General features: G+C 39.7%; 1 protein-coding gene across 1 annotated transcript; it reads right to left on the reverse strand.

Annotated features, from left to right (window-relative positions):
* Positions 1-13,615: 13,615 nt before the first annotated feature.
* ATP13A4 (ATPase 13A4) lies at positions 13,616-113,584 on the reverse strand. The gene is made up of 29 exons (XM_032629402.1): positions 113,381-113,584; positions 89,201-89,347; positions 80,289-80,359; positions 80,118-80,198; positions 78,539-78,608; positions 76,910-77,044; positions 73,020-73,089; positions 65,773-65,907; positions 63,254-63,424; positions 62,234-62,391; positions 61,371-61,559; positions 58,311-58,372; positions 53,434-53,584; positions 51,797-51,883; positions 51,414-51,567; positions 50,153-50,264; positions 43,237-43,361; positions 38,363-38,526; positions 37,426-37,548; positions 36,093-36,172; positions 34,627-34,669; positions 34,126-34,235; positions 32,174-32,270; positions 30,367-30,439; positions 23,145-23,316; positions 22,237-22,430; positions 20,707-20,795; positions 18,573-18,653; positions 13,616-14,058 (listed from the first exon to the last, which is right to left on the reverse strand). Exons 1-29 carry the CDS (start codon positions 113,582-113,584, stop codon positions 13,846-13,848), a joined length of 3,561 nt encoding a protein of 1,186 aa, XP_032485293.1. The 3' UTR covers positions 13,616-13,845.
* Positions 113,585-144,179: the final 30,595 nt, after the last annotated feature.

Genomic DNA, 144,179 nt, shown 5'->3' on the forward strand with positions numbered 1-144,179 from the left:
CCAAAATTAGCAGAATACACTTTCTTCTCAAGTGCACATGGAACATTCTCCAGGATAGATCACATCTTGGGGCACAAATCAAGTCTCAGAAAATTTAAGAAAGTTGAAATCGTATCAAACATCTTTTCTGACCACAATGCTATGAGATTGGAAATCAATTACAGGAAAAAAAACCTAAGCTGTAAAATACACAAAAACATGGAGGCTAAACAGTGTGCTACTAAATAACCAAGAGATCACTGAAGAAATCAAAGAAGAAATAAAAAAATACATAGAAACAAATGACAATGAAAATGGAATGACCCCAAACCAATGGGATGCAGCAAAAGCAGTTCTGAGAAGGAAGTTTATAGCAATACAATCTCACCTCAAGAAACAAGAAATATCTCAAATAAACAATCTAACCCTACACCTAAAGCAACTAGAGAAAAAAGAACAAAGAAAACCCAAAGTCAGTAGAAAGAAATCATAAAGATCAGAGCATAAATAAATGAAATAGAAACAAAGAAAACAATAGCAAAGATCAATAAAACTAAAAGCTCATTCTTTGAGAAGATAAACAAAATTGATAAACCATTAGCCAGACTCATCAAGAAAAAAAGGGAAAAGATTCAAATCAATAAAATTAAAAATGAAAAAGGAGAAATCACAACTGACACCGCAGAAATACAAAGCATCATAAGAGACTACTACAAATAACTATATGCCAATAAAATGGACAACCATGAAGAAATGGACAAATTCTTGGAAAGGTACAATTTTCCAGGACTGAACCAGGAAGAGTTAGAAAATATAAACAGACCTATAACAAGTAATGAAGTTGTAACTGTAATTAAAAATCTTTCAACAAACAAAAGTCCAGGACCAGATGGCTTCACAGGTGAATTCTATCAAACATTTAGAGAAGAGCTAACACCCATCCTTCTCAAACTCCCCCAAAAAATTGCACAGGAAGAAATACGCTCAAACTCATTCTACGAGGCCACCACCACCTGGATACCAAAACCAGACAAATATACTACAAAATAAGAAAATTACAGGGCTTCCCTGGTGGCTCAGTGGTTGAGAATCTCCCTGCCAATGCAGGGGACACGGGTTCGAGCCCTGGTCTGGGAATATCCCACATGCCGTGGAGCAACTAGGCCTGTGAGCCACAACTACTGAGCCTGCGCATCTGGAGCCTGTGCTCCACAACAAGAAAGGCCGCGACAGTGAGAGGCCCCTGCACCACGATGAAGAGTGGCCCCCACTTGCCACAACTAGAGAAAGCCCTCACACAGAAACGAAGACCCAACACAGCAAAAATAAATTAATTAATTAAAAAAGCTCCTACCCCCAACATCCTCTTTAAAAATAAATAAAAAAAAAAAAAGAAAATTACAGACCAATATCATTGATGAATATAGATGCAAAAGTCCTCAACAAAATACAAGCAAACAATCCAACAACACATTAAAGGGATCATACACCAGGATCAAATGGGATTTATCCTAGGGATGCAAGGATTCTTCAATATACACAAATCAATCAGTGTGATACACCATATTAACAAATTGAAGAATAAAAACCATATGATCATCTCAATAGATGCAGAAAAAGCTTTTGACAAAATTCAACACCCATTTATGATAAAAACTCGCCAGAAAGTGGGCATAGAAGAAACCTACCTCAACAAAGTAAAGGTCATATATAACAAACCCACAGCAAACATACTCAGTGGTGAAAAACTGAAAACATTTCCACTCAGATCAGGAATAAGACAAGGATGTCCACTCTCACCACTCTTATTCAACATAGTTTTGGAAGTCTTAGCCATAGCAATCAGAGAAGAAAAAGAAATAAAAGGAATACAAACTGGAAAAGAAGAAGTAAAACTGTCACTGTTTGCAGATGACATGATACTGTACATAGAAAATCCTAAAGATGCCACCAGAAAACTACTAGAGCTAATCAATGAATTTGGTAAGGTTGCAAGATACAAAATTAATGCACAGAAATCTCTGGCATTCCTATACACTAATAATGAAAAATCCGAAAGAGAAATTAAGGGAACAATCCCATTTACCACCGCAACAAAAAGAATAAAATACTTAGGAATAAAACTATCAAAGGAGGCGAAAGACTTGCACTCAGAAAATTATAAAAAACTGATGAAAGAAATCAAAGATGACATAAAGAGATGGAGAAATATACCATGTTCTTGGATTAGAAGAATCAATATTGTGAAAATGACTATACTACCCAAAGCAATCTACAGATTCAATGCAATCCCTATCAAACTACCAATGGCATTCTTCACAGAATTAGAACAAAAAATTTTACAATTCATAAGGAAACACAAAAGACCCCAAATAAACAAAGCAATCATAAGAAAAAAAAAAAAATACAGAACTGGAGGAATCAGGCTCCCTGACTTCAGACTATACTACAAAGCTACAGTAATCAAGACAGTATGGTACTGGCACAAAAACAGAAACATAGATCAATGGAACAGGATAGAAAGCCCAGAGATAAACCCATGCACATATAGTCACCTAATTTATGACAAAGGAGCCAAGAATGGCTTCACAGGTGAATTCTATCAAACATTTGGAGAAGAGCTAACATACAGTGGAGAAAAGACAGCCTCTTCAATAAGTGGTGCTGGGAAAACTGGACAGCTACATGTAAAAGAATGAAATTAGAACACTCCTTAACACCATACACAAAAATAAACTCTAAATGAATTAAAGACTGAAATGTGAGACCAGACACTATAAAACTCTTAGAGGAAAACACAGGAAAAACACTCTTTGACATAAACCACAGCAAGATCTTTATTTTTTAATCAGTTTACTGTTTTCTATTTATTTATCCATTTATTTATTTATTTATTGTCTGTGTTCTGTCTTCATTGCTGCACCTGGGCTTTCTCTGGTTATGGTGAGTGGGGGCTACTCTTCATTGCGATGTGTGGGCTTCTCATTGTGGTGGCTTCTCTTGTTGCAGAGCACAGGTTTCTAGGTGTATGGGCTTCAGTAGTTGCAGCACGCGGGCTCAGTAGTTGTGGCTCACTGGCTCTAGACCACATGGGCTTCAGCAGTTGTGGCACATGGGCTCAGTAGTGTGGCTCGTGGGCTGTAGAGTGCAGGCTCAATAGTTGTGGCACATGGGCTTAGTTGCTCCACAGCATGTGGGATCTTCCCAGACCAGGGCTTGAACCCATATCCCCTGCACTGGCAGGAGGATTCTTAACCACTGCACCACCAGGAAAGTTCACAGCAAGATCTTTTTTGACTCACCTCCTAGAGTAATGAAAATAAAAATGAAAACAAATGGGACCTCATTAAACTTAAAAGCTTTTTCACAGCAAAGGAAACCATAAACAAGATGGAAAGACAACCCTCAGAATGATAGAAAATATTTCCAAATGAAACAATGGACAGAGGATTAATCTCCAAAATATACAAACAGATCATGGAGCTCAATATCAAAAAAACAAACAATCCGATTAAAAAATGGGCAGAATGGGCTTCCCTGGTGGCGCAGTGATTGAGAGTCTGCCTGCTAATGCAGGGGACATGGGTTCGTGCCCCGGTCCAGGAAGATCCCACATGCCGCGGAGCGGCTGGGCCCGTGAGCCATGGCTGCTGAGCCTGTGCGTCTGGAGAGACCACAGCAGTAAGAGGCCCGCGTACCGCAAAAAAAAAAAAAAAAAAAAAAAAAAAAAAAAAATGGGCAGAAGACCTAAATAGACATTTCACCAAAGAGGACATACAGATGGCCAAGAGGCACATGAAAAGATGCTCAACATCACTAATTATTAGAGCAATGCAAATCAAAACTACAACGAGATATCACCTCACACCAGTCAGAACGGCCATCGTCAAAAAATCTAGAAACTGTAAATGCTGGAAAGGGTGTGGTGAGAAAGGAACACTACTGCACTGTTGGTGGGAATGTAAATTGATACAACCACTATGGGGAACAGTATTGAGGCTCCTTAAAAAACTAAAAATAGAACTACTATATGACCCAGGAATCCCACTACTGGGCATATACCCTGAGAAAACCATAATTCAAAAAGAGTCATATACCACAATGTTCATTGCAGCTCTATTTACAATAGTCAGGATGTGGAAGCAACCTAAGGGTCCATCGACAGATGAATGGATAAAGAAGATGTGGCACATATATACAATGGAATAGTATTCAGCCATAAAAAGAAACAAAACTGAGTTATTTGTAGTGAGGTGGCTGAATCTAGAGTCTGTCATACAGTGTGAAATAAGTCAGAAAGAGAAAAACAAATACCATATGCTAATGCATATATATGGAATCAAAAAAAAAAAAAAAGGAGGTACTGATGAACCTAGTGGCAGGACAGGAATAAAGATGTAGACATAGAGAATGGACCTGAGGACACGTGGTGGAAGGGGGAAGCTGGGGTGAAGTGAGAGAGTGGCATGGATATATATACACTACCAAATGTAAAATAGATAGCTAGTGGGAAGCAGCAGCATAGCACAGGGAGATCAGCTCGGTGTTTTGCGATGACCTAGAGGGGTGGGATAGGGAGGATGGGAGGGAGGCTCAAGAGGGAGGGGATATGGGGACATATGTATGCATGTGGCTGATTCACTTTGGTGTACAACAGAAACTAACACAGTATTGTGAAGCAATTATACTCCAATAAAGGTCTATTAAAAAAATTTTTTTAATTATGCTATTGGAATAAAATAAAAGATCTATTAAAAAAAAAGAGTAAACCCTAAAAAAAAAATAGAAATCACCGTTTTAGCAACATGGTGATACATCATCCTTGTGTTTGCATATGTATAATTTTCTCTGAAATACCTTACAAGGTAACTGGAATTCCAGTTTCCAGGCTCAGCAATGCTCTGGCACTTGTAACTTCCCCTCAGGTCACACTTACACGGGCTTCCCTTGGTAAATCTTGAGTTCAGCCTTTGCCAAAAAGCAATCAGTCCAGCCACTGCTTTCTCTGGCGTTTTTCCATAGGTAGTAGCTGCCTCTTCCTCATATGAATGAATTTCTGACTGCACAACTGAAAAAAAAGTGAAAAAATAAAGTCAATGGATTCTGTCTTGGAAGCAAAATCGCTGATGTTTCACATTAATGTCAGTAAGAACCAAATAAACAGGAACTGTGATTAAGACTTACCAATGAGCCAAGTGCAGATTGCCCTCCAGACTTTTCGCCCTGGATGTCTTTGTTGACAAAGAAGTGCCTGGCTCTTGAATCAGTGGGGCATCTTTTGGAGGGACTCGGATTTCTCGTGACAACACAGACTTTTGTGTGTGTGTGAGCCTGAGGGACTCCTTGCTATACAAGGCTATAGTGAGCAAAGAAACTCTCAGTAAGGCATAAACCACGGCAAGCCTTACATACCATAATAATGTTGTCTCCATGCAACAAGACACAGAACAAAACTGGGGACACAAAATTCCTTTCATTTTAAAGCCTTCACTGTTGAAGATTCTGTTATCTAAGAATTACCTTCCCTTTTTTTCACTGATTATTCATCGTCTTAAGTCACCATCCCTACAGATTTTTCTAGAGTTGCTAACTCGGCAGATTTGGAAGCTTTAATTCTCTGACCACTTAAAACCAGATGTCACGTCTTAAGGTCAGATCAGAGGACGCTACCCACCTGCCTTGCTAAGAACCTTGTAAATATCTACTCTATGCCAAAATAAATTTTGAAATGTTCTTTTATCCAAAAAAAAAAAAAGGCTTGAGAGATGTAGGGGAAAAAATTATGTGCCACATTTAATCTCTTTTGATTTTTGCAGTTATGAATGAGGTAATAAATTATATGCTCATGCCAATAGCCAGGGAAACTAAGATGTAGACATAGTAACTAATTTGTTCAAAATCACAAATCAGAGAATTCTGGGTTAGAGCTCAGACCTGCCTGACTCCTAAGCTTATACTCTTAGCTGCCATATGCCATTGCCCGAAAGCGACACTTTTGAGATTGACTTTATCTGAGCACTGTGTGGCCCACATGATGAGGTCAGACATGGGGTACTTGATGTGAGCACATGACCTCAGCTAGCATCGCTGTTCCTACGCCCCCAAAAGCCAGCTCTGCCTACCTGCACAGGCTCCAGGTACAGGCCTGAGCTACCCAGTTTGCCCTGGGACACCCGCTGTGCTAGGGTTAGGTGTGGGCAGACACAAATATTTGGCCTTTGCCAAGTATGACTCTTGGCATCCAGACCAAATAGGTTACAGGATCCCTCTAGGGAGGATGTGAACCTAAAAAATTGTCCCCAGATCAAACCAGTTTCTAATTAGTCATGGATTGTGGCTGAATTCTTGAGGCTATTTAAGAAGCCCTTATCCAATTCTCAAGGCTAACCTTGAGCTGGGTCAAGAGAGAAATGACTCAGCTTTCAGGAAAAAGCATCCAGCCAGCTGTGGAGCCACTTTATCTTGCACTTTGCCTAGTTCTTGAGCAGACCAGGAACATGGCGTGGCCTTGGGGCTCTGAGCTGTTTTCTCAGAGTGCTTTACCCCTAAATGTTCCTGCATATGCTTCCATGAAATGCACCTTCACCTCCTGGATAGGTATCTCTCCTATCCTTATAACCTATGTTTCCCTATTGTAGTCAAAAACAGGATCACAGAAGCAGTGCCATGCTGAAGTCTCTCCTGAATCACTGAGAAGATCCACGGAATACTGCAGTAGGGCTCCTGGTGACAGGACACTCTTCTCTCCCACACAGACACACAGAGCACCACTCCAAGATGATCTCTGCTGCTTCCATGAGGCTTCTATGGGCTTTATCTGACCTGAAGGTTGGTTGCAGGGGACCCCAAATTGCACGCCACTCTAGTCACACCTCCCCATTTTTCATCTTCTTTCGCCACTTTCTACCTCCCTTAGCCATTTGGAGACGTGCTCAGACTGCTTATAATACTTATAGGTCTGACACCCTCAGCCAGTAGCAAAATGCGTCTTCCTCTGGTGCTCACACAGTCGCAACACTGCAAAGTGACAGAGGCCACAGGTGGATTCCCTCCACTGCGCTTTTATCACACTCTGACACACCGACCACAGAGTGGGCTCCTATCTCTATCCCTCCCCCATCTCTATCTCTATCTCTACCCCTACCCCTATCTCTGTCTCTATCCCTATCTCTTTCTCCATCTTCATCTCTATCCCTATCTCTATTTTTTATCTCTTTCTCTCTCTTTTCATCACAGCTTTCTGTTCCTTGGGCCCCTGCAAAAGTTGGTAAAGATAGGGTGAAACCAGAGAACAAATTGGAAAATACAGAGCCAATTATACTGAAACTCTCCCCCTGTTCCCTAATATCCATTGTTTGGTTTTCGAAAAAGTTTGCTTGCCTCAATTCTCTCTTCCCTCGGGTTGAGTACCTTTCTAGGAGAGCCTTTTCACTCACAAATAAACCTCTAGTGTCCTCTACATATAAAGATGGTCTTTGTAGCATATACCTAGCTCTTCTAATTCCACAGCGCACCTCCCCCACCCGCTATACAAACCATGTATATGTATATGTATACACATAAAGCACAACACTGGAATCACTATACTTTTATACATTTGGTTGTTTTTATTCATAGCCCTAATGTTTTAGTTAAGCTTCTTTGTATTGAATGGAAAACAGATGTTCACAGACAAAGGAGGAGAAATAAATCAATAAAATGTCCCGGTGATTATATTTTTTATTCAATCATGCCACAGCTGCTTGCGGAGACTCAACCATGGCCCTGTGCTGCGTATAGCGTGGGAAAATGAAATGAATCAGACTTGGTCCCTACCCTCAGAGAATGTGCTCCTAGTTAAATGGGGTTGTGTAGGCATTGGAGGAAATTAAAACACTACTGGACGATAATACAAGGTAAAAAGAACTGCCTGCTACCCAAAGGATGGGTATGTAGAGTGTGTTGTGTGTGCAGATAGAAGAGGTCTCCCATTTGTTTTGGCAGATCTGGTGGCATTATAACTGGATCTTGAGAAATAGGTGGGATTTGGATGTATGAAGATAAGAGTAATAATTATAGAGAAAACAGCATGGGAAAAGGTATCGTGGTGAGAAAGGGGTTATTGTATGCTGCGAATAAGTGAATTACAGAGTGCTGGGAATAATAAGTGAGTTACTGAGTGTGGAAATGACAGTTTGTTGCATTATAGAGTACAAGGATGAGAAATGTCTGAGATGAGGCCAGATGTGGCCAGCGCAAAGAGTCTTAAATTCCTTACTAAACAATGTGTATTTTATTTGGTAGATAATTTAGACTATGAAAGGTTTCTGACCATGGACATGGCATGATCAAGTTGGGCGATCAAATTCATAGGGACCTTGGGAAGCAAAACCAGAAGAGAGACTTCAGTTGGGGAGACCAGATAAGAGATTCTTATATTCAGGCAGGTGGTGGCCAGCGTCTTGGAGGAGAGGAAGTTCTACTCGAGAGATACAGCCAAGGGAGCGTGCAGGGATTTAAGAACTGATTGGGGGGGGACAGGTGGGACTCTTCATTTTATGCCCACGTTTGTGGTTACACAAGGAAAAGTCCTCACTTACCCACAAAGCCTTCTTGATATCACACAGAACCACCACTTTTGGCTTGTGATACAATGTGAATGGCGCCCCCTTGAGTTGTGCAGTGCGTAATACATGCAACGTATGTGAGACCTTCTGGCAGCATTGTCACCCTTATCCACAACTTCAAACTCAACAGAGTTTCCATAGTCAATATGTGTGCAGCCTTTATCACAGGCCAGTGCTGTATCAGATTTTTCATGAAGCTGAAACACTAAGGAGAGAGAATCGAAAGGAGATGGCAAGGAAGTAGAGCTGGGAGAGTCTGGATAACCCTTTGAGTACTCTACATTCAAACATGGATGCTCTACAACATGTTACATTCTTTTCCCTAGTGGATTAGATGATTTGATTAGCAGAATCTGGCTAGGAGTGAAAAACATAAAGGACCTTCATTTGGAAACCTATAGACTAGGATTTTAGACTCAGGTCACCCATTTCCTAAGTGCGTGATCTCAAACAATTGGGATTTTTTCAACCTCAGTCTCCTAAAGGGTTGCTCAAGTATTATGTAGAAAACAAACCGAGCTAGTGGGGTGAGGAAACCCTTGGATACAGTGGTCGGGTCAGGGCAGACTTTTTTGAAGAAGTGACCAGTGAGCTGAAACCTGAAGGAGAAGGGAGTCAGCCAGGAGGGTAGGGGTTGGTGGGAGTGGGGGCAGCATTCAAGGCAGAAAGGATGGCAAATGCAGTCTTCCCAGGGAAGGAACAAGCTTGACATGTTTGGGAATGCCAGGGTGACTCACTCCTAAGGCTCTGTCAACACCTCTAGGAGAGGTGTGTTTTGTCATTGTTGTTTTTATTTGTATGTTTTTTCAATTTTGAGGAAAGTCATTTCGTTGATAAAGTGTAGAGGGTTCTTTTAACAAGTCTAATGGAACCCAAAGGACAGCCAATGTTGTGTGGCAGCCATTTCTTAAGCATAAAGAAGTGAGCATAGTGCAAAGCCACAAGAGAATTCATATAACCCTAAAAAAAGCTGTACAAAGTAGGGGCTGAGGGCTTCCCTGGTGGCGCGGTGGTTGGGAGTCCGCCTGCCGATGCGGGGGGCGCGGGTGTGTGCCCCAGTCCGGGAGGATCCCGCGTGCCGCAGAGCGGCTGGGCCCGTGGCCCATGGCCGCTGGGCCTGCGCGTCCAGAGCCTGTGCTCCACGGCGGGAGAGGCCACAGCAGTGACAGGCCTGCGTATCGCAAAACAAACAAACAAACACACAAAAAAAAACAAAGTAGGGGCTGAGCAAAGTTCAAGCAGAGATACAGGTTTCTGCTTCTGGAGACTGAAGGCAAAACCCAGAGCTTTATGTGATCTCATGACGTAGGCTCACAGATCTCTGGTTTTATGATTTTACTCTCTCAGCTGTGGGAGTTGACCTCTTCTGTGAGTGATGGTTAGGTCCAAGAGAACTTCTAGGAAAACTAACAACTCTTTCTGGAGGAATTCATACTCATGATGGCAATCCATTGTACAGCTGCCTTGCTTGCCTCCTTGACTGTCGGTGCTGCAAACATCCTGGGGAAAACAACATGGAAGAGTGACACAGCAGAGACTTCGCAGGCAGAGAGGTCCCATGTCTGAATGCAGCTCCAGCCCCTCCACTCCCGAGTTGTGTGTCCTTGGACAAGTTACTAAGCCTTTGGAGGATTTGGTACCTCACGAAAAGAAGGAGGATAGTAATCCTTGCCCTGCCTTCCTCCTAAGACTGTTATGAGGCTTAAATAAAAGCACGAGTGTACGGGTGTTTTAGAGACTGTAACGTCCTGTAACAAAGCAGGGAATAATGGCATCTGCAGTGTTAGAAATGCCCGGGACTTTGTAAAGATGTTATTTTGACTCAGCATAATGGAGGAGACCACACCATTTTATTATCCAGAACGAAAGACTTCACTGCGGAGGAAGAGAGACTGATTTTAGAACAACAGAATGATAGATTTTACTTGCCTCCTTCGTACAGAATAAATTATTATCACATAAACAACATACTAGCCTCTGAATATATAATCCCTTTTTCCAGTCATCACATCTGCAAGTGTGTAACGCACACTTCTGTGAGCACATAAGGACGTACATGGCACAGCCGTACTTCCATTCTCTATTTCCATCATTCCGTATTTAGCAAGGCGAGCCTGGAGTCAGGGTTCTTCTCTATGGGTAAGAGCCGTATACCTTGGAGTAAACACACAGGGGACCCTCCCAAGTGGTTTGGACCAGGTGACTATGTCCTTTTCTCCTCCAAGTCCTGGTCGGGAAAGCATATCGGGCACAGGTAGCACTGCCCTTGGGTTTGGGGCACTGTCCCATGTTCTTTTTCTCAAAATTTTCAAACACCTCTTTCTGAGAAAATACTCACATCAGAAGTATCCCCCAGCTGTCAGTTTGGCAGTCAGGGCCCCGCTCTGTGCAACTTTTGTCTAGGTTCCTGTCCCATCAGAAGCCACCTTCCAAGGTACAGAGCAATCAGCCGGTGCATCCTCACCACGGGACCTCCCCAGCCTAGCCCCCCACAAGGTCAGTCTGATATTCTGTGTGGGCAGCAGTCATAAAAGGTTCACATCACAGCGTGAGACTGAGACACTGGGTGTATCAAGCCTGAAAGGAATCCTGCAGGTAATTGAGTTTCATCTGATACTTGACTTCCCTTGCGAATTGGTCTTTAATATCTGCTGCAACCACCAATGTCACGGAGTGCACACAGAGGTCACCAACTTCCACCTCTGGCAGTGCTGACTGTTAGGGGAGTGGTCTTCGTGTCAGCCTGAAGCCGCTCCCATCGTGCTCTTCACCCACTGGTGGTGCCACCGGATCCGGGTCAGAGCTTTCTCTCTCACGGTAACTCCTTCAAGTGTTTGACTACCATTCTGGCGTCCCCTGAACACCCATTTTTCCAGGCTAAGCACTTCCTGGTCTTTCACTCACTGCCTCTAAGATGTAGTTCATCTCAAGAACGATCTTTAGAATGAGTCCCTTTTGGCCAAGGTTTTATGGCTGTTTGGCTGGTGAGGAGCCAGAGTCCTCCGTCCCTGTTCCCTTTGCTGAGGATGGAATCACTTCAGATCAAGATAAAAGCAGCTCAGAATTGCAGAAAAACAGACACCTGTGGCTTGGGGTTTTGTTTTGTTTTTAACACACCTCTAGTCTAAGGCTGGCAGGATGCCTTGCATTCATTTGAACAGAAGGCCCTGGTATTAGCAAAGGCTTGCCTCCTTGCACCTGGCAAAAAGAAATTCACTCTTTGTTTGACTGTGAGATCACACCATGCACCCCTGCCCTGTTGGAGCTTAGTAATTAGGAGGTATTTGGAGGTAACATCAGGTTCGCTGAAGATTTGTGTCCAAGGTCTGGGTGTGCTCTCCTCACCCTGAATCTCAGCTTTCTCATCTGTAAAATGCTGATGGTAAGCCCTTCCTTGTCTGAGTTCCGGGAGGATTATGTAATTCAGATGGCTAGTGGAGGTGATGGCACTTGGTGGGAGGCTTTTCAGAGTCTGAACGGTGCACCCCACACTTGCTCGTCACTAGGCTGCAGACTATCTCCAGCTTGCCCCTGCCCACGACTTTCGAAAAACGAGAACAACTATCAGTGTTAGAAAAAGACATTCAGAGCTTCCATATCACTGCCAAGGCTGACTTTGTCAAAGGAAACATTTCTTTCTGTACTAAGACAAAGATCCTGCAGCCTGCTCTAATGATTCTTCACACCCTGTTTTAAAACCGGAAATGACAAGGTAACTTTGTGGCTGAGAAACACCAGGTTCCAGAATTATCTGCACCATGTTCCAGAACCACGCTCGGGAGTTAAGCCGGGTAAGGGAATGCCTGCAGATGCTCTTAAGTAGCCAACCAGCCAGGGACTCACTCCCTGCCCGGAACATTCACTTAGGATTTGATGTTTGTCATGAAAATGTTGCTTTTGCTTTAAAATACTATTTGTGGAAGTTTTCCTAGAATTCAGTGCTGTCTGCTGAGCTCAATATAACCAAACTGTACTAATGATAAAATAAGGGAAATTTTTGTTTTCTGAAATCTAAAGGCTCAAGCTTAAGAAATGCGTACGTTGTATGAGGACTTATGTTAATGACAACATATAATGTTGTAGCACAAGACTAACTTTTCTCAAAAATAAGGGAGCAGAGGAGTAAACATTCCTGGAATTGGGCACACAGGATGTGGTTTCCAGAACTGGGCACACGAGACGCGGGGTTCCTAAAACATAGACGTCCACAGAGTCAGGAGCCAGAGGTTAGTGGACATTTCTAGTGCTCTTTGATTTGTGCTACCTTCCTTTCTATTCCAGGAATATAAGCCAGACCAACTATGTAATTTGGGGGACCCTTATTAAAAATAAGGACTTTCAAGATGGCAATAGCAGAGCATTAAACCAACAATGGGACCTTTCTGAGCATGAGACCCTATGCGACTGCCAGATTGTATGTCCGTGAAACCAGCCCTAAATACAGGAGACTGTACTTCCCAGTTTCTTTGCCAAATCCCTGGTTAGTGTGGTGTGAGTGATGGGAGAGACGTGTACCACTCTGACACACTGAAGAGCTTCCATCCTCCTTCCCCATTGCAATATACATGGAGTCCTTGTGTTGAGTCGGTGGAGCCATCAGATTGGAGCAGTCACCACTCCGAGGAGGGCTATTCTAAAGAGCCACCCGGATCAAGACAGAAGCTCTTGAGTGTTAAGACACTGAGATACTGGAGCTGTTTGTTACTGCAGCATCGGCTAAGCCTATCCTTACTAATACTTAGGGGAAGGCCGGAAATGGAAGGAAACATCTCAAATCTGAAAAGTACCATAAAGGAAAGGAAACCAGACAGTGAAGAGTGGCGTGATGGCTCTCATGCCTTTGTTTTTCCATCAATGAAATCAGAATTCAAAAATGATCTTTAACATGTTTACAATTCTATGCTACTTTCCCTCAACTCATTTAAAAAATATATTATCTAAGAAGAAAGACTACGTACTCTCCTTCTCCTTTAGCCTCTCAATCTCTTGGCCCATTGCCATCCGTGGACCATTCTTGAATCACTGAACACCTCTAATACTTTCAGAAGCCGAGAGAAAAACACTCTCCTAGGGCAGTGTTCTGCTCTGTAGAAAGTATTTTATCAAAAAGACTTTAATTTGTCACCATGATTGGGCAGGTTTTTGATTCCAAAAACTCTAGCTGATATTGTAAGAGTCTCACTGCTTAAAAACAAATCACTGAAACTGGTCCCTTTTGTCATCGTTACTATGTTATATAAACTTGGATATCACATTGCCTTCAAAGTTGCTCCTCGTTGCTCTCAAACACCGGGTTGCTATAAGACACTCCCCTGCCACACGCCGGCATGTCAGAGAAGGAGGTCTGGTTTATGGGGGGCCAACTGGGGTCATTTGCCAAGGCCCTCTGCCATATCCGATACTGGCTTCTTGATTGATAGCCAAAACATCTTTTGATTATCATCCACAGGGCTCTATTTTCAATGATGGCCTCCTGCAAAATAAAGGAGTGACCGTTTACAATCAGAGGTTAGGTGTTTCCAGAATACAGCCTTCCATAGACCCTCATAAGGCACTACTGCATTGACTGCTTCAATCTAGCTTGAAAAACAACTTGAGCCTCTGACAAATCCAAGGTGATTTCATGTGATAGGTCATGGCCTCTCAAACTTTTCCACTTAAGAAACTCTTCTGGAAGAAGAGAGAGAAACAGTTTCAAGAATCCAGAAACATAGCTTGAAGTAGTCCGCCTCAAGGATTTCATATGTAAATTAAATGTAAAAGCATCCAAATTCTGCAGTTCACTCCATATCAACATCCGTATGTGATTTAATATAGATGACACTTAAAATTATCTACTACCAAATGGTATTGACCTTACAGAAAGATATGCCATGCTTACGATGTGACTTGGGTGTACCCTGGCACATCACTGCGTAGTCATGAACACAGGTAAAATTTGGGATGTGGGCCACAGTTTTGTAGCTGGACAGATCTGGATTTGAATCCCAGCTCTGACACCTACTATGGGCAAGTTAATTACCCCATCTGAGCCTCAGTGATTAGAAATAATAATTCCTTCCTCTTATATTTGTCATTAGGATTATATAACTCCCCTTACAATGCAGAGCATGGCATGGCACAGCTACTTCCCTTTACCATTCTCCTGAACTATTCATTTAACAAATGGCTGTGCATTGCAGCCTTATTCACATAAGCCTCCAAACTTCACCTACAAATATCTCATTGCAACACGTTTTATAAGATGACAAAAGATATGTCCTTTGAAAACATTTTGGACTGGCATTTTACATCATGAGTTAGACTGAGCCTTGAATAGAGCCCAAGTTATAACTTATAATACATAGCACATGAGGGATTATGTTAAATTCATTTTTTTCATCCTATGTGGTCACAAAGATTGACCATCTTATAAGTTATCATGAAAGAAACAAAGAGGAAAATATGAGGACCCAAGCTGTCCCACAGAATTAGAACTGGTTTTGGTGTCTGTCAGTGGTATCTTTGCGAAACTGAAAGAGTTAATTCTGTAGGATTCTACAAGGAACTTTGCTAGAGATAGTGGTCTCCTAAAATCCACCCATCTTTGACATCTGAGTCCACTGCCCATGGAAATCATAGAGAACAGCTAGTCTGAACATTCCTCTAAAAACTGATCATCTGCCGACAGGCTGTTAAACACTCACACAGCCATCTTATCAGCATCTTGCAAACCTCAGGGATCACCTAGCCAAACCTGTTCCTTTACTTTCCCAGACCAAGGTTTTTTGTCCTCTTTAATTAACAAGAGAACAGTAGTTCTCCTTAGAGCTAAGGCAGGATCATAGGTATTCAATTAAAGGTTTTAAAATCTAACTTATGTCCAGGAAATCTTAGCAGGCTTCGTACAAAACAAATGAACACACACACACAAGACATTAGTGCTCTACACAACATCTTGAGCTTTGTTACAATTCTACAAATGTGATGACCTGTATTACTTTGATGCCCTGAAAAGGGAATCAAAGAAAGCACTGAGAAATAGTCCATCCTGTCACTGTACACTGTAAATTAGATGTAGAATGAGAAACAAAAGGAAAGCCTTGATGATATACCATTTCTTAAAGAAAAAAACAAAACTTCATCACATGAGCTCTTCTGACAGACATTCAGATAATTCATATATATATACACACACACACACACACACACACACACACACACATACATATATACACACACACGCATTCACACAATGCATAAGTAATAAAAGGGAGTGTGTTAAAGCTATCCACATTAGCTCCTCTGCCTGTTAGCAGGAGATCATGAGACCCAGCAAGTAAGGATAAGGTCTCACTCAAACTTGTTTCGCGAGTATCAAATTACTGTCTCCATCTGCTGGGGGTGGGCAGGCTTACTTCTCACATTTAAGAATTGAATAAACCTTTACCCAGCTCCTAATAGAACAAAGCAGTTGTTATAGCTAGTAAGATGACTTCTTGCCATAGTTTAATGGCAAGCAAAAAGAGAAATTTATACCCAGGTAACTGTAACACTTGTCTTCTTTCTCCCTGTAGATTGTGAGCTCTACCCCTCTGCTATTATTACCCCTTTCACATCATGCCCTACTACGTGGCACAGGTTCAACAAATGCTTGTGGAAAGAGTGAATGAATGAATGATTGCTAGACACAAAGTAAGGAATGGTAAGTACCACAAGAGATAGCATAATAATAAGAGCTTATATTTACTAAGCGCTATGTGCTTTTCACTGTTTACATTTCATGCTCACAGTAACCCTATGAGATAAGGTACCATTATTATCATCATTTTGCAGATGAGGAAACAGAGACACAGAGAAGTGTAGTGACTTGACCAAAGTCAGACAACAAGAAAGGGTGGAGCCAGGATTCAAACCCAGGTAGACTACACTCTGCAGCTATAGTCTTAGCTGCAAATGTACTGAAGGAGAATGGCTTCCTGCTGGGGGATTATGGCAGACTTTGTTGCTTGATTACCCTACAGCCCATTCCTCCTGGCTCTTCCCTGCCCACCTTAAAAAAAAAAAATCATAACTAGTCTAAGCCCATTTGTCTAACTTTTTGGCATAGATCCACTTTCCCAGAGTCCTTTTCTACTAAAGCTATGAGACAGAGTTCTAAGCAATGAGGCATAATAGGAAGCCTTCTGGTGGGCTGCAGGACATTTTTTGCTTCCTGATGAAAGGTTCATACTTGTGGGAATAAAAGCTTGCTGGTACCTCTTCTTCCATTTTTTTCCTGCACTGAAAACAGACATAAAGCCTAGCTACATGGGAGCTAGCTGGGCCCCATAAGCAACAAGCACAACCATGAAGGCCAACATCTAAGGATGGTGAGACGAAAAGGTGGAAGAATGCAGAGCCCCAGTGATGCCACAGAGACACTAAACTAGCCCTGAAGCCACTGGCTTCCAATCTTCTTGTTAAGTGAGTCAATAAATATCTTTATTGTTTAAGCCACTGCTTGCTGAGCTTTGTTACTTGCCTAACTGATCCAGGAATCAGGAAAAATTCATGAACAGGCCAATACTCTAGCTGTGCCACAGAAGACGGAATGTTATTTCAGTATGCAGAAATGGGGAAAGACGTACTAGACAGAAGAAATAACACGATCATGGACAGGAATACGATATACGCATAAGATTATCCCTTAAAGGACAAGGACCATCTTTCTGCAACTCCATAAGACGACTCTCATGGCAATGCTCTTCTATTAATTCGGTGGCTTTGGGGACCATATGGTTTAGCACAGGACTCCTCAGTGTGAGTCCTGAGTCAGCTGCATCAGAATTACCTGGCAATTTATTCGAAACAAAAGCTTGTATCTACTTCAGACCTACCAAATCAGAAATGCTGGGGCAGTGCCGGACAATCTGTGTGTTAACAAGCGCTCCAGGGAATTCTGATGCCCACTCAAGTTTGAGAAGTCCTAGTTTAGCAAAGAGATAGATGCTCCTTATCCTAATTCTATGTCCTGTCCTGCCACCAGCTCCTGTGCAGCCTTTACCCTGCTTAGCAATGAAGGCTCCGGAGCTCCTGCATACAAAATACTGCAGGGCCGTCAGGCCCCAGGTGCGCCAGCCCACCACGAATCCCCCCTCACTGGAACCAGTCTGGGTTTGTAAGTGAAAGCAGGAATGGGGACAGATGGAGTCTTAAAGCTCATCCCTCCTACAGAATGGATGTCTTTTCTGGGGCGCCCCCTCCAAGAGTGGGCTTTAAGGAATGGGGATTGTGTCTAACAGCACTGAAGGAGGAGAGAGTAAAGCACGTAGCAAGGCAAAGGGGGAGCGCAAGCTCATTTTCCTGGGGAAACGGAGCATAAAGAATAAAAGCTGGGAAAAGCTCACTCTGAATCTCATTTCCCATCTGTAAAGTAAAAATGATAGAAGTTGTTCAGTGAAAGAAGCCAGACACAAAAGGCTACATACTGTATGATCCCCTTTATATGAAATGTCCAGAATAGGCAAATCCATAGAGACAGAAGGTAGTTTAGTGGTTGCCAGGAGGTGAAGGAAGAAGAAGGGGAAATAAGGAGTGACTGCTAATGGGCGTGGGATTTCTTTCAGGGTGATGAGAATGTTCTAGAATTAGACAGTGTTGGAGGTTGCACAGCTCACTGAACATATTAAAAGCCACTGAATCGTACACTTTAAAAAGGTAAATCTTATAGTATGTGACTCATATATCAGTTTCTTTTGAAGAAATTTGAATGAATTGAGTTGGGTCTCTATTTGTGAAATTTAAAAATGGATAGGACCTTCTCCCATCCTCCCCAGCCCCACTTTACAGATAGGCAAATGAATATCTTGTTTGGAATTCATCAGAGAGAAGCATCATTGCTCATGTTGCCAAGGAAGGGAGACCCTTGCACTGTTGAGCCTTGTCAGCTAAAGCTGTTCCTTTTTCAGACTCCCAGAGAATGCCTCCGCCACCCCAACTAGCAATCAGCAGCCTGAGGCCACTTACCTCCACGACAAGGGACACAATGAAATTGGAGCCGAGCATAATGACAATGTAGACCCTCCACAGGACAGGAGTGCAGAGCAGCTGGTGGGAGATGAAAAAGCAAAGTCAGTCTGAAGACTAATTATGCTGCAAAAACTTCATGCTGTTCACAGTGTACATGCAGGCTTCTAACCACACGCATTCTTGTGAGACACTAGACACCTCTGATGGGCAACTTTGGCTTGACTTTCTTGGAATCTCGCTGCAGTCTGAAACTCAACTCATCCAGCTCGCGTTCCTTCCCTCTGTCCTTCGCAGGGGTCAGACCCACATCGTAGTGTGGCATCCTCCCCACCTCCACTGGCTTCCTAATCTTTTTTTTTTTTTCCTTCACAGGTAATTCTTCCAATAACTTTCTTACACATCTCACCTCACCTGGATATCTCCATCTCAGAAGACTTGGACAAATGTAACAGTTTGTTACTATTTGTGTAAACGTGGTAGAATATACATATAAGAAATGTATATGTACACGTGTATAATACATATCTGAAAGTATGTAAAATAAACTGGTGTTATCAGTTGTCTCCAGAGAGAGGAACTGGTAGTCGGGGAACAAGGATGGGAGGGAGGCTTTCACCACATAACTTCTCTAAACTTTTGAATTTTAAACCATGGGAATGTTTTCTCTATTTAAAAAAAATATGAATTTTTAAAAAATGAGCAATAATTAGGTTACAAAGCAGCATGATTCCATTTAAAATAAAATAAACTTCATAAATCAAACACACATTTATAATATATGAATTTTAAAGATGGAAGGCTATAGTTAATAATGTTATAATTTTCCTTACCTGCATAGTTACATTTTTTAAAATGCACCCATAATTTTATGTAATAAGAAAAATAATTATTTTTAAGGTGAGCAATAATCCTTTGCAGAATCTTTTGAAGTCATGCTGGCAATGACTCTGCACAGGTTCCCTCCAAACCAAATACATTCCTTATTTTGTTACAAGAGGTCCCAGCCTCTCTGAAACAGTCTTCACTAACTTAAGAGTGTAACTAAATCCAACATGTTTTAACCTTAACTTCGGCAGGATTAAGGAATTTTAACTCATTTAGAAGGCTAGTAGGCAAGGACTATTTATCTCCATGAGTACCTAATCTAATTCATGAATACAATTATACTGTCAACCACAGTAATACAATTATAAAAATGAAAAGCTGAATGTAGATATTAGTTTATATGTCAAATGTCACCATGGGTTTGTGACGGTGTTGCTGGTTTGGAATGCACTATGTACTCCAAATGCTTGTCTACATTTAGGAACCTGATCTGCAATGGTCAGTCAGTCAGTCATTGCCATTATGTGCCATTCACTATGCCAGGCACTGGTAATACAAGAATGAATAAGATAGGATGTTGGCCCTCATGAAACTTATCTTTGAGAGGGAGAAGCAGACAGGCAATTTTACAAAGAACTAAAAGCTCAGGTCCTTTTATCATCTCTTCTGTATCCTATTTATTGGTCTAAAGGACTTTTATTAATGATTAACTTCTAATTCAAAAGAAGAATAGATTAGAGGAATCAAAATATACATTTTCCCTTGCTTGAATATGTAAAATTTCTGTCTCTTCTAGAGTTTCACAGTTGTCTCAAAATTACAAAACTGTAAGAGAGTACTTGAGGTAAGATATGGATCTTTGAACATAGGTTTTGCAGACATTAAGTATGTAATACAGAAAAACAAGTTTTTAAAGAGTTTTAAAAAAAATGTAAATACAGATTTGAGAATTAACCCCAAAAGTGTTATAGGCAAAACGGTTTTAAACAGCTTCAAAGCAAAACCATTTATGAGAAAATTCTCTTTAAGAGAAAATGTATAAATAGAATTTCCAATCTTACAGAGATCTTTTAAAGGAAAAACGTTCAATGTTTTTGAAATACTTGAAACCAAGGCTAGACAGAATTTTATTTCCCGACCAGCTTAAATAAAAATTATGAATAAATTCAGCATTCATTTTAACCCTACCATCTCAAAAGAATAATAGGTGTCAAGAATCCATGTCAATTGCAATTGTGGCCTGCTTTTTGAAGCCGGGGTGTTATATAACTATAAAATATCATCATATCCCAGAGATAAGACTTACATCCAGACGCCTATATAATTCTGGAATATCGGCAAATAGAATGAATAGACACACACTCAGCTGTATGACCAGCACAAGGACAAATATATCTGAGGAAATAAGAACACAAGCTATCATTTAGAGAAATCTGAGTCCAGAGTATCACATCCACTGATACACATATTCTAGATTAACACTGATTAGATTTACTTGATTTCTACAACCAAACTCAGCAAAATAGATGAAAAGTACTCACTTCTATGCAATGGGTCTCACCTCTACGATTTCCATGTATGTCCTTGAGGTAAGTGGAAAATTTCACATGCATGTTATATGTTTCAATTAATAAAAATGGGACATACATATAGGGTAATACTGACAAAATAACGTTTTCAATAAATGCCTTGGAGATATCCAAGTATCTGAGTCTCTTTAATGCAAATCATCCACCTCACATGTATATGCACAGCTGATTCACTTTGTTATAAAGCAGAAACGAACACACCGTTGTAAAGCAATTATACTCCAATAAAGATGTTAAAAAAAAAATCATCTGGGCTTCCCTGGTGGCGTAGTAGTTGAGAGTCCACCTACCGATGCAGGGGAAACGGGCTCATGCCCCGGTCCGGGAAAATCCCACATGCCGCGGAGCGGCTGGGCCCGTGAGCCATGGCCGCTGAGCCTGTGCGTCCGGAGCCTGTGCTCCGCAGCGGGAGAGGCCACAGCAGTGAGAGGCACCCACACCTCAAAAAAAAAAAAACAAAAAAACAAACAAAAAATCATCTGCCTCAAATCCTTTTCTGGGAAAAAGGAGGACTGTAAATAAACAAATGTTTGAATTGCAATCATGCGGAGGTCAGCGTTCGATTGCTTCCTCATCCCAAGAAGAAGAGCAAAATAACTTTCTCCGAACAGATTTTTCTGAGGATATTGATTCTTCAACTTGTGCTTCTAAATTTTCCCAATTAGAGGGGTAGTGATGCTATGCAAATACATGTCCCAAAAGCTAAACAGGTCACCTACTTCTCCTAACACTCACCCCCACCCTCAGCCCAGACTGTAAGGAGGTGAGAGGTACTTTGGCCAAGAATCTCAACAACTTTCTATAGTCAGGCTCCTCCAGGCTGGACCCGCTCCCAGAACTGCCAATCACACAGTGTCATCCCGACCATTGTATTCATGGCAGGAGACACTTCCAACTGAGCGCTGTGACCCTTCTCCCCACCTCCTCTGAGATGAATTCTGACAAGTACTGACAAGTAGAGAATTAAACGTGTCTTCCCAATTTGGAGTGAACCCATGAAAAGATACCTAGAGACAAATTTCTAGGGAAAGGAAGTGGTGGATTAAGAAACTCTAGTATTTAACACAGCTTCGAGGGAGGTAGCAAAGGACCAGGAAATAAGGCTGCATGTGTTTACAGAGCCCTAGAGTGGAAGTCAGAAGACCCTAGATGAGTGTCAACTCTGCAATTGCTCCTTGAGTGACCCAGGAGAATCTGTTCTCCTCTCTGATGACCTCTCACCTCTGATATGGTACAGTTCTACTCACAGTTTGTGTATGTGGGCTGCCTAAATGGTTTTCCTTTAGAGAAGACAAGAGCCACAATGATACAGTTGATTGTTCCCAAGAACCATATAGTAGTGTTCTCAAAACTTGTGAAGACACCATTACTTCCGATCTTATCTGGAGCAGTTGGAGAAATGGTTAACTTTGAGATGGTCTCATTTTGCACTGTGCAGGTACTAAAAAGGAAACCAAAGAAGCTAATGAAGTGAGACGACAAGTCGTTACGAAGCATATGTATCTACACAACTACATGTCCTCAATGCTTCTATAATTGCCTACACTTTGGGAAAGAATATACTGAAAAGTAAGGAGAAAGAAACCAGCATGTGTAGATCTATATTTTGGGTAGATGGATAGATGATTGATAGATAGATGATAGATAGATATCAATAGATAGATAGATAACAGATCCAACAAGTTATTTATTCAATAATTTGGGCACGAATAATGTAGTAAGACTATGTGAGAGAAAAAGATATGAGTAAGTCATGACACTTCCCTCTATTTGCTTCAGATTTCTGAACATTTACTAGTAGTGTGACTATACAATTCATCATCCAACAGGCACAGATTTGAATGTGAAAGGAAACAATATAATCATTCCTTTGGGATATCAGGCTTAAAATAGGGCTGCCTAGCCAATCTATAATGCATGGTCACCCTAGATATAAAAGATGGTCAGAGTTCACTATCATTCAAGATGAGCAAAGATAAGTGCTAATGAATGATGCCACCAAACTGTGCTACAAAGAAGAGATCACTGGAAAACTGCCAAGGGCCTTAAGGAAGCCAAAGCTTTAGTAGAATGAAGACCCATCTGCCTCCCAACATATGGGCCAGATGATGTTTGACAGAAATTAGAATGTGACAATCTAAGGCTGTGATCATACCTGTGCATCCCCATGGAATACCAAGGCTGCCTCTGAACCAGAATGAAGCCCACAATGTGCATGGCCAGGCTGAGAAGAATGTTGAGAATCACAGAGAGCAGCAGAGGTGGGGAGATCAGCCGTCCTGCAGGTCTGAAAGGCACCAGCTTGGGATAGGCACCATTCAAATTCACTACAAAATAAATTCAAGTTTTATATGTATATGAGAGCAGGAAATTTTTGTATTCTTCATCAGAAGAATGGTGTAACTTCTTGGGCCCATATATCTGAGGAAATTGACAAATTGAAATATTGATACATCACAAAGTAAGGGAATAAAACAATGAATGAATTCAAACTCAAGTCATATGAGGAATTCTTGAAAGAGAAGACAGAACAACAACAAGATGCCCTTTCCCCCCCTATTAAATAAGCAAAGACTATTACATTATAGATGAGGAAGTGATGAAATGAGCACTCTCATACACTGCTTGTGGAAACGTATATAACACAAAAATACCTTCTGCAGGGCAGTTTGGCAATAAATATGAAGAGACTGAAAAATGTTCATAACCTTTGACATAGCTATTCCATTTCTGGAAGTTTATTCTAAGCTAAAAAATCAGAGATGTAGGAAGATGTTCATCACAGCATCATTTACAATAAATTATGGTACATCTCTATAATGAAACAACATACAGTCACTAAGAAGCAATGTTTTCAAATATTTAATAACAAAATGAGGAGTGACATCAACCAAATGGCAGATTAGCAACTCCAACATCCCATCCCTCCACAGAAACATTGAAAAACAAAAGGAAACTGTCAGAAGCAACTTTGTCAGAACTCTGAAAAACAGACGAAAGTTTACAGCAAACAAGCAAATGCTGAGTCAAGAAAAAGACAACTTAAAAATGGGAAGAAAGCTTTGTGGCATTTTTACTTGCCCTTGCCCCCCTCCCTCCTTAGCTCAATGGCAATCTTGAACATGGTTGTCTGCATTCCCAGCGGAGGGTCCTTGTCCCTGGTTACAAAAGGGGAAAAGCAGACTTTATCCACAAATTATTGTGTATGTCTGTTCTAACCTGTCTGGAAGCTACCTGGAGAACCGATGCAAGGTGTTCATCTCTGTTTTGCCTAATAAAAAACTTAGGGTGGAAAAGCAGCATACACTCCTTCAAAACACTGTAAGGCTAACAAGCTACCCATAGTCATGGGGAGCAAAAGATTACAGTTGAGACATAAAATAACAACCTGAAGCCTAGAAAGAAAAGTTAAGGAGCATTTATTTGGAAAATATGGTATTCAGAAGTACCTGTGCATGTTGGGGAATATAGAAAGCCATGTGCCTGCCAAAGATGTATGTTCAGAAAAGACCAGGAAAGACCCTAAGCTTTCAGCCCTGGACAATCACTAGACTCAGCACAAGCTTAGTTAAGTGTTGACGTGCCCCAGCACAAAACTGGTCTGCAAAGACTGGGAGAGGTATTTCTTTGTTCATGTTTTTAAACTCATGGAATTCAACTCATGGATATCTCTGTCAAAACACTAGCTGAACAAAAGCTAAAGGAATAGAGATTTTAGTGACCACACATGACAACTGATCTAATCTTTGCAAAAATAGTTTAGAAAAGTCACTAAATAAATGGACTACTACAGTCTTCGAAAAGCAGCAAAACAAAAAACATCAAGCCATGGGGAGGGGAAAGAATCTGATTTCCAGAGTTACAACATTATAATATTTAATGGAATAAAATAAATTGACAGAAATTATTTCTGAGGAAGCCCAGATGTTGGACTTACTGGGCAAAGACTTTAATACAACTGTTTTTAACATGCTCAAAGAACTGAAGAAAATCAGGGAAATAATGTGAACAAAAGGAGAGTATTAAAGAGTTAGAAATTTTAAAATGAAGCCCAAAGACATTCTTTTTAAAGAATCCTCTTTTATAATTTCTATCTCTTTACTGACGTACTCATTTTGCCCAGTAATGGTAATTATTTGGGCAAATATAAAATCCTATGTTATTGTATTTGTGTTTTTTAACTCAGCTTTTTATTCCTACATGATTTAAAAGACAAATGCATAAAAAAAATTATATACGTATGTTATTGGGCACAAAATGGATAAAGATGTAATTTGACAACAATAGCATGAAAGGAGGAGACAGACCTGTAAAGTAGCAGAGTTTTTATATGCTACTAAAGTTAAGGTACCTATTCAAACTAGATTGTTACACATTTAGCATATTACATGTAACCCTCATAATTATATATTATGTAATAAAAAGCCTACAGTTAACATCACACTCAAGGGTGAAAGATTGAAAGCTTTCCCTCCTAAAATCAGGAACAAAACAAGGATGCCTACTTTCACGACTGTTATTCAGCATTGCATTGGAAGTTTTATCTAGAGCAATTAGAGAAGAAAAAGAAATAAAAGTCATTCAAGTTGGAGGAAAGAAGTAAAACTATCTCTATTCACAAGTGACATGATACCAAATATTGGAAATCCCAAAGAATCCTCAAGAAAACTGCTAGAGTTGATAAATGAATTCAGCTATGTTGCAGGATACAAGATCAACACATAAGAATCAGTTGAGTTTCAACACATCAACATTAAAATGTGGTATATATATAATGGAATATTATTCACCCATAAAAAGAATGAAGTTCTGACACATGCTACAACATAGATGAATCATGAAAGTATTATGCTAATAAGATATGCCAGAAATAAAGGGACAAACACTGTATGGTTCAACTTATTGGAAACATCTTGAACTGGCAAATTCATAGAGACAGAAAATAGTTTAGCGGTTATCAGAGGCTAGGTGGAGGGGCAATGGGAGTTACTGCTTAATGGGTAAAGAGTTTCTGTTTGGGGTGATGAAAAAAATTAGAAATAGACAGTGGTGATGGTTGCACAATGTTGTGAATGTAATTAATGCTCCTGAATTGTACACTTAAAAATGGTGAAAATGGCAAATATTATGTTATGTATAATTTATCACCATAAAAAAGAATGAAAATATGTACACATAAAAAAGTGGTCATAAAGTTAACAAACCAGGATGCACAACTATTATATAGAAAACATAATTCAAATTTCTTTATCTATACGTGTGTGTGTGTATAATTGGAAGGGAATACATCAAAATGCTTTAATTTGTTAGCTCTGGATAGCAGGATATAGGAGGATATAGGTGGTTTTTCTCTTTGTTATCTCTTGCAATGTTTTCCATCTTCTTTTCACGATGAATTACATTAAAAAATAGAGAAAAATCTGGAGATGCTTGTTATGGGAAAGAGAATAATCACAGAAGAAATGCGAGCTGTTTTCAAATATCTGAAGAACTATTCTGGAGAGAAAAATCAGACTATTCTCTGCCACCCCAAATGGCAGAACTGAAGACTGAGATGGGTGAAAGTGACACAGAGGTAGACCTGGCTTGATGTAAAGGATTACTCTGTTAACAGTAAGGACTGCCCAAGGATGTTCTTACAGTAGATTTAACAAATATTTAATGAGCTCCTTTGATATGTCCGGCACTGTTAGAAGTATTGGGAATACAGCAGTGATCAGGATAGACAAGGTGCTGTTCTCACGAAGTACACACACTGAGTGAGGGAAGGCAGGCAAAAACAAATAAAAACTTAGGTAAATATCATAATTTCGGATTGTGAAAAGTAGTGTGAAAAAAATAAAGCAGAACGTGTGGTGATAGAGAATAACTGGTTTGGTCACTATTTAAAGTGACCTTTCTGAAGTGGTGACATTTTTCTGACTAGAACCATAGGAAGATCTACAGGGAGAGTATTTTAGGCAAAGAAAATAGCAAAAACAAAGGTGCTGAGGTGCCCACAAGCTTGGCAATGCTCACAAGACAGAAAGACCAGGGTGCCTGGAACAAGTAAGTGGGTAGCAATATGGTTAGAGGTGAAGCTGGAGAAGTAGGCCAGAGCTGGATCACGTAAGACTTTGGATTTAGTGGAAATGGGAAGGATGATGATAAAATTTACATTTAAAAAACAACAGTCTTACTACTGTGTGAAAGGTAAATTGGGGTGAGGAGAAGTCAGCAAGAGCAGAAGCAAGGTCAGTTGCAAAGGTATCGCAGTAACCCACAGGGGAGGTGACATGGCTTTGTGACAGTGGCTACAATAGGGATGGAGAGAAGCTATGTAGGATGTGTTTCGGAGGTAGAGCCAATAGGAATTGTATATATATATATATAGATAGATATTATATGTAAAGGTGAAGAAAAGAGGGGAATTAAGGATGACTCCGGGTCTTCGATGTGAACAACTTGGTAGATTGTGGTACTATTTCAATAGAATACAAGCTCCATGAGGAAACGAATTTCTATGGTTTTTCCACTGACGTATATCAAGTGCCTATTACAGTAAGTAGAACAAACCAGACACTCAGTAAATATTTAATAATTTTGTTGAATATCAGATCTGATCTGATAGAATAAAGCATTCTGTTTGGGCACATTAAGTCTCCGTCCTGTTAAATATCCAAGATTAGATGCTTAGCAGCTGCATTTCCAGAATTTAGGATAGACATCAAGCCTAGAGACATAAATTTGGGATTCATCAGCATACAGATAACATTAAAGCCATAGAATTGGTTGAAATCACTTCGGGAGATTGTGTAGACTGAAAAGACAAGAGAACCTAAGAACAAGCAAGCCTTGGAACATTCTAAAAGTTAGAGCACAGGTAAAGGAGCAGAGACCAGCAAAAGACATGAGGAAGCTGTATTCATTAAGGCAATAGATAATTCAGCAGGGTGTGGCATCATAAAAGTCAAGAGAAGAAACCTTTTGAAGGATAGGAGTGCTGTTGAGAGATCCAAGTACAATGAGGAAAGAGAAGTGATCAGTACTGTTGACCGCAAGGAAGTCATTGGTGGACTTGACAAGAGCAGTGTTGGGGAAGAGACAGCCGAAGTGTGCATAGTACTTACTCTCCTTGCATATGTTCTCTGAAAGCAAAGCTTTTGAGCAAGTTTTTTAAACCATAAGTTGGCGTGATAGCTGTTAAGATTATGACGACAAGGTATAAGATGAAATAGTGGAAACAGTGTGAAAGCAAGACCAGGAGGCATGTGGAAGAGGCAGTCTAAGATTGGTACTTTTTTTTTGTATCGAAGTATAGTTAATTTACAATGTTGTGTTAGTACAACAAAGTGATTCAGTTATACACACACACACACACACACACACACACATATATTCTTTTTCAGATTCTTTTCCGTTACAGATTATTACAAGATATTGAGTATAGTTCTCTGTTTTATACAGTAGGTCTTTGTTGTTTTCCTACTTTATATACAGTAGTGTGTATATGCTGGTATTTTTGAATGTATCAGTAATGTGGACCCTCCCAGCCAGCGGTGTCTGGAGCTGGCTCATACGAGCTCACAAGAGCCAATTGCCACTAAGTTCGTAAGCCAATTATTAAATGTAGCCATTATTAGAAGAATACTATATAAAGTTGCAATTAAATAAATATTATCTTAAAAACAAAGATAATGGGGGCTTCCTTGGTGGTGCAGTGGTTGAGGGTCCGCCTGCCGATGCAGGGGACGCGGGTTCGTGACCCGGTACGGGAAGATCCCACATGCCGCGGAGCGGCTGGGCCCGTGAGCCATGGCCGCTGAGCCTGCACGTCCGGAGCCTGTGCTCCGCAACAGGAGAGGCCGCAACAGGAGAGGCCACAACAGTGGGAGGCCCGCGTACCGCAAAAAACAAACCAAGATAATGAATACTCAGAACTGATAACGTCCTAATGATTTTACTACAGTTTAGCATTATCTCTGTTCTTAAAGTTAAACATGGAGATTGAACTTAAACGTGTGTCACGTCTGTAGCCATTACATCATGAACAATTGTTTTTTAACTGAGGAAATATTCTTCCAGATTTCAAGAACTATTATCCAAATTAGCAAATAAGTTGCTCACATGACTGTTGAATGATTAAAGTTTCAGCATAAGCCTGTGTTGTTTTGCTCACTCAGGTAAAGAAAAACGTCAGCAAACATTCATTCACATCAGAACCATTTCAGTCATCAATCGCGACAATAATTGACTATGGATACAAGACTAATGAAACTCAGTTAAAGCATTCTGTGAGAATCCATTGGCTAAATGGAAATTGCAAGAAAGAGTAACGTATACTTTAATGTTATTTGATAATTGCTCACTACACATTTTCCTTTTTAGTAAAGCTTATAATAAGCTTCTATGCGTATGCATATACATGCATATCTACAATTTTTTGGAGAGCTGGCTGTTACATATGTGCCAGGAAACCACTGCCTTCCACCAAACAACTGCACAGGCCCAGAATCCAAATTCATGTCCGTGAACGTTAGAATCCGGCTGATTGAAATGAAATGACAATAGAATTAGAGATGGCAAGTGGACAAAGTGGGTCTACTCAACTGTTTGGGAAGTTTGAGAATAAAGGGGACAGTAGCTAATGGTAGATTTGGGGTCACAGAAGAGGTTTTAAAGAAAGAAGATACAAAACTATATTTATCTGCTGATTGGAATGATCCAGTGGACCAGAGAAAAGTTGGTGATAGAGAAAAAGATCATTCCAGGAACAAAATCCTTGAGGAGGTAGGAGCAGGTAGGATTTAAAGTACAAGTGGAGCTGGTGGCATTCATATATAAGAGAGAAAAGCAGAGAATATGGTAAACATGATGGATAGTGGTCAGGCTGGGGAAAAATCCCATAGCGGGGAAACTGGGGAGACAATTCATATATCAGTTAGGAGGTGATGGGTGAGAGTGGCATAACGGCAAGATTACATTTAATCTCTGCTCTAAATCCTGAGAGGTTAGGATTGGAAATGGGAAACATAAAAGCCATTTAACTTCTATAAATTGGGCACATTTGGACCATAACTATACCTAAAAGCACACTGAAGTCAGTTTTCAAGGTGCTTTTTTTCATTTTAAAGGTTTAGTGACCATTTATAGAAGCTCTATATTTGGTGGAAAACAGCAAAACAACGAGCCAGCTTTTCCTTTGCTAACACTTTCAACACTTAAAAATGAAGATTCTATTTCCTCTTTCTCTATCTGCATACCATACCCCTTTGGGAATAAGTCACTCATCACTGCGGCTACAGCTGCTACCCCTCAATGGTGGACTAACCCTGCAGGGTAGAGGGAAGCAAGTGGAGGGGAGTATCTCTGAGAAGAAAATTTAAAAGACATCTTACTTGTTACACCAATAAGAGTTGTAATGGCCAGATCCTGGAACAGAAACTGGTAATTTGAAAGGCTGTTTGTCTCCTGAAAATAAAAAGGAAAGTGGCTCAAAAAAGTTATAACCTTCTGGATGAAATGTGACATCAATTGCACTCATTTTCTCACTGCAACATAGGATTTTCAAGTAAATTACCAAGGAGATGGTATGGTCAGGGGCCTGGGCATGTCGGCAGGGGTACCAAAGGCAAGCCTGCAAACCCCCTTCTAGCCAGGAGGGCCACTGCAGTGTGCTTTCTGGGCTGCTCCTTTGAGCATCAGTGTCACCCCTGTTGAGGGGAACATCTCACTCTGATTCATCTCTAGTCTCTTTTCTACTTGTTAGCAGAAAGGTTGGGGTTTGGTCTGACACAACAAAATGACACATTCCCAATGGTCAGTGACAGATGTGTGGTGACCCTACCTAAATTTCACCAATGGAAAATGAGAATAACTAAACCCACTATTTGCATTCTTGGGTGTTGTTAGAAAGTCCTGATAAAGCACCTTGATATTCCTGAAAAAAAAAAAAGTTCATGTTTTACTGATTTCAAGAAACTTGCTTCCTTCCCCCCACACACACCCTTCGTGGAAAGGAGATAATGATGACCCATGTTTAACTCTACTTTTGAGCATAATGAGTTACTGGGATTCCAAACTAGGGACAGATTTCTATAAACAGCCTCTCCTTTTCCAGCCCATTCATCAGTGAGAGGAAAAGGACTTATATAATCTGAAAATAACGGAAGTAAAAACCTTCATACCAGGAGCAAGGGGGCAAGACATAGAGACGAATCTAGATACCTTCAGCACAAATGGAACTCACTTTCTCAGTGTTACTTAACAGAATAAGCCCAAGTGTTGCGCTCACAAATACTAGATATGTCTTTTCTCCTTTTAGATTTTGTTAAATAGTAAAAACCATCATAAGGCCTATGTGCTTTGGGGGCATGATATGCCAATTTTCAAGTCCCTGTATTCAGGGAATGAGTGATAGGCTGCTTTGTACTAGCTCATGAAAGTCAACTGCTAAAGTTTCAGGAATTCCGTGAGCTGGTTTTTAAACACAGCCAATATAAAAACTTAAATTATACAAATTTACCATTAAATAACTTATACTAAAAACACAGGTAATAGCCAAAACTCATCACTCTCTAATCATTTCCCTACATTTAACTATTATCAATGGTTTTAAGGTTATTTACAACTCTTGTATCTATATGGTGCAAGTATTATAGAATGGTATGCTACTGTATAATACATCTCTTCCCAACTCCATGTTCAGTGACGTCAGGTAGATAGCTTGAAATCAGCCATGGTGCGAGTAGTTATGCCATTGAAATTGGTAAACATTAATAATCGGGGTTTGTGTTTCCAGGGAGAGCCAGTTATGAAACATTTACCAGAACCCCAATTAGAGAAGCACCTCTCTAGTGAATGTTATGCTAGGGTGGAGCCACACTGGAACTGGGAAGATAAGAGACCTGGTCCAGGCAAGCCAAAACAACAGTGAGAGAGAAAGTTTATCTTCAGTTCTGAACCTCAGCTACAACGCGATAAGAAACTTCTGTCAGAGAGTCAGAGAACTGACGCCAACGACTTTTCCTTTGTATCCTTGTCTATTTCTGATTTACTTTCGAAAACGTTAAAGATAGTTTTAGAGAGGCTGTTGGTACTCGACATATCCCATGTGCACTCTTTCTTTAAGAGGCTTTGCAAATTGCCAGTGACCGCTACTTGTTTTAGCTCTCACTAACCAAGAGGCTAGGTCTCAAGTCATACCCAGTAGAGCAGCAGAACACCAACATACTGAATCATGCTGTACAGAGCCATGTACTTAAACATGCAAAATGAGGTAACGAGAGCTGCACGTCCTTCCCTGTGTGAGAAAAGAAACGAAAGAGTAATGAAATGAAAGTCACAAAAAGAAACGCGGTCAGTTATTCTGTGCTGTTCAGCTGAGCTCAGAAGAAAACATCAAAGCCTGATAATTCGATTGTTTGTCTGACAGACTGGACAGTCTTGAGCCAGTGGGAGCCGGCAGTCAGTGTGCTAGATGTTCAAGGAAGACTAAATCCAGGCCAAGGTCCACAGGCCTTCGATGGAGCCCGAATGTAGAGTTACTCTTGTCCTGTCTGCAGGCATTATTTCAGCTCTGAGTCAGGAGACCTGGGAACTGGTCCCAGATCTCATATCTACTCACTAATGTGATCTGAAAGGTCATTTTTCCCTCTCTTGGTCACAGTTTCTTCATCTGTGAACTGAGAAATTGAAATAAGATTGCAGGTTTGGGGTGCTTCAGGAGTTTGCAAACATCTCATTCAAATTTCATCTGGCAGTACCAACTTTTTCTAAAACTGAACTAAGACAATATGCACACTCAAATTAGGCACACATCAAATTTAAGGAGACTGGAATCAATAAGCCTGTTCATTTGTATTACTGTTGATTGACTTTGAATGCATAGTATATATTTAGAGTGTAAAATAGAGTACGTATGAAATGCCACTTTTATCTCATTCATGTGGGAAAAAATAGAGTTTAAATTTAATTCTGGTCAGAATGGTTTCCTGGGATTCCAAAACCTGATCCTCAAACTAGACTTTTTCCTGTATCAGGGCTTTGCTGCTGCTGTTTATTCCGCCTAGAAGGTGGTTTCTCCTCCACACCTCCTTAGAAAGGCTTCCCCACACCACCGCATCTGAAGCAGCCGATTCCACTGCCCAAGCCATCTTCCAACTTTTCACACTACCCCTGACTTTTCTGTGTGTGTGTTTATTGCCCAACTTCTTCACGGGAAGAAAGCTTCGTGAGATCAAGGGGCGTTCGATTTATTTGCTTCTGGGTCCCCAGTGCCTCCAACTGTTCCTGGCCCTAAGTCCCTACTTTATAAATATTTGTCAGATGCAAGAATACATTTTTAAAATGGGGAGCAGCTCGTCAAATCATTATTTTAATGTGGTGGCAGGAATATGATATTTGTATATAAAACACATTGAAACAAAATTAATTCTAATGCAATCTTCAATCCTATATGGCTGTGAGCTTCGATACATCAAGTTCTCTGAGCCTCAATTTCTTTGTTTGTAAAAGAAATAGTGACCATCCCTACAATTCCAGGCTGTTTTGATGTATAAGATACTAGGCATTAAAGCACTTTATAAACTGTAAACACATACTAGTTATAATAACCAAAAGCAGCCACAATGCTAACCGTCTCCATCATTCAAACAAAATGCAGCAGAAGTACATATTCTGGGGTTGGGGGAGGGGAACAAAGCACCAAGGGAAATTGTGGCAGAAGCAGCAAAGATGAATAAATATTCTGAAAACTGGGGATAGGAAGGATATTCCAAGGAAGCATAAAGAGGCAAGAGGAAAGGAAAGCAAGTAGGGAAGAGAAGGTTTCTGTCAATTCTCCATTAAGAAAGTATCTAAGGAGATTCACTTAAAATAATAATAAGAAGAGTATGATTGACATTTTCAAAGCAGCAACAAGTTCCAGATTCTAATCTTCTAAAATTAATCTATTCAGTGATTTTCATTAGAAATGCCACTGTTTTCCCAGGAGGTAAGTCCACTCTGGAGTAGAATGTTTGACTGGTTTCTCCCACAAAGCATCCTCCCCGCCCAGGGACACACATTTCCACTGGTCTTCGCCTGGCAAAACAAAGGGGTTTGCACCTAAAAGTCAAGAGACATTAAAACAATGCTGGTGAAAAGTACCTACTTACTTGATAAGGTGAGGTACACATTCAATGTTTGGAGTTTTGGAAGTGAAAGGTGAGGCCACAGATGCCTCCTGCTCTGATAAAGAGATGCCCACGTGAGCCATTTTCAAAGCCTGAAAGCAAAGAGTCAGCTTACTGTATAGATGCACACTCACACATATCTCTCCTGAGGCCACACGAGAAAGGCTAGTTAAGCTGCGCACGAAGTGGCTTGTGGGCCCAAGCACTGGCCAGGAGATGATCAAATTTTGCTCTGCCTGCCACATAAGAAAGAGATGGCACTGGGACACCTAGCTAAAGAAGTGGGGAATGCAGAACCAAGTTCTCCCCCATTTAGTCTGTACTGACCACTGAGTCATTGTGTGGCTTTGGTTCAAACCTTTCCAAACCGCCCACATCAGTTTCTCCTTCAAGAGGAATGGAGGTGGTATATATCCCAGGGGATACTATCTATCTCTTACAGGGCTTGAAGCAAGTACAACTGACACACTGACAGCTACTTACCCCACAGTCATTGGCTCCGTCACCACACATACCTACAAAGTAACTAAAAGGGAACTGTGTCAATTGTAGAGGAGATCAAAGCAATCTTACCTTCTAATTGCTCTAATTAAAAAGATAAAATGAGCTTCATTACTTAAGGCTCAAACTTATTATTTATTTTAAGGGAGTTTCCCCAACAGTCTGGTTTGAATAAAATAAAGTATGACTCAGCAGTTCCTACAATGGATTAAGAAATCCCATACAGCCTTCCTGACTCCAAGCGATTCAAGGAGACCCCGCACTTCTCTGTCTAGGAGGCAGCTCTGTCAGCTGTAAAACAGGATGTTCACGATTATATGACAGCATGGCATGGTGGGGAAGGCGCAGAATTTGAAGCCAGAAGATCTGGATCTCTGACCTGATCACTTCCCCATTTTGACTATCATTTTTCTCCCCTACAAGCATTATGAGTATTCAGTGAAGTGATGTATTCTAAAATGATAAATAAGAATTATTGTTGGTGACATTAATAGTAACTGGAGAGGAAATCCACCGTGTCAGCTGTCATTCAACTCAAAAATGTGGTGCCAGGACCAGAAGTTGAAGAAAGAAAATATATCCCCATTTCAGGATAGCTTTCTGAGGCTGGATGAATACTGCTCTCTTGAATTGTTGACGAAGACAGTCTGCTTTTTAAGGTAGGAGCACTCTGAGAGTGTTTGCAGAATTTGCTGTACTTCTCTTCCACACTTCTATCTAAGGCAACGAGTTTACTGTGGAGGTTTTTAGCCATATTTAGAAGATAGGGCTTTTTGAATATAGATCTTTTGCCTAGTGACTGAATCAATGAGTATGAGGGTGGACTAGGGATGGGTAGGAGTTGGAGCTGTGTGAGTGTGGTCCAGCACCAGAGGTAGAGAAAGCCTCTGAGACTCCATGGGCTTCCATTAACAGGAAATAAAGGATCCCAAATGATGGGATTCTGACAATGGAGACCCTTTGTGTTAAGAATAGTTTTCTGATGTAGGATGGAGAGGATGCTTTGGCATAAGAATGTTTTAATATTTTTAGGGTTATGTGAAGCTCTCGTCATAGGGACCTCCCTGTATCATAACCGTGAAAATAATTTGTAAAAATGAAGTCTAAATTTTCATTGTACCTTTAGGAGCCAAGTTCAGATGACCTTTCCAGAGTTATTTCTTGTCCCCCTTATGTTCTAGTTCAGTGGGGTTCTCAATTCTGGATGCATAATTGACTTATGAAAGGAACTTTTAAAAAATACTGATGTCCAAGTGCCCACATGAGCAATTGAATCAGAATCTCTGAACGGTGGTGTCCTGGTATTGCTAATTTTTCAAAGCTCCCAAGGTGACTGTCATGTGTAACCACGTTAAGAACCACTGCCCTAACCAAACTGAGTGACTTCCTTACTCTCCCCCTGTCATGCCTCCATGCACTTCACACCATCTGAATTGGTAAAGACCTACTCTAGTTTCTGAAATTCTTCCACCAGACTGGATTTCTGCCCTGGAGACATTCTTGCAAAGATGGTCCCATTGATCAATATCTGTAAAGAATACAAAAGGGAAAATTTTTTTTATTATGTCAGCTGGTCATACATGAAGTAATTGATAACATTCAGAACACTGACTGGGTAATGATATCCATGAGTGAGAAAAGTATTTGTTTCCAAGAAGTCCTTCTTTGGATTTTAAGACAGATGTTGAGACTTTGGTCATCAGATAAGTGATCAGGAAGACCAAAATCAGTAAAAATGACTACTTAATAGACATAATTGATGACCTACAGGAATTTAGCTCAGGGGCCATGAAGGATATCGTCCTGAAAAACCCTGAGCTTGATGGAACCTTAAACCAGTAAAGTATGAGAAATTGCAAGATAACAAGAGGTCAGCATCCCAGGAGAAGGAAAGGAGGCAACTGCTTCTCAGAAAATTGTTCAGATCTAGCAGAAAAATAGCCTAGAGATGAGAGAGTGACTATCTGTGGTCTTTGACTTAACCATACCATCTGGGCTTGACCAACTGTGAAACTCAGCTGATAACTCCAGCCTAATTTGGGCTCTGAAACATTAATAGATTGTCATATTAATGGATTGTTGTATAAAAACCTGTACCAGCTCCATCCACCTGAACCCCATCCTACAGAGTCTACATTCTTCTGTGTCACAGCTGTGTGTGCTCCCTGCTCTTCTTGGCTGTAAACTCAGCTTACTGTTCACTCACCTTTAAAGTCTTCATTCTTTTTTTCTTAAACAGTACTTAAGATAATGAGCAATTGAATACAAATAAATTATCTTTGCTTTACCCTGGACACAATCTTTCTCTAGTTTGCTCACATGTTTTTTTATGTATATAACTTACCTGCCCTCATTGTGGCTTTGTTCTTCATCAGAAAAGTTTTAAGTTTGACCCTCTTTTGTATAGACGTCCTCTATCAAAAACCTAATGGAATTCCTCTATTTTGGGCCTGCCTTCCTGTATAATTGCTGGATTTACACTATACTGTGAGACCCCCTAACCATGGCAATATAGTGACAGCTCCCCCAAAGCAATCTTATCACTTGAGAAGTCACTAATATTTTAATCCTATAGATGATGGATAATTAGTTAATCAAATTTACTTATTTTAAATCTAGCAGGAAATGAAACAGCAGTGACCTCTGCAAAACTATCTGCTTCCCTTATGATACATTCAATAGGTATATCTAACCTAGTCAGAGGTTTGAAATTACTTACGATCATGCTCCGTGACATTGTTAGCATCTTTACTAGGAGACTGGTACCCTCTTAGAACTTACCTTTGGCAGTAGGCTGCTGAAATGTTGACTTATAACCTGGAAGGATTTTCCACTTAGGGCAAAATGGTAACTTCCCTCTCTGCTGTTATCAGAGACTTCTTCCCTGATGTTAATGTAATTGTCCTGCAAGGCAAGACGCAGTAATTTTAGACTTGATAGAGTGGTTAGGACCACAAGCATATCTGAGCAAAGGCAACAATGACAGTCTGGGATCTCTCTATAAAAGTCACACTCTGGCCCTGATTCCTCAGAGAAGCACTTTCTCTTTGCTGGATCAATCTTTGCACATCAACAGCCTCTAGTGAACAGGGGGGTAACACTTACTCACGTCCTGTTCTCATCCTGATTTGATCTCAGTGAGTCCCAGAAAAAAGCACATTTCACACATTTCAAGTGTAAAATACAAAAGCATTGCAGCTTAACAAATCCCTCCCTGAGGTGAGAACTTTCCTTTTTTTTTTTTTTTACAGAATTAATATTGTTTCACAAGGACATAATAGACATAGGATACTGACAAGATTGGAGATAAATGAATAAAACTTCTTCCCACCCTGAAGATATAGTCTGATTTTCCAATGCACACAGCAGTGTCTCTCTTAGGGACTAAATCCCCTTTGAACCCAGTGGGATGGCTGGCAAGCAAGGGAAAAAATGGAAAATTAGACTTGCAGCCCCACTTACTATATTCTTTCTAAAGACTTTTTTAAGTTTAAAAGAATGGATTATTTCCAGCACCCAGGAAAGCACTATACCTTAAAGCTCAGTAGGAACGGTATGGGAAAATGATATAATTGAGTTCTTTGAACTGTATACATGTTAGACATTTGGAGAAGTATGTTGACCCTAGGTCACCTGTACACCTCTGCTGGTCAAAGCTGCTCAGTAGTCAACACTGTGTGACGAGTTAGATAATATGGCAGTCTGCTTTTAGGTATACCTGATTCCTATAAGCAATATGTTTCTTCTCTTCGACTAACTGCCAAGATATAGATGCTGATGAGGACTCAGTAGTTTCATTTGCTTCAATGAGAATGACTTTCTGGCTTTCAGAAACCATTCCAGACTTTCTGGCCACTGTTATCGCAGTCTGAAGATTGTCACCTAGAAGAAAGGAAAAGTATCCCAAGATGAGATCGAAGAGACAGAACCAATTCACGTAGAACCTAGAAAGCTAGGGTAAGGAGTTCAGACCTTATTTTTGGTGTGAGAAGAAACAGTCTCTAAGTTCTCTCTCAGCCCTGACCTTCCATGATTCTGTGATCCCTTTTCTTATTATTGCTGCTTTTCATCTGGTTACTTTATGACCTACTAGTATTTTTTTGCCAGGGAGTGGGAAGTAAAATTAAAAAGGAAAAGTTCAAATATATTTCTGTTATTTGTCAGCAGCTTAGTAGATGTTTAGCAAAACTCTACTGGTTTAATATGACATCTTGTGGTTCCACTTCCAGCTAATATGGAGTAAGCCCACTAGAATCTATTTCTCCCACTGATTACAATGGAAAACTCCAGAAAAAATGCCATTAAAAAAACCTACCTGAGGACTTTGAAAAGTAAACACAAATGGCATAATGTGAAAGGGAGTCAAATTTGGAGAAATAATCTACAAGGTGGAGAGATTCTCAGCTTTTTTTCTCTTTCCTCTCACGTAATTTGACCTGAGTGTGAGCCCCAGTCCCAGAGCTATGCAGATAGCTAAAGCTCCAAGAAAAACCTACTTTTTCTGGCCAAAGGAACCAGGAAAGGGGCACTGGAGGCCTGAAGAGTTGTGAGGGAAATCCTAGAAAGAAGAGAGCTAGACAAGGAGACTAATTCAGTGTATGAACTATGTAAGCCCCAAGCTCAACCCAGAGCTGTGCATGTGCAGAGCAAACCTGAAGAAGGATAGCAAAAGCTTCAAGAATTGAACTATGATATTAGTCACCTCCCATATTCCAGAGTTTTGCTTGCTAAAACAACAAACTCAACATTCTCTAGAGGATTTTAACAGGATCCAAAGTATCCCAACATAATATTCAAAATGTTCAGGATTCTCAACATGTGAAAAACCTGGAAAATCTGGCCAATTCTCAAGAAAAAAACAATTCAATAGTTGCTTGTCCCAAGATGACCCAGATGTTGGAATTATCAGACAATGCTTTTAAAGCAGCTATTGTAATCCTCCTCCATGTGGTGAAGGTTGATACTCTTGAAATAAATGACAAGATAGAAGTTCTCAACTGAAAAAACAAAGAACAAAGATTGAAGAATATCAAAAGAACTCACATTCATGTCATTAGAGCCCAAGAAGGAGAGGAGAAAGATTGGAACAGGAAAAAAATGTTTTGAAGACATAATAGCAGAAAACTTCCCAAATATGGTAAAAGATTTAAATTTACAGATTCAAGAAGCTCAGTGAATCCCAAACACGATAAATTCAGTGAAAACCACACCCAGACACATAATCAAGCTGCTAAAAAACCGAAGATAAAGCAAATATCTTAGGAGCAGCTAGGGAAAACAATAAATTACATATAGGGAAACAATAATTCAAATTATCACAGATTTCTCATCAAAAACCATGAAGGCAAGATAACAGTGGAACATCTTTAAAGTGCTGAAAGAAAAAAATTGTCAACTCAGACTCCTATAGCTAATGAAAATAGTCTCAGGAATGAAGACATTCTTAGATAAGGGAATCTAAGATAATTTGTGCCAGCAGATATGCTCAAAAAGAAATGCTTAAAGAAGTTCTTTAGGCTGACAGGAAATGATACCAGAGGGAAACTTGCAACATAAGACATGAACATTTAGGAACAGAAATAATAAAGAGCCGTATAAATATAAAGTCGATTTTTCTTCACTTATGTTCTCCAACTCTTGACTGTTGAAATTTAAAACTCTAACATTGTCTGGTGGGGTTTCATTGTATGTCATACACATATATATACAACAATAACAGAGGAGAGAAAGTAGGGGATGTTTATGATGATAAGCCTTCTTGAAAGGGTAGGTACAGATATAGTGATTCGTAGAGGAACCACTAAAAATAAATAATGTAACAACTGGCTGGCTATCCCTAACATGGTTTCTCCCAGGTTTCTACCAAAATACTTTGAGAATCCTCAGAAGAGCTAACTGGGGGGAGGGAGATGCTCTAGCCTGAGATCAGGGAGCCCTGAGAGTGAGAGGCTCTTCCACGTGCCTCAGCAGGGCGACAACAGCCATCTGCTTTGCAACACAGACCGTTTTGCCATCTGTCACCTGCGAGAGGTCTGTTGTTTAGGACATGCAGCCCAGGCCTGATCCTCAACCATCTGACAAAAAAAGATAAAAACCTACTTAAGAAATTCCAGAAGCTAGATAAGGAAATATAAGGCAGAACAACCAGAACATGACTGGTAAAGTAGGCTAGCTGCTGGAGACAGAAGAAAGCTGCATTAAAAATAATGAGAGCACTTAGGAAACTCAAATGGAGCACAGGCAAAACATGGTTTTCTAAAGTCACTCCTACTCCAAAACACAATTTAAGAACTTCACAATTCAAGAGGTGATTTGAAGGAGATCATCCTCATTTTTGATACCTGAGTTTGCAGTTTGAAAAAATTCGGTGCAAAAAAAGAACCCTTAAAGCTCAGAGCAAAATTTTAAATATATGAGAGTTACGTAAGATAGACTAAAAGGATCTATGTACAACATGGGAAATATAGCCAATATTTTGTAGTAACTGTAAATGGAATATAGCCTTTAAAAATTATATGAAAAAATTTAAAATATGAGTTACAAGAAAAAAACATAAGAGACCGAGAGGATAGATCCAGGAAGCCTGTCATGTGAATAATGGAAATTCCAGAAGGGAAGAAGGAAAGAGAGAACAAAAGCCCTAATTAACAATAGAAGAAATTTTCCTGAGAAGAAGAAGACAGATTAAAAATGCTCATAATGGGGCTTCCCCGGTGGCGCAGTGGTTGAGAGTCCGCCTGCCGATGCAGGGGACGTGGGTTCGTGCCCCGGTCTGGGAGAATCCCACATGCCGCGGAGCGGCTGGGCCCATGAGCCATGGCCACTGAGCCTGCGCGTCCGGAGCTTGTGCCCCGTGACGGGAGAGGCCACAGCAGTGAGAGGCCCACGTACCACAAAAAAAAAAAAAAAAAAATGCTCACAATGTTCCAGACTAAATTAATGAAAAAAGACAAACATATAGGCATACCTTGGTAACATTTCTAAACTCCAAAGTTAAAGAAAAAGGATTATATGTAAACAGAACAAGTTACCTACAGTGGACTCCACTGGCCTTGTGATATGCAATACCAAAAACTGGAAGATAAAAGAATAAAACCTACAGACCATTAATAAAAAAGGACTCTATATATAAAATAGATAACTAATAAGGACCTACTGTATAGCACAGGGAACTCTACTCTGTAATGTAGAGTTCTCTACATTAGTAGTGTAATATAGGTCTCTGTAATGACCTATATAGGAAAAGAACCTAAAGAAGAGTGGATATATTATATGTATTGATATATGTATAACTGATTCACTTTGCTGAAACTAACATAACATTATAAATCAACTATACTCCAATAAAATTTTTTTTTAAAAAGTACTCTAACCCAAACATACTATACCCAGGCAAGACATCATTCACCTATCAGAGCAAAGAAAGATATTTCAGGGTATATAAAAGATCAGAGAGCATATCACCCTTCCAACCCATCCAAGGACAATTCTTCAGAAAAATTACAACCAAGCAAGGAAAGAAGCAGAACAGAAATTTTAATATGAAAGAAGAAGTGAAGAGGGAGTGTTGTGAGCGATGAGCTCTTACTTCTACATAAATCTAACTGGTAAAGGATAGATTCTGAGACTGTGTAAAATAAGTGCTAAATAAAAATTTTGAAACAGAAGGGTCATAATGTAAGGGGAATTTTAATAAGTAGTAAACTAACTCAGCAGCACCTAGAAGTTGGGCAGAGGGGCTAAGAAGGGAGAGGGAAAAAGTGATCCAAAAGTCTCTTGGATTGGAGGGTGTGGTAGTGGAGGGGGGTGGAGAAGCTCCAAAGGGGAGGTGAATGTATTCTCGAGTTTCCAACATCAAATTGGGTTCAAGGACAGTGGGATAGGGAGAGAGTGCTTTGGTGGGGCAAGACTGTATCTTGATGCCAGAATTCATAGAGTTAAATGCATCTGACTTTGAGAGCAGAGAAAGGGAAGGCAATACACACTCAAAAATCATGAATGCATTAGGAAATCACTGACTCTCTACTCGGAAGCATTCATTAAGAAACTTCACACATTTCTCTTGCACAATCTTTTCTCACTGCTCCCTTGTTTGTGACTTGGAGTTTGGGAGTGGGAGTAGAAGGGACAGCATTTTTTAATCTCTAGAATTGTAGCGCTCATTGATGGGCCTTCAGTGTATTTTACAGACCATGCTGACTAAGCATTCTTCTTCTCTGAAAATTTAATAATAAATATCAACATCTTTGCATGGCTTATGTCTTCTTATTCAGGTGTTATTTCAAACGTTCCCTCTCAGAAAGGACACCTCGTCTAAAGTAGCTGGTCAAACACACTTTACCACATCACCTGTTTTATGTATCTCATAACACTTATTGGTAGCTGTTTATTCAATTGAATGATTGATTTTCTATCTTAACCCATGTAAAAGGATGCTCAGAGTAATAACTTTGCCTATTTTGCTGTCCAGGTCCAGTGTCTAGAACAGTGTCTGGCCCATAGTTGCAAGTCAACAAGATTTGCTAAATGAGTGAATCTCTGTCTATTTCCACATCAAATTCTTCCTGTTTTCACACACACTTTTTTCTATACCTGTGATCATTACAGTCCTTATCCGGGCTGAGATGAGCTCTTCCAGGGCAGGTTTTGTCTCCTCCTTCAGTCGATTCTCCAAGATCAGCAATCCCAGAAATATCAGGTCTGATTCTACCTGGTCCCTGGAAGTATATGGATGATTGAACAGAAATCACACATTACAGTCTTTCTTACAGGAAGCCAAACAAAAACAAAGTCAGATATCTTCCTCTCAGAGTGGTCCCCACTTACTCATTCACCATTCCTGGGACACTGAATGTGTGCAGAAACTATCCAGAAAGAAAACAGGAGGGGGCACAAGGATATAGAGACTTTTGTTCTGACAGAACTGAAATGAAGAGAGGATGCTTATTAAGGATGAGATTAACTTTAATCTTTGTAGAGAATGAATTAAATGACCACAACGCTGTCTTCCATCTTCTGTGGTGATTTTCATCACCATACCTGTTAACAGCCACCAGAGAGTTCTAGCTCTGGTAGAAAACACCATTAAAAATAAGTGAGGTGAGGCGCCTTCAAGATGGTGGAGGAGTAAGATGTGGAGAACAACTTCCACCGCACAAATCAATCAGAAATACATCTACATGTGGAACATCTACTACAGAACACCTACTGAACGCTGGCAGGAGACCTCAGACATCCCAAAAGGCAAGAAACTCCCCATGTACATGGCCATGTGGCTGACAGGGTCTTGGCGCTCTGGCTGGGTATCAGGCTTGAGCCTCTAAGGTTGGAGAGCCGAGTTCAGGACATTGGTCCACCAGAGACCTCCTGGCCCCATGTAATATCAAACGGTGAAAGCTCTCCCAGAGATCTCCATCTCAATGCAAAGACCCAGCTCCACTCAATGACCAGCAAGGTACAGTGCTGGACACCCTATGCCAAACAACTAGCAAGACAGGAACACAACCCCACCCATTAGCAGAGAAGCTGCCTAAAATCATAATAAGTTCACATACACCCCAAAACACACGACCAGACATGGTCCTGCCCACTAGAATGACAAGATCCAGCCTCATCCACCAGAACACAGGCACTAGTCCCCTCCACCATAAAGCCTACACAACCCACTGAACCAACCTTAGCCACTGGGGGCAGACACCAAAAACAACGGGAACGATGAACCTGCAGCCTGAAAGAAGGAGATCCCAAACACAGTAAGTTAAGCAAAATGAGAAGACAGAGAAACACAGATGGAGGAGCAAGGTAAAAACCCACCAGACAAAACAAATGAAGAGGAAATAGGCAGTCTACCTGAAAAATAATTCAGAGTAATGATAGTAAAGTTGATCCCAAATCTTACAAATAGAATGGAGAAAATACAAGAAACGTTTAACAAGGACCTAGAACTAAAGAGCAAATAAACAATGATGAACAACACAATAAATGAAATAAAAAATTATCTAGAAGGAATGGATAGCAGAATAACTGAGGTAGAAGAACGATAAGTGACCTGGAAGATAAAATAGTGGAAATAACTACCACAAAGCAGAATAAAGAAAAAAGAATGAAAAGAATTGAGGACAATCTCAGAGACCACTTGGACAACATTAAACACACCAACATTCAAATTATAGGGGTCCCAGAAGAAGAAGAGAAAAAGAAAGGGATGGAGAAAATATTTGAAGAGATTATAGTTGAAAACTTCCCCAATATGGGTAAGGAAATAGTCAATCAAGTCCAGGAAGGGCAGAGAGTCCCATACAGGATAAATCCAAGGAGAAACATGCCATGATACATATTAATCAAACTATCAAAAATTAAATACAAAGAAAAAATATTAAAAGCAGCAAGAGAAAAGCAACAATTAACATACAAGAAAATCCCCATAAGGTTAACAGCTGATCTTTTAGCAGAAACTCTGCAAGCCAGAAGGGGGTGGCCGGACATATTTAAAGTGATGAAAGGGAAAAACCTACAACCAAGATTATTCTACACAGCAATGATATCATTCAGATTTGAGGGAGAAAATAAAACCTTTACAGATAATCAAAAGCTGAGAATTCAGCACCACCAAACCAGCTTTACAACAAGTGCTAAAAAACTTCTCTAGGCAGAAACACAAAAGAAGGAAAAGACTTAAAATAACAAACCCAAAACAATTAAGAAAGTGGTAATAGGAAAATACATATCGATAACTACCTTAAATGTAAACGGATTAAATGCTCCAACCAAAAGACATAGACTGGCTGAATGGATACAAAAACAAGACCCGTACATATGCTGTCTACAAGAGACTGGCTTCAGACCTAGGGACACATACAGACTGAAAGTGAGGAGATGGAGAAAGGTATTCCATGCAAATGGAAATCAAAAGAAAGCTGGAGTAGCAATTCTCATATCAGACAAAATAGGCTTTAAAATAAAGACTATTACAAGAGACAAAGAAGGACACTATATAATGATCAAGGGAGCAATCCAAGAAGAAGATATAACAATTATAAATATGCAGGCACCCAACATAGGAGCACCTCAATACATAAGGCAAATGCTAACAGCCATAAAAGGGGAAATCGACAGTAACAAAATAATAGTAGGGGACTTAAACACCCCACTTTCACCAATGGACAGATCATCCAAAATTAAAATAAATAAGGAAACACAAGCTTTAAACGACACATTAGATGAGGTGGACTAATTGATATTTATAGGACATTCCATGCAAAAACAACAGAATACACTTTCTTCTCAAGTGCTCATGGAACATTCTCCAGGATAGATCCTATCTTCAGTCACAAAACAAGCCTTGGTAAATTTAAGGAAATTGAAATCATATCAAGTATCTTTTCTGACCACAACACTATGAGACTAGATATCAAGTACAGGAAAAAAATCTGTAAAAAATACAAACACATGGAGGCTAAACAATACACTACTAAATAACCAAGAGATCACTGAAGAAATCAAAGAGGAAATCAAAAAATACCTAGAAGCAAATGACAATGAAGACAGGATGACTCAAAACCTATGGGATGCAGCAAAAACAGTTGTAAGAGGGAAGTTTATGGCAATACAATCCTACCTAAAGAAACAAGAAACATCTCAACTAAACAACCTAACCTTACAGCTAAAGCAATTAGAGAAAGAAGAACAAAAAAACCCCAAAGTTAGAAGAAGGAAAGAAATCATAAAGATCAGATCAGAAATAAATGAAAAAGAAATGAAGGAAACAGTAGCAAAGATCAATAAAACTAAAAGCTGGTTCTTTGAGAAGATAAACAAAATTGATAAACCATTAGCCAGACTCATCAAGAAAAAAAGGGACAAGACTCTAATCAACAGAATTAGAAATTAAAAAGGAGAAGTAACAACTGACATGCAGAAATACAAAGGCTCATGAGAGATTACTACAAGCAACTATATGCCAATAAAATGCACAGCATGGAAGAAATGTACAAATTCTTAGAAAAGCACAACCTTCCAAGACTGAATCGGGAAGAAATAGAAAATATAAACAGACCAATCACAAGCACTGAAATGGAAACTGTGATTAAAAATCTTCCAACAAACAAAAGGCCAGGACCAGATGGTATCACAGGCGAATTCTATCAAACATTTAGAGAAGAGCTAACACCTATCCTTCACAAACTGTTCCAAAATATAGCAGAAGGAGAAACACTCCCAAACTCATTCTACAAGGCCACCATCACCCAGATACCAAAACCAAAGATGCCACAAAGAAAGAAAACTACAGGCTAATATCACAGATGAACATACATGCAAAAATCATCAACAAAATACTAGCAAACAGAATCCAACAGCACACTAAAAAGATCATACACCATGATCAAGTGGGGTTTATCACAGGAATGCAAGGATACTTCAAAATATACAAATCAATCAATGTGATACACCATATTAACAAACTGAAGGAGGAAAACCATTGATCATCTCAATAGATATAGAAATACTTTTGACAAATTTCAACACCAGTTTATGATAAAACCCCTCAGAAAGTAGGCACAGAGGGAACTTACCTCAAAATAATAAAGGTCATATATGACAAACCACAGCCAACGTCATTCTCAATGGTGAAAAACTGAAACCATTTCCTCTAAGATCAGGAACAAGACAAGGTTGCCCATTCTCACCACTATTATTCCACATAGTTTTGGAAGTTTTAGGCACAGCAGTTAGAGAAGAAAAAGAAATAAAAGGAATCCAAATCAGAAAAGAAGTAAAACTGTGACTGTTTTCAGGTGACATGTTACTATACATAGAGAATCCAAAAGATGCTACCAGAAAACTACTAGAGCTAATCAATGAATCTGGTAAAGTAGCAGGACACAAAACTAATGCACAGACTTCCCTGGTGGCGCAGTGGTTGAGAGTCCGCCTGCCAACGCAGGGGAGACGGGTTCATGCCCCAGTCTGGGAAGATCCCACATGTCGCGGAGTGGCTGGGCCCGTGAGCCATGGCCGCTGAGCCTGCGCGTCCGGAGCCTGTGCTCTGCAATGGGAGAGGCCACGACAGTGAGAGGCCCACGTACCGCAAAAAAAAAAAAAAAAAAAAAAAAAACTAATGCACAGAAAGCTCTTGCATTCCTATATACTAATGATGAAATATCTGAAAGAGAAATTAAAGAAACACTCCCATTTACTCCTGCAACAAAAAGAAAAAAATACCCAGGTATAAACCTACCTAAGAAGACAAAAGACCTGTATGCCGAAAACTATAAGACACTGATGAAAGAAATTAAAGACTATACAAACAGATGGCGAGATATACCATGTTCTTGGATTGGAAGAATCAACATTGTGAAAATGACTATACTACCCAAAGCAATCTACAGATTCAATGCAACCCCTATCAAACTACCAATAGCATTTTTCACAGAACTAGAACAAAACATTTCACAATTTGTATGGAATCACAACAGGCCCCGAATAGCCAAAGCAATCTTGAGAAAGAAAAAAGGAGCTGGAGGAATCAGGCTCCCTGATTTCACACTGTACTACAAACTACAATAATCAAGACAGCATGGTACTGGCACAAAAACAGAAATATAGATCAATGGAACAGGATAGAAAGCTCAGAGATAAATCCATGCACGTTTGGTCACCTTATCTTTGATAAAGGAGGCAAGAATGTACATGGAGAAATGACAGCCTCTTCAATAACTGGTGCTGGGAAAACTGGACAGCTACATGTAAAAGAATGAAATTAGAACACTTCCTAACACCATACACAAAAGTAAACTGAAAATGGATTAAAGGCCTAAATGTAAGGCCAGACACTATAAAAGTGTTAGAGGAAAACACTCTAGAGGAAAACACTTAGAGGCAGAACACTCCATGACATAAAACACAGCAAGATCCTTTTGGACCCACCTCCTAGAGAAATGGAAATAAAAACAAAAATAAACAAAGGGACCTAGTGAAACTTAAAAGCTTTTGCACAGCAAAGGAAACCATAAACTAGACGAAAAGACAACCCTCAGAATCGGAGAAAATATTTGCAGATGATGCAACTGACAAAGGATTAATCTCCAAAATATACAAGCAGCTCATGCAGCTCAATATCAAAAAAAAAAAACAACCCAATCCAGAAATGGGCAGAAGACCTAAATAGACTTTTCTCCAAAGAATATATAGATTGCTGACAAACACACAAAAGGATGCTCAACATCGCTAATCATTAGAGAAATGCAAATCAAAACTACAATGAGGCATCACCTCACACTGGTCAGAATGGACATCATCAAAAAATCTACAAACAATAAATGCTGGAGAGGGTGTGGAGAAAAGGGAACCCTCTTGCACTCTTGGTGGGAATGTAAATTGATACAGCCACTATGGAGAACAGTATGGAGGTTTGTCAAAAAACTAAAAATAGAACTACCATACGACCCAGTAATCCCATTACTGGGCATATACCCTGAGAAAACCATAATTCAAAAAGAGTCATGTACCACAAAGTTCATTGCAGCACTATTTACAATAGCCAGGACATGGAAGCAACCTAAGTGTCCATCGACAGATGAATGGATAAAGAAGATGTGGCACATATATACAATGGAACATTACTCAGCCATAAAAAGAAACAAAATTGAGCTATTTGTAATGAGGTGGATAGACCTAGAGTCTGTCATACAGAGTGAAGTAAGTCAGAAAGAGAAAGACAAATACAGTATGCTAACACATATATATGGAATTTAAGAAAAAAAATGTCATGAAGAACCTAGGGATAAGACAGGAATAAAGACACAGACCTTCTAGAGAATGGACTTGAGGATATGGCGAGGTGGAAAGGTGAGCTGTGACAAAGCGCGACAGAGGCATGGACATATATACACTACCAAACGTAAGGTAGATAGCTAGTGGGAAGCAGCCGCATAGCACAGGGATATCAGCTCGGTCTTTTGTGACCACCTGGAGGGGTGGGATGGGGAGGGTGGGAGGGAGGGAGATGCAAGAGGGAAGAGATATGGGAACGTATGTATATGTATAACTGATTCACTTTGTTATAAAGCAGAAACTAACACACCATTGTAAAGCAATTATACCCCAATAAAGATGCTAAAAAAAAAATAAAAAATAATAAAATCCCAAAATAGCTAATTAATTACCAAAAATAATTTAAAACCAAATTTATATTTGGTTCAAAATGGGGGCATGACCACAATTTCAAACCCTCTGAAACATGGGTCGTATTCGTGTATCTGTCTTCACAAAGCTGTACAATCACATCATACTTTACAATTTATACAGCTTTTTCTCATCAGTTCTCCCAGTGTTCACATCAGCTTTGTGATTTAGGCAGAGCAGGGATGACTATATCCCCATTTACTAAGTTCAAAGGCATTTCATGCACATAGATTCAGTAAGCTGTGTTGCTGGGTCCACTGCCCAGTCTGGTGCGTCTTCCCACGAAACCATTCTGCTTTATCAAAATGCCCCCCACCCCATTTACCTCATCAAGGCAGTGGTATGATGGTCCATTTCCAGCTTTTTGTAGGCCAGTCCTATGACCCGGAAGCCCTGTGTCGTGTAAATCTGAAGTTCACTCACAAAACTAGTTGGTACTGTTCAGAAAATAACACAAGATTAGTATGCAATATGAACTCAGCTAGAACTGGGAAAGGAATTCTTTACAAAGAGATCCAACTCTTGCCCAAGAAAACACACCTCTAAAAATGTACACAAACAAGTCAGTGGGAATGTTAAATATTACTACATTGTCACGATCGACCTCTTGGGATCCAGTGAAGCAGAAATGAAAAGGAAGCATTCAAAAAACAAAAAGAAGAAGAAGAATGGGAAAAGTGTATGATTCTTTTTTTCTCCAGTTTAACCATCAAATATTTATTGAGCCTACTATGGGTCAGGAATTAGCTATGCAGAGATTGCACTGCAATTGCCACTCTGAGGATCTTTGTCTAGTAGGGTAACAGCCCGTAGACTAACAGTACAATCGAATGAGATCCTTGCTATGATCCAGGCAGTTACAGCACACTGTGGAAACACTTGGTGCATCTATCAGACAGGGAGGATGTGATTAGATGGAGAAGGGAAAGGGCATTTTGGCTGAGGGAGCACCACGTGCTCAGACACAGGGCCCTGAGACAGCAAACCTTGAAAGTTCATCTCAGGGGGAGCACAGGATGTGAAGATAGGAGTGGTAAGGAAACTCTGGGAAGTTTGATAGGAGTCAGATCATGAAGGCCTTAGATATGGTCCTAAAGGAGATTATCCTGGAGCCTATGAGAAGCAATCAAAGAATGAAAGCAGGAATGTGCTAACATAATTATACTGTGTGACAGAAAAACCAATCTGGTCACAGTGTGAAGGGTGAATTAGAGTAGGGGACACTGGGAGGCAGAGAACAAATTCACCAACTATGAAGTGATCCAGGGGAGGGATGATGAGGGCCTGAGGTGATGGAGTGACAGGGCCATGGATTAGCAATTGACAAGACAGAGGCACTGAGGGAGAGAGAGGAATCCAGGAAGAATCCTAAACTGGGATGGGGGAGTAGTACTTTCATTCACTAAGATGGGAAATAGAGAGAGTGAGAAAGATAAGCTTGGTTCTGGTACCGAGTCTGAGATGCCAGTGAGTCATCCAACTGGTGATGGCCAGTAGGCAACTGGATTCATCGATCAAATGCTGAGGGGACATATGTGGGTTGGAAATACAGATTTGCCCACTGTAATATAAGTCTGTCCACTTACCTGTCTCAGGTTGGCAAAAGCTGGCCACCCTCTCTGGTGCACCTTTCATGAACGCCAGCCAGTCACCCCCCATCTCTTGGACGATGACTGTCATCCTCTGCAGTGCTGATGAGAATGGGAACTGATGCAGGATTGCAATTCCTTCCACTGGGACCTGGGTGAGGGATGGGGAATGGAGAGGGACACACCACATAGCTTCTACCTATTGGAAATTAATTACTCCTTTTCCAATCCTTAGCTTAGCAAATAAGGGAAACAAGGTCTCACCAATTTTCACATGTGGAGTTCAAAGAAGACACATCTCTGAGCTTTCAAAATTGTGGGCCTGCCAGGACTTTCCTTCTGAGTTGGGTTTTGTGGGGTGGAGAGCAGGCAAGGCTTACCTGGCTGGCTGTTTTGCAGGGCTTAACAACCATGGTACATGCCGGTGCGCCCTTGATGTGGAAATCATGCCCGGAAACCACCATTTCCTATTTCAAACAGGATGTTTCATTGTAGAGATTTCTTTCTTGTTCATCCATGAATACTGTGCTCAAACCCTTCCCTTGAGAAAATCTCAAGCCGTCTCAATATATTCTCCTCCCTCAGCTACACGGAGGTGAACCAGACTTAATTCGCCACACACAAAAATAATGCATCGGAAATGCTAGAAACTTGAAGGGCAGACGCTTCTGAATTATTCATACAATTTCTCCTGCTTTCTCTGCTGGAAGGTGCTGCATAAAGGCTCATTCTCCATTTCTGAAGGACTTAACTTGAAAACACTGAGCGTGAATAGCCCGCACCTTTCTGCCTTTTTTCTCCTGCTCTTCGCTCTCTGTCTAATTTGGATTGATGGTCCCCAGAGTACAGCAGGGCCGGGACTGTGATGTATGTGGTTGATGTTCAGTAAACATTCGGGAATTGCTATAATAAAGACCCTAAATTATAGTCAGAGGAACCTTTTACTCAAAGATGCCAAAATGCTTTATAATCATCTCATTGAGTGGTAGAAAAAAATCTCAGAGAAGAAATTATAATCCCTACTTAAAGGTACAGAAACAGTAACCCAAGAAGGATGGAGAAAGTTACATCAGACTGCTGCAGAACCATGCCCTATTAGCGATGGAAGGGACCCTAAAGATTGTCTCCTTCAGTGGGGCTCACACATGTATCACAGGGGCCTGGAGCTGAACCAGGCTATATGGGGTGGAGGCGGGCTTGTAGCTAAGTAGGTGGGGATGTGTGTTCCCTAAGCTGTGCTTTTACTCCCCATTTTGCTATCTCAACCAGAGTAACTCCAACGATTTGGTTTGTGTAGGATGCTTTTGAATAAAATTTCCTTTTAAGAAAAGATTCCAGCTTTTTTGTTTTCTTTTAGGTGAACCCTGCTGGTCTAATTCAATCCCCTCATTTTAAAGTTATGGAAAACCCCAACAGGAGAGAGGACCTCACGAGGTGAAGGAGTCAATCAGAACAGAGCCAAGACTAGAACCGGGAGAGCCGGATTCCTCCTCCTGAACAAGGCCATTTGATCTGAAATCTACTTCAGAGTCTCAACAAAATCCCTCATGGTTTTCCTTTTCATTGTCTAGTCTTAGAGACAAAATTAATACTAAAGTAGTAGGCATAAAACTCCTGGTAACAACGAATTATCCTAAGCACTGGGGACAGTGATGTTTCCTAATCCCCATGTTCTAGATAACTCTGAAACCAGACATGGCTCATACTACAGCTGGAAAGGGTTAGAAAATAATTATATAATAATTATACTAATACTATTGAGCTGGTAATATATTCCAGGCACAGCACCAGGGATTTTTTTTAATGCGTCCTTCCACTTAATCCTCACAATAACCCTAATATGGAAATATACTGTACAGAGGAGAAAACTGGGGCTCGGATGAGTTTGTCCCTCACTGCCATATGTACTCCATATTGGAGACCTCACATTTTTATGAGTATTGAATAGCTATGATAACACCTGGCTTGGTCTGGCATTGAAGAAGCTTCTTAGAATCTTTGCAGAACAGAAGCTTACCCAGGTAGTAGCTTCAAACATTTTGAGGTCCAGTGGGTCTCCATGGATGGTCCCATCCAGGAGGATCAGAGAATGGCAGCTGGCCATGGCTGCAGACAGTGGGCCCCATGGCAAAGCCTCGCCTGAGGCAAAGCTGTGGACTTCCTGGAAGCTAAAGGAGAAAAGGGAAAGGGCTTTAGTCTATTCCTGCAGGCCAGAATGGAGCTTCTAGAGGTGACCATCCTTTTAAAAAATAAGTTGATATACTTTGTTACATTACATATCTACACTCTAACCTCCCCAAATGAATAGTGCTTCATTCATCCATCGTCCTTACATAAGTTCGATGAGCATGAGAAAAATTCCTGAGGTTCTCTCAAGCTCTTTCTTCCCTCTTTTCCTTAACCTCTCTCTGGCATTGATTTAAATCCAGAGGTATAGAAAGAGCTAGAAGTATCACCCTTAGTTCTAAGTGCGTCCATTCCCACCTGAGCTTCCAGACCACTTTATCTCTTATGCTGTGAGACAGAACAGGCTAGCTCATACTATAGCGACTTGTGTATATCTGTGTATCTCCTTCAATCTATGCTTCAGGGCAGGGCTGTCTCTTCCATATCTCTCTCTCCAACATATCTGATTTTTGGTCCACAGTAGACAGTCAACAAATTTAACAGCAAATAAATGAATGAGTTGGTTACTGGAAATCTGAAAGACCATAATGGTAAAGAAATGAAATTTTTTTTTTTTTTTTTGCGGTATGCGGGCCTCTCACTGTTGTGGCCTCTCCCGTTGCGGAGCACAGGCTCCAGACGCGCAGGCTCAGCGGCCATGGCTCACGGGTCCAGCCGCTCCACGGCATGCGGGATCTTCCCAGACTGGTGCGTCCCCTGCATCGGCAGGCGGACTCTCAACCACTGCACCACCAGGGAAGCCCCAAGAAATGAAATTTTTTAAAGACATTTTGAAAAGGACACGGCATTCTCCTCTTCCACCCTGGCATCTAGGATCTGTATTGCAGCCATCATTACCATTGCTTTCTGTAGAAAGTGCCCTCATCTAAAATCTACCGAGATACAACTCAAACATCATATGCAGGGCTCTTTTACTAACTCAGAGTTGAAGTCATCAAGTTTGGCATTGGGCCTACAAAAGGATGTCCTCTGGACCTTATTGGTCAGTCCCTCATTACATGTTTAGCACACTGGTTCACAAGGCAGGCCATACTATTTGGTGGACCCTGAGCGGCTGAAGGTGCTTCCTGGATTAAGGCCAAATCTGACTCTTGGAGCCAGTCAGAATCTACTTGTTCCTCCTCCTCCACACGTCAACTTCCTTCAGATCCGTGGCCAGCTTGGCTGTACCCCCTTTAATACTCCCTTCCTCTGGGATTACACAGGAACCTCTAGCTGTGCTTCCAATGTGTAGTTTCCAGACCTCTGACCTTCCTAGTTATTGTTTCTTGGAAAATTTGTATTTTTTTACTATTTACCATAGTTTGTCTTAAAACATGGTCTCCAGGATCAGACTATTATCTCTCATGATATGGACCCTGCATTTCCTTCGGTTGCTCTAGCGTTTTGTTCCTGAAAGCACATACATCAGAATGTTAACTCGTAATTCAGCCATATTTCTTCCTGGTTTCCTCATTCAAGCTTCTTTAAGAGCTCAAAAACCTCTCGACTGAGCCTGTTGATCATATCATTATATATTGAAAGATCAAGTTATCTCAGTGGTTACAATATGTCTCTGGTATTTTAGTAAACATCTAAAAGGAAGCAGTCACCATCAATGATTAACACAGATTCTCAAGCTCACACTGTAAAGCAAACACAGATCAGGAAAAAAGAATCTTATCTTTAAGATGGCACACAAACTGTCTTCCGTATGTAATTCTGAATACACAGTTCTGAGTTTCGGAGGATTGGGCCAGACCTGGTTTGCACAAAAATAAATAGAACCCTCTGTCATCCCTGACCTTGAACTATTATTTGAATGTTTATGACTTATCAGGACCAGGTAGCTCAGGTAGACTTCCAATGACTTTAAAGTACCTGGCACATTAGGCAGGCCCTCTTTGGAAAAGATAAGAATTATTAGAAATGAGCTTACAGTTTACAATAAGATATCTAACAGCGACTAAGTCAGGTGCTGACTTCTTGCTTAGAATTTAATCTGTTTTCTCTTATTCTATCAGTTAAATTTGTCAATTAAAAAAACTTTGGGGGAATTCCCTGGTGGTCCAGTGGTTAAAAATCCGCCTTCCAATGCAAGGGACATGGGTCCAATCCCTGGTCAGGGAACTAAGATCCCACATGCCGTGGGGCAGCTAAGACTGAGTGCCGCAACTACTGAGCCGGTGAGCTCTAGAGCCCATGTGCCACAACTAGAGAGCCCACATGCTGGAACTACTGAGCTAGCGCACCACAGCTAGAGAGAAGCCTGCACACCACAACGAACAGCCCGTGTGCCGTGACTAAGACCTGATGCAGCCAAATAAATAAATACTTAAAAAAATTTTTTTAAAAACTTTTAATTGCTCTTTTAGTCATTTAGAGCCAACTTTGACCTTTTTGAAGGAGGGAAAGGAGGGAGGGGGAAGGAGAGTGACAGGTTGGATTAATCTATCAATAATCTAAATAGTATATCAATTATTTTTATTTAAATTTGACAAGTCACTTTTAGAAACAGAAAGTTTTAAAAGTTTTGTGAATAAGATGATGTCAATTGAATAAGGAGAAGAGCATTCAAAAGATGGAACTTATTAAGTTCACTTTAAATAAACAAACATTTCTTGTGCATCTACTATGTGTGCCTGCTATAGTGCTATATGGCATTAGGGACACAAATATAAATAAGAAAAAGACTGCTCTCTGAATGCTCACATATGTGAATAAATGCATACATTTTTTATAGACACTGAAACAGGAAAATACTAAAAACAAGAAGACCGGGCATATATCCAAATCTATCTTCAAGAGAAAATGAAAAGAACTTTAGAAAGTTACCACTTGTAACAGCCTCCTTCTATAGACTAAAATGGTTAGAAGCACCAGGATTAATTTTTCAACTCCAGAAATGGGCTTGTTTATAAATAATACATTAATATGAAAATGTGTTAAACATATATAATTAAAACATTTTATAGATAAATCGTATGTCATTTGCATAATGCAGAAGAATCATGATGTACCTTTTATGTATAAGATGCTTTGTGATTTAGGTTGCAAGTATGAGAGGGAACTATTTTCATTAAAAAACAAAACCTGAGCTCATGTAGCTCAATATCTAAAAAACAAACAACCCCACCAAAAAATGGGAGGAAGATCTAAGCAGACATTTCTCCAAAAAAGACATACAGATGGCTAAGTGGCACATGAAAAGACGCTCAACATCACTAATTATTAGAGAAATGCAAATCAAAGCTACAATGAGGTATCACCTCACACCGGTTAGAATGGCCATCATCAAAAAATCTACAAACAATAAATGCTGGAGAAGGTGTGGAGAAAATGGAACCCTCCTACCCTGTTGCTGGGGATGTAAATTGATACAGCCACTATGGAGAACAGTACGGAGATTCCTTAAAAAACTAAAAATAGAGCTACCATATAATCCAGCAATCCCATTCCTGGGCATATATCTGGAGAAAACCATAATTCGAAAAGAAACATGCACCCCAATGTTCATTGCAGCATTATTTGCAATAGCCAGGTCATGGAAGCAACCTAAATGCCCATTGACAGATGAATGGAAAAAGAAGATGTGGTACATATATACGATGGAATATTATTCAGCCATAAAAAGGAACGAAATTGGGTCATTTGTAGGGATGTAGATGGATCTAGAGACTGTCATACAGAGTGAAGTAAGTCAGAAAGAAAAAAACAAATATTGTATGTTAACGCATATATGTGGTACCTAGAAAAATGGTACAGATGAACTGGTTTGCAGGGCAGAAATTGAGACACAGATGCAGAAAACAAACGTATGGACACCAAAGGGGGAAAGTGGCAGGGGGTGGGGTGGTGGTGTGATGAATTGGGCGATTGGGATTGACATGCATATACTGATGTGTATAAAATGGATGACTAATAAGGACCTGCTGTATAAAAAAAAAATAAAATGAAATTCAAAAGCAAAAAACACAAAAAAATTAATTAAAAAAACCCTGAAATCACCTATACCTCAATTAAAAAAAAAAACCCTCAAAACCTGAATTTGTCATATGTTCGTGTTCTGATCAGGCTGGAAGTTGCAGTGGGGAGAAAAAGCAGGCAGAGAAGCAAACTCAAACAAGAGAGCCCCAGCAGAGGGACATGGAAATCTTTACCACGTTAAGTTGTAAACTGCCAAAACGGAGTCCATTCTGGTCAGAAAAGAGGAGTTTCTGGCAGCCAGAAAGTAGTGTTGCCAGAACTAGAATACCAAGGAAAATGAAGTACACTAGCTGTGGGTCCACAGATGTTCCTCGTCCTGAAATTCAGTGTCTAAAGGTCAGGGCAGTGTTCCTCCTAGCACATGGAAAGGCTTCAGTTTGTACAAGGAATGTTACCTCCTTGAAGGACAGTGTCTTGGTACTGTCCAAATGACACACACTGGCCCCGAACTAATATGCTGACAGCAAATCACATTTTAGCAAAGATTTAAATGCAGTGTCAAAACTTGCCCTTCATCTCCTGGGTTCTGGGAGTGTCCCGGGGCTGGGACTGGGGTGCGGGAAATATGCACGTTTTAGTGAGCTTTGGAAGTAGTCAAGAAGAGAAATTAAATGAAGATACTCTGGCAACTACTGCTCACCAAAGCCAGTGCCAAAATCTTTCCATTATTAGTATTCAGGAAGAAAAACAAAGAGTTCTGGGAAAAGAGAAATGACAATGCATTTGGTCCCAAGTACTCACCCACTCCTATCACAGGGCACGACTCCCCAGAGATCCAAGCCGTCCCTTGTTAAGGTACCTGTCTAAACAGAAACAAGAGCTCGGTTGACTCTGAAGATGCAGCAGCCCCACAGTGACACTGATAAGCTATGTTTTAACAGGAAAATATATGTCACAACACATGATCAAGATCAGCTCTTCAAGGAAGGACACAATAAGGTGGGTATCTGGAGTCCTGGGTGGAAGATTTGATGAACTCACAGCAGTTGTGTGACAAGCTGGCACTTAATCTCTTTGAACTTTAGTGTTCTCAGCAATAAAGGGAAGAAAACGGTACCTGCCTTACATATTTCAGAGGCTTGTTTCGAGAATTTAACAGAAGACTGAATGGATGGGACAGTCCTTGGTAAGCCTGCTTTTAAGAGCTATAAAATGGGTGAGCCTCCACAGATAAAGAGAACAGCCTCGTGGTTGCCAAGGAGGGGGGCGGTGACGGAGGGATGGATTGGGAGTTTGGGATTAACTGATGCAAACTATTATATATAGGATGGATAAAAAACAGGGTCTTACTGTACAGCACAGGGAAATATATTCAGTATCCTGTGATAAACCGTAATGGAAAAGAATACGAAAAAGAATATATATATGTATAGCTGAGTCACTTTGCTGTACAGCAGAAACTAAACACAACGTTGTAAATCAACTATACTTCAGTACAATTTTTTTAAAATGGGTGAGTCCCAGCACTTATAGCAAAAGTTAAAAGTATGTCATCAGAAACAAGTAATGGAAGTAGAATTTTTCACTGTTCTAAAGAAATATTATAGTTTGCTATTTGACATCTATTTGGTAAAAAGGGGTTTGTTGGTATTTCTCTCAGTGCGGTATAGTGATGAAGAGCTTGGACTGGGCCAAAACACCAGCTGTGTGACCTGGGCCAATTATTTAATCCCCCTAAACATCAGAGCCCTTATCAGTAACATGGTCATAATCATATAGGGTTGTTTTAAAAATTAAATGAGACACTACAAAGTGCTTAACTTAATGTCTGGCATAGAGTAAGAGCTGAGAATAATGATAATTGCTCATAATTATTACTTAATTTTTTATTCAAATTCATATCACAATTATCTTTCGCACCCCCTGTTTCGTTTTCCAAGTCCAAGGATAACATGATCCTAGAACCAGAACATCTTTTCTTATGATGCTAGTTTGATCACGAAATAACATTGAGATGGTGGCAAGAGCCATATTAACCTTCTGTTCTTGGTAGATCTCTCTGATATTCAAGTAATTATAAAATACAGCTCTGATCCCATTAATTCTCTGCTCTCAAAAACCTTCACTGTACAGTTTAATGGGTACCGAGTTTCCGTTTGGGAAGAGGGAAGAAGCTCTGGAGATGGATAGTGGTGATGGTTGCACAGAAATGTGAATACACTTAAAGCCACATAAAAATGGTTAAGACGGTAAATTTTATGTTATGCATCTTTTGCCACAATAAAAAATAAATTAAGAAAATGGAAGGCAACAATAAAAAAAGAAGAGAAAACGCCTTCAATGGCTCCCCACTGCCTAAAGAGTATGTAAAAATTTCTTAGCCATACATTTGAAGTCTACAACACCCTCTCCTGTTACTAATGTTCTGCTCTGATCAAAATCACACTCTATTGCTCTCCTGACTCCTTGCCCACATTCGCCTGCCTACAATGTCCTCGGGTTTTATATCTTTTCGAATTTTCTGTATATTATGATATTTGACATGTTACAAAATCTCTCTCTCTTTTAAATCTATTTTTAATTGTGAAAACGGTGGTTTACATTATATGTTATAAATAAAATTATATAAGTTTTGTGTGCACGGCATCATAGTTCTACTTCTGTACACCATACAGTGTGCCCACCACCAAAAGTTTAACTTAAGAAACCTTTCTGACGGACAGACTGCCTCCTTGGGGCTAGCCAATTCTTAGAGATAACCAGGGTCTCCGCCAACAGCATGTCTTTGATATGCAAACTAACCAGTAAGGAGTCATACCTTCTCTATCTGACCAGATTCCCCAGGAAACAGTCTCTCTGAATTAATCAACCCAGCGCCAGCTACAAGACAACTAAAGACCATTCCTATAGCCCAAAGCCCACCAAAATCATTCACACTAGCCAATTGTCAGCTGTGTACCCTGCTCTGTCTTGCCCTTCCTGCAGAAACTCCTATAAAGGCCATAACCCAAGCACTCCCCTCACTCCTGCTTTGCTTCCTGATCAAAATCTGGCATTCCTCCTGGGGCCTTGCCTGGTGAGACACGGCTCTTCTGTCTAGGGGAACTGTGAGTAACATTAAACTTTTCTTTCAATGGCATCGACCTCTGCCTGTGGTCACTTAGTCACCTTTATAAATTAAGACCCAGGGACAAAACAGCCCTTCATTTCCATCTTACCCTCTTACAGCTCTCACCTTCATGCCAGCACACGTGTATATAGACAAAAAGAATATATTCAGGAGAAGGTAGAATAAGAGGCTGATTGGGAGTAACTGGCATGGGATCAAGGATTATTTTAAGTAATACACTGCAGATGGGAAAATATAGTAAGGGATTGACTGGGGATTTATTTTAACCAAGTCTCATAGTAAGACACAGCTGAATAAACTCTTCCTTTTTTATTCATTCATTAATTCAATGAATATTTACTGAACACTGACTGTGTGCCAGGTAACGGTCCTAGCATTAGGGATACAGTAGTAACCGTAATAAAAGTCTTAAATTTTGTTCTTTGCATGAGGGTATTGACTACAGAGGGACAGAATGCTATTTTAATTCATTGTGTTTCATAGAATATTAGAGGTGGAAGAATCCTAAAATATTCACCTATTCCGTCTCTACCTTTCCTTCTCTAAACCCTAGAATCTGAGAGCTCAAGAGGTGTATCTGTCCTAGATCACACATCCAACCAGAGACAAAATGAAGTCAGGTACCCAGTACCCACATCTAATGTTTCCTGCCTCACAAGAGTGTAAAGTACCTGTGCATGATGACAATGATAATAAAAATGTCACTGAGGATAAGAATGAAACACACATACCTTGTCAAAGCAGACAAGGTTTAACTGTCCACATACATTAATCCTCTGGGGGCTAATACAAAAGATGCCTCTCTTCTTCAGCCTCCGCTGGGCATAGATAATGCCTGTGGTCAGGGCAGCAGGTAGAGCGGGAGGAACCGCAATTGTGATGACATCAAGGGCTTTCTTCACCACCTCCTCCGGAGGTTCCTGGGAAGATAAAGTCCCTCTTTAGCTATTACAGATAAATCAACCATGAACACTTTTATGCATATGACTTTTTTCTTCCTTTTTGTTTACTTCTTTAGGTCAAATTCCTAGAAATGATGTGAATGGGCCAAACGTGGTTTAAAGGGTATGAACATGTTTAGGGCTCTCAATAGATTTTGCCAAAGTGTAATGAAAAAGCTTGTAACAGTTCATACTGCTACCAGCGGAGAACAGTGTACCAGTTTGCCATGATCTCACCAACACTGGGTTTTATTTTAAATTCCTCGTTTAACAGCTATAAAATACTACACTATTGGAATAAACATCCTCAGATTGAAGATGAAAAAATAGTGTAAGGAAAAGTCCAAGAGTAGAGGCATGTTGATATCTCAATAAACAAACTGTTTTATCCCACTAGATCTGATGGCTATTACGGATCAATTGGCAAATTGGCAAATCCAATGGATTCTTTAAATTTCACATCTTATTGGCCTATCTGCTGCATTGGTGATCAATTGCTTATATTGGGCATCTGGGAGTATATAAGCAGGTTTCAGTGTTTGGCTTTGCTTTCCCAGGTTTGAAAACTGCGACTTATATTAAGGTCAACATGGAGAGCATAAATTATAGATGAGTGTACGTGTGCATGTAGTAAAAGAACAAAAGCTGTTTACCCCACTGAGCACATAGACGCACAAAGTATAGATCATCCCGATGGTGGCTGTCCCTACGAGGCACAGGAGGAACCTGATGGCATCCCTGTAGAGCTTAAAATTCATCGGCTTCGGGTACAGAATAGATCTCACGAGGTCCCCCTTTGCAGTGTTGAATCCTGAAGCAGCAAACACACACCTCATACTCTCAGGATAACATATACTACTGTCAGTGCTCTTCTAATCCTCAACACAGCCTTCGTTTTCTCTAGAGATACTTAAACAGTGCTTAAGCCCAAATGCAATTAAAGGATAATTGGCCAAATACCTAAGTGCTAGAATGGATATACCTTAGCTCTTTCAGAGACTATTCCTCTCTCGCTTTCCTTCCTTATACTTTTAATTTCAATGCATCCCAGAGATAGGAAAGCACCGTATGGGGGCAGAGCACAGCTTTTCCAAATACAGCTTCATTTTAAGGAAAGGATTTGTAAGTGTGCATGGACACGCACACACACACACACACACACACACACACACATGCACAGAACACCCGAGTTTAAATTAAATGGCCCAGTAAATGCAGATGGATTCAATTTCTAATACTTTTCATCATCAAGTTTTCAGTTTCTAGTCCTGCCTGGAAAGAAGTTGAGATTAGTTCTTTGGGTTAGAATACCTAAGTTCTAGGTCCAGCTCTGTCAGTGAGTGGCTGTGTGATTCTTTTTAAACTTCACTTGAATTGTGCAGGCCCCAGCCTATTCATGTACAAAATGAGGACAGGCATCTTTGTTCTGATAATTTGATATGTGGAAATAGTTTATAAATTACAAAGCATATGGATAATAATTGTTGTCATCAATGTTATTATTTTTACTGAAAGGTATAGGCCATAGCTCAATTCACATTTTAAATATCTATATTTACATATATGGGGTCTGTCATCTAAAGACTGCTCCTTACCTAATTCATTTAAGGCACTAGACATATTGAGCGAAAATATTTCATCAAAATAATAAAATGAAGGAGATGCTAACTAACCTGTCTGCAGTACTACTGCTTTCACGGTGCCAGAGCAAGCCCCCCTGGCCTGGATAACCTCTGTTCCACAGAAGAGGACATGCCGTTTGTAATCCGCTTCACTCTGTGTTTTCCAGGGCACAGAGCTATCCATCTTAGGTAATGGAGTTTTAGTGACCGGAATACTTTCTCCTACAGAAAACAAGCATCTCATTTTGTGAGGTGGGAGGCCTTCACTCACTTAAACATGCAAATGCTAACTCATCACACAGCAGGCATTTTTGGAGGCTGCCATGTGGTAGGAACAACCCTTGGTATAGGGGATACAAGGAGAAACATAGTTCTTGTTAAGAGGTTTGTAGTCCAGAGGGGGAAACAGCCATGGAAACAAATAAGTATAATGTCATATTATAAATACTATGAGCATTGTAAAATGAAACAGAGATGCTAAAATAGACTGGAAATAAAGATTTAGGGAATAGCAAGTTGTGGGGTCTGGGAAATGAGAGGCCGTGAGAGCTATGTAGGAGCCAAAGCGTGGAAGGCCCTGCATGCACATACTTAAGTGTTTAAATGGTTTTCTATAGGCATTGGGGGCAGGAGGGAAATAGGGAGATATTCAGCTGTTTGATTCAGGAGAGTACTATGACATTTACGTACAAAGAGAGTGTACTCTGTCTGCAGTACAGGGAATGAATTGAAGTCTGATGAGGTTGGAGGCTGGATATCCAGTTGAGAAAAAAAATCACAAGAGTCCTGCTTAAAGAGGACAAGGTCTGAACTATGGCAACTGGCAGTAGGAGTAGAAAAGAGGCACTGGTTTTGAGAAATAAGAAATTGAGCAGCTACAAAACTTGGGGAGATTTTTATATTGGCAGATCATAGGGACAGAGGAATTCTAAATGGCTTCCTGGTTTCTGACTCGGAAGAAAGAGCAGAGGGTAGCATTAATCAGCAACACAGGGATTATAGGAGGAAGGAGGAAGGAATTGCCTTTCGGTCCCTGATTTGGAGATGCCTTATGGAATGACCATGTCGAGATGCTTTGTAGGCAGTTAGATATTTATTTGGGTCTGGAGCTCAGGGGAGAGGCCTTGACCAGAGATATTTAGTCACAGGTCATCACCTTATAAACAATAATTAAAGCCACAGGAAAAGACAAGATTACTTAGGGTTCGAGTGAAAGGTGAGAAAAGGAAAGGTCCAGGACCCCTGAACAACATCAAAAATCAAAGAGGTGGAGGAAGAGGAGAAGTGCAGGAAGCTGAATGGTATTGTCAGTGGTAGAAGAACTTGGAGAGTCAGCACTGACTTGGAAAGTTAGAAGAGTGTTTTCAGAAGGAAGAGATGGTCAGAATGGTTAAATGCAGCAGATAGGCCAATAAGATGTGAAATTTAAAGAACCCATTGGATTTGCCAATTGGGACATTTGTGACCCTTGCCAGCACACTGGGGGGGCAGATTTCAGTGGGTTAAGTGGCAATACAAGGTGGTGAATGAGTTGTGAAAGTAACCAAATAAAGAATAAAGCTTAGAGAATAAAGCTTATTGAAGCCCTCCACCTCCATTTGTAGAAAGGACAGTATAAGATCTGGGATATGTTCCAGTATACTAGGGCTACTTTTATTAGGAAAATTGCACTTGGCTTTGTGAAAGTCCCAGCACGGAAGGATTTTTATCAGTCTATGGATTCCCTAGAGAAAGGAACCTGACCTGTCACACCTGTTTTGTTTCGCTTTGTTTTGTAAGTTCACATAGGAGGGAGCTGTGTGCTCTTGTCTGCATTTAATGCCTTCCTGGTCTGCCAGGAGAAATAGACTCGATTTGTACTTTAATGGGAACCACAGTACTGTACATCAATACGTATTTATAGCCTCCAATTCCATCTCTGAAAAAGGCTTTATGATTCTTTAGCTTACAGAAAGGTAGGCACAGCATCTTCTCATAAGTGCATATGTGAGTAAGAACTCAAAGCACCGTGACCTTGAGAAGTCACTTCTCTCTGAACCTCAGCTTCCATATCCATGATATGACGTCCCTCCCAGCTCCAGCATGCGATTTAAAAATGAAACACAGTTAGTCCAAAATATCCAGTGTGTATTCTGAAGTTAGCAGATTTGGCAAATCCTGCCTCAACCACTTATCAACATTTTCAAACCAAGCTAGGAAGAGCCTGGCCTTGACCAGGGTGGGGCAGGGTTGTGGGGGAGGTGTTTCAGGATTTCATTAATGATTTTCAAACCCTCCGTGTTTTTCTGAAGATGTATTTTATAGAAAAATACTAAACATAAAAGTCACAGATGATTCTGAAACATCTAATGACCTCTAAAATCTTTAAAGGTAAAATGACAGGGTGGTAATATCTAACCTAGTACTAGAAAGCAGCTTTAATTTGAACTCTCAGATCCATCCAGTGCAGGACTGTTAATAAGATTTGTGGGGATAGGAAGGTCCCATAGCAACCCCATGCTTTGCCATTATCATTCAGGAAAAACCTGGGAGAACCAGCAGAGGCTGTAAGCTAGGAGGTAGAACCATACCTGTCAGCATGCCTTCATCTACCACACAGCTTCCATCTATGAGAATGGCATCACACGGCATTTGCACTTTGTTCCCCCTCAAAATTAATAGATCTCCAGGTACCAGGAAGCGTGATTCCAGCTCCTGGACTCCAGCTGAAAGTATGAGTAGACAGAGTTGAGTCAGGTTTTTTCCCACAAAAACACAGTCCAACATCTACCTAAATTGGAAATCAATGAAAAAGCAAGCAGGGCATATATAAAAAGGAAGCCATTCCTCAACATTGATTTGAAATCTGCAAACTATAAGAAAAAAGGGTAATACATTATATTACATAAAATAAAAACCTCTGTGTGGCAAAGAAAAATAAATAGGCAGAGAAAAAACTAACGACAAATTCAGAGAACATGTTTGAAACTTACATTACAGACAAAAGATTAATATTCCTAATAAACAAAGAGTTTGAGAAAAAAAGAGACTATAGCAAATGACTGTATAGCAAAATTGCTGGAGTTGTTAACATAGAGTTCACACACACACACACATACACACTACAAGTGACAGGTGTTAAACATTTGAAAAGATATTCATTCTTACTCATAATAAGAAAATTGAAAAATCTGTCCTTCCTTTCTGCCTTCTGTCCTTCTTTCCAGTCTTCCTTTACTTCTTATCTTCCTTATTCATTCCCAAAGCCCAAAGCTATAGGGGGTTAAGCAAGACAGACATCCATGCAGGGGGCTGGGTGAAGTGGGGATGGGGGTGGCAGCACCCACCACATGGTGGAGCCTAAAATGGATGAATGGGTGCTTACATGGCCTGGTGCAGAGTGTCAGAGCCCAAGGAGGGAGACAAGGACCCCCATGGTGGCAGTGGCCTGGTGTGAGATATTGGAGTCCAAGCAGGGTGAGAAAGGCAGGATTGATACAATAACTGGATATAATGAGGCTAATGAGAGCCAGGTTTCTCACTGAAGAAAGGAAGTTACAAATAGAAACAGAAATAAAATCAGAATGAACTCTGTGGTATTGGACTAGAATTGGAGACAGGAGTGTAAACTGATGGTTTTCAATAGAGAAATAATATAGATGTGAATGTGTATGTATATAAGAATGCATGCATATGTATTTGCTTGTCTTTTTTTATAGGTACATGCTCTAATTCTGTTCTCTGAGAGGGCTGAGAGCAGTGAAAACCCACTAATGATGTACACACCTAGTGCCCAAATTTTGGTGTCTAAATTTCATTTCCCTTCAAAAAAGAACTAGGGTTCTTTAAAGAAATGGCTGATTACAACGCTGGGCCAAGAAAAGTACAAATAATATAAGGTAGAATGTCCTGCTATGCCACTAAGTAGGGAACTGCTCAGAGAGCAATGGGGTCAGATCAAGAAGATATCAAAGCCAACTTACAGAGCTCTCGCTGCCTAAATCTGTAATAATTTGAGCATCAAAGTAATGAATAATAATAATGAACAATAACCCATCAAATAAAACAGGTGTTCATTAGTCCATAATGACATAAGTAAATGAATAAATAAGTGAGGAGAAAAGATAGCTTTCTCTTACAGTAAATTGACAATTAATTATCATAGAAGGAAAGAAAATCACCATTTGGCCATTATCAAAGCAATAATTAATCTAGCCAAGAAACATCAATGGATACTAAAACTAGGGGGTGAAAATTTGATGAGGGTTGTTTATTTATAAAGTCTCAAAGTATATGTCAACAAAATAACTATTAATTAGAAAGAGAAAAAAGTAACTGTACAATAGAGAAACCTGACAGACACCATTTAATTAAGTAGTCCAAGTTAACATCACCAGTAATAGGACAAGTTTAAATTATGTACCACCTAAGAGAACATGGCATCACTTTTGTAATATTCCAGCCAAAATAGCGTAAGCTGAATTTAACTGTAAGGGAATATCAGACAAATCCATGTTGAGGGACATTCTACAAAATAACCAAAGTGGGAAGAGTCAAGGTTGTGAAAGTCAAGGAAAGATTAAAGAGATATGGCAAACAACAGTATTCGGTGATCTTGCGTCCTTTCTTATAAAGAACATTATTAAGACAATTACAAAATTGGAATGGGACTGAGCATTCTTTGGTACTAATATCAATATTAACCTTCTGATATTAATGTTTGAATTGTTGTTACATAGAAGAATGCTCGTATCTTTGAGAAATATACACTAAAGCATGTGGGAGTCATGGAGCCACTTATTTTCAAATGGTTCAAGAAAAAAGTTATTTGATCTACTCTTGTGGCTTTTCTGTATGTTGTAAATTACTTCATAGGGAAAAAGAAAAGAAAGAAAGAAAAAGACAGAGAGAACCATACATGAAATAGCATTGCTCACCTATCTGATTAGAAAAATCTAAAAGTTTGTCAGTATATTCTGTTGGCAAGATTATGAGGAAACAGGTACTTTCACACATTTCTGGTACGAATGAAAACTGGTACCTCGTCTATGGAAAGAAATTTGGCAATATCTCTCCATCAAAAATACATATGCATTTATTATTTAACTCAGCAATTTTACTTCTCAAAATCTATGTCAAAGATAGACTGGAAAAATATGGAAAGATAAATGCACAAGGCTTTTCATTACAGCATTATTCGTTATAGTAAAAGGCTGGGAAAGAATCCTTCAACAGAGAACTTACTGAATAAACAATGGTTCCTCCATACAAGAGAGTATTACGCAGCTGAAATATGAATGAAGAATATCTCTATATACTGCTCTGAGAGGGTCCCTGGGAAACATCATTAAGTATGTAGCATACACACCAGGAAATATAAGTTAAATGTGTAGGATACACCCCTGCAATCTAAAAAGCAGCAGTATATGTATATATCCTATTCTGTATATATACTATGTCACTATGAATATTATCTATAATTTGTATTTTTGAATGTAAAATTTTTTTAAATGATTACTATTGAGAGTATGATTACACAGGTACAGAAGGAAGGTTAGGAAATTGACTCCCCTGAATGTCTTTTGTTTTATGGATTTAACTTTCAAATCATATAGATATTTTATATAGTAACTACACAAACTAACACAAAAATAAATTTGAAAAGCTAATATTAAAAGGCTAAAACAGAATAAATGAGGTGAACCTGTTGTTCACCTAGTTGTGAACATAACTGTTGTTGGCATAACCATACAGAGAATAATTATTTTGAGTGACTTTAAAACATATATTTTCAAGTATAATTTGTACCTTCCTCATGGTGTATCACAAACAGGAGAAAAAAAGAACTTTAAAAAAATTCTTAAATTGTTTTTAGGAATCATATTGTTGCTGGGTGTGCTGGTTTGTTACTCTGAGATTACTATGTGTAATGGGATAAAGCAAATGCGTAATTTGTTGCTGTAATTGAGAATCAGGACTTTGGGTATGGAGAAAGGAGAACTAGAAGGACAATCAACAAAGTTAAGTTAAAAACCCTTAGTTCTAAACTTAATCTGGAAATGTCAGTATGAGCTCATAATTTACATTTACCTTTAGAATATTATTTTCTAGGTATGTCTTCTGAAAAGGCCTGGGAACAATGACTAACACCACAGAAATGAGCATTCCTAACACTCTGACTGATGTCTCTAAGTACCATATGTAAGAGGTCTTTGGAAAATTGGATGTGTCCAGGTTTGGAGCAGGAATTGTCCAAGATGAACTTGGAATAGCTTATCATACCAGAAAGCAATACAATTTTCAAAGATTACTGGGGTCATGTCAAATGAATTCAAGAGTCAACATGAAAAGGTTCTGAAAGGCCAAAGATGGGCATCTTGAACAACAAGAATAAAACCTGCAGCGGATGAAAATATCCCAACCATGTTAAAATTATACATGTATAATGACACTAAAAATTTTTTTAAAGCCTTTGGAAAATGCTAAAAGATCAACCCATTATTTTGAAAGCTGGTGAATAAGGAGAAATAGTCAGATATTTATCCTGAAACAAACTGAATCTCAGGGTAATGAAATGGTTGAAGAAGCGTGTCTCTCTTTATGGAAATATTCCACTTAATGTATGAAGATGGAATATATTTTAAACTCAATGAAATAATAAATCTGGGCCATGAAGATTTATATCTGTTAATATCACAAGAAAAAGACAAATTTTATGTACCTCCTATTAGAAATACACAATACCAATTATGAAGTACTCTTGCCAAAAACTCAAGCCTCAGATCTAACCACCAATTTATAGGAAGTACAAAGAGTAGAAAATCATGTTAAATTATTCCATGAGTATGCAATCAATACACTCAAAACCGTGGAAACCACAGGATGAGCCACTTACTTTCTTCAACAAAACATTTTCAAGGAAAAAAATAGGATGTGGAGGAGGGAAAGCGTGAATTAAAATAAACTTGAAACTTAACCAATTGCAGTATATGGACTTTATTTGGATCCTGATTTGAAAATATATATTATGTATAATAAATATATATTGTATATCATATATATCATAAGTATATATACACACACTGTGATTCAATTGGTGGAAATTTGAATACTGCCTGTAGAACTGATGATTTTTTAAATTATGTTTTTGGTTTTTTTAACACCATTTCAGAAATCTCTCTTGTTCCTCCTGCTTCACTGCCCTCACTCTTATGTTTTTTTTAAAGCTGTGATAAAGGAATTAAAAAGGAGTCTTTATATTTTAGACCTATCCTGAAATGTTTTCAAATGAAATTATATGATATCTGAAATAGTTTAAAAATAATCCAGGGTGAGGGAGGAAGTAGAACTGATGAAAACACATTCAGTGACTTGATAATAATTGAGTCTGGGTGATAGGTACATAGGGTTTCATTATTGTTTTCTCTCCACTATCATATGTAAAATGCTTCATCATAAAAAGTTACATTTTTATGTAACTTTACATTTCAGGACATTTTTAAAAGGTAAAAATTCACTTCTAGCAAAGATATAGCAAAAAGGAGCAAATTTATCTTCCCACATGAAACAACCAAAAGTCATACAAAATATGAAACAATGGTTTTAGACACTAAATATAAGCAACAAAAGAAATGGGAAACAAATGAAGATGCCCTGCAGCTTACTGCCTGTAGAGGGTTTCCAGGCCACTATGAAGGAGGCGGAACCCAGACAAAGTCCAGAAGACTCTTAGTTTGGAACAGAGATAAAAGTCTATGGAGATTAAGGCATCTTGAGTTCACAGAACAGAGTACTGGAGAGAAAGTAATTGCCCAGAGGGAGAGCCCCAAAAGGCCCACAGAGGTCCCTTTTTAGTATTCAGCAGACTAGTAATTAGCACATGCATATGAGGGAACTACTAGCAAATGAACAATGGGACATTTACATTTAAAATATCATTTAAATAGCATCAAAATATGAAATATTTAAAAATAAATCTGAGAAAGAGTGAAAAACTGTACAATGAAAACTACAAAACACTGCTGAGAGAAATCAAAGACAAATAAATGCAGATACACCATGTCTGCAGGTCACAAGACCCAAAATTGTTAACATATCAGTTTTCCACAAATTGATCTATAGATTCAACACAATCCCAATCAAAATCTCAGCATGTTCTTTTGGTAGAAATTGACAGGCTGATTCTAAAAGTCATATGGAAATGCAAAGAGCCCAATATTGCTAAAATAATTCTGAAAGAGAACAAAGCTGGAGGACTAACATTATTCTAGTTCAAGACTTATTATAAAGCCACATTATGTGGCATTGATATAAAGACAGGCAAATAGAACAGTAGAATAGGATGAATAGGATAAGGAGTCCAGAAATAGATCCACCCATGTACAGGAAACTGATTTTTGGCAAAGATGCAAAGACAATTTAGTGGAGAGAGGACAGTCTTTTCAACATATGGTATTGGGACATTTGGATATCTGCTTACAAAAACTGAACTTCAATCCAAAAAAAAAGAAAAAGAAAAAAAACTTCAAAATACAACAGAGAGGAAAATGTAAAACTTAAAACTATAACACCTCTAGAAGACAACGTAGAAAATCTTGATGACCTTGGATTAGGCAAAGATGTCTTAGATATGACAAAAAACATGATCCACAAAAGAAAAAACTGATAAACTGGACTTTAACAAAAGTAAAAACACCAGCCCTTTTAAAGACACTATGAAGGGAATGAAAAGACATGATAAGTTACAGACTGGGATAAAATATTTGCAAATCATATTGGAAAAAGGACTTGTATCCAGAATGCAGAAAGAACACTCAAAACTTAATAATAAGCAAACAGTCTAATATGGAAAAGATTTAAACAGATACCTCACCAAAGAAGATATACAAGTAGCAAAGAAGCACTTGAAAAGATGCTCAATGCCATTAGTCATCAGGAAAATGCAAATTAAAACAACAATGAGATACTACCCCTCAGCTATTAAAATGGCTAAAATTAAAAAGACTGACCATACCAAGCAGTGGCAAGAATGGAGCAACTGGAGCTCTTACACACTGCTGGTGGGAATGTAAAAGAGCACAACCACTTTGGAAAACAGTTTGGTGGTTTCTTTAAAAGTTAAATATTTACTTATCATATGATCCAGCCATTCCACAGTTAGGTATTTTCCCTAGAAAATAAGAACTGAAAGTGTATGTCCATAGAAAGACTTGAACCCAAATGTTCAAGTGGCATTATTTGTAATAGACCCTAACTGGAAATAACCCAAATTTCCATCAACAAATGAATGAATGAACAAACTGGTCTATCTGGACAATGGAATTCACTCAGAAATAAAAAGAAATAAACTATTGATGTTCTTAACAAAATGGATGAACTTCAAAATTATTATGAACTTCGATCCCCAAAAAATTAATCCAAAATATACTATAAAAGACCAAAAAAATGCATACTATACAATACCATTTATAAAATATTCTAAACATGCAAAGTGGTTGCCTGAGGATGGGGATGAAATTGTGAGAAATTGAAAGGGAAGATTACAAACAGGCACAAGGCAACTTTTAGGGGGGATGGACAGTCACCTTTATTGTGGTGATAGTTTCATAAGTAGGTACACATGTCAAAACCTATCAAATAGTACACTTGAATTCAGCTTATTGTATGTCAATGTTTTTTTAAAAGGTGAAAAAAGTCTCCACTTCCCCACCCCTTTAAGTAAATGCACAGGAAAAGATACATGTGAAGATGACAGTAGTAGGAAAAATCAGAAATACAAATTTAAATCCTTTTCTCATTTCATATGGACAACACACAGATCTAAAATAAAGTGACTTACCCTTTTTCTCACATACAGAGACTGTAATGCTATTATGTGATTCAACTAAATGGTGGAGCTTTACAGATTGCTGAAAAAGAAGAATAGAAAATTTTAAAAAGCCTTTTCTATTTGAGGATAGGTCCCAGATATTATTCAGTAAAGTGTTAGCCTTCTTTAAAGATGGAGCCAACTGAATTACTGTTTAAAAACAAGACTGAGTAGCCTTCTACTCAACTGAAAAAGCATCCAACTTGTGGTGCTCTTCAGCCAGTGATAAGAAGTACGTGTTGTTTAATAGAAAGGAAGTTCCCAGCATGCTCTGTCCACTCAAAAGAACTTTGATCATTCAACATTTATGTTTATACCTAAATAGTTTCAAGAACCAAGCATTATTTCAGTTTGGGGTTATCCCATATCAGAGTTCCTAATCTAACTTCATAAGGAGTTTGATTGTTCCTGTTATTCCCTCATACTATTTGCTGTTTTAATATGTGAAATATACGAGACACTGAGAGTGAATAAATAAGAGGAGACAAAAATAATAATACAATTATATTTGATTTCACATTTATTACGAAATTATTGTGTGAAAGAACTTTTACATGGTCCTGGGGATTACAAATTCCCAATCATTTAGTGTTTTCATTTTTTTATTCTGATTTTGTCATTTAAGATCTCCCTTAATCTCCTAGCTTCAAATCACTTACAAATCTGATTAATATGTCCTAAGAATGATTAACAGAATCATATAAGGCGAAAGAGTGTTCTGCTATTAACTTATTCTTTTCTTCATTCATACATTCACTCAATATTTATTGAACAACCTTTATGCTGAGAGGTTGGGGTGGAATGGTCAACAAAACAGATATGATTCTTAGCATCAGGAATTTACAATGTACTGGGTAAATACATTTAATCAAATAATCACACACATAAATATATCACTGCAATCAACAATGAAATGAAAACAATAAGGTGTTTTTGGAGCATATATAGCTAATGAACCAATAGAAATCTTCCCTGAAGAAGTCACACTGAATCAAATAGGTTGTTGAATCTATGTGTCTCAACTCAAAAGAGATATTTGGACTTAAAATACATATATAAATTTGAAAGTCATTAGCATATGCCTTTAGAAGTCATTAGTATATGCAGTATAAGAATAATGAAGACTCAAGGTACTCGCATGAAAAGACCATCAAGACAGTATTATTAATAATAATAGTAAAGCTAGGTAGGAAATAGTGTAATTATGCTCCCTCTTACATAAGAAAGGAAAACAAAATAGATGTATATTCCAAAAACATTTTTGGAAGAATGCCCAAGAAACTAAAAACTGGTTGCATAAGTGGAGGGGTGGAGGAAGAGGGAGCCTTTATGTGGTGAACATTTTCATATTGTTTTGATATGAGACACCCATTTTTTTAAAAAGCCAGGTAGAGGAGGATGAACTATAAAAAGAGAATGGAAGAGCAGCTAAGAGAGGTGGAGAGTGTGTTGTCACTGAAGCCAAAGGGAAAGCTCGGGAGCAGTTAACAGTGCCAAATGCAACTGAGAGGTTTAGTGAAATCTACGCTGTGGAAGAAAGTATACACTGTGGGAGGGGAATCATGAAAACAGCAAGCAAAAGACCAACCACTCAATAAAAATGAATGAGGGACATGAATACGGTTCACAGTAAAAGAAATACAAATAGCTTAAAACACGAGCAAGTGCTCAACTCACAATGGAAAACATGCTATTATAGTTATGAAATTCTGTTTTCATTTATATTGGCAAAAATAAGGAAAATAAACACTCATGTACTCTTGGGAGAAGTGTATATTGGCATTACTTGTTTAAGAGGCATTTGACAATGTCTAGTAAAAAAAATATATTTAGCTTATGATTAAGCAATTTCAAATATAGAAAATTTATATCTCTTTATCAATACAGATATGTTATACACACATTTACATGTAATATAAATTATATATACTTGTGATTTATACATATTTGCAAACACATATATGTGGATGTATGAAAAGATATATATGCAAATATCCTCAATGCAGCATTGTTTTAATAGCAAAAGATTAGAAACAGCCTAAATATCCATCAATATAAGACTGGTTTTAAAATCATGGTACATTTAGAGAAAATATATTTGTGCAGATACAGAAAGATATTTAAGATACATTAGGTGAAAAATGCAAGTACATAACAGTGTATATAATAGTATACTTCCATTTGTATAAAACAAATAAACGCATATGTGTTTAACAGTGCTAAAAGTATATAGAACATCTGGTCCCAGTGGATGCCTCTTAAAAGACCCAGACACTGAAAGAACTAAGGTGGGAGGAGTATTTACTACTCATTTACACTATTTTGTTCTTGTGAACTTTTTTTATTATGTCCATATATTACTCCTTCTATTAAGAAAAAAGACTAGCTAGTTTTAAAAAATACTGTTTTTTTATTTTAAAACTATCTATGAGGGCTTCCCTGGTGGCGCAGTGGTTGGGAGTCCGCCTGCCGATGCAAGGGACACGGTTTCATGCCCCGGTCCGGGAGGATCCCACATGCCGCGGAGCGCCTGGGCCCGTGAGCCATGGCCGCTAAGCCTGCGCGTCCAGAGCCTGTGCTCCGCAACGAGAGAAGCCACAACAGTGAGAGGCCCAAGTACCGCAAAAACAAACAAAAAAAACAACTATCTATGAGCCTTAGGATTATAGTGGTGACCTTAGCAAGAGCTCTTTGAATGGAGTCATAAGAGAGGAAGCCAGCTCCATATAGATGAGAAATGAGAGGGAGATGAGTAAATGAAGAGAGATGCACAATGAGCTTGAGAAGTTCTGCCGTCAAAGGGAGAAAAGAGGTAGAATAGTAGCTGAAGTTTGAAGCATGGTCAAAAGAAGGGATTTTTTTCATTTGTTTCTGTTTTGTTTTGTTTTGGTTTGGTTTTAAGTTGGGAGAAGCTTGAGCATGTTTAAATGCTGATGGGAAGGCTCTTAGGGAGAGGGAATGAGGAAAAGAGTCATTCACTGACCCCATAAGCATGCTGAGAAGGTGAAAAGGATGCTATCAAAAGCACAAGCAGAGGGCACCTCCTCCTCTGTAATGAGAGATCAGGTCAAGAGGGAGGTAGAGAAAAAAGTCATCTGGCAGTAGGAGGGTGTGGAACTGAGCAAATTCCTATCTTATGATTTCTATCTTTGTGGGAAAAAAAAAAAAGCAATGAGATAGATTATCAGCTGAATTAAAGGAAAAGTGGAATGTGGGCATTAGGCATCTCAGAAACTTGAAGGAAGATTTGGTTTGAGAACTTAATTCCAGAGAATGAGAGAGCACATTGACCAGAGACATATAGAAAGCTTGTGCAGATGAGGTCAGTCTTCATGGATTTATAGCACAATCAACCAACGTGTACCGTATGATTTTTTTCCTGGCAGTGCCTAGATCCCCTTGTGTAGGCATAAAGAAAGCCAAGAGTTGGACTGGGGTTTTGACAAATGATTACCAACCAAACACAAAGGACAAAGATATTAAACACTCCTTATTAAATATTAAAGACTCCTCCACCTTCACCCCTTTTCCACCATCTTCAAGACCCATCAGTAGTCTCTACACATATTTTTTCACTTATTCACAATTCATAAATATTTGCATTTTCTTCTCAATAATCAGCCTCAGTAAGCTAAAGAGAGGGAAAAAAATAACTTGAAAGTTTAGGGATTGGGATGGGAAGGAAAGGAAAGAACTAGAATTTGTTGAGCATCAGCTATTGTGCTAGATATTTACAAACGTGGTCTCATTTGTTATGGAGTGGGCAATGACTATTTTCCAATTATACGCTTTTCAAACAAAATTTCAACAAAGTCTCAACTCTTTCTTTCTCAGACCATACGATTGGTGGAAAAACTCACCTCTCTGAGATCATATACGGTCAAAGCGATGGAAATGATTGACATGATTACGATAGCAAAAGCATACTCTTTATAGTCTTCGCTAAACCACAGACAGACACTGAAGAGCTGAAATATGTAAAATGGATTTAAAACCTGTTGGCAGCATAAAAACAGGAAGACAAGGGAGATATTTAGGTTTCACACATAGCTATTCGTTGACTTGTTTGTTATCATAATCGTCTCCATGACAAATCGTCCCACCCAATATTCTTATTATATTTATGCAGCAATTACCATGTGCCAGATACTGCACTAAGCAACTTTACCTGAATTTACTCATTTAATTCCCATAATTATCTTATTATCCAGAAGTTATTAGTTATCTCCATTGTAAAGATGAAGAAACTGGGCCTTATATCTTGAGAAACTTGCCCAAGGTCACAGAGCCACAACTGTTACAGACCAGGACTTGAACCCAGGCAATCTGGCCCCAGTGCCCTTACTTTTAATCACCACTGCACCTTATAATTTACAAAGTATTGTCTCATGTATCACCATGTTGACCATCACAACAGTTGTGTGAGGAGTAGATATTATCATGTCCAGTTTACATTGAGTGGCCTTCGGAACCTGACCTACTGGTCAGGTTTACAAAGTTAAAATGCTTTCTAGTTGTTCTTCTCTATGACACAACATTGCCATATCTGAAGCCATTAAAGTACTTTAGATTAATGTACGAGTTGAAGACTAAATTTTCTCATAAATAGAGAGCCAAGCTGAAAGGAATAATCTAGATAATTGAGCATCTAGAACACTATGGGAGAAAGCAGAGATTAACTCCAACAGTTGTAATCCTGCCTGGGATAAAAACATTTTGTGCCCTTACTCAAATTCTCTCTAGTTGATTTCCATCTTTCTAAAATAGGAACAGTTATCTTTGCCTCTGGTTAGGGAACAAGCACACAGAAACTTTTCTTATCAGTTTCTTCTGCTCTGTTTCATGACTTAAAACTTGCTAGAAATATTGAGAAAGTAGCTGGAGTTTAGTAAGTCTTTTTTAAGTCAAGGAGGAGTGGAGGTACCATGCAGGAGAGGACCCAGGGTACAGCTGTAAGGTTGTAGTGTCATAATAATCATGGTAAAATGAAAAATGAGCCCAGTGATAGAGTCAAACAGAAAAAATTCAATGTAGTAAATTATGGTCAAATCTTTCTTTCCCTCCCACACACACATTGAGATCAGCAGAACTAATAAGGCTGAACAGATGTTTTCTTCCTACAGTTTTGTAAGGCAATTGTATATGTTGCCCATAGGAAAGGGATTGAGTTGTTTAAGTTTTAATTATTATTTTAGTTTCACAAAGATGAGACGGGATAAAAAGTATAGGATTAAGAAAGAAAGAAAGGAAACCCTGTGTTCATCTAGTCATTAAAGGATAAATAGACACACGAGCATCATATCTTATGCTGTAACAGGAAATGTGTGTGCAAAAATGGACCACAAGAAACAATAGAGATATGAATATGCTTTGCATTCTTTTAAAATAGCCCAAATTACAGTTACTATTAACAAGTAGCATTCTTGATCATTTGACTAAAATCTAACCTTTTTATTTTCTAGCCAGCATCAAGAGAAAATACTGATTACCTCCTTGATGAGCAGTTTCCAGATGGGTGTGATTTCAACATCGATAGTATTTGGCCCACATATTAACCTCCTATAGGGAGAGATCACAGCCTACTCAGTTACTAATAATAAAAATGAAACTCATTTCTTACCCATTCAAAAAAAAGACTATTCCATGTTCACCTTCTCACTTGTGGGATCAACATATGCCTCCCTTATTACGTAACATCACCATCTTTCTCAAAATAACTGGAGAGGGGGAGGGTTTTCAGGTGCAAAACCAATAAGCATGATCACTTATTGAATTACATATTTCCCTGATGGTAATTTGGGTATCTAATTTCAGTCATTTTTCCATTCAGGTAGTTTCAGGATTAGCACTCTCTCAACTCTGTCTCTCCCCAACTCTTGGCTCCATGGATGTGAGACGGAGGGCTCATTACAGGGGAACAGTTTTACTGATAAGGAATACCGGGCCTACTTTTCCTCCTCCTATTCAGTGCTGGGAAGCTGCAGAATTTGTTTTAATGTGAGTGAAAAGGTGTTGAACTCTCAAAAATAGCTCCACAGTTATAACGTCCTTTAATTGAAAACTCAGAGATGTGTTTCTTTGATTACACAGAGCAACGACACTCTATGAGTTATTTTGCTGTTGGGAATGCTAAACACTTTCTCTGTGCCTTCTACGTAGATGCTCAGACCAAAGAGCTTAACAGAATGTAAATATTACAGCAGTGCTTCTCAAACTTTAATGTTCATACAGACAGCCTTGCGGTCTTGCGAATGGGAAGGTTCTGATTCAATAAGGATGAGATGTGATCTGAGATTCTGCATTTCTAACAAGCACCCAGATCATGGTGATGCTGCACTCTGAGTCCATTCAAAGTACCACCAAAGCTCCCCCCCAAAATGGGGTGGAGGGGAAGGCAGTAATCATAGAAACTTAGAACTAGCAAGGTGTTTATAGAGTTCTCCTCCCCTTTTTAACAGTTAGGAAATTGAAGCCCATAAAGGAGAAGCCATTTGCTCAAAGCCACACAGTGAATTAGTGACAAACTCTTGGCATTCAACCCAATGCCCTTCCCAAACCTCGCTCCTCTGCCCAGTAGCTTATTTAGAATTGTGGAGCTACAAGTCTTGCATGATATTCTTCTGCTGCTCTACAATTATTATTTAACTATGCTGTCATAGTATAATACATATTTCCTGATCACAGTCAAAACTGGTTCAACCTTATTATTATAGTAACCTTGAGGAACATTATGCAGAGCAGAAAGACAACTAAGCCTATAGTCAGAGATGCACTTCTGCCTCTATCACTTCCATCTGTGTGACCTAGTTCAGGCCACTAAACCTCTCTGAGTCTCAGATTTCTCATCTGTTATACTGAGATGATGAGGATGTCTGTTCTAACTTCCCCACAAGGTTGCTCTGTTGAAGTGAGATAATGCATATAAAAGCATTTAATTTAATAATACTAAATAGAGCATTACAACATATTCTGATGTTGACCAGTTAAGATAACCGTTTCCTGGGCTCTCTTTTTCACTAACTGGTGACAGTCGTTCTGAGCTGGTGAAGATAAAAGTATACGTGGTACCTAATCTCTTGTTCTTCCGTTGTTAGACCTGATCCAAACTTTACATGTATCTTGGCAGAACTGAGCCAGTCTTCCAAAGAGCTAAAATAATAACAATGAGAAAGACATACTGAGCAAAATATTTTTGAAATAATATTTTTCTTTTCAGATGCAATTGCTCAAACAACTTACCCAATTTTCTGGAACTGTCCTTCTAAGTTGTTCCAAACATATCTTATTTTCTGCACTTTTATACATCTCACCTGCAAAGGAAAAGTACTAAGAAATCTCCAGTTTAAGGATCAGCAAATACATAGTTCAGTGACTAAAGAAGCATTCGTGGAAGAAGCAAAGATAGAGCCCTAGTATACTTATTTAAGATTTATCCTTTCCTAACGAATCCTATCCTTGGCTACTACACAAATGGCATTCTTTATTAGAAGTCATCATTCAAGCAACGTGTATCATGGGCCTACTACACGGATAAGTATACAAGTAAAACTCACCCTCTGCGTTCCACTACTTGATAACCAAACAAGGGAAGAAAATATGTTATGAAAGGGAAAACTATACCATATAGTCAAATTATGCGTGTGTCAAAGAAATGAAAACATAATAAAGAAAAAATTATAGTATTGAAATGCCGCAGAAATACAGAGAGGGTAGATGACAGAAGGTATCATGGAGAAGAAGAATCTGAGCTGCATCCTTAAAGGATTGGAAGAATTTTGCTCAGGTGAGAAGGGAAGAAGGCATTTCAAAGAGATTATACACAATTTAGTTGTGAGGGAGGGGTAAGTGAAGGGAGCCTATTTGATAGCAGAATGGAGAATGGGGCTGGAAGGATAAATAAAGACCAGATGATGCATCCTTAAATGCTAGCATGAGTATTTAGAACTTTTCTTTTGAAAGCAATGGATTTGCAAAGTAACCTATGGAAGAGACACCGAAGACACAGTCTAAAAGATTAGACTGGTAGCAGGTTCTAGAAGACAGTGAGATGGCTATTGCAAGAAAATGAACTCTAGGAAGCAAGCATCTGAGGGTGTTGGCAATGAAAAGAAAGGTTAATGCTTATGATGTAATGCCTTCTTGTTTTTGATTTCTTTAAGCAACTTTACATATAAATCTGAATTTCCATTAACAGGTGACCTAATTAAGTACAAAGAGAAATGGTAAGACTGTCATATTGTTATGGAGCAATGGTTATAACCTCATTTTGCCCATTGGAATCAACTGGGGAGTTTTAAAGAATACTGATGACTGGCTCCCACTCCCAGAGAGATTCTGATTTCCTTTGTCTGGGGTACAGCCTGGGCATAAATAGTTTTAAACTTCCTCAGGTAATTCTAATGTGCAGCCAAAGTTGAGAAACAGTGCCCAAGACTTCCTTCTATAGCTACTCTTATCATTGTGTCCTTGAGAAATTCAATGAAATTTCTCTGCACCTCAATTTTCCCACGAATAAATTAAGGCAATTGGCCAGATCATTTCTAAGTTCCACTGCAACTCCTCTGAATATGTTCCACACCTATGAGTATTATAGTCAGTATAAACATTAGATAAAATCTAAAACTTGGAAGAGCATATAGTTGGTACATAACAAGTGCTCGACACATCTTTTATTAAATAAATAAATGAGTGCTTTTCACAACCACATGTCAACTAGAAATAGAATTATTTTTCTTTTTTATAAATTGAAGTATAGTTAATTTACAATGTTGTGTTAATTTCTGCTGTACAGCAAATTGATTCAATTATACTGTATATACTTTCTTTTTAATATTCTTTTCCATTATGGTTTATCACAGGATTTTGAATTTAGTTCCCTGTACTATACCGTAGGACCTTGTTGTTTATCCATTCTATATATGCTAGTTTGCATCTGTTAACCCCAAACTCTGACTCCATCCCTGACCCCTTGGCAACCACAATAGAAATAGAGTTTAAATCCCTAAGCTCCAAGACCTGGGTTACTTCAAATGACTTTTAACCTTGTCCAATAAATATATGTATGTAAACTTACTGTGGTAGTCATTTAATGATGTATGTAAATCAAATCATTATACTGTACATCTTAAACTTATACAGTGCTCAGTGCTGTGTGTCAATTATATCTCAATAAAACTAGAAGAAAAAAAATATATGTGTATGTGTGCACACATTCATAGTTACCAAGTGAGCGTATTAAATACTGTATTTTTTATTTTACAGAATGGATTTATTTCAGTGTGTTGGCTTCAAAATAATATGAAAAGAAATCCTATCTTCCAATTGACTTTCAGTATAAAATTGGAGTGGATTGCCACTGGGAACAATTCTTCCTTCACAAGTTACAAGTTAAGGTGAGGAAACATGACCAGCTTGGTGTGTGTTAGCTGTCATGGCCCATCTTGGAGTTTCGAGTTTTTTGCCTCACATTTTCCTTTCCTTTCCAGTAGTCTCCACAATTTTACAAATAGAGCTAGACTGTGATCACAGCTACTGTTTACTGAGTACTTGGGGGGGTGGGGTTCTTGTCTTTTTAATCATCCTGTGGTAGGACAGATATTATCTTCATTTCCACTTTGCCGCTTAAGTTCATTTTGATTAAGTAACTTGCCCAAGACCACATCTATTAAGAAACAGGGCTGGGACTTCCCTGCTGGTGCAGTGGTTAAGAATCTGCCTTCCAATGCAGGGGACACAGGTTCGAGCCCTGGTCCAGAAAGATCCCATGTGCCGCGGAGCAACTAAGCCCATGCCCCACTACTACTGAGCCTGTGTGCTGCAACTACTGAAGCCCACAAACCTACAGCCCGTGCTCCGCAACAAGAGAAGCCCCTGCAATAAGAAGCCCACTCATCAAAACAAAGAGTAGCCCCTGCTCACCGCAACTAGAGAAAGCACACGCGCAGCAACAAAAACCCAACACAGCCAAAAAATAAAATAATAAAAAAAGAAACAGGGCTGGAAATTGAACTTGAGCCCCTCTAGCCCCCAAGTCTAGTCTCTGAAGGAGCTAATAGTCAAGCTAGTCTCAGAAGACGGTCTGAAAATCCCATAACTTCCAGTATTCAAATTGTATAAAGTGAGGGTTGCTTCCTTTATTAATTCTGTAAGTTCAGAAATTCAAGTTAGAAAAAATGTAAAAGACAAACGATGGTAGAATGTGAGACCCCTGCTCAGTTAGAGAACCTAGATCAATAGGCTGTGAGAAAGTTATATAACATAATAGATACAAACAGCAGATGAAGGCAGCAATAATGAGGAATAAAGAGGTTACTGATAAGTTTTATGTCAGACCAGAAAATAGAAAATCCCATTATCTCCTGACAATTTCTGAAGCTATTCTTCACAGAGTGAGAAGAATGACTCCATCATATGCCTTTTAAATATCTTTGAGATTCCCCAAGCAGGAAACACCTCTGCCTGGAGTTTCTCAGCTTCCCTCATCATGTCCAGAGGCTCTGAAAGCTGATAAGAAGATGTTAAGCATAATATTTGCAAAGGGTGAAGTTTATTTGCCCATTGCCTGGAACTTCAGACCAGAAAACAGTAATTAGGAAATCAGGGATCAGCTGTGGGGTGATTTTCATCTTTCCGCTCAGAACCAGAAATTGTTCCAATCCTCAGGCATCCCACTCTTTATTTCTGTTTAACAGGTTAAGCCATGGGTTTCACTTTTGCATGTAATCCTACAAAATAGCCCTTGGTATCTCCTCTTAGCCTACATTTGCTGCAGTCTCCAAACTCCCCCTATGTGGTCCTGATGGTTATCATTTTGGTATTGTGTTATTGCTGTCATTGTCATCATTGTTGCTGTGGCTAAGCCTGTGACATATCTTCCAATTTTAATAAAAGTTTCAGTCCTTTATATGAATATAGCTCATTACCACTCACAAATCACCTTATTATTCTTCTTTTCATTTTAGTTTCATGACAGCCCTGAGAAACAGGCAGAGAAGGCATTACTACTCTTGTTTTATAAATAAGAAACTCAAGGCCCAGGGAGGCAGTAACCAACCAAACTCCCTGTGCTGTATGCTGGTAAACAAAGATATCAAGCCTGGGTGCCAGAACTTTCCATTTCAAGACCTCTGCCCTTTCCTCACATTTTGTTTGTTTATTTGAACATTTCTCCATTTGTCTGTCCACTTATTTGTTTGATGCAATTAAAGATGGTGGAGGTCAATAATATTCTGAGGCCATGTCCATAGGCTGATTTGCGTTGCCTATCCTCAGGTGAATGGCCATCTAAAAAAATTAAGCAATCTGTTGGTTGGGTGCTTCATCTCTTTTGATTTTGTTTATTTTGGCAGTTAAGACAACTGGGTGATTAACAATTGACAGAAGAGAAACTGCTCAGCAATTGACTTTTATTATTTTAAAAAACTGACCTTGAGCTCATAAAACCAATTTAAACAGCTGTCTACACATATATAAGATTGAAGAGAAAGCAGTCTGTGTTACAAAATATGTTTTTAATATGAATGTTAATTAGTCATAATCCAAGTAATACTAATTTAATATAATGGGAAAGGAGTAAACCAAATGCATTAGGATGATAATATCATTTTACAAACATAAACTACCTAGAATATTTTTGGGGGTTTACCTTTACCGTAAGACAAGCCCTGTCGCATAGATTATAATATAGGGCATGATGCTACAAACAGTTAATATGCACTGAGCATCTACTATATACCTGCCACCATAATGATCTTGGTATTTCTTAATTACTGAATTTTATCAATTAATACTAGAGGTAGGCAATATCATCATTTTATACATGAGAAAATTGAGGCTCAGCAGAGTTTAGTAACTGACCTAAGGCTGCACAGTTTTGAGGGATGAAGCTGAGATTTGAATTGAACTCTGTCTGGCTCCAAAATCCATGTTCTTTATAATGTCCTATACTGTCAGTTAAAGATTGGCACAGTGGAGGATCAATCGAAGAAGAAGATATAACAACTATAAATATACATGCACCCAACATAGGAGCCCCTCAATACATAAGGAAAAGGCTAACAGCTATAAAAGAGGAAATTGACAGTAACACAAAAATAGTGGGGGACTTCAACACTTCACTTACACCAATGGACAGATCATCCAGACAGAAAATAAATAAGGAAACGCAAGCTTTAAATGACACAATAGACCAGACAGAGTTCATTGATATTTACAGGAAATTCCATCCAAAAACAGCAGATTATACTTTCTCCTCAAGTGCACACAGAACATTCTCCAGGGTAGATCACATCTTGGGTCACAAATCAAGCATCGGTAAATTTAAGAAAATTGAAATCATATCAAACATTTTTTCTGACCACAATGCTATGAGATTAGAAATAAATTACAGGGAAAAAAATTTAAAAAACACAAACACATGGAGGCTAAACAATATGTTACTAAATAACTAAGAGATCACTGAAGAAATCAAACAATACATAGAGAAAAGTGACAATGAAAACATGACAATACAAAACCTACGGGATGCAGCAAACAGTTCTAACAGGAAAGTTTAGAGCAATACAATCCTACCTCAAGAAACAAGAAAAATCTCAAACAAACAATCCAACCTTACACCTAAAGGAACTAAAGAAAGAAGAACAAACAAAACCCAAGTTACTAAAAGGAAAGAAATCATAAAGATCAGAGCAGAAATAAATGAAATAGAAACAAAGAAAACAACAGCAAAGATGAATAAAACTAAAAGGTGGTTCTTTGCGAAGATAAATAAAATTGATAAATTTTTAGCCAGACTCATCAAGAAAAAAAGGAACAAGACTCAAATCAATAAAATTAGAAATGAAAAAGGAGAAGTTACAATGGACACTGCAGAAATACAACACATCATAAGAGACTACTACAAGCAAATTTATGCCAATAAAATAGACAACCTGGAAGAAATGGACAAATTCTTAGAAAGGTATAAGCTTCCAAGACTGAACCTAGGAGAAATAGAAAATATGAACAGAACAATCACAAGTAATGAAATTGAAACTGTGATTAAAAATCTTCCACCAAACAAAAGTGCAGGACCAGATGGCTCCACAGTTGAATTCTATCAAACATTTAGAGAAGAGCTAAAACCCATCCTTCTCAAAACTCTTCCCAAAAATTGCAGAGGAAGGAACACTCCCAAACTTATTCCATGAGGCCACCACCACCTAGATACCAAAACCAGACAAAGATAATACAAAAAAGAAAATTACAGACCAGTATCACTGATGAATATAGGTGCAAAATTCCTCAACAAAATACTAGCAAATAGAATTCAACAACACATTAAAAGGGATCATATACCATGATCAAGTGGGATTTATCCCAGGGATGCAAGGATTCCTCAAAATACGCAAATCAATCAACGTGATACACTATATTAACAAATTGAAGAATAAAAACCATATGATCATCTCAATAGATGCAGAAAAAGCTTCTGACAAAATTCAACACCCACTTATAATAAAAACGCTCCAGAAAGTAGTCATAGAGGGAATCTGCCTCAACATAATAAAGGCCATATACAACAAACCCACAGCAAATGTCATTCTCAGCAGTTGAAAACTGAAAGCATTTCCTCTAAGATCAGGTACAAGACAAGGATGTGCATTCTCACCACTAGTATTCATATAGTTTTGGAAGTCCTAGCCATGGCAATCAGAGAAGAAAAAGAAATAAAAGGAATATAAATGGAAAAGAAGAAGTAAAACTGTCACTGTTCGCAGATGACATGGTACTATACATAGATAATCCTACAGATGTCACCAGAAAACTACTAGAGCTAATCAATGAATTTGGTAAAGTTGCAGGATACAAAATTAATGCACAGAAATCTCTTGCATTTCTATACACTAACAACGAATGATCAGAAAGAGAAATTAAGGAAACAATCCCATTCACCATTGCAACAAAAAGAATAAAATATCTGGTAATAAACCTACCTAAGGAGGTAAAAGACCTGTACTCAGAAAACTATAAGACAATGATGAAAGAAATCAAAGATGACAGAAACAGATAGAGAGATACACCATGTTCTTGGATTGGAAGAATCAATATTGTGAAAATGACCATACTACCCAAAGCAATCTATAGATTCTATGCAATCCCTATCAAGTTACCAATGGCATTTTTTACAGAACTAGAACAAAACATCTTAAAATTTATATGGAGACACAAAAGACCCCAAATAGCCAAAGCAATCGTAAGGGAAAAAAGCAGAGCTGGAAGAATCAGATTCCCTGACTTCAGACTATACTACAAAGCTACAGTACGCAAGACAATATGGTACTGGCACAAAAACAGAAATATAGATCAATGGAACAGGACAGAAAGCCCAGAGATAAACCCAGGCATATATGGTCAACTACTCTATGATAAAAGAGGCAAGGATATACAATACAGAAAAGACATTCTCTTCAATAAGTGGTGCTGGGAAAACTGGACAGCTACATGTAAAAGAATGAAATTAGAACACTCCCTAACACCATACACAAAAATAAACTCAAAATGGATTAAAGACCTAAATGTAAGGCCAGACACTATAAAACTCTTACAGGAAAACATAAGAAGAACACTCTTTGACATAAATCACAGCAAGATCTTTTTTTTTTTTTTTTTTTTTGCAGTACACAGGCCTCTCACTGTTGTGGCCTCTCCCGTTGTGGAGCACAGGCTCCAGACGCGCAGGCTCAGTGGCCATGGCTCACGGGCCCAGCCGCTCCGCGGCATGTGGGATCTTCCCAGACCAGGTCACGATCCCGTGTCCCCTGCATCAGCAGGCAGACTCTCAACCACTGCGCCACCAGGGAAGCCCAGCAAGATCTTTTTTGACCCCCCTCCTAGAGTAATGGAAACAAAATAAAAAATAAACAAATTGGACCTAATGAAATTTAAAAGCTTTTGCACAACAAAGGAAACTATAAACAAGACAAAAAGACAACCCTCAGAAAGGGAGAAAATATTTGCAAATGAATCAATGGACAAAGGATTAATCTCCAAAACATATAAACAGTTCATGCAGCTCAATATTAAAAAAACAAACAACCCAATCAAAAAATGGGCAGAAGATCTAAACAGACATCTCTCCAAAGAAGACATACAGATGGCCAAGAGGCACATGAAAAGCTGCTCAGCATCACTGGTTATTAGAGAAATGCAAATCAAAACTACAATGAGGTATCACCTCACACCAGTTAGAGTGGGCATCATCAGAAAATCTACAAACAACAAATGCTGGCGAGAGAAAAGGGAACCCTCTCGCACTGCTGGTGGGAATGTAAATTTATACAGCTACTATGGAGAACAGTATGGAGGTTCCTTAAAAAACTAAAAATAGAACTATCATATGACCCAGCAATCCCACTACTGGGCATATACCCAGAGAAAACCATAATTCAAAAAGACACATGCACCCCAGTGTTTATTGCAGCAGTATTTACAATAGCCAGGTCATGGAAGCAACCTAAATGCCCATTGACAGAATGGATAAAGAAGACTGGTACATATATACAGTGGAATATTACTCAGCCATAAAACGGAACAAAATTGACTCATTTGTAGAGATGTGGATGGATCTAGAGACTGTCATACAGAGTGAAGTAAGTCAGAAAGAGAAAAACAAATACTGCATATTAACGCATATATGTGGAATCTAGAAAAATGGCACAGATGAACCAGTTTGCAAGGCAGAAATAGAGACACAGATGTAGAGAACAAATGTATGGACACCAAGGGGGGAAAGTTGTGTGTGGGGGGGATGAATTGGGAGATTGGGATTGACATATATACACTAATATGTATAAAATAGATAACTAATAAGAACCTGCTATATAAAAAATAAATAAATAAAATAAAATCCAAATTTTAAAAAGAGCTTACAAGTAGAAAAAAAGAAGATTGGCACGGTGGAGGATCTGAATTTAACAATTTTGTATTGAAGTATAGTAGCTGTACAATATTATATAATTACAGGTACACAATATAGTGATTCACAATTTTTAAAGGTTATATTCTATTTATTGTTATTCTAAAGTTTTGGCTATATATAAATTTAATCTTGCACTTGAAGGGAAAAATGATTAAATTTCTTTAGCACCTGCAGGAGCCATAAGTGTACTTACCTTTAAGTCTGGCTTTCGTATGGCTCTATTTATGATATATTCCTCATCTGTGATGAGAGGGTGATCAGGAATAAGCCGAAATGCACTGTTCAATGCTGACAGGCAGATCCACACTACCTTTTTCCAAGAGTAAGTTTGGAATTCATCCTGAGGAAATAAACACCAAAATCCCCGTGAAGTTAAGAGAGGTCATCAGTCTAGAATTCAACCTGAAAAACATTATTTGAATATAATTCTGTATGTTTACAGAGTTAAACATTCTTGACAGAGTCCTATGCCTTTGAAATCTGGTAGATCTAGAGCCTTGAGGGGAAAAGTCTTGCCATGACTTACTGAGGAATCAGGATGTGAATACTGGCACACACAACAACGCTCAAGAGTCATGAGGCAGATGCTCAGGTAAGAGCTAGTTTTCCCTATTACCCTCCAACCATGGGGCTATGGCCAGATACAAATTTCACAGCGGGAAAAAAAAAAACAAGCAAGCATTCCAAAGTGTTTCTGTAGGTCTCAAGGTTTAGGAGGCCTGGTCAACAGAACCATTCCCATGTTTTGAGGTTTAACAATTCCACCTCTTCCAGAACAACCTCTTTAACACGTTCTTGGGTTGGTGGGGGGGTGGTTTGGGGGACTGTTACTATACTAATTCTAAAAGATTTTCACTGTCCTTCTCTTGTGCTCCCAATTACCTTCTGCCTTGCATTCTCTTAGTTCTTCTAGACTATCTTGAAGGTAAGGACCATGTTTTACTGTCCCTTATATCCCATCCACGTGGGGAATTTTGATCTGCTCAGTGAAAGTCTGATGAATGGATGGGAAAAATACTGAAAATATGAACTGAGCATGCCCAAGGATAATTGTCAAGATGTTAGCACAGGTAGTATTGAGGAAGGTATCTTCATGCGTGAGCCTAATTGAAGCTGCTTCCCTTTGCAGTTCACTGATGACTCCAACACAGAATAAAACTAGAGGGAGCAGTGCTGGATTGAGTAACAGGTATCACGATGGTCCCTTAGAGACTGATGTGATAATAATAGTTTACTATCTGAATGGGTAAATGCCACACATAAATTCCACTCGGATGTCTGGTAAACCTTGGGAGCTAGGAAGAATGGCCAGGGAAGTCAAGCCTGGGAAACAATTTGATGCGTGGGAATGTAGGTCAGAACCAGGGATTGTCTCCACCACACCCACTTTTGCCATGAAGAGTGTCTGAGCTGACTCTGCAAAAGGCAGGGAGAAGGGTTATAGTAGTTGTTGTAGCTAATCTCTTACACTGATTTTCCTCAGGAGCGGCCCACCTCCATGCCTTTGCTCCTGCTGCTTCCTCAGCCTGGAATGCACATCCTTCTCTCCTCTCTTTAAGTCTTCATGGGGCTAGATCTTTTTTTTTTTTTAAATACATTTAACATGATTACAACAAATAAGTTTTTTCACTAGTCAATGGTTTTCAAATGCATACAGCAGTCAAGACGGCCTTGCCTCTAGGAAGAGCTTGCAAGTTTAACAAAACCTCAAGACCACCCACATTCACCCATGCTGTAGACCATGATGGTTTGAGTAGTTCTAAGTAGGACAACCTCTGAAGACCTACCTTGGTGGATATTAATATTTAATATCCCTTTTTAACATCACTGTTGAACTTCTTTGCCATTTGTTTGCACAGGTTTGGGCTGTTTCTGCTTCATTCTGAATACCACCAGGTCTCTAGTTGCTTTGCAACTGGATTCTCTTTTTTTTGGGCCACACCACACAGCTTGTGGGATCTTAGTTCCCCAATCAGGGATCAAACCCAGGCCCTGGGCAGTGAAAGAGCAGGGGTCCTAACCACTGGACCGCCAGGGAAGTCCCATGTATCCAATTCTTTAATATATTTTTTAAGCGAACAAAAGATAGTTGGATGGCAGAAGATGAGTTTTATGTATCTCTTTTATCCCACAAAGAAATCCAGGTCTGTGTACACTTAGGTTATGAAAGAAAATAACTGAACTAAAACACCATTGGGGCTGCATCTTCCCTTAGTATTATATACCACTATCATTCTTTCAATTCCCTCCAACCAAGACCAACTGATAACTTCTTCCAAGAGGTTAATATGTGCAAATATCTGTGCCCTTGTTTTCTAACCTTACCCAAATGTATAAACTTCCTTCCCAACAGGACAATATCACAAAATATTAGAATGCTGGATATTTACACCCTGGGACTATGATGGGGATAAGTATTATTCAGTTAATACATAGCCAGCAAAAACAAGTCTAGGGCTTCCCTGGTGGCGCAGTGGTTGAGAGTCCGCCTGCCGATGCAGGGGACACGGGTTCGTGCCCCGGTCTGGGAAGATCCCACATGCCGCAGAGCAGCTGGGCCCGTGAGCCATGGCCGCTGAGCCTGCGCTCCGCAACGGGAGAGGCCACAGCAGTGAGAGGCCCGCATACCGTAGGAAAAAAAAAAAAGAAAAAAACAAGTCTAAAATAACAAGAATTTTTTTAAAGGTACTCAAATAAGTCTCAAATTTTAATAAGATCCCCTATAAACACATTTATTTGCTACTGAAAATTGAAACAGCACATCAAAAATTTTTATTACAATTCAACACGCTGTTCTGATAATGCTGTGGTCAAGCCACTCAACGTTTTCTTCACTTTCCTTCCACACAAGTTAATTTGTTTCACAAAGTGGAACTAAAATATATTCAAGTCATTCAAATGCAAGCTACATAGATTCCTTATAAGTTACTGTATTAAGGTAGTAAAGAGATGCAAGAAAAATGGACATCACAGAACTTGTAATATAGGTTATCAAAATATTGGTGCACAATCTTTCCCAAGCTTCATAATGATCCTAAAATTACCAGGAAGAAAAAATAGTACAAGAATAAGGTTTATGGCTCCTTCGACTCCATGTCATAATTACTGTAATACTTATTGTTGTACTAATTCTCATAATTATCCTCAGAAGGATCTCTGAAACCAGCAAAAACGACAGCTACTTCTAAATCTTTGCCCTCTTGACTGAGTGTCAACATTATTCTGCCATGGTTCTCTTTGAGAGTCAGACCGAGGAACTCCTGTGCTGTAGCTTTTTTTAACAGATTGAATCAGACGTTCTATTTTATCTCCCCGATCAGTTAACACGGTCCTCACCCCTCTCCTATAGGGTATGGTTTCACCAAGTAACCGCCCAGTTGGCTGAGGTAGACATTCTGGTAGAATGAATGGCAATTTGATACTAGGGTTGGGCGTCAGGTTACTGAGGTTCTTTATTAACACTTCAGACATAGGTTGAGAGGCAACTGGAATTGCCTGGGAATTTTCATCAATGGACGTTTGAGAAGACTCCAGGGTCCAGGTTGGGTTAACCTCAGATGAATCCATTGGGAGTCTTGTCACAGCTTGAAGCTCCTCCTAGACCTTTGGGTTCCAGCGGCAGGTGATGCTTTAGACTCAAATTGCTACAAAGTAGCCTGGAAGAACTATAGAGCTAAGAAAAAGGGAGAAAAATCCAAGCTGACACACCATGGAAATCCAACCTCATGGGGCTAGATCTTAACCATCCTTCAGGGTCTGGCTCAAAGTTCATGTCATGGGAACCTCCCTAATTTCTCTGGGTGATCTGTCCTCTAAACCATCAGGGTATTTGAGATTCTCACCACATTCTACCTCATGGCATTGCCCTTTGCCCCCTCACCTTATCACCCCTCTTGGACTGTGGGTAGGGATCATGTTTGATGGATGTCTGTGCTCCAGCCAGGCCTGGCACAGATTCTGAGAGAGAGAGAAGGAGAGGGAGAGAGCAGTGAGAAAAGGGAGATGAGAGGGAAAAGCAAAGCAAACGAAGTAGGGAGGGGAGGGAAAGTGAAGGAGGTTATAGAAAGAAAAGAAAAAGAGAGGAAAGGAGGGGTGGGAGAGCGAGGAGGGGAAGGGGAAAAAAAATCTTAGTAGAAATTTGGAAGTTAATGAATTAATTTTAAAAACCAGTAAAATTGGCTATTACCGCATTTTTTGAAAAGATGACTAAATTAAATCAAATCAAATGTGTATGGAGTTACCTTCAAAGCCTAAGAATGACCAAAATGGCTACATTTCCAATGACTAAGCCACTGAACTTGTGGACATGTTCTAGATACTGTGGAATGTGCTAACAACTCCCTAGAACACACCTTGACATAGCTCAGCATTATACAGCTTTGCCTTTGACCACATCAAAAGGTCATGTGGTCTCTGTTCTGAGAACAATTTTGAGTTTCTAATAATAACAGTAATAAAAACAATATTTGTTTAGCACTTATTATGTTCTAGGCACATAATGCCACATGTGTGTTCTTTCATTTAAAGTTTAAAAACCCTATGAGGTAGTTACTGTTCATTACCAACCCCATTCTACAAGTGAGGAAACTAAGTTGCGGTTGGTAAACATTAGAGCAGGGGTTTGACACCCTCATCCCCTAGCCCTTCCAGAGTCCCATCTTACCCTCTGCTCTATTCTACATTCATTGTTCAACAATACAATTTGACAGGACTGACACTTTTATATCCAGCCTGAACTAGGATTGCCAAAGAACAAAGTTTCAATGAAAAACTTTATAAGAAAACACATAATTTGTAGGTAAATAGGAACACAAATTATAAAAATGGCATCAGGACCAGAGACCTCAGGCCACCAAGTGAGAACAATAAGGAAGATAAGCTCCTCTTGGTCCTCTTAAATGAAGCAAAATAACACTAACTACTAATTTTCAAATGATTGCTTTGCAGTTTATAAACACTTTTTGTGTCAGTTTTCCTATTTTAGGCTCACAATTCTCCAAAGGCAAAACTATGGTATCCATTTTGCAGATGAGAAAACTCTTCATCAACAAGGCTTAGAATTGCCCAAGCCAGTCTGGTATGGGGAGCAGGAGGGAACAGAGACCTGAGGTCGGGTTTTCCCACGCTATATCTTGGCTCCTTCCTCTTTGTTTCAACAAGTCGTCCCCACGGTGTTTGTGACTCATGTATAAAAATCACCTTGAGGGACTTCCCTGGTGGTCCAGTAGTAAAGAATCTGCCTTCCAATACAGGGGACACGGGTTCAATCCCTGGTTGGGGAACTAAGATCCCCCATGCCACGGGGCAACTAAGCCCACGCCACAAATACTGAGCTTGCACACCTCAACAAGAGAGCCACGTGCTGCAAAACTACAGAGCCCATGTGCCCTGGAGCCCACGAGCCACAACTAGAGAGAGAAAACCCGCATGCCACAACTAGAGAGAAGCCTGTACTCGCACACGGCAAGGAAAGATCCTGCATGCCTCAACGAAGGTCCTGCATGCTGCAACTAACACACAGCACAGCCAAAAATAAAATAAAATAAATAAATAAAATGTTAATAAATCGATAAATAAATATCACCTTGAATTCTACACTCTGTAACAAATAGCGTCCAGTTGCTCAGAATTTCTATCTCTTAGCAACAGAAAATCTGATTCCCCAAATCAAGCTGTCACCCTTTAGCCCAGTGTGAAAGCAAACAGACCTCTAGACTGTAATCCCTAAAAAGGGAAAAGCAAATTGAACCATTGAAACTCCCCAGCTCCCACACGCCAGTGTTAATCCAATGCACCAACTGCATGCTTTAGTCTAGGCGAGCATTAAAGGCTGGAATTCATCTTATCACAGTCTGTAGCATCGTTAAATTGAAGGTGCTTGGATATATTTGCCTCTAAGCTCCATTCCTGTCATCGCTTTTACCTCTGGGGTCTTTTAACTCGTAATTCTGTATAATGTAAAGTAGAAATCTATAGGTTAAATAAATATGCCACAGTGAGACATTTTTCTTAGAATAAGGTAGTATCACTGGCTTTTCTCTTGTTTACTACTCTGTTAAGGACTCGGTAAAATGCATATTTTAATAACTACAAATGAAAAGTAACCTTTAAAAATTATATAATTTAAAAATTTTTTAATTAAAAAAAAGAAATTCATCCAACTTTTTAAGGGGGAAAAGAAGGCAAAGAGAGGGAGGGAGGGACTTCCCTGGTGGGGCAATGGTTAAGAATACGCCTGCCAATGCAGGGGACGTGGGTTTGATCCCTGGTCTGGGAAGATCCCACATTAGTTGCCGTGGAGCAACTAAGCCTGTAAGCCACAACTACTGAGCCCATGTGCCACAACTACTGAAGCCCATGTGCCTACACCCTGTACTCTGCAACAAGAGAAGCCACCGCAATGAGAAGCCTGCGTGCAGCAGCAAAGACCCAATGCAGTCAAAAATAAATAAATAAACCAATAAATAAATTTAAAAAAAAAAAAGAAAGGGAGGGAAAATGTGTCACTGTGAAGTGGTCACTGTGGGTGACCTCATCAACTTCTCTCCATTTTCAGCTTGGTGTTGTCCAGTATGGAAAGAACATGGGCTCCTTTGTGAGTTCAAATCTCAGCTCCAAACCAAATTGAAAAATCATTGCAACTCTCTGAACCTAATTTTCTTTATCCAGGAAGTGGGGGTGATGCTGCACAGTTCATGGATGCTTGAAGAATTAAATGCATAATGTGCATGACCCGGTCCGAGGTCTGGCCCGTAGCTGGGTGTGACAAATATTGGTTGGGTGTAGCTCTGTACCTCATTTCCACAGTATGTTTCTCCTGAGATTTTTCTGTAACTAGGAACTTCTTTCCCCTTTAAGGAAACTTTAGAATCTCTAGGAGTCTATTTTTCCTTTCTGGGAAAGAAGTGTGTTTACCTGGAAACAGCTATTTCCACTTCAGTCTGTTTCCCAGCTCTCTCAAGCAGTTAATGATCTATAACATACTTAAATGCACCAGAAGACCTACCATGTTAAATAAGTGCTTTGTAATGCAGATAGTCCAAATTGTTTGCCTGGCAAATCTAGACATTTTAACACCTCAAGTAACCTCTTTACCTCCTCTTTACCAAGAGAATTAACCAGACCAGTCCTTGAACTCTGAAAGAGTAGGATTTAAAATAACTCAAGAGTGGATTTCAAAGAATGGAATGTATACAGATGACTTAGGTTTGACCTGGACAGAAAAATAAAGAAGCAAACCTTTTTTTTTTTTTTTTTTTTTGCGGTACGCGGGCCTCTCACTGTTGTGGTCTCTCCCGTTGCGGAGCACAGGCTCCGGACGCGCAGGCTCAGCGGCCCTGGCTCACGGGCCCAGCCGCTCTGCAGCATGTGAGATCTTCCCAGACCGGGACGCGAACCCCTGTCCCCTGCATCGGCAGGCGGACTCTCAACCACTGCGCCACCAGGGAAGCCCCCTGGGCATTTTTTATTTCCTGTGGACTTGGACTTTCTGAACCTGAAAATGCCAGACTAACTCTTATATTGAATGAAGTGAGTGACCTTGTTTATCTTCTTCCAACCTTGCTATAAGCGCCTCATCTCTTGAAATTTAAAAGCAGTGTAGTGGTCACTTCAAGTTGAGGCCAATTCTATGACTTATCCTCTACCCCTTTTTATCCTTTTTGCCACACTGCCGGCAGGATCTTAGTTCCCTGTAGAAATCAAACCCGTACCTCCTTCGGTGGAAGCTAGGAGTCTTAACCACCGGACCTCCAGGGAAGTCACTGACTCTTATGTAGGAGTTCATTCCACAACATGTAGTACTTCTGAGCTTGCCTTAAAAAGAAAATGTAACCCATTGCGAAGTTCCAAAGAGGTATTTGGAAATCAGTATTCTCCTAATACTGATTAGGAAAAAGAAAAAAGAAATTTCTTTTTTGGGTGATGGATACATTGTGGATGGATACATTGTCTTGGATCTGAGTAAGGTACCTGCAAGAGTCGAGCTCTATTGTCTCCTTAGTGGTCCCAGAATTTGGTTGGAAGTCCTCTGTACTGAAACCTCCCACCTTGGTAGGAGACAGGGTGTCCTCTGTTACCAGCTACTGTCCTCCAGGATCTCACTCCCCATCTTCTCTGTTTTGTTCAAGTGGCCTTCAGGATTTCACTTCCTCTTTTGTTTGGGCTGCCGGCTTCTGTTCTTGGGATTTTGTTTTCCTTTTTTCTTTTTCTTCCTGGTAAATAATTACTTTTGGAATATGAGAAGTTCACTCTCTAAGGGCAGCCTCCTTCTTCATTAAACTTCTGCTGGTTTTATGTATAAGAACTACGGGCCTGGGCCTGCCTGGTGGCGCAGTGTTTGAGAGTCCACCTGCCCATGCAGGGGACACAGGTTCGTGCCCCAGTCCGGGAAGATCCCACATGCCGCGGAGCGGCTGGGCCCGTGAGCCATGGCCGCTGAGCCTGCGCGTCCGGAGCCTGTGCTCCGCAACGGGAGAGGCCACAACAGTGAGAGGCCCACGTACAGCAAAAAAAAAAAAAAAAAAAAAAAAAAAAAAAGAACTATGGGCCTTAGTCCTGCAAGTATTTGTCTTGCTGGACTACAATTACCTGGGATGATTTACAATAAAATTGGCCAACATGGGGCTCCTTTGAAATTCCTAAATTAGTTTGTCTGGGCAGTCAGTTAAGAAAAGGATGTAAGGCAAGAATAGAAGCATATCTCAACTGGTATTTTTGAGGACTCAGAAAAACATAACAATGAATCCACTATTGCTTCCCTCAGAGAAACTAACTCACAGTTATCTCAAAGGATTTCAGAACTGGAAATTCCTCTGAGGCTTCCGAGAGTTCTCTCCCTCTCTGTCTCTTTTACTCTCTCTCTCTCTCTCTCTGTCTCTGTCTCTCTCTCTCTCTCTCCCTCTGCTCCTTCCTGTTCCTCTGAATGTCCATTGCAATGCTCTCCTCCTTGCTATCCATCTCTTTCTGAGCTTTCTTTTTATAACAGCAAGATTGGTCCCCACAGAAGGCAACAACAATTCCCGGGGCCTGATGAAAATGTCTATGATTATTATGGCCATTTTGAAAAAAATTTTTTGAAAAAAAAATTTTTTTTAAGAAATTCTGACCCTAAGGGGACAAAAGTCCTTCTAGGAGGAGCTTGCATTTCTCTCCCTGTACCTTTGAAATATAAATGTTTTACCTACTCTTCTCAGGAAACTCTTATCTAGACCATCTCCAGTTCCTAAGACTGAAAAAAAAAAAAAAAGAAGAGGCCTATTAATTCAAATTGCTAGAAGGACTCTCTTGCCCAAATAACCTCCTTAAAATTGCTTGTCAAGGGCAAATGCAAAGCTGATGTCTTCTCCCCACATAATAAAAGACTTTAGCCATCTGAGCAAGGAGATGTAATTTATTCCAACTGTTATTTATAAACTAGTGAGTTTTTTTTTTTTTTTTTTTTGCAGTACTTGGGCCTCTCACTGTTGTGGCCTCTCCCGTTGCGGAGCACAGGCTCCGGACGCGCAAGCTCAGCAGCCGTGGCTCACGGGCCCAGCCGCTCCACGGTACGTGGGATCTTCCCGGACCGGGGCACGAACCCGTGTCCCCTGCATCGGCAGGGGGACTCTCAACCACTGCGCTACCAGGGAAGCCCGTGAGTTTTTTTTTACTGTACCTGATTCATGACTAAAGCTTTAAAACTAAAACTATGGGACTCTGTCTGTGCCTATCTGGATGTATGTATGTCCACGTATGTACCTTATAGATGTAGTATGCTTCTACTTTTGGATGGTATTGTCAAAATTAATTTGTAAAAGAGCTCTATTTAATTGCCTTAAAAAAATTAAGCTGTTAAATAAAATAAATTCTCAGAAATATAGTAGTAACCCAAATAAATTTCAGGTTCAAGAGAGTTGGGAAATATTCAGTATTAAAGTTCATTGATTTAATTAATGCACACATGCCTTTAGTCATCAACATTAAGTATAATACTTTTATTGTACCTAGGTTTACTAAGAGTCAAGTAAGTTTATCTCTGTTACAAAATTTGTCAGCAATAAAAATAATTCAGTATGATATTTTCATACGTACATTAAATAAATGTAAATGAATAAGAGTTTTTAGGTGAACTCTTTAAGAATAGTTATGTTTTATGATGTGTCTATCTCAAAATAGTTCCCCCCAAACCTTTTTGGAAACTTTAGAGTTTTGTTAGATTAAGTTAAATGATGGAAATTTATTAAATACCTAAATCATTTCCAAACAAAATAAGGTACTGAAACATTAATTACTGAATACAGACTTCCTTTTACAGAGAAACAAAAGATATTTGGGACTATTAATAAATATTTTTGGTGCCACACTGAAATATTTTCTATAAGAAAGCACAAATTTTTAAAAATTATAAAAAGTAACTATAAGTTTGCCAATCTACAGAATACTACTAGAAAAGACAGTTCATAATTGCTTATTTCTTAGTTTTTACTAAAAATTAAGGTTTCTAAAGCTTAAAAATTCTAATTAATATACGTAATTTAAACTATTAACATTAATAAGGAAAACATTTCATATTCAAGGAAAATAATTTTAAAGGTACAAAAAATTGAAATACATTTTGTTAAGGGAAAAGAAAGTAATTTTGTCCTAAAGCTGGTTAGTTCTAAATGAGAAAGAAAAAAAGGGGGAAATTAAAACAGACATAGAAAGTTGTAGAAAATTTGTGGGGAAAAAAAAGAGTCTTTAGGGGCTTCCCTGGTGGCGCAGTGGTTGAGAGTCCGCCTGCCGATGGAGGGGACGCGGGTTCGTGCCCCGGTCCGGGAAGATCCCACATGCCGTGGAGCGGCTGGGCCCGTGAGCCATGGCTGCTGAGCCTGTGCATCTGGAGCCTGTGCTCCACAACGGGAGAGGCTGCAGCAGTGAGAGGCCCGCGTACCGCAAAAAAGAGAAAAAAAAAAAGAGTCTTTAGAGAGGAATTTTATGTGCCATCAGGACTGGTTAAAGTTGGAATGAATAAATTTTAATATCAAAAGTAAGCTGGTACAAAATTTGGTTTTCTGTTAAAAGGACAAAGTGTTTTGAGATTAATGGTCTGGTCTTAATGAGAAATTGTAAACAAAGATTTCTTTACCTTAATGTAATCTGTCTAGAAAAACAAAGATTCTGTACTTTGTAGCTAAGACTATTTACAACTATATAACATTTATATTTACCTATGAAGTATTTCATTCTTATTTTGTTTAAGTGAATAACCAAGCATTATTTCACAGTGACTTATGATCCTATTTGACCAAGTGTTTAAAAGCAAAATTTTCATATTTTTGACAAACTTCCCAAAATCAAATTCTAAATGAAGTCTTTTTAACTTAGATCTAACTTTGAGATATGAGATGTTTCAGAAGGCCCCTGAAATATCTCAGAGATTTGTCCTCTCTCCTTATAAAAAGGGAGATGTTAAACTAATTAAGCTTATTTGACATGTTAAATCACACAGGAGGGATTGTCAAAAAAAGAAGTAATGCTAAGCCTGCTTTATGTTGTGTCTGTAGAGGTATATAAGTATTATAGAAACTATGAAATTTCTGGAATTCTGATGGTCCTGGCATAATGTTATCAATCATAATCCTAGTTATTATCTTTAAATGGTGTATGTCACAGAGATAACTTAATTTCCTTGTCAATTGCACTGTAATCAGCACTTTAACCATGCATTTTTTTTTAACATCTTTATTGGAGTATAAGTGCTTTACAATGGTGTGTTAGTTTCTGCTGTATATCAAAGTGAATCAGCTCTATGTATACATATTCCCTCATATCCCCTCCCTCTTGCGTCTCCCTCCCACCCTCCATATCCCGCCCCTCTAGGTGGTCATAAATCACCGAGCTGATCTCCCTGTGCTATGTGGCTGCTTCCCACTAGCTACCTATTTTACATTTTAACTCTTTTGTCATTTATAGACAGTTATTGTTTTACTTTGATGCTTTTACAAATACGTTTCATCCTTACAGAGATTCAGAAAGGCCTCTGATACTTTGTCTAGAGTACAGTTTTCTGATAAACTCTCAGATCATACTACTGAATTGGGTAAGAATTTACAGAACTCTAATGAAGAAACAGATGGCTTCAAAAAAGTGCTAACAAAGGATCAAGAATTAATTCCACAGGACTGAATGAACTGTACAGGATGATTATAATGTTTGTTTAAAACATTGCTGGTTCTTTTATGTTTTGCTTTTCCAGATTTAAGGAAAACGTTTCTCTCAAGCTATCTATGACTGGCAGCAATTTGATAAATGATAACTTTGTAAACAAAGATAGAACATTTCTCTTTTTCTCCCTACCTGATCCCTCCAGAATTTGGAAACTCTTTAGTGAGTATTCTTATTTTCATGGCAATATAGTTACTTGCATAAGTTCAATAAGAATCTGTTCTCCTTATAACAGGACACAATTGGAAACATTGGTTATATTATCAAGGCGTTGACTGAAATGTCATATTTGACAGAGGCATCATTGACTCAGATATGACAAGACAGCTTTAAAGTACTAAGATTGACTTTATGGAGCCAATAATGACTCTTGGAAATATTTACCTAGTACCATGCATACAGGGTTTCCAGAAGTCTTACCAGGTGAGTAAGGAAGGTCAGTCCCTGTCAAGTGCAGGAACCTCAAGATAGTTTGGGGGCCTCAAGAAGAGAGGAATTTACCCAAATCTGTACGTATTGCAGTCAGAGTCTGATGGCAAGTCCTTATTTGACTTTCCTGGCTTGAGAGGCCTTTTAAAAGTTCAATCTGATATTCCTTTTGAAAAGTTCCAGCAAAGCAGATTGAAAAGAGCCTATATGATCAGTTGTTATTCTTTCCTTTTAAATTTTTATTGCAGTATAGTTGATTACAATGTTGTGTAAGTTTCAGGTGTAGAGCAAAGTGAATCAGTTATATGTAAACATATATCCACTCTTTGGTAGATTCTTTTCCCATATAGGCCATTACAGAGTACAAACCCAAAACAATTAAGAAAATGGTAATAAGAACATACATATCAATAATTACCTTAAATGTAAATGGATTAAATGCTCCAACCAAAAGACATACACTGGCTGAATGGATACAAAAACAAGAACTGTATATATTCTGTCTACAAGAGATCCAATTCAGACCTAGGGACACATACAGACTGAAAGTGAGGGAATGGAAAAACATATTCCATGCAAATGGAAATCAAAAGAAATCTGGAGTAGCAGTTCTCATATCAGACAAAATAGACTTTAAAATAAGGACAATTACAAGAGACAAAGAAGGACACTACATAATGATCAAGGGACCAATCCAAGAAGAAGCTATAACAATTGTAAATATTTATGCACCCAACATAGGAGCACCTCAATACATAAGGCAAATGCTAACAGCCAAAAAAGGGGAACTTGACAGTAACACAATAATAGTAGGGGACTTTAACACTCCACTTTCACCAATGGACAGATCATCCAAAATGAAAATAAATAAGGAAACACAAGCTTTAGATGACACATTCAACAAGATGGACTTAACTGATATTTATAGGACATTCCAACCAAAAACAACAGAATACACATTCTTCTCAAATGCTCATGGAACATTGTCCAGGATAGATCGTATCTTGCATCACAGATCAAGCCCTGGTAAATTTAGGGAAATTGAAATAGTATCAAGTATCTTTTCCAACCACACTGGTATGAGCCTAGATATCAATTACAGGAAAAAATCTGTAAAAAATACAAACACATGGAGACTAAACAATACACTACTAAATAACCAAGAGATCACTGAAGAAATCAAAGAGAAAATCAAACAATACCTAAAAATAAATGACAATGAAAACACGACCATGTTTTCATTGAAAACAATGAAAATTTTTTTTTCAATGAAAAACAGCCCCGAATAGCCAAAGCTATCTTGAGAAAGAAAAATGGAGGTGGAGGAATCAGGCTCCCTGGCTTCAGACTATACTACAAGCTACAGTAATCAAGACAAAACCTATGCGATTCAGCAAAAGCAGTTCTAAGAGGGAAGTTTATAGCAATACAATCCTACCTCAAGAAATAAGAAACATCTCAATTAAACAACATAACCTTACACCTAAAGCAATTAGAGAAAGAAGTACAAAAAAAAAAAAAACCCAAAGTTGGCAGAAGGAGAGAAACAATAAAGATCAGATCTGAACTAAATGAAAAAGAAATGAAGGAAATGAGAGCAAAGATCAATAAAACTAAAAGCTGGTTCTTTGAGAAGATAAACAAAATTGATAAACCATTAGCCAGACTCATCAAGAGAAAAAGGGAGAAGACTCAAATCAACAGAATTAGAAATGAAAAAGGAGAAGTAACAACTGACACTGCAGAAATACAAAAGATCATGAGGGATTACTACAAGCAACTATACGCCAATAAAATGGACAACCTAGAAGAAATGGACAAATTCTTAGAAAAGCACAATGTTCTGAGACTAAGCCAGGAAGAAATAGAAAATATAAACAGCCTAATCACAAGCACTGAAATTGAAACTGTGATTTAAAATCTTCTAACAAACAAAAGCCCAGGACCAGATGGCTTCACAGGCGAATTCTATCAAATACTTAGAGAACAGCTAACACCTATCCTTCTCAAACTCTTCCAAAATATAGCAGAGGGAGGAACACTCCCAAACTCATTCTAGGAGGCCACCATCACCCTGATACCAAAACCAGACAAGGATATCACAAAAAAAGAAAACTACAGACCAATATCACTGATGAACATAGATGGTAAAATCCTCAACAAAATACTAGCAAACAGAATCCAACAGCACATTAAAATTCTGGAATTCTGATAGTCCTGGCATAATGTTATCAATCATAATCCTAGTTATTATCTTAAAATGATCAAGTGGGGTTTATCCCAGGAATGCAAGGATTCTTCAATATACGCAAATCAATCAATGTGATAAACCCTGTTAAAGAACTGAAGGATAAAAACCATATGATAATCTCACTAGATGCAGAAAAAGCATTTGACAAAATTCAACACCCACTAATGATAAAAACCCTCCAGAGAGTAGGCAGAGAGGGGACCTACCTCAACATAATAAAGGCCATATATGACAAACCCACAGCCAACATCATTCTCACTGGAGAAAAACTGAAATCATTTCCTCTAAGTTCAGGAACAAGACAAGGATGTCCACTCTCACCACTATTATTCCACATAGTTTTGGAAGTTTTAGCCACAGAAATCAGAGAAGAAAAAGAAATAAAAGGAATCCAAATCGAAAAAGAAGTAAAGCTGTCACTGTTTGCAGATGACATGATACTATATATAGAGAATCCTAAAGAGGCTACCAGAAAACTACTAATCAATGAATTTGGTAAAGTAGCAGGATACAAAATTAAGGCACAGAAATCTCTTGCATTCCTATACACTAATGATAAAAAATCTGAAGGGGAAATTAAGGAAACACTCCCATTTGCCATTATAACAAAAAGAATAGAATAATTAGGAATAAACCTACCTAAGGTGAATAAAGACCTGTATGCAGAAAACTATAAGACATTGATGAAAGAAATTAAAGACTATACAAACAGATGAAGAGATATACCATGTTCTTGGATTGGAAGGATCAATATCGTGAAAATGACTATACTACCCAAAGCAATCTACAGATTCAATGCAATCCCTATCAAACTACCAATGGCATTTTTCACAGAACTAGAACAAAAAATTTCACAAATTGTATGGAAACACAAAATAGCCCCGAATAGCCAAAGCTATCTTGAGAAAGAAAAATGGAGGTGGAGGAATCAGGCTCCCTGGCTTCAGACTATACTACAAGCTACAGTAATCAAGACAATATGGTACTGGCACAAAAACAGAAATATAGATCAATGGAACAGGATGGAAAGCCCAGAGATAAACCCATGCACATTTGGTCACCTTATCTTTGATAAAGGAGACAAGAATATACAATGGAGAAAAGACAGCCTCTTCAATAAGTGACACTGGGAAAATTGGACAGCTACATGTAAAAGAATGAAATTAGAACATTTCCTAATGGCATACACAAAAAATAAAGTCAAAATGGATTAAAGACTTAAATGTAAGTTCAGACACTATAAAACTCTTAGAGGAAAACATAGGCAGAACACTTCATGATATAAATCACAGCAAGATCCTTTTTGACCCACCTCCTAGTGAAATGGAAATAAAAACAAAAATAAACAAATGGGCCCTAATGAAACTTTAAAGCTTTTTCACAGCAAAGGAAACCATAAACAAGACAAAAAGACAACCCTCAGAATGGGAGAAAATATTTTCAAACAAAGCAGCTGACAAAGGACTAATCTCCAAAATATACAAGCAGCTCATGCAGCTCAATAAGAAATAACAAACAACCCAATCCAAAAATGGCCAGAAGACGTAAATAGACATTTCTCCAAAGAAGATACACAGATTGTTAAAAAACACATGAAACGATGCTACTAATCATTAGAGAAATGCAAATCAAAACTACAATGAGGTATCACCTCACTCTGGTAAAAATAGCCATCATCAAAAAATCTACAAACAATAAATGCTAGAGAGGGTGTGGAGAAAAGGGAACCCTCTTGCACTGTTGGTGGGAATGTAAATTGATACAGCCACTATGGAAGAAAGTATGGAGGTTCGTCAAAAAACTAAAAATAGAACTACCATACAACCCAGCAATCCCATTACTGGACATATACCCTGAGAAAGCCATAATTCAAAAGGAGTCATGTACCAAAATGTTCATTGCAGCTCTATTTACAATAGCCAGGACATGGAAGTAACCTAAGGTTCCATCGACAGATGAATGGATAAAGAAGATGTGGCACATATATACAATGGAAAATTACTCAGCCATAAAAAGAAACGAAATTGAGTTATTTGTAGTGAGATGGATGGACCTAGGGTCTGTCATACATAGTGAAGTAATTCAGAAAGAGAAAAACAAATACCGTATGCTAACATATATATGGAATCTAAAACAAGAAAAAACAATGGTTCTGAAGAACCTAGGGGCAGGACAGGAATAAAGATGCAGAGGTAGAGAATGGACTTGAGGACACGGGGAGGGGGAAGGGTAAGCTGGGACGAAGTGAGAGAGTGGCATGGACATATATACACTACCAAATGTAAAACAGATAGCTAGTGGAAAGCAGCCGCATAGCACAGGGAGAAGAGCTCGGTGCTTTGTGACCACCTAGAGTGGTGGGATAGGAAGGGTGGGAGGGAGATGCAAGAGGGAGGGGATATGGGGATATAGGTATACATGTAGCTGACTTGCTTTGTTATACAGCAGAAACTAACACAACATTGTAAAGCAATTATACTCCAATAAAGATGTTAAAAAAAAAGAAAAAAAATGCTGAACAATTCAGCATAAATTTTGTTTTCACTGCTTACAGCTGTAACACCATGAGCATTTCTTTGAACTTCTTTATGTCTCCAATGTAAAATGGCTAAGAAATAATCTCTACTAGTAAGGACCAAATGAGACAACATATATGCAAAAGCTTTGCAAGCTATAAATCACAATAGAAATAGCCCTGTTTTATAATAGATAACGGCCTCAGAACTATTTGTCTTTAAAAAAAAATCATCTGTGAGAAGCCAGCCCATAGAATCTCAGGGATTTCGGACTGAATGCCTAACAAAAAAATGGTTTAAAATAGGGGATTGGGGGGACTTCCGTGGTGGTGCAGTGGATAAGAATCCGCCTGCCAATGCAGGGGACATGGGTTCAATCCCTGGTCTAGGAAGATCCCACATGCCGCGGAGCAACTAAGCCTGTGCACCACAACTACTGAGCCTTCACTCTAGATCCCGGGAGCCACAACTACTGAGCTCATGTGCCACAACTACTGAAGCCAACGGGCCTAGAGCCCGTGCTCCCCAACAAAAGAAGCCACCGCAGTGAGAAGCCCGCACAGCCCAACCAAGCGTAACCCCGGCTCACCGCAACTACAGAAAGCCCATGCACAGCAACGAAGACACAACACAGCCAAAAATAAATAAATAAATAAACGTATTAAAAAAAAATGGGGGGATGGGGGAATAGGATTCAGAAGAAGGAATGAGCACCTAAAAGAATCATACTATCTTCTCTTACATTCTCATCCGTGACTTTTCACCTTAGGGTCTTCGTGATAAAGTGTTGGTAGAAACCATGAGACCATTTATTACAGATTTAATTCATTTATGTAATTGAATTAAACAATTATTGAACACCCACTGTGGACACGTGCTAAGTATTGTGGGGAATGAAAAGCCACGACAACTGTCTCCCAAAAGCTTCTAGTGTAATAGGAGAAAAAGCTATAAAAAGGAATGTAGCATAGGGCTTCCCTGGTGGTGCAGTGGTTGAGAGTCCGCCTGCCGATGCAGGGGACACGGGTTCGTGCCCCGGTCCGGGAAGATCCCACATGCCGCGGAGCGGCTGGGCCCGTGAGCCATGGCCGCTGAGCCTGCGCGTCCGGAGCCTGTGCTCCGCAATGGGAGAGGCCACAACAGTGAGAGGCCTGTGTACGGCAAAAAAAAAAAAAAAAAAAGTAATGTAGTATAGTGGGGGAAAGCGCTGGGCTTAGAGAGTCAGAAGACAGGTTCAAGTTCTTTGTCCACACTACCCACTTTACCTGGACCATTCCCCATATGCTCCTCCCCACCAGCCACCATCACCTTTTTTTTTTTATGTTGGGGTCTAGTTGCTTTATAATGTTGCATTACTTTCTGCTGTACAATAAAGTGAATCAGCTACGTGTATACATACATCCCCTCCCTCTTGGACCTCCCTCCCACCCCACTCCCCCCCATCCCACTCACCTAGGTCACCACAGAGCACCAAGCTGAGCTCCCTGGGCTATACAGCAGGTTCCCACTAGCTATCTCTTTTACACACGGCAGTGCACATACGTCAATCCCAATTTCCCAATCCATCCCACACTCCCTCCCCGCCCACACCCCCCAACTCCCCCCACCTCCCCGCTGTGTCCACACATCTGTTCTCTAACCATCCTCTGATGGCTCAGGAAAGCCTTTGCTGGTTTTCTTGACTTGATCAAATCCCTTGTCTATAATCTTACAATAACCACGAAGCTTCCTAAGTACCACTTATAACAGTTGGATTTTTGCATTTATTTGTGTAGTTGATTCGACGAACTCCGTGGAGTCAAGAGCCCTGATTTTACTGTTACACTCCCTGCCCCCTGCGCTGTCCATGAGATAGCACTGTGGCTGGCGTACAACCTGTGCTCATCAGATTTATGAAGGAAGGAGGAAGGGAGAGGGAAATCCTGGCTGACATTTACTAGGTTGCAAAGTTATTGTCCTCTCTGTATCCTCATCTGTAAAATAAAAATGATAATGCCATTTCCTATGGTTGTTATGAGAATTAAATCATATAATCAATGAGATGCTGTTTTATAAAATGTAGAGCAAATAGCATTTTAATAGAAGGCAGACTGCAGAAAGCACTACAGCAGTCAGAGCTAACAAATACAGAGCTAGGAGAGAAGGAAGGACAGGCAATTAATTCCCTCTGGTATTGGGGCAGAGACTGGATCAACTAAGATTTAATAGAAAAGGTGGTATATGGCTGAAGAATGAGTAGGTTTTAATAAGTAGAGATAGAACACCTGCTGTCTATATTTACTGTATAGAGAATGTGTGTATGAGTGTGTACAAGTGTCTATCAGTTGAGTCCTCTCCAGAATGTCCCTCTGCAAGGATTTCTGTCTGTTTTGTTCATAGCTGTATTCCCAGTGCCTATAACAACGTCTGGTACTTGACTGGTACTCAATAAATACTTGTTGAATGAATAAGTGAATGAATGAATGGGGGAGATAGGGAATATCAGAAGAAATTTTATGAGTAAAAGCACAGACAAAACAAACTTTCTGATTCCCTTAGAAAGTGGTGCCAATGTGTGGAGCCTGGGCTTGGAGAGACCAGGCTGCAGAAGAGGAGGGAGGGGAGGAAGTAAGGGATCCAGGAAACATGAACACAAATGCTGGTATCTGATGAGCATCCTGGTGGGCTGGTGGACCCAAGATGCCATTTGCATGGCTGATTTGGGGGATTTCTAAGTTTTTAAACTAAAGCCCCTACCACTGACATCTTTCGGTGAAACTGAAGGGGAAATGTTCCCCATTAAAACATTGAAATGAAATGCCCAGAGTCAGGCCTAATAGCCAATCATCACAAAGTTCTTCTCTGAACATTGTGAGTCTTTGGCAACATGTGACATACAGTGACAGTGAAGGAAAAATGTGTATGTAATTATAATAAAGATAAAAACTATGAAAATCATCAGGAGCATCTGAATTCAAAACACCAATGAATATAAATCACGTTATTTGCATAGAAATGTGGCATCGCCACAGATATTGGTTAAAATTCAGAAGTAGATGAATAATGAATACAATGCCACTTTTAAATTATAAAATAGAAATGTAATTACTCTTATCTTTTGGAAAAATCTCACTCTTAGACGTGCTTAATAAGAGGAGGGGAACAGAAAATAAACTAGGTGCTGAAGATTTTCAGCCAGTACACATCACATTACTATTTTTTTAATGTTAAAAAATGACTACCTAATCAGTATCTGGGATAATGATCTGTAATTTTACCAGTGTAAGACTGATGATAAATACCAAGTACTGATTTTTTAATAACATGAAAAACAGATATGCAACACATTTTCCGGTAAGAGTCATCCAGCCTTTCTTACTGGGAAATCTTTACTGAACAGCTATTATAATATAATTCAAATAATATCTTTCTTAAGGTATCATTTTAATGCAAATAACCTTACAGCAGACTTTTAATCTATTGACTCTCAAAGCTTATTTTTATCTAAGGCTCACATAGCAAAAGTGTTTGAAATAATCGGGTTCTTATCTAATTACATAAAGACTAATCTAGCACCTCATTTATTTGGAGAGTCTCTGGCATAGCAAACCCATTTAAAATGATGCACAAGAGCAGGTAATTAAAAATTAAGGTTGAAATCAAGATGAAAAAGACGAGATTGAAGCTGGTTTCAATAGCTCTGATTAGTTGCAGAGGGCAGTGTAATGGGAGAAAGGCTTAATACACTTTCAAAGAGCCAAAGAAAGAGGCAGGGTGATGGAATGCAGCTCCCTGAGGCGCCGATGCCTTTTTGAATCTTTCTGCTGTATGTCCAGTTCAAAGCTGATCACATGCAACTAGGAGAGGTGACCTGCTTGAGCACATATGAGTGTTGGGGATTTCTAGTTATAGGGCATCTTCCCCATGTCTCCTGTCCTGGAACGAAGTGCCAGGCCTCCTGGATAATAAGGGAAGGACACAGCATCCAGATGAGCAGGGCCATTATACATGGGTGCATCAAGGCTATAGCAAGCGCTTTCGTACAGCAAGCTTGTGAAGTTGCTATATCAAAAACACATACACAATCAAAATTGTCTTTGATGATGCATTTTACAGTTTGTAAATGGTTTTTACATATGTAATCTCACTTCATCCTCACACCAACCCAAGAAAGAACAAGTGCTTTTACTAGGCCCATTTTACAGATAGAGAAACTGAGGTCCTGAAACGTTAAGTAACAAACCTAAGGTGTCGTGTACCTAAGGTGCTGGGACTAGAAGTCAAAACTTTTGACTCCGAATCCCATAATGGACCAGCTCCGTGTTGGTTGATATTTTTTTATTTCTTTCACTCTTACCAGATCTTCTTTTCTTTCTTTGTAAATTTTAGGTTTTATTATTGAAGTATAGTCCATTTACAATATTATATTAGCTTCAGGTGTACAGCATAGTGATTCAGTATTTTTACAGATTATACTCCATTAAAAGTTATCACAAGATAATGGCTATAATTCCCTGTGCTGTACAATACATTCTTGTTGTATGTCATAGTAGTTTATGTCATACATAGTAGCTTGTATCTTACTAGATCTTTCTCTCTTCTCCCTCTTTATTTTTCTTTTACCTATTTCCCTCTCCTTTTCTTTCATTTTGCTCCCTTCCTTGCCATTTCCTTGTTCATTTCCTCTTGCTCCCCTCTGTGCCTTGACTCTGCCAGCAACCTCGGAGCTTATAGCTCAGCCAACCACATGCTGTCAGATCTGAAGAGTCTGGCGATACATTCTGAAAGACAGAAAGCTTTTCTGTTTCTGAGGTTGTTTCTGCTGCAACAAAAGCATTGAGAACCCCCTGAGAACTAGCTGGGCGAAATGAAAGCACCTGCAGGGTAGAGTGAAGTACTTTTCCAAATCCTCCTTTCACAACAAAAGATAAGAATCTCATAGGTCCTTGGGTTCACATGGAAGGGGTTGAACTATGAAAGTATCCCAAAGACGTGGTCTTCCATAAGTCCTTACATCCCTACCCTGAGCCCCAGAAAATAAACCTCTCTCTACCCCTGCTCCAGCAAGACACTAGGGCTGTATACAGCAGGACCACTTACAACACTTTGCTAAATCTGGATCAGTCCCCTTGAGACCATATAAATATATATTGGCTGAGCCATAAAGCAAATGTCTAGGCCTCTATTCCTCTCCCAAGGACCAAGTAAGCTCACCAGTGGGAGTGGTGACTATCTGCAGCAGTTTTGCTGTATGGTCCCTTACCATACAGGGAAGGTAAGGGTAAGGGAAGGGTCCCTTACCAGGAGCATTAGCATCATCTGAGAACTTGTTAAAAATGCAAACTCTGGAGCCCCAATCCAGATCTAAGAATTAGAAACTCTGGGAGGGGGGCCCAGCAATCTGTTCATAAGCCCTCCAGGTGATTCTAATGCTGGTTGATGTTTGGGATCTATGTGCAGTTGTGTGGGGACAACCCTGAACTACGAACTGGGATATATGGTACTTCTTCCTGGTGAGGCCCCTAACTCATCAAGGAGTGTGGCTAAAATATGCACCCTCTCCAGACCCCATTTTCTCCCCCAATCAAATGACGAGATCTTCCTTGGTGAGCGCCAGGCACTCTTCTCTCATGCATATTCTGTGAGCCTTCATGAAGTATGGTTTGAGGCAGCAGTGGAGCAGGGCTCCCAGCCCAACATCATCAATATGAGATGCTCTGACTCCACTATCATCTTGCCTTCTTAATGTCTTGAAGGCTATTCTCCAAGAATCTTGAGTTAAATTATAGTTGAACTTGGGTGGAGCTGCCTCAGCTCTCATCTGTAATATGGTTCACATGTCAGCTCAGTTGGGACATAGAACGAGTGGCTCTTGAAGTGACCAGGAGCCAGAAATGAGGGATGGGGCTGACCCCAGGTGGGGCAGGTCAACAAAGACAAACTTCATCCAACTGCCAGTTTCACTGCGGTCTAGCTCCAACTCAGAGTGAAATGTGTAAAAAAAATTGGGGGCCAGTTATAAGACTTGCTGCTATCCTCTTCTCTCACTGAAATGAATAGAATGTTTATCTAGAGAGGTCGCTACATAAAAAAAGAAGCTAATAGCCCAGTAGAGTTTGATTTATCAAGAATTTGGTTGTCATTCTGGGTCATTTGGGCTGACGCACTGTTAGACACACTCAGTAAAAGTCAGCCCGAAAAGGGTCCTCTGTGAGACTGCACTTTGACTTCTATCAAGAGGAATGTCCACTTTAGCCTGTCAGCCACCACACATGTATGGAATCCCTACCGTGTGCCAGAACTAGGGATGCAGTTAACAAGTTAGAGATAGTCCCTTCTTTTGTGGAGCTAACAGTCCAGCAGGAACAAGGCACTTCGCCTAAATGTAATGAGTGCTAGAAGGAAGTGTTATCAGAGCCAATACAGGGGAACTCCCCTAACACAAGGACCTTGTATTAGCAGAAAGCGGCAATCTACTCAGGGACAAGATGGCCACACTTTTAAACCCTAGCATGTCTACAGGATGCAACAGACTCCTATCAATAACCATGGCTCTCTCAGAGGAGCAGGGGAAGACAGGATCCTCCTCAGAGGGGTACTTCCCACCTCCTCCCCACCTTCCCTTCCCCCAGGGATACCCCAGTGGAGGGGGGCTGGGATAGGCATTGATATGTCAGGATAGGGGTGGGGAGAAGGATGAGTATGAACGTTATAACCTGTAGCCTGACTTAACTACTTCACACTATTATTTTTAGCTGTTAACATGGTTATTCCCTATTCCGACATTCACTAAAATCACAATTTAAAAGGAATACCCTATGAATTAGGTCTTCTTAATGAAATCCAATCATACACAAATTATTGAATTCTTGGTAAGTAAACGTAAGGCTGTGATGGAGCCTGAGGCTGGACATCCAGCTGCCGCCTGCCTTGTGTTCATCTCCCCACAGCCATCCCATAACAAGGTGTCCAGGAAAAGGGCCACCAGGTACAGAACCAGGTACACACTTACTGTTGTCCTCAGCAACACGACGTCTGCTTCTTGCAAGGAACACGGGATGCAATTTGCCCACACGTGCCAAGCAGGTCTCCAGTAAAACACCAAGGGGAGGATCCCAAAGGAGAAGATAGATCCAGCAAGGCAGAGGGTTTTCCGGCAGCTCTGAGTCCGGTAGCCAAATATCTCCTGGGACAGAACCAAAATGACCCCAAACATTGATTAAGCACAACAAACAACAAATGAACAAATTGGAATTTTGGTGATGAAACTGGTGGGAGGGGCAGAGAGTGAAGAAGCTGAGGAAGGTAAGGGGAGGACAGAGTGAGTGGTTGAGGAAGTGAAGAAGGATCCCTGACAAAGATCCTTCCTTAAACATGATCTCAGGCCTCCAAGAAGTTGCAATCTAACTGGGAAATTCAGTTTCTACAATTTCAGCACGTGGCTACCCCATGCCAAACACTATACTACATGATATGCTATACGGTTTCAGTCTCTCAAGCATCTCCTGAATAGGGTAATATGACCCTCACTCCATAAATGATGAGGCTTAGCTCCGAAAGGCTGAGTGTAATGACTTGTCCAAGGCCACACAGCTGGCAGGTTCTGCTGCCCTGATTCAAACCCAGATCTGTCAGCCTTCAGGTCTTGAACTCAAGCCACAGACGTGATCATGAGCCATGTGACAGAAGGACTGGGTGACGGAACCAGGGAACCACCATGGGCAAGAGGGGCTAGAAAAGGCCTTGAGTTTGGAGTCAGGATTTGGTGAAAGTGTTTGACCAAAAGAGGATGAACAACTAAATCCCAGCTTGCCTTTAAGGGTTTGCGGTACAGGGAGCTATGTCTTCCTACCCTCCTCTCTTGTTTAATAAGAAAAAGAATTTTACATCAAGGGGAAAACACCGCAGAGACAATTTAGTTTATTTCAACTATTGAGCAGCTGCTATGTGCCATGAGGGTACAAATAACAAAAAGATAAGAGACCGACCTCTAATAAATGTATAATCTGGACAAACTTCTTCCTTCCAAGGAAAGCCTGGGACAGAATGGAAAACCACACCTGAAGCTTATGGCCTAGGTCCCACAGCTACATCCCACAAAGTCATAGGTGTACTTTATACCGGTTATAATGGCTACAGTTGAGAGAAAGGAGAGGGTCCGAGTTAAAAGCACATTCTCTGGACCAAAACACTTTGAGTTCAAAGCCTAGTGTGCCCCTTACTGGCTGTGACCTTGAACAAGTTAGTTAACCTCTTTATTCCTCAGTTTGTCATCTATAAAATGGGGGTGCTGATAGTACCCCCATCCCAGGGCTGCTGTGTGTTACTATGTATAAGTGCTATGTAAACATTTACTGCTGCTGCTACGATTTTACTATTTCCCCTAACATAGACCTGAAATTCGACCCCTGGGTTTACTGGCATTTAGAGCTAAGAATTAGTATCAATAGTTCTGCTTTTGTTAGAATTGCCTGTTAGGATAATAAGGGAGCTGGAACATGCATCTTTAAATCCACCGACTTCTCTGTCTCACTTGGTAAAGATATATTATCAGAAAAGTTTCTGTGATCCTTGACGGAAAGCTGCTTTCATGTGTAGTTACTAGATTCCTTTCTCTTATAAGCAGTGCACACGCAGGTGCCAAACGGTTTCCTTAGGTAGTGTCCACATCTGGCATGCCTTTGATAAAATGCTTACTTCACCTCAGAAATACAAGCTCTTGACTCATTTTGCAAAGTAGAATGTCTATCCTGACATAAATATTCTTCTGTCCCACACTCAAGCTGTTGCTCCCCAGATGCCAAGCCTGAGATGCTCTGTCCCCTCACCACGCTAGAAACAATGCTTTGTTGGTTTCATACCAAGCAGGGTCCCAATTCTAAATTCCAGACACCTGTCTGAGTCCATCCCACTGTCTTTTCCCACATGCTTTTATTATATTCCTACACTTTGGAACAGATCAACTTCTACCCGCCCTCCCCATCTGGCCATTTTTTCATCTTTTTAAAATATTATATTTAAAAGGTTGCTTATCTTGCCATTCAATCTAGCTCCTCATATAATATAACGAAGTTATGCCAGTTCTATAAGCACAAACCTCCCTGTCAATGTGCATTCTTTTACAGGCTATGCAATGAGAGCTCTGTGTAGTTTCCAAAGTGTCTTCATGTTCATTATCAAAGTAAAGCAGGAATGATGACCTTCCATTTCCAGCTAAGAAAACTGGAATTTAAAGTAATTATAGGACTTCCCTGGTGGCGCAGTGGTTCAGAATCCTCCTGCCGGGGGGCTTCCGGGAAGATGGCGGAAGAGTAAGACACGGACATCACCTTCCTCCCCACAGATACACCAGAAATACATCTACACATGGAACAACTCCTACAGAACACCTACTGAACACTGGCAGAAGACCTCAGACCTCCCAAAAGGCAAGACCCGCCCCCCATGTAGCTGGGTAGGGCAAAAGAAAAAAGAATAAACAGAGACAAAAGGATAGGGACGGGACCTGCACCAGTGGGAAGGAGCTGTGAAGGAGGAAAGGTTTCCACACACTAGGAAGCCCCTTCACGGGTGGAGACTGCGGGTGGCGGAGGGGCAAAGCTTCGGGGCCGCGGAAGAGAGCACTGCAACAGGGGTGCGGAGGGAAAAGCGGAGAGATTCCCGCACAGAGGATCAGGGCCGACCGGCACTCATCAGGCCGAGAGCCTTGTCGGCTCACCCGCCGGGGCAGGCGGGGCTGGGAGTTGAGGCTCGGGCTTCGGTCGGAGCGCAGGGAGAGGATTGGGGTGGCGGCGTGAACACAGCCTGCAGGGGGTTAGTGCACCACGGCTAGCCTGGTGGTGAATCCAGGGGAAAGTCTGTACCTGCCGAAGAGGCAACAAACTTTTTCTTCCCTCTTTGTTTCCTGGTGCGAGAGGAGAGGGGATTAAGAGCGCTGCTTAAAGGAGCTCCAGAGATAGGCGCAAGCCGCGGCTAAAAGCACAGACCCCAGAGACGGGCATGAGACGCTAAGGCTGCTGCTGCCGCCACCACCAAGAAGCCTGTGTGCGAGCACAGCTCACTATCCACACCCCTCTTCTGGGGAGCCTGTGCAGCCCGGCACTGCCAGGGTCCCGGGATCCAGGGACAACTCCCCTGGGAGAACGCACGGCGCACCTCAGTCTGGTGCAATGTCACGCCGGCCTCTGCCGCCGCAGGCCCGCCCCGCACTCCATGCCCCTCCCTCCCCCCCCCCCCCGCCCACGGCCTGAGTACGCCAGAGCCCCCGAATCAGCGGCTCCTTTAACCCCGTCCTGTCTGAGTGAAGGACAGACGCCCTCCAGCGACCTACACGCAGAGGCGGGGCCAAATCCAAAGCTGAGCCCCGGGACCTGTGAGAACAAAGAAGAGAAAGGGAAATCTCTCCCAGTAGCTTCAGAAGCAGTGGATTAAAGCTCCACAATCAACCTGATGTACGCTGCATCTGTGGAATACCTGAATAGACAACGAACCATCCCAAATTGAGGAGGTGGACTTTGAGAGCAAGATTTATGATTTTTTCCCCTTTTCCTCTTTTTGTGAGTGTGTATGTATATGCTTCTGTGTGAGATTTCTGTCTATATAGCTTTGCTTCCACCATTTGTCCTAGGGTTCTATCCTTCCTTTTTTTTTTAAAATTTTTTCTTAATAATTAATTTTATTTTAATAACTTTATTTTATTTTACTTTATCTTCTTTCTTTCTTTCCTTCCTTCCCTGATTTAGACGACGAATCATCCCAAATTGAGGAGGTGGACTTTGAGAGCAAGATTTATGATTTTTTTCCCCTTTTCGTGAGTTTGTATGTGTCTGCTTCTGTGTGAGATTTTCTCTGTATAGCTTTGCTTCCACCATTTGTCCTAGGGTTCTATCTGTCCTTTTTCTTGTCGTTGTTTTTTTAAATTTTTTTCTTAAAAATTATTTTTTTATTTTAATAACTTTATTATATTCTATCTTACTTTATTTTATTTTACTTTATCTTCTATCTTTCTTCCTTTTATTCCTTCCTTCCTCCCTCCCTCCCTTCCTTCCTTCCCTCCCTCCTTTCTTTCTTTCTTTCTTTCTTTCTTTCTTTCTTTCTACTTCTACTAATTCTTTCTTTCTACTTTTTCTCCCTTTTATTCTGAGCCGTGTGAATGAAAGGCTCTTGGTGCTGCAGCCAGGAGTCAGTGCTGTGCCTATGAGGTGGAAGAGCCAACTTCAGGACACTGGTCCACAAGAGACCTCCCAGCTCCACATAATATCAAACGGCAAAAATCTCCCAGAGATCTCCACCTCAACACCAGCACCCAGCTTCACTCAACGACCAGCAAGCTACATTGCTGGACACCCTATGCCAAACAACTAACAAGACAGGAACACAACCCCACCCATTAGCAGAGAGGCTGCCTAAAATCATAATAAGTCCACAGACACCCCAAAACACACCACCAGACGTGGACCTGCCCACCAAAAAGACAAGATCCAGCCTCATCCACCAGAACACAGGCACTAGTCCCCTCCTCTACGAAGCCTACACAACACACCGAACCAACCTTAGCCACTGGGGACAGACACCAAAAACAATGGGAACTACGAACCTGCAGCCTGCAAAAAGGAGACCCCAAACACAGTAAGATAAGCAAAATGAGAAGACAGAAAAACACACAGCAGATGAAGGAGCAAGATAAAAACCCACCAGACCTAACAAATGAAGAGCAAATAGGCAGTCTACCTGAAAAAGAATTCAGAATAATGATAGTAAAGATGATCCAAAATCTTGGAAATAGAATGGACAAAATGCAAGAAACATTTAACAAGGACCTAGAAGAACTAAAGAGCAAACAAACAACGATGAACAACACAATAAATGAAATTAAAAATACTCTAGATGGGATCAATAGCAGAATAACTGAGGCAGAAGAACGGGTAAGTGACCTGGAAGATAAAATAGTGGAAATAACTACTGCAGAGCAGAATAAAGAAAAAAGAATGAAAAGAACTGAAGACACTCTCAGAGACCTCTGGGACAACATTAAATGCACCAACATTCAAATTATAGGCGTTCCAGAAGAAGAAGAGAAAAATAAAGTGACTCAGAAAATATCTGAAGAGATTAGAGTTGAAAACTTCCCTAATATGGGAAAGGAAATAGTTAATCAAGTCCAGGAAGCACAGTGAGTCCCATACAGGATAAATCCAAGGATAAATACACCAAGACACATATGAATCAAACTGTCAAAAATTAAATACAAAGAAAACATATTAAAAGCAGCAAGGGAAAAACAACAAATAACACACAAGGGAATCCCCATAAGGTTAACAGCTGATATTTCAGCAGAAACTGCAAGTCAAAAGGGACTGGCAGGACGTATTTGAAGTGATAAAGGAGAAAAACCTGCAACCAAGATTACTCTACCCAGCAAGGATCTCATTCAGATTTGATGGAGAAATTAAAACTTTACAGACAAGCAAAAGCTGAGAGAGTTCAGCACCACCAAACCAGCTTTACAACAACTGCTAAAGGAACTTCTCTAGGCAAGAAACACAAGAGAAGGAAAAGACCTACAATAATGAACCCAAAACGATTAGGAAAATGGGAATAGGAACATACATATAGATAATTACCTTAAATGTAAATGGACTAAGTGCTCCCACCAAAATACACAGATTGGCTGAATGGATACAAAAACAAGACCCATATATTTGCTGTCTACAAGAGACCCACTTCAGACCTAGAGACACATACAGACTGAAAGTTAGGGGATGGAAAAAGATATTTCATGGAAATGGAAACCAAGAGAAAGCTGGAGTAGCAATTCTCATATCAGACAAAATAGACTTTAAAATAAAGACTATTAGAAGAGTCAAAGAAGGACACTACATAATGATCAAGGGATCGATCCAAGAAGAAGATAGAACAATTGTAAATATTGATGCACCCAACATAGGACCACCTCAATACATAAGGCAAATACTAACGGCCATAAAAGGGGAAATCGACAGTAACACATTCATAGTAGGGGACTTTAACACCCCACTTTCACCAATGGACAGATCACCCAAAATGAAAATAAATAAGGAAACACAAGCTTGAAATGATACATTAAACAAGATGGACTTAATTGATATTTATAGGACATTCCATCCAAAAACAACAGAATACACATTCTTCTCAAGTGCTCATGGAACATTCTCCAGGATAGATCATATCTTGGGTCACAAGTCAAGCCTTGGTAAATTTAAGAAAATTGAAGTTGTTTCAAGTACCTTTTCCGACCACAATGCTATGAGACTAGATATCAATTACAGGAAAAGATCTGTAAAAAATACGAACACATGGAGGCTAAACAATACACTACTTAATAACGAAGTGATCACTGAAGAAATCGAAGATAAAATAAAAAAATACCTAGAAACAAATGACAATGGAGACACGATGACCCAAAATCTATGGAATGCAGAAAAAGCAGTTCTAAGAGGGACGTTTATAGCAATACAATCCTACCTTAAGAAACAGGAAACATCTCGAATAAACAACCTAACCTTGCACCTAAAGCAATTAGAGAAAGAAGAACAAACAAACCCCAAAGTTAGCAGAAGGAAAGAAATCATAAAAATCAGATCAGAAATAAATGAAAAAGAAATGAAGCAAACGATAGCAGAGATCAATAAAACTAAAAGCTGGTTTTTGAGAAGATAAAAAAAATTGATAAACCATTTGCCAGACTCATCAAGAAAAAAAGGGAGACAACTCAAATCAATAGAATTAGAAATGCAAAAGGAGAAGTAACAACTGACACTGCAGAAATACAAAAGATCATGAGAGATTACTACAAGCAACTCTATGCCAATAAAATGGACAACCTGGAAGAAATGGACAAATTCTTAGAAATGCACAACCTGCCAAGACTGAATCAGGAAGAAATAGAAAATATGAACAGATCAATCACAAGCACTGAACTTGAGACTGTGATTAAAAATCTTCCAGCAAACAAAAGCCCAGGACCAGATGGCTTCACAGGCGAATTCTATCAAACATTTAGAGAAGAGCTAACACCTATCCTTCTCAAACTCTTCCAAAATATAGCAGAGGGAGGAACACTCCCAAACTCATTCTACGAGGCCACCATCACCCTGATACCAAAACCAGACAAGGATGTCACAAAGAAAGAAAACTACAGGCCAATATCACTGATGAACATAGATGCAAAAATCCTCAATAAAATACTAGCAAACAGAATCCAACAGCACATTAAAAGGATCATACACCATGATCAAGTGGGGTTTATTCCAGGAATGCAAGGATTCTTCAATATATGCAAATCAATCAACGTGATACACCATATTAACAAATTGAAGGAGAAAAACCATATGATCATCTCAATAGATGGAGAGAAAGCTTTCGACAAAATTCAACACCCATTTGTGATAAAAAGCCCTGCAGAAAGTAGGCATAGAGGGAACTTTCTTCAACATAATAAAGGCCATATATGACAAACCCACAGCCAACATTGTCCTCAGTGGTGAAAAACTGAAAACAGGGCTTCCCTGGTGGCACAGTGGTTGAGAACCTGCCTGCTAATGCAGGGGACACGGGTTCGAGCCCTGGTCTGGGAGGATCCCACATGCTGCGGGGCAACTGGGCCCGTGAGCCACAACTACTGAGCTTGCGCGTCTGGAGCCTGTGCTCCATAACAAGAGAGGCCACGATAGTGAGAGGCCCGCGCACCGCGATGAAGAGTGGCCGCTGCTTGCCACAGCTAGAGAAAGCCCTTGCACAGAAACGAAGACGCAAGACAGCAAAAATAAATAAATTAATTAATAAACTCCTACCCCCAACATCTTCTTAAAAAAAAAACAAAAAACTGAAAACATTTCCACTAAGATCAGGAACAAGAGAAGGTTGCCCACTCTCACCACTCTTATTCAACATAGTTTTGGAAGTTTTAGCCACAGCAATCAGAGAAGAAAAAGAAGTAATAGGAATCCAAATCGGAAAAGAAGAAGTAAAGCTGTCACTGTTTGCAGAAGACGTGATACTATACATAGAGAATCCTAAAGATGCTACCAGAAAACTTCTAGAGCTAATCAATGAATTTGGTAAAGTAGCAGGATACAAAATTAATGCACAGAAATCTCTGGCATTCCTATACACTAATGGTGAAAAATCTGAAAGTGAAATCAAGAAAACACTCCCATTTACCATTGCAACAAAAAGAATAAAATATCTAGGAATAAAGCTACCTAAGGAGACAAAAGACCTGTATGCAGAAAATTATAAGACAATGATGAAAGAAATTAAAGATGATACAAATAGATGGAGAGATATACCATGTTCTTGGATTGGAACAATCAACATTGTGAAAATGACTCTACTCCCCAAAGCAATCTACAGATTCAATGCAATCCCTATCAAACTACCACTGGTATTTTTCACAGAACTAGAACAAAAATATTCACAATTTGTATGGAAACACAAAAGACCCCGAATAGCCAAAGCAATCTTGAGAATGAGAAACGGAGCTGTAGGAATCAGGCTCCCTGACTTCAAACTATACTACAAAGCTACAGTAATCAAGGCAGTATGGTACTGGCACAAAAGCAGAAATATAGATCAATGGAACAGGATAGAAAGCCCAGAGATAAACCCACGCACATATGGTCCCTTATCTTTGATAAAGGAGGCAAGAAGTACAGTGGAGAAAGGACAGCTTCTTCAATAAGTGGTGCTGGGGAAACTGGACAGCTACATGTAATAGTATGAGATTAGATCACTCCCTAACACCATACACAAAAATAAGCTCAAAATGCATTAAAGACCTAAGTGTAAGGCCAGAAACTATCAATCTCTTAGAGGAAAACATAGGCAGAACACTGACAAAAATCACAGCAAGAACCTTTTTGACCCCCCTCCTAGAGAAATGGAAATAAAAACAAAAATAAACAAATGGGACCTAATGAAACTTCAAAGCTTTTGGACAGCAAAGGAAACCATAAACAAGACCAAAAGACAACCCTCAGAATGGAAGAAAATATTTGCAAATGAAGCAACTGACAAAGGATTAAGCTCCAAAATGTATAAGCAGCTCACGCAGCTCAATAACAGAAAAACAAACAACCTAATCCAAAAATGGACAGAAGACCTAAATAGACATTTCTCCAAAGAAGATATACAGACTGCCAACAAACACATGAAGGAGTGCTCAACTTCATTAATCATTAGAGAAATGAAAATCAAAACTGCAATGAGATATCATATCACACCAGTCAGAATGGCCATCATCAAAAAATCTAGAAACAATAAATGCTGGAGAGGGTGTGGAGAAAAGGGAACCCTCTTGCACTGTTGGTGAGAATGTAAATTGATACAGCCACTATGGAGAACAGTATGGAGGTTCCTTAAAAAACTAAAAATAGAACTACCATACGACCCAGCAATCCCACTACTGGGCATATACCCTGAGAAAACCATAATTCAAAAAGAGTCATGTACCAAAATGTTCATTGCAGCTCTATCTACAATCACCCAGAGATGGAAACAACCTAAGTGTCCATCATCGGATGAATGGATAAAGAAGATGTGGCACATATATACAATGGAACATTACTCAGCCATAAAAAGAAACAAAATTGAGCTATTTGTAATCAGGTGGATAGACCTAGAATCTGTCATACAAAGTGAAGTAAGTCAGAAAGAGAAAGACAAATACCGTATGCTAACACATATATATGGAATTTAAGAAAAAAAAATGTCTTGACGAACCTAGGGTTAAGACAGGAATAATGACACAGAGCTACTAGAGAATGGACTTTAGGATATGGGGAAGGGGAAGGGTAAGCTGTGACAAAGCGCGAGAGAGTCATGGACATATATACACTACCAAACGTAAGGTAGATAGCTAGTGGGAAGCAGCCGCATAGCACAGGGAGATCAGCTCGGTGATTTGTGACCGCCTGGAGGGGTGGGATAGGGAGGGTGGGAGGAAGGGAGATGCAAGAGGGAAGAGATATGGGAACATATGTATATGTATAACTGATTCACTTTATTATAAAGCAGAAACTAACAAAAAAATAAAAATAAAATAAAATAAAAAAGAAATCAAAGCAATTTTCACACTGAGGACATATACTCAATCCTGAGCACATTGAGAGTCTGTTTTGATGAATATGTAAGTCGAGTGCTGGGAACAAGAGACAAACTGTAGGACCAGCTCAAGATGGGAGTTCTAGTAAGACATAGCTACACAGAAGGAGTTATTCCAAAGGGCTGTACCCACGGTGTAGCAGTAGACCAGAAATAAATTAAGGCCCTTAGAAAAAGACAAGAAATATTTCCATTTTCAGCCTTGGCTCTGGGTGAAATGAAAGTTTCCTTTGTGAATTCTTAACCGTGAGCCAGCCATATTTTCAGGATAATCCCAAAGACCTTAAATCAAGATATATGTTAAATTTGTCCTGAATTATTGGTAGCTCTGGGCTTTTGGCAGAAGCAAATCCTCTAGATGAACATACCTTCAAGAACACCCCATAGCAGCAATTTAGATAGAGTTCCACTAAACAGTAGCTCAAATGGAAAAATCTCAAAACTCACAAGAAAAGAAGGTACAAAAAGAGAGCCACACAAAAAACAAGACTCCAGAAATGGAAAATATCAGGCTTATAATATAAAAATAAGTATTTCAATATTTAAATGAGTAAGAGAAATATTACTCAGCCATAAAAAAGAGTGAAATAATGCCATTTGCAGCAACATGCATAGATCTAGAGATTATTATACTAAGCAAAGTCAGACAGAGAAAGACAAATATAATATTACTTATATGTGGAATCTAAAAAACAGTACAAATTAACTTATTTACAAAACAGAAACAGACTCACAGACATAGAAAACAAAGTTATGGTTACCAAAGCGGAAGCCGGGGGAGGGATAAATTGGGAGTATGGGATTAACAGATGCACACCACTATATATGAAATATATGAATATATATAGGGAACTATATTCAATACCTTGTAATAAACTATAATGGAAAAGAGTTAAAAAAAAGAACATATTTACATAAAAAAAAAGAATCCTCCTGCCAATGCAGCGGACACGGGTTTGAGCCCGCGTCCAGAAAGATCCTACATGCCACAGAGCAACTAATCCGTGCACCACAACTACTGAGCCTGCACTCTAGAGCCCGTGAGCCACAACTACTGAGCTCACGTGCCGCAACTACTAAAGCCCCTGCGCCTAGAGCCCATGCTCCGCAACAAGAGAAGCCACCGCAATGAGAGGCCGGCGCACCGCAACGAAGAGTAACCCCGGTTCGCCGCAACTGGAGAAAGCCCATGCACAGCAACGAAGACCCAACACAGCTAAAAATAAACTTAAAGTGATTATAGTAATAGTTATTATTAACAACTAATAATTTGAAAACAATGACGGCAGCTAACATTGGTGGAGCACTGAAACGCCTTTCACCAAGCACTTTATACACACTTTCCTTTTGTTGAAAAAGACTAAAGTTTCCCAATGTACGATGCTCATAAGTGACTCAGAGCTGGGCCTCCAGTCCAGGCCTCGGCAGCACACGGAAGACAATGTGAGCTGACCATTTCTACTCTAAGGCCGTTCTTCATTCTGTTTTTAATGTCAGTTCAATTGAAGAAATATTTCTTTTAAGTGTCCAGAGAATAGCAGGCATGTGCTAGACACAGAGATAAATGAGACAGTGCGTCCAGCGTCAAGAAGCTCATTAGTTTAATGGGAAGCTCCAGAGGCACACAAACAGATTAACAAGTTTAGAGCAATACAAGTGTTATAGAGAGAGGTGACTATATAAATTGTCGTCTGAATTGGGTGCTAATAATAACAACACAGGTAGACCAGAAGTATCCCAGGAAAGCCAGATGAACACCCCCTAGTCATACCAGAGTGGTACCCTAAAAGCTTGCTTGCTGTCAGCCTGTGGACACAACACCAGTTAGTAGCTCATGACCCATAACGCATTGCCAAATTTTCAGTAGAAAAGCTGGAATAATGTGGACAAGGAGTGTTCAGTTATTGCTTGTTGAAATGAGCTCAACTGTACTGACCTGAAGTGAATTACATTGCAGGGACTATTCACAGATACTGGGTTTAAAATTGCAAAACTTAGCCCAGTGCTGTTTCTTATCACCCCACAGCAATTTCCTTCCCGCATTACAAAGTACCTTCCAGGTCTCCAAAAATGCTTGGGAGAACTGTCCCTGCTACCCTGCACTCCACCAACCCTTCCTCCCACAAAAAGGAGTCAATCAGTCAAAAAAAAAAAAAAAAAAAAAAAAACATGTTGGGAAAATGTCCAAAGAATATTACCCTCATGGCAGTCTACATGCATTACGGAATAGCGCGCTATCACTTTCATCATCCCCCTCCAACCCACAGCTTCTCCTCCTCCCTCTGTCCCAGGGCATCTACATCCTTTGCACCCCCTAAGGGCCTAAAGTCTGTCTTCCAGGTGTACAGGCCTTCTCCCTTCTCCCCTATACTCAAGAAGTCAAACCATGCTCCCCGGAGCAATGATCTAAACTACCTCAGCCGACAGAACCTCTTAAGAGTCTACAGACCCTCTCCCCAGAAACACACACACATAAAGTTCTCCATAGAGATTCAGGGGGTTCCCAGAATCTAGAACAGATCCTGCCCTAGAGGGTTCATAGGCTAAATCAAGGCTGATCTTTCAGAGTTTACACTCTTTATGTGAACCTGGGGTCTGGCACTAGGTAAGCACTTAGTGAATGCAGAAGTGTGAAGACAGGAACTCACGGAAATGCAGGGGAGAGTGAGAGGGTGACAACAAAAGCAGAGCAATGACTGACTCCAAAAAGATCCATCGGGTGATACTATCACCTGGGAGCCACCAAGTCCTGAGAATGGTTCCCGGCCTTCTAGTCCCAGAGGCTGCCAGGAGAACACCTCTCCCAGAGAATACTCACATCAACCAGGTCTCAGAAACCGGGGTGTCATGAGAGAGGGAGATGTATGTGCCTGTCACACGGACCAGATAGATACACGCTCAGGTATTAAGAGTTTGTTCTCTTCCCAGCGGCACCATTTCCACAGTTGTGATTGTCCTGCCGATGGAGCTGTAATCAAGCACAGTGCCTAAATTGGGCTCTGGAATCTTCTCTGACGAATTCCCTCACCCTGACTGACATGCCTTCTTTAAATATATTCACTCAATTACAGTCAGATCCTGTTGGCCTGAGAGCCATTTATTCTCTTTAAGACAATTTTGCATTTCTCTACTGGCTTCATTAAACATTGAAAAGTTTAAGTGATTCATTTTTTAAAAGTTTACTTCCCTAAAGATAAGCTCTTTTCCCTTATTTCCAAATGGTGGGAGTGAAGAGAATGTTTTGCTACAATTTCCACGCGGTACAACAAGTTGTGCTACTGGAATGCAGTTTATGTTACTGCCGATCTTCACCACACACTCTATTTAAATTTCTGTCTGGGTCATTTCCTGTTTCCCACTCTTTTGTGCTAAAGAACGATTTCCTAAGTGTCCTCTAAATTAACTTCTCGATCCAGCTGAGAAATTCTCAACCCGAATGACCTAATCTTAAACTGGAGGCTCAGAAAGAATGGCCTACAGATAGGTTTCTTGTTGGTCTGGTAAGTATTTTTTAAAACTTTAAATTGGCCCAATCATTTTCACATAAAAGCTCTACCTTTTCTTTAAAATTAATCAGAAATTGTGACCTTACTGTATTCACATTCTTGCATTGTAAGAACCAACTGGGGACTTAAAAAATGATGCAAATGAACTTATTTACAAAACAGAAACAGACACAGAAAACAACCTTATGGTTACCAAAGGGGAAAGGTGGGGGGAGGATAAATTACGAATTTGGGAGGAACATATACACACTACTATATATAAAATAAACAACAAGGACCTACTCTATAGCACAGAGAACTATACTCAATATTCTGTAATAACCTATATGGGAAAAGAATCTGAAAAAGAATAGATATATATATGAATAACTGAGTCTCTTTGCTGGACACCTGAAAATAACACAACAGTAAATCAACTATACTTCAATAAAAATAAATAAATAAAAAATTTAAAAAGAATCCTCTGGGGAGCACCAAGAGACATGTATAAAATAGCCCAGGAACTAACCCAACACCACCCAATGACACAGGGGATGATGCACTGTGATGTGTTCACACTACAAGATCTGATACAGCAGTTCAAACAAATCAGCTCCCAGCAACACCCAAGAGTAGGGATGACTCTTAGTAATACAATAGTAAGTGAACACAGTCAGTGCAAAGGTTTACGTCAGCATGACAATCTTTTATTTATTTATTTATTTTGCAGTACGCGGGCCTCTCACTGTTGTGGCCTCTCCCGTTGCGGAGCACAGGCCCCGGACGCGCAGGCTCAGCGGCCATGGCTCACAGGCCCAGCCGCTCCTCGGCATGTGGGATCTTCCCGGACCGGGGCACGAACCTGTGTCCCCTGCATCGGCAGGCGGACTCTCAACCACTGCGCCACCAGGGAGGTCCATGATAATCTTTTTATAAAGTTAAAAACGACTAAAATTTTAAGAATATTTTAAGGATACACTTAAATAAAAGAAAACTATATAGAAAGGAAGGCAAGGGAATGATGACCGCATGGTACAGGACAATGGTTACTTACACCGGGACGAGGCAGGGAGAGAAGGGACATATTGTCAAATGTAGGTCATTGTCAAAATTCTAGATTTTGTTTGAGTGGTGGGGTCATCACATTATTATAAGGAGTTAATTAAATGACTAAATTAATGCAATACAGCATGGGCAAAGAACGAGTGTGTCATGCACCAAAGATTATGGACAACTAATTGTGAGCACCTGAAGCCTTAAGGAAAAAAGGAAGAATCAGCCAGAGCAAGTGAGAGATGCCCCCCTTTAAACAAGCAGGTGTTCCCCATTTCCCATGGTCTCTGCCATGCTTTCTCTTTTCCCCAACACTGAGGCTCTATGTCAGCTTCTATTTCTCATCTCATCCTGGGCCTGTTCATTGGAGATACAACTTCTCTCTGTAGGCCAGTGGTTCTCAACCAGGAGTTATCTCGTCCCCCTGAGGACATTTGGCAATGGCTGGAAGTCACTCTCACCTGGGTAAGAGGTGCTACAGACATCTGATGGGTAGAGGCCAGGAATGCTGTGAAACATCCTACAATGCAGAGGACAGCTGCCCCCAAAGCTACACACACACAAAAAAAACATTATGTGGCCCAAAACTGTAGAGCTTGAGAAGCCTGCTATAGGCATTTGCCCCACCTAGACAGGTCTCTAGGTCCTAGCGCCTAGAACGTCATCCTCAGCACCCAGAGGAGAACTAGAAATTTTTGATCTTGAAATCTACAGTAAACAAGGATAAGCACTTAATGCCAAATGACCCTAAGATCAGTAGTGGTCATAGGAAGTCATTTTGCAGACGAGGAAACAGGACCTAAGAGAGAAAGCCAGCTGCCCCTATGGACTACACCCGCTTCCCTCCCCGAAAAGAACTACCCCTCTATCTCACTCTGCCCCAGCCACAAGGACGTTTCCCTAAACTCATGGAGCCCTATCCTGCCTTAGGATCTTCCATTGCCTGGCGACTTCTCATCCTTTTTTTTTTTTAAACATCTTTATTGTATAATTGCTTTACAATGGTGTGTTAGTTTCTGCTTTATAACAAAGTGACTCAGTTATACATATACATATGTTCCCATATCTCTTCCCTCTTGCATCTCCCTCCCTCCCACCCTCCCTATCCTACCCCTCCAGGCGGTCACAAAGCACCGAGCTGATCTCCCTGTGCTATGTGGCTGCTTCCCACTAGCTATCCACCTTATGTTTGGTAGTGTATATGTGCCCATGCCTCTCTCTCGCTTTGTCACAGCTCACCCTTCCCCCTCCCCATATCATCAAATCCGTTCTCTAGTAGGTCTGTGTCTTTATTCCTGTCTTACCCCTAGGTTCTTCATGACATTTTTTTTTCTTAAATTCCATATATATGTGTTAGCATACGGTATTTGTCTTTCTCTTTCTGACGTACTTCACTCTGTATGACAGACTCTAGGTCTATCCACCTCATTACAAATAGCTCAATTTCATTACTTTTTATGGCTGAGTAATATACCCTGAGAAAACCATAATTCAAAAAGAGTCACGTACCAAAATGTTCATTGCAGCTCTATTTACAATAGCCCGGAGATGGAAACAACCTAAGTGCCCATCATCGGATGAATGGATAAAGAAGATGTGGCACATATATACAATGGAATACTACTCAGACTTCTCATCCTTTTAAGTCTCCTTCAAATGTTTCCTTCTCAGAGAAGCCTTAGCCAATCTCCTATATAATTATAAGCCCCTGATCTCATACACCCTTTATAATACTTTTCTGGCATTTTCCCAACTGGAAATTTGTATTTTTTTTTGCTTGCTTCTCTAACTGTTCTTCCTTTCTGTCCCCACAAGGCTTTAAGTTCTGTCAGTTTGGGATCCATTCAAGTTTGTTTCCTCCAATACTGTTTACCCGGCACCTAGTATATGATCTGCACGTAGTTGGCACTGAATGAATGAATAAATAAATGAGTTATTGTACTGAGGGAAAGAGGGAAGGAAGGAAGAAGGAGGGAAGGATTAAGAGAAAGAGGAAATGAAAATTAATAAACCCTACTTTCCTTGTCCTATCCCAAGAAGTTTAACTATATCCTATTTTGGGGCATTCTAAAAATTAAATCAATGTACTGGAGGTCAAAGAAAAAAGGAGGCATAAGCAATCCCCAGACACTGTTCTGTGCCTTGGGCTATCAGGAAATGTTAACTAGTCTCATCATTTACATCACACTTAATCTCTAAAGCTAGGTTTCTTGAACAAGTGCTTTAATTTTTCTTTTTCTTCCTCCTTATCTGTCTCCAGGAGTTGAAAAGATGCCAAAGGTAAGGCTGAGTTTCCCAAGCTCCTCACCTTCAACAGAGACAAGCCAAGTGCCTGGGCTGGAAGGGACAAACTGATTCGGACATCTGCCACCCAGGCTCCTGCTCTGGACCAAAGGTGAGTTCACAATTACCTTTGGGTGAGCTGTGCTAATTTCCTGGTCTTGGAAATTACTTTACAGTAAAATGATTTTTAAAATATATAAAGAGGGCTTCCCTGGTGGCGCAGTGGTTGAGAGTCCGCCTGCCGATGCAGGGGACACGGGTTCGTGCTCCGGTCCGGGAAGATCCCATATGCCACGGAGCGGCTGGGCCCGTGAGCCATGGCCGCTGAGCCTGCACGTCCGGAGCCTGTGCTCCACAACACTGGAGAGGCCGCAACAGTGAGAGGCCCGTGTACCGCAAAAAAAATAAAAATAAAATATATAAAGAAATAATCTGCAACAATAACTACTTAACCACTGAGTCCCATTTTCCATTAACAGTGTTGTCATCCATTGAATGGTGCAAGTGTGAGCCTTGAGGGAGGGGATCCTTGGGAGTCTAGTGACCTGGCTGCCATTCACTGTCCTGTGGCAGAAAGTTAGAACGTCACTAAGCTCAATTTCATTCTCAGGTCTGGGATTTCGCTTCTCTCTTATTCCTAGCTTTGGAGTGCCCCCTCTCTGGCCATTGACTCCCAGTTTGCTTGTTCAGTGTTACCTCCCGAGATTGCTATGGGAAAGAGTGGAATGACTCTGTCCGGCCCCAGAACAAAGGAACTCCACGTGAAAATGTTTAGGTGCTGCATCCCCAGTGTAATGTCTTCAAGGCATTTTTGCTTCTGTTCAATTTATATTGTCTACTGTGTCTAAGGCCATGGGTAAGGTAGGTCTGTTAGAGATAAATTGCCCACCCTCAAAGAGCTGACAGGAGAGGTGATGGATTAAAAAATACAATTCAGGGCAGAAAATATGAAGTGTCATGTGAAAAGCACAGAGAGAAAAATGCTATTAGTTTAAAATGATGATGATACCCAACTGAGATGATAATTAGAAAAAGCTTGCCAGGAGGATTGTGACTTGAGGTGAACTTGGGGAGAATTGTTAGAACTTCAGTAGTTGGGAAAGGAGGGTAGGAGGAACAAGCCTCGAGCAAAGGGACAGCATCTGGAAACATAGAGTGTACCAAAGAACATAATGTGATTTCAGGTAGCACAGGTCCGTGTATGGTGGTGTTCCAATTAACCCCATCCTATATGGCCAGAGAACGCAACTTTGGGTGAGACTCTGGGATTCTAAGACATGTCCTGTACTCCAGCTAGCCATTGATCAAAAGAGAGCTTGCCGAACCCTTAAAAACTACACCTACATCTCTCCCCCTCCACAACCAGCAAGCAGACCTCTTGCAACTTTCATAAAGCTGGGGTCCTCGGGCAAAGTCAGGGACAGAGAGGCCTCTGCCTATGGCCTCTGCCTATTCCAGCTGGGCAGCAGTCTGGTTATGGAAGCAGGAAGATGTGTTTGGGGCTTCAGTGTCCTTTGACCTTATCAGGGTTACCCTTCTCAGCCCAGGAGGCTCCCAGCCTGGGCTATGGAAACTTCTCCTTGTCACACCAGTGGGCTGGCAGAAAAGCAACATGTCCCACCCGTCAGTGGCAGGCAGGGTGGTGCTCCCCTGCCCTGTGGATAACTGTGCACCCAAACTTGGCTGAAGCTCATGAAACACACAGTTTGTGAATAATAACTTGTTATTATGTCCCAGTCACCCTAAATATCTTTTTTCCATATTCTGTTTTAATCCTCATAACCCTACAAGGAAGGTAATATCACCTGGGGGTGAGACTGAGAAAGGTAAGTTTCGAGGAGGTTAAGGAAGGCCCTCAGAGTCACCCAGCTAGTAGGTCACAGAGAAAACTCTTTCCACTAGTAGGGCTGCCTCTCATGCAGACACTCCCTCCCCTGCTCTCTGATAGTCTCATTTGGCAGGTGTCACCAGGGACAGCGCTTGAACTCCTGCTGACTCTTCACATTTGAGCTAATGGATGTACTGCCCAGACAGGTTCTTAGGTTCCCCTTAAAGAGGTTTTCAGAAGCTTCAAACTGCAGAGAGAGAGGAAATAGGAGAAAAGGACTCCACCCAGCAACCAGAAGGTGGCTTCTGCAAGCAACATCTTAATTTTCTGGTTTGGTAATCTTGGGCAAGATGCAGTTTCCAGATTCCCATGTGATGCTGAAATGAAAACTTCTCTTGCTGGTGATGTCTGAGTAGTGTAAGACAGGTAGAACTCAGATAGATTGGTATCCGGGACACCATCTGGTCTGGGCAGCCTCCTCAGTGCACAGGAGAAAGACCCAAGACAAGGCAGAGCAGGGGGAAACGTTCAAGACCTGTTTCTGCCACTTACTAATTATAGCATCTGGAAGTCCCTACCCCACCTAGAAAATAATAATTGCACTAATGCCTACCTCACAAAGCTGTTATTGACAATAAAATGGGACAACAGTGGTGAAAGCATTATTCAAATAGAAGTTGTTCTTATTATGAAGGCAGTTAGACTTAAAGTTAATTGATAAACCCTCATGGATTCCCTGACATGGCTGCTTCCACCCACTTCTCAGATCTCAGCTTCCCTGACCACACAGCCTAAAGAAGATACCCCATCACTCTCTTCCCATCATCCTTTTTAAATCTCTACAAGCCCTTATCTTTATCTGATATTTTTCTTATTTGTTTATTTTTTTATGATTGGTTCCTAGAATGTAAGTTTCACAAGCGCAGAGCTTCGTTCTGTCTTGTTCATTGCTGGATCCCTGCACATAGCAGAACACTTCCTGGGACACAGGAGGCCCACTCATATTTTTTGATTGAACAAATGACTCCAATTACACTGTTGAATATTACTAGACTCCTAAACAGGGAGGCCAAGAATGACAATTCCACACTGTTAGCATGTGACGAATCTTGGCAAATATCCAGTCAAACATCATTTTTCAAGAGGAGAAATCTGAGATCTTAGGAGAATTCTCAAACAAGGGCACACAGAAAGAGAGAAAGCATAGGAAAAAGCAGTGATCTCCTTCCGAAGTCAGACTTCCACTCTTTGATCAATGGAGAATTTATCTTGACAATTGATTGTATCCTCAAGGATTCTTATTGGTCTTCATCCCCAGGTATGATTATTTGTCACTTACCTTAGTATTTTAGAAAATGAAAGAGGGGGAATTATGCTGTCTGAACTCTGAAAGAGGGAAGGGTCAGAGATCCGATCCTACATTTCTTTCACAATATGAAACACCCACAACCCCAGTGAAGCAAACTCTACTTCCTGGGGAAGTCTGTTTCATTTTCAGACAACCTTACTAATAACTACACCATGTACCAGACACTGGGCTGAAGCCCAGAAGGTGGTACTCTGAGCTCAAGCAATTCCCTCTCAACCAGAACAACTCCATTTCTATCTGTCCAAACAGTATAAAGTCAGTATAAATATATTGATCTTCCATTACAAATTTATGCTTAAACAAGGGCTTCTGTATATAAAAATCATTTTGAAAATCATTGTATTTATTACCAAGCTTTCTTGCTGAGATGGCCTGAAATCTTTTCCATATAGTAGAAGTGGGTGGAAAGTATGCCTAGAACAACTGTTACCACCTTTTTAGAATGAGAAGCCCCTTCTTAACATTGCTGGTGAGAGATAAATCGTTAAAACTGCTTTGGAAAGTCGTTTGGCATTCTATAGCAAGGCTAAAGATATGCATGCTGTGTGATCCAGCAATTCCACTGGTAAGTGTCTCCTCTACAGAAATGTATGCACCTGTGTACCAGGGGACATGAACAAGAAAAACTCAAAGCTTGAAACAATCCAAAAGTCCATCAACAATGAAACTGACATTTTTTTAGTATAGTCCTACCATGATCTATTCTGACACAATGAAAATGAATAAGCTCTAATTTTATGCAATAATATGGATACATCACAGAAGAAGCAAAACACAAAAGAATATAATCGATGTGATTTCAATCGTATAAGCTTCAAAAATATTGTTATGGAATGGTTAGAAAATTTTTTTTTTTTTTTTGTTACTCGGGCCTCTCACTGTTGTGGCCTCTCCCGTTGCGGAGCACAGGCTCTGGACACGCAGGCTCAGCAGCCATGGCTCACGGGCCCAGCCGCTCCGCGGCATGTGGGATCTTCCCGGACCGGGGCACGAACCCGTGTCCCCTGCATCGGCAGGCGGACTCTCAACCACTGCGCCACCAGGGAAGCCCGAAAAAATATTTTTTAAGGCAAGAAAATAAGAATTACAGAAGACAAGTAAGAGGTTACTTCTACATTGGGGGAGGGAGACAGAGATGGGTTATGATTAAGGAGGGACCCAGGAAAACATCTTGAATGCTTGCAGTGCTCTACCTTCTGATCCAGGCAATGACCATATGAGTTTCGATTTATTATTAAATTGGTTGTATATATTTTTTGCACATTTACTTGACAGTTTTTAAAATGCTGCACACTCTCAAATGATTGAGTTCTACTTCTGGAGAACTGTCGATGCTTGGAGGCTGTCAATACTTGTTGGGCATACAAGTCCTTGGACCCGTAGCGATAACTCTTGAGAGCCGTAGCCGACAGACAGGTTTGCAAACACTGATGCAGAGGGGAAAAGGCATTGGGTTGGAGATGGGCAAGCCTGGGCTCTAGTCTGAACTTTGGTTTTATTAAATAATCCCTTTCCCCTCTCTGGGTCTCAATTTCACCCTCTGTAACAGAGAGGGTGGAATTATATGATCTCTTGAGTCCCTCTAAATTTTGATGTCTGTAGTTCTTATTAACAATAGGAACCTCACGAATATCACCTATGTAACCAGCGTGCAGTCCCCTCATAGGTGCACATCAAAGGTCATAAATCCCTTCCATGGAGATGCCTGCCTCCACTTCAAAGCTGCCCGTGTGGCCTTCACTCAAGCTTTAACATTCCTTTAAGGAAAAATAGAGGGTGGTCTCTATTGCACCATTTGTACAAATGGCTGCCAATGTATTGTGCAGACAACCTGCTTGAGACCATCAGACAGCCCTCCAGAAGAGGGAGCATGCCACATGCAGGAAGCCCCTTCCTGGTCCCTGAGGATGGGAGCTGGCATGCCACTCCCATGGTGAAATTGTGTGACTTCCTGGCCACTGTGCCATATTCATCAACTGAGCATCGGAATTCCCCAATGTGAAAAGACTACATGATTCATTTCCACAACTGGTATTAAGACCTAAGCACCGCCTTGGGGAAGGTTTCTTGCAATTCTGTAAGATGGCACCATCAAGCCATGATGCTTGATTCTGGTTTTAACTGACGAAAAGAGGCCTCAGAATCTGCTGGAGAATTTCAAGCAAATGGATCTAAGTGGTAGATGATGAAGTTAGGATAGGTGATAAGGAAACGAAAGACCCAATAAAAACGGAAAATTGTTTGGGAGAGTAGTGGGGCAAAAGGGAGACCAGAATTTCTATCTTTTCAAAATATTCTGGGATGTCACACCCAACTAGAGGATAATTCAAGACACAATGCTGGGCCAGATAGTTATGATATAATCTCAGGTATTCCTTTTATGCTTTTATTATTACAGAAGCAATACATGCACATTTTAAAGATTAGAAAAGGAACATACAACAAAAAACTTTACATTCCCACAACTCAGAGATTCCCACAGTTAACAACATACTGCATATATGTTGTTTCTTTCACCAAAATGAAACCATACTATAAATGCTCTTTTCTGATCTGCTTTTTCATTCACTGGCCTCCATTTGTCCATGTCAGTGAGTTTTTATCTCAACTAAAACCCAAATTATATTCAAATTTTTCAATGGACCCAGTAAGTTCCACTACAACTGGTTTTTCCAAACTGGTGTGGCACTACTCTGTTTCTTAACCTCGATGATAATTAATAAATTTTCACCTTATAATTATCTATTAAGTTGTACAAAAATGTTTCTTGTGCTTTAATATAGGTATTATATAATATTTCACAATTTAAAAAAAGGGGAAATGTCACACACTCCTATGTGATTAACATCGTAATTTTCCCGGTTCTTTTAATCTAGATCTTTCCCTATTTCATGATAATGACTTATGGAACAGCCAGTACTTCTGCAAGAGTTCAAATGTTAATAGCTACATTCCCAATGATTTCAGATTTTGCACAAAGACAACAAATAAATGACCTAATCTTCAGCTGCTTTTACTTTAATGGGTTTTATTTTAGAAATAATAACATCTGTCCCACAAAGAAATAGTTTAAAAAAAATCCAAAGTTTTTGTTTATAAAGAATTTAATCATTTCAAAATACATATGTATACCAAATCATCACATTGTACACCTTAAACTTATACAATGTTATATGTAATTATGTACTGATAATGCTGGGGGAAAAATAAAAGGTCTATGAGCAAGAAAGAAAAAAAAAGAACTTAATTTTTGTTTTGTTATTTTGCATTCTATTAAAAATAGAGGTGTGATTTTATGTCAATTTAAGTATGACTATAAACCAAACCAAAAAAGGGATTTCCTCTTGTGCGACGCAAGCGGGAAGAGATATGGGAACATATGTATATGTATACCTGATTCACTTTGTTATAAAGCAGAAAGTAACACACCATTGTAAAGCAATTATACTCCAATAAAGATGTTTAAAAAAAAAAAAAAAGGGATTTCCTTAGCACAGTGCTTCCAAATCTTTTTTACACACCGTGCAGATCAGATAAGTAGATGAGGCTGCTTGAAGCTGGAGGGGATCAATATCTCAACATTCCTATACGATCCCCTGTAATCCATCTGTAGCACCCCCAGTGCCATCCATGATACACCAACTGGGTAGCCTTGTCTTATCCTATATTTATAGTAAAACAACACCTTCTTTTCTCTTACTTCCCTCAGTCTAATCAGAGTCGTAACAGGCAAAGTTGTACTTAAAATGAGTATGTCCTATAACTACACATCATTCTTAGAAATACCCTCTTACCTACCAATATGTGTTTATTCAGGCAGGTTTTTGTTTGTTTCTATTTTGCAAATGTCTGCCCCTACCTTGTTGTTCCTTCACCTAGGAAAAAAAAATCCTAGCAATCTTTAACTTTTATTCAAATTAAACTTGCTCTATGAATCTTCCTCAGTCAGAATTCATCACAAGTTTAAAACCAAACTCATTACCCACACCCTCTTCTCTCTCTGAATCACCACTACCACCACACAGCCAGTTATGTGACTCAGAAATCTAGGGATTCCCTTTAATATTCTCCCCCTCCTCCCTCAGCATCTAATTAGCTCAAGGTCTATGGATTGTTTTTTTTGTTTTGTTTTTTGCGGTACGCGGGCCTCTCACTGTTGCGGCCTCTTCCATTGCGGAGCACAGGCTCCGGACGCGCAGGCTCAGCGGCCATGGCTCACGGGCCCAGCCGCTCCGCGGCATGTGGGATCTTCCCGGACCGGGGCACGAACCCGCGTCCCCTGCATCGGCAGGCGGACTCTCAACCACTGCAACACCAGGGAAGCCCAAGGTCTATGGATTTTATCTCCTAGATTTTTCTCAAATTGGTCTCCTCTGCTTCATCACTGATACTTCTCTCCTATTAATTCAACCTCTAGGCTTACTAGAATCACTGCAAGAGCCCCCCTTTCAGTTCCACGAGCACCTGCACTGTTGTCCATACTGCTACAGAGTTACCTTCCCAAATACCTGCTTTCAGTTCCTTACTAGAGTAACCAACCAACCCGATTTATCTAGGATTGAGGGATTTTTTAGGATGTGGGCTTTCAGTGCTAAAGGCCAGAAGGTCCAGGTAAGCCAGGATGGTTTCCTTCAATCACTTTATACAATGGCAGGCAAAGCTCTTCCTAACTTTCTCCACACTATCTTCTGAGCCTCTTCTCTCTGTTCTTCCCATCCCACTCCACCACACACACACACACCCTGCATACCAACTTTGCCAAGCTACATTCAGTTCTCCGAATGGAATGTGCTCTGTCTCTTTACATCTCAGTTCCTTTGTACATTGTGTCTCCTTGATTTAGAATGTTCTTTGTCTTATCTGGGCTTGCTGGTTAACTCCCATTCGTCCATCTAGATTATTTTCAGTTGGCACTTTTTCACTGAGGTCATCCAGGAATTGGCTGTAGCTTCCTCTCTCTTCCCACAGCACCTTGGATATACTGCTGTCATAACACTAGCCCACTGAACTCTATCCTCTACCAGATATTTGGCCCTAGGACTTTTCTTTGTATCCCTAATACCAAGCACAGGGACTCATACACAGAAAGTGCTCAAGAAGGAAGAAAGGGAGGAAGGAAGAGAGGGAGGGAGGGAGGGAAGGAGGGAGAGAGGAAGGAAGGAAGGAAGGAAGAAAGGAAGGAAAGAAGGAAAGGTATGTCCTTAGATCACTTTGCCTTCCGTGTAGAACTTATATTTGGGTTAGTTGAATAAAATGTTTGCTTCTTCCATTAAAGCATTAGGTCATTGAAGGCTATATCTATCTCCACAGTATCCACACTGCAGAGACTCATTACATTTGTTCAACTGATATGGTTTACCTATAATCTAAGGCTGAGAAATGATGGTGACATGAAGGTCTTTGCTGGGGGACATGTCAAGAGGAACTGCAGGGATGTATACATGTAGTCTAAAGGTATAAATTGAGTGCTATCCCTTCCCTGTATGTGACTGCCATGGATTTACATTTGCAACAACCATTTCTCTTAAGGGGAAATCTCTTTATTGCTAAACAGATAGGAGAGTGGAGAAATGGAATCTCCCAACTAAACCAGGCACTGGAAACAGCTGAAACAGCTCTACCCTTAACTAGCTTCTCTGCCTATTGAGAGAAAATGATTCCTTGCTCAGTTGTCATATAGCCCCTATTTCAAAGCCGTAAGTAAATATTTATACCAGAGTGTCTAAATGTGGGACTGCCAACCATATGCAACAGAATCACATGGACGTTTCTTAAAAATGCAAATTCCTGGACCACCACCCCAAATTTCGTAGGGTAGGGCCAGAGGACCAGGGCATTTCCAGCTCAGTATCTCCGCTGATTCTTAAGCACATGGCATCTGGGAAAAGCTGATCGATACAGTGAAGGAGACTCTGCCACTTAGACCAAGAAACATTTCTTCTCTCAAATGACTATTATAATGGTAACTACCTAATAGGGTTGATGTGACAATTAAAAAATATGTTGCCTATAAAGTATTTACACAATGCCTAACACAAGGCAAGTGCTCAGTATGTATTAGCCAGTACTGCTCCTAGACTTTGAGTTCCTTAATGAAAGAACATGCCTTTTTCATCCTTGTATTGACCTTGACATTTTGGCATCCAATATATGAACCTACAGATAATCGGCCCCCAACAAATTGAGTTACATTGAACTTTGATCTTGAATAAGGTTGGAGGGAAAGTTTAAAACAAAAGGCCATTTTTACTAAAATTGGCCAAGATCTTTGGCAAGTGCTGAAAACTGACCCAAGAGAGTTACAAGGGCATATTTTTATAAAGTTGGTAGGATCCTTCATAAAGTGGCACAACCTTTCTAAAAAGCGATTCAGCAAATTTATCGAGTCTTAAAAGTGTTCCTAATTTTTGTTGCAGTAATATAATTATTATTTCCAGGAATTCATCATAAGGAAATAATCTGAAATGAAAAGGTAAAATTCTATGCTTTTATACACAAGAGTAAAACATGCACAGGCACTAGAAAGAACTTAACTGTCTGACATTTGGAGAACAGTTAAGTAAATATGACACCTCCACAAAATAGAATGTTATTCAGTCATCAAATTGAAATTTACAATAAATTTTTCATGACACAGGGAAAATTTATCATGTGTTAACTGAACAAAGACATTTATAGGTTGAGTCCAATAATGCTGAAGAAAATTTATAGAAAAAAAAAGCTAGCCGAAAATATATCAAATATTTACAATGATAGAACCATGGTGATGTTTGTCGTATTTCCTTATATTTTTCTGTGCTTTCAAAATTTTATAAAGTAGAATAAAATATATTTTAAAATAAAGTCAGAAAGTAATATTATCTTTAAAAGTAACTGAGACTTTTACTTCTGGAAACATGGAGTAGACTTATACTTTTTCCTATTCCTCCCAATAAGTTCAACTAAAATCCGTGAACGTTTTATAGAAAACAAACATAAGAAGGTTGAACGGTGGAGAGAAGGCAGATTGACTACAGAACTTAGGAACCAAGGAACCAATGACACAGTAGTGAGTTCCCTGGGTTTTCTCTTTGCCTCATCTATGATTTGGAGCAAAAGAAGCTGGCAATGGGAGAAGACACACACACACACACACACACACACACACACACACACACACACACCCCAAAAGCCTGATCTCTCTAGCCAAATGACCAGGAAAGGATCCAAAGTTCACACACAGAAAAACTGTGGCCCCACCCCATCTACACCAGCAAAGGCCAAGTGGGGAGTCTAGACTGCTCTTCTCCACATACTGTAAGGAGGAACCTCAACCCCGGCGGGAATGATGTTAGATAAGGCTGCATAAGGAGCCAAGACTTTCATTCCCACCAAGTAATAGCAAGCACCCTTTTCCCTGTGGTATCAGTGGAAACTATGTGGAGCCTAGACCACCACTCCCAACCAGCAGTAACAAAGCTCCTCTCCTCCTCCTCCTCCTCCTCCATGCTAAGGTGTTGTCAGAGGAAGCCCAAGGAGAGCAAGATTTTTTACTACCACCTAGCAGTAGTAAACCCCCTCCCGCGGCATTGGTGGAGGTCATGTGAGGAGGAGCAGCGAGGCACTTCTAATTCTCCAAGCCAGAGAGTTATCACTGGAAGCCTAGTGGTGCTGAAACTTCCACCCTCAACCAACAATAATGAGGAGCCTCCCCCTCCTCAAGTGTCAATGTTGATTGAGTAGGTTACCTGGACTTTCCCCACCAACTGGCAGTAATGAGGTGGTGCCCTACTCTTCCTCTGCTGGAGCAGTGGCAACAGAAGCCAACTAAGATGTAAGTTTTAAATAAGATCCAGAGTCTCATAGCATAATACCTGAAATGTCCAGTTTTTAATTTTTTAAAAGTCATATCAAAAAGAAGATCTCAAACTGAATGAAGAAACAGAATCAACAGATGACAACGCCAAGATAACGGACATGTTAGAATGATCTCATAAAGATTTTAAATCCGCCATTGTAAAAATACTTGGAGGAGCAACTACAGTCACACCAAAAAAATGAAAAACAGAGAATATCTCAACAAGAAATAGAAGATCAAAGTAGAACCAAATGGAAACTTTAGAACTGAATAATACAGTGCCTGAAATTTTAAAAAATCTTCAATGAATGGACTCAGCGGTAGAATGGAGGGAAAATAAATAATCAGTGAAATGAAAGATAGAATAATAAAAATTGCCCAAACTGAACTACAAAGAGAAAATAGTCTTTAAAAAATAAAACCATAAAACCAGTGAAACTATTAAAAAAGCTCTTATTATTCATTTCATTAGAAGGATAATAGATAACTTGAATAACCCTGGAACTATCAAGAAAATTGAATCTATACTGTTGAAATTTCTAAAAAGAAATCCCTGGGAGTTCCCTGGTTGCCTAATCATTAGGATTCTGGGCTTTCACTGCCCTGGCCTGGGTTCAGTCCCTGGTTGGGGAAGATCCAGCAAGCCTCATGGTGCAGCCAAAAAAAGAAATCCTTAAGTCCAGGTGGTTTCACTGAAAAATTCACTAAACATTTAAAGAAGAATTAATATCAGTTCTTCACAATTGCTTCCAGAAAATAAAAAAGGATGAAACATTCCCTAATTCATTTTATGAAGTTAATTTTACCCTGACACAAAACTAGACAGTATTAAAAAAAGAAAGGAAGAAAGGAAAAAGAAAGCAATCAAACTGTAGACCAATATCCCTTAGGAGTATAGAAGCAGAAGTCCTAAATGAAATACTAACAAAGAGAATTCTGCAATATGCTAAAAGAATTATGCACCATTATCAAGTGGTGTATTCAAGGATACAAGACTACTTCAACATTCATAAGTTGATCAGTGTAATCCATCATGTTAGCCGAGTAAAAAAAACAAAAAAACAAAACAAAACAAAAACACAATCATATCAATCAATACAGAAAATACATCTGACAAAATTTCACAGCTATTCATGCTGAAAATTCTTAGAGAAATAGGAATAAAAGGGAACTTCCTCAACTTGACAAAGAACATCTTTAAAAACATACAGTTAACATTATATTTCATGATGACAGACTGAATGTTTTCCCCATAAGATCAGGAGCAAGACAAGGTGTCTATTCTCACGACTCTTATTCAACCACATTACTGGAGTTGTAGCTAGACAAGAAAAAATAAATAAACAGCATACAGAAATAAAATTGTTTCTACTTGCATATGGCATGATTTCTATTATAGAAAATCCCAAGAAATCTACAAACAGAAAACCTCTTAGACTCTTGGAACTAATAACTGACTTCACCGCAGTCACAATATACAAGATAAACATACAGAAATCAATTGTATTTCTGTATCCCAATAATGAACGTGTGAATACCAAAACTAATAATACAAGATGATTTACCGTCACTCAAAAAATGAAATACTTAGATGTAAATATAACAAAATATGTACAGGATTCATATATTGAAAGCTACAAAATGCTAATGAAATAAACTAAAGAAGATCTAAATAAATGGAAAGACACACTATGTTGATGGTTTGGAAAACTCAACAGAGTGAAAATTTTAATTCTCTACAAATTAATATATGGGTTTAATATAATTCCTATGAAAATCTCAGTAAGATTTTTTTGTAGATATAAACAAGATTATTATAAAATTTGGAATATGGAAAAGCAAATGAACTATAATAGCTAAAACAATTTTGAAAAATACAAATGAAGGAGGCAACAAGTCTACCTGATTTCAAGGCTTATTATATAGCTGCCTTAATCAAGACTGTGTAGCGTTGACACATAGCTCAGCAGAACAGAATAGAAACCAAGAAATAGACCTATAAAAATATGTCCAGCTGATTTTTGACAAATGTGCACAAGTGATTTAATGGAGGAAAAAATAGCCTTTTTAATAAATGGTACAGGAACAATTGCACATCCATAGGCAAAAAATGACCCTCAATCTAAGTCTCATACCTTATACAAAAGTTAACTGTCAATGGATTGCACACTTAAATATAAAACATAAAACTTTAAGACCAAAAGCAGGAAAAAATATTGGGGCCTATGGCTGCACAAAGAGTTCTTAGACTTGACTTCAAAAGCACAGTCCGTAAAAGGAAAAAATGATAAATTGGAATTCTTTAAACATTCGCTTTGTGAAAATTTTTGCCTTTTAAGAGGAGGAAAAGAAAATCTATTGACTGAGAGAAAAGATTTGCAAGCCACACATCTGACAAAGGACTGGTAGCCGGAATGTATAAAGAACTTTCAAAACTCAACAGTAAAAAAAAAAAACAATTCAACTAGACAATTGACAAAAGACATGAAGATGCAGATGGCTAACAAGCACACAAAAAGATGTTCAAAATCAACAGCCATTAGGGAAATGCAAACTAAAACCAGAGCGAAATATCACTACATACCTATCAGAATGGTTAAAATTAAAAATAGTGACAATGGTAAATGCTGGTAAGAATGTAAAGAACCTGAATCATTCAGACATTGCTGATGGGAATGTAAAATGGTACAGCCACTCTGGAGAACAATTTGGTACTTTCTTTAAAAACTAAACATGTAACTTCCATACAACCCAGTAATTGCTCTCCTGAACATTTATTCCCGAGAAATGAAAAGTTACATTCACACAAAAACC

The sequence above is a fragment of the Phocoena sinus genome, chromosome 4 (assembly GCF_008692025.1).
Source record: "Phocoena sinus isolate mPhoSin1 chromosome 4, mPhoSin1.pri, whole genome shotgun sequence".
In the NCBI taxonomy this organism is placed as follows: Eukaryota; Metazoa; Chordata; class Mammalia; order Artiodactyla; family Phocoenidae; genus Phocoena; species Phocoena sinus.

What these genes read in the sequence shown, in the direction of transcription:
- ATP13A4 (XM_032629402.1), bottom strand. Translation starts at nt 113,584, where the DNA reads ATGTTTGGGGTCATTTTGGTTCTGTCCCAGGAGATATTTGGCTACCGG. An exon ending in CCGTATATGATCTCAGAGAG is followed by an intron (nt 73,090 to 76,909) that starts GTGAGTTTTTCC and finishes CTTCTTTTTCAG; the next exon opens with CAATCTGTAAAGCTCCACCA. An exon ending in ATATTGCTTATAGGAATCAG is followed by an intron (nt 37,549 to 38,362) that starts GTATACCTAAAA and finishes CTTGCCTTGCAG; the next exon opens with GACAATTACATTAACATCAG.